Genomic DNA, 121396 nt, shown 5'->3' with positions numbered 1-121396 from the left:
ACACCAATGCTACATGCCATATCAGCAGGAAAGAGAACAAGGTCTGCATTCTACTCCTTCACAATTATCAATGGGAATTTATAACTCAACCCATTTTTTTTATCATAAAAAATCTAATCCAGCAGATATTCAATTTCTCTATACTAAAATCTACATTTGCAAATTCCAACATAGCAGAGTCCGAAGAATCTATGATTTCCTCAGTCATGGACAAAACACCCCCAAAAAACATCATACAGGAGCTACCTTGTACTGGGTCTCTTAAATTTTACTTTCCTAGCCTTTTAAGTGATTGACTAATTCATCAAAAACTCACTCATCCACACACTAAACAAGAAGCTAGTCAACACAATTACAAAATAAAATTACATATTTGCTATATACTAGGCTCTGTAATGGAAAGTCAAATATGAATAGGAAAATATCCCTGTCAAAAGGAGCTCATTATTTCTAGTCTATTAAGACGGAGAAATAAAACAAATTTTGTCAAGTGAAATATTGGAGGAATAAAGCGTGTTATAAATTAAATGGTTCTAACTTAGACTGGTTAGACAAAAATTTCCAGACTCCTTTCTAAAACATTAGGGAATGACAATGCTTAATAAATTTCTGGAACTATCCCAGACTCCATTAAGAAAGATTACCCATGGGGCGCCTGGGTGGCTCAGTCCATTAAGTATCCAACCCTTGATTTCAGCTCAGGTTATGATTGCACAGTTCATGGGTTTGAGCCCCACATCAGGCTCTGCTCTGGCACTGTGGAGCCTGCTTTGGATTCTCTTTCTCCCTCTCTCTGCCCCTTCCCAGCTCATGCTCATGCTCTCGCTTTCTCTCAATATAAACAAACTTAAAAAAAAAAAAAGATCACTGTCCACATTCTTATCTTCTCCTTGACATTAGTGATATTATTTAGTATCCTATAGAACTAGTATCTAAAATGTACCTTCAGGACAGTTTGACCTTGTCCTAATAGCTCCATTCTTCAAAATTCTACCTTCTGTACATACTGTCTTGCTTTGCTCACTTGATTCCCAGCACCATCCTTTCCTCATGCTCCTTTCATCTGTCCACCATTAGGTTGTAAATTTTTCTTTCACTTGGCCCCTTACCTGTTCCTTTCTTCAACAGTCTTTGTTCAACACCTCACAAATGCCAAGATCTCTGGAACTAGTGAGGAATCTTGCCTTAATGAGATAGTCTACTGTGGCCAATGGATGTAGGAAAAGATCAACACAATGCAAGTGGAAACTCAAAGGATAAAGTTGCACAAAGGTTATTACTGAAAAACTGAGGAGTTGTAATGAAGACAGCTATTCTATCCTGTATGCATAGAATATGGAATACTGAAGAGGATTTGAAACTATGCAATTGAGATGCATCTTTATTTTATTATGATTCATGCAAGTGACTCACAAGATATCAGCATGTGTATGTGTCAGGTTGACACTGGTAACAATATTACAAGGTGCATTATGGACTTACAGTGCTCCTTTGATTAAAAGTACTACCTACCACCCCCCACCATATAGCGTTTTTATTTAAAATCAATGACATTCTCTTTATTTCCAAAATTAACTGTGCATTTCAATGTCATGTGAAAGCCAACTGCTACCCCATTATGTTTTGAAATGCATTCATTTCCCTTCAAGTACAACAAAATCCTTTAGTGTTTACTCAAAGACGCTAGCTACTCTTGACAATGTTGACAATGGATTCTCATTTACTCTTATCTAAATTCTGAAGCATCCATGAGACAATCCTAAGGTGAATATATTCTTACTCCCAAATATATGCCATCTCTAGATCTCATGATTTCACATGTCTATAAGTAAGTCTTGTACTGATTCATCCAAAGTAATATCTAAATCCCCAATTTGGCTCCTGTGCTCAAGTCATATTTCTATACAAAAATATTAACCCTTAAGTTTAATACAAATATAAAACAGGCAAAACAGATCTCTTTCTTATGCATTTTGAGAAACTCAATTTTGCCCAACATAGTAAATGGTATCACCATTAGTCAATTGTTGAGGTCCTGATCATATATCCTATATGAATCTTCTTGTCTCCCCCAGTATCATTCAAAACTTTATCAAATAGGACAATACTTTCAAAATACATCCTAAATCCCATTGCATCTCAATAATTCTATGCCATCAACCTAGTACACCTATCATATGACTATTAAATAACCATGTAACTTGCCTTCTTACTTCCTCTCTTGCTACCTTATTAATACTTTATCCAGTAACCCTTATCTTATCTAACTTGTTTGAATATATGAAAATATAGAAAATTTAATAATGGTAGAAGCCAAAAATTGAAATTAAAAAAAAAAGTAGTTGTCATGTTAGTAATGAATAAAATAGTCATTGAACAGGGCAATAATTCTTGCCCCAAGCACTAAATTAAAACACTCTACCTTGGAAAATGTTGAATGAGAAATTGTGGGAGGAAAGACTTTTTAGGGTCTATAATTCTTGAATATGAAGGATATACCAATTTTTGAATTTATTTTGTGGTAAAATTAAAGATAATATAGTTGTTATATGATCTAATATGATTAACTATGTAGAACAACATAGTACAGAATTATCTGAAACTGTCAAATAAATACAAAGCTGGTATTTTAAATCAATTGCATAGTTTTGCCTGGGAACTAACCTAATGTGCTCGCCTATTAAACCAATTCTCAGAATAGCTACAAGCCTGGATTTTTGTGCAAATTATTTACCAGAGTAGTAAAACTCTTAATATAGGAAGAGATAGGAGGCTATAATCTTCTCCTTAACTTTTTTCTTAGTCTACCTCACACTGCTCTCTCTGGGAGGAAGAAGCTTCACCTGATTACAGAGACTTCACTATAATTCCTGGGCCTTTTTTTTAAGGGGAAGTCAGTGTTTTGGGCTCAGCCATGTGTTTACTGTCATCTGCATTCTCACTTCAACTTCATGGACTGCTACACTTTGAAAATGCCTTTCTTCATGAAAAAGATACAGCTATGTTGTTCCTTTACGTATTCTCCAGGATAAGGACATATGGATTCCATTGAGATTTGACATTTGAAAGGCTGAGTTCTCTTTTGGACTTCTCTACACTTCTTTCTGTATGAAAAAGGTTTTGGCAGCACAGTTTCTATCATCATCACAGTGAATAAATAGTAACAGGCTCTCCTGTTGTGATCTCCATTTATTTTTTAAAAACTCCCTTCACATCATGGAGATTATAAAATTTTGAGGCTCAATTTTTGAACCTGGTAATAAAACTGTCTTAATAAAAATATAAAAACAATAATTTGATACATGTGGCCTCATAAAAAAGAGGAAAGTGTTTTAGCCAGGAAAATGCCAAAATTTCCAAGATACCCTTATTATGTTATGTATGAAAGAAACTATATTAACATAATAACAGACTTTCCCTGGTCCCTGGCTTCCTACTTATTTTTTTTTTTTCTCCTTCACCTGGAAAGTTTCTTCACTGATTACTTTTTACCTATTTGCACATTCATTTAATTAATATTCCATTTGATTACAATCAGTAATTTTGGCCTACTTCCATTTTCTCCATTATATACTTAATGATAATATTTGCTGAGTCTCTGCTAATGAACTTGTCATTAAAGACTAAATGCAAAGTTGGATAGAGGCCAGGAGTATTCAGATCACCATTTTGATCCAAAGCCTTAGATATAGCCCCTGTAAATACACTGCATTAGTTTATAATTTATAAATTTGTAGGACAGTTCTATTCGTTTCAGATGGCCTGTACCTCTGACAATCACATTCAGATGACTAAAAACATTTCATCAATTCAGCCAAATCATTTTTGAAAACTTAAAATGTCTTTATACTGGAAACCTTACTTAACTAGCATAAAATTTGTGACTGTGAGTAGTAGATGTCTTAAAGATCCCTGGTTACAGAGAACATAGAACAGAATTTAGTGATAGGTTTTAGCCAACATAACCACTGCAGCAGTCTATATCACCTATACAGGGATTACCATAGAAGGCTGGAAGAACAGTGAAAGTTGAAACATGAATAAAAGTTCAGAAGGCCGAGTGTTCATCTTTAGAAAGCACCTTAAATACAGTCATTTGCCATCAATCTCAGATCTCTAAAGGGTTATAGAAACAAAGCAATGACAAACAAAACAGGAACACTATTGATTTACCACCTAAATAGAGTATCAAGTGCATCTGAACCTGGACTCTACTGCTATGCCTCACAGTCAGTTCAAAAAAATTGTTGAACACCTTCCCAATAATAATAATGGCACTGTCACATTCTCTAGCTGGAACTCATGACTCAAAACATGCTTTTCTCCCTCTGCCATGTGAATGCATTCCATAAACCATGTATGAAAGAGTTCTATGTGCCATCCACATTTTACTCCATAGTTTAGACGTAAACTTCATTAACCCTTCAATTAACCCTTCCCCTGCTTTTTTCTGTCCATCACCATCTCATTTTTTTTTGCTAAGTATTTTCAGTAAATAGTTTAATAAATATTTCTCACAAACCATGATACATAAATTCCTCCTAACTACCAACTAATATGCATAACCAAGAACAGAGATTTTGGAAAATCACCAGTGATACTGTTAAGAATCACCTGTAACTACTAAAATTAATAATGTAAAAGTTTGATGACAAATAGGAAATTTATACTCTCAAATGATCTTCCCACAGAAAAACTATTAATTACAAAGGAATGTTAACTTTAAAATAGATAGTGGACATCAACTAAACCAAGTAATCAAAATTAATGTCACCAATAATAGGATAAAGTGATATCATTTTCCAGTTGATAAGAGGTAGACACACATCAGTTATTCTTGTCAAAAATGCATAACCTAAACCTATTCAGGATGAAACAAAACAAATCAAAATTTTAGGGATGTTTTAAAAAACTATTATCCAATACTTTTTCAAAAATACAATCATCATTAAAGGACAAAAATTAATGAGAAACTGCTCCAGATTAAATAAGACTAGACAAACATGACGCTTGAACACAATACAAGATCTTTTTTTCCCAGGTCCTGAAGGATGAAAGAAATTGCCATAAAGAACGGTATTAGACTGGTGAACTTAATGATAGACTGTTATTAATGTAGTATGTTTATACTACTAACAAATTTCATGATTCAAAAAATTGCACCAAAATTAATATAAGAGGATTTTCAGGTTCTCAGAGAGTGAATGCTGAGGCATTTGGGTTAAAGAGACGTAATATCTCTACCTTACTCAAAAATATTTAATAAAGGGGTGCCTCGGTGGCTCAGTCGGTTAAGCATCCGACTTTGGCTCAGGTCATCATCTGGTGGTTCCTGAGTTCAAGTCCCACGTTGGGCTCTTTGCTGACAACTCAGAGCCTGGAGCCTGCTTCAGATTTGGTATTTTCCTCCCTCTCTGCCCCTTCGCCACTCACTCTTTCACTCTATCTCTCCCCAAAAAAATGAATAAAATAAAAACAATATGGGATTGTGGAGACAGAGAAAAGAGAATAAAGAGGGAAAAATAGACAAAGAGGAGAGCAGTAAAGAAGAGAAAGAACAAACAATGTAGAAAAAGTCTCAATAAGAGTACATGGGGGGCACCTCTGTAAGATTCTTACAATTCTAAATATAAAATTATTTCAAAAATAAAACGTAAAAAAAAAACTGGAATAAGGTATTCATAAACTTCCAAGAAGCATTATACTTAGAAAAGATCATTGGTTTCTAACTAAAAAATAGGAGGACTCTTGTGATTGGAAGAAATGTGTACTACCATTGTTTTTTGTCTTAAGTAAGTAATTCATCACTGTTTGTCTTTTTTTAATCCATGGCCATTTACTGTTTAAATTAGGCTTATGTTAAAAATATGACTTTCACCTAATTAGATTGATTAAAAATTTAAAGAATTGATAATATCTATCTAGCGTAAGTTTTTCGTGAAAATTATCACTGCCAATACACCACAGCTGTGTTCTGACCTAGAAAACATTTCAAGGGCAATTTCATAATACCTACTGAAATCACAAGTATGCAGAACTGATGATCCAACAATGCCACAACTAGAAATCTATCTTACAGAATTAGGAGCCCAAGTGCATAATATATATGCATAAAATGTTAATATATATATATATATAATATTTAATCTGAATTTCCCAAGATGGAGAAATGGATAAACCCATTAGGATATGTACTTTCCATCAAATGAAAAGTCTGTAGAGAAACTACATTTATTGGGTTAGAAATACATCCACAGTATATTTAATAAAAAATATAGCTGCAAAAACCATAATGTCTTATTTGTAAAATAAATTGCGCATAAACTGTATGAGCTTAGAAATATTAACTGTAGCATAACTGATTAATGCTTGTTACACCTAGGAAGTAGGAATGAAAGATGAAGGATGAATGACCAAATTTTGCTTTAAACTGTTTAATAATCCTATTATTGGCCCTATTTCAGTGTGCTATGTGTCAAACCTGTCTACTAAGACAAGATGGGCAATGCAGATAGTAGTTCCCTGATTACAATACAGTTTATGTTTTAGAAGTAGTCAATTAAAACTTCCAATAAACACAGCCATCTGTATTAAGCCTATTTAGATTAAACAGAAAACAAATAAAAGCCAGGATAATGTGAATAAAAGTGAAATATCTTGGTTGCCTTGAGTTCTTTACTCCAATTTCAAAATTCCAGTGATACCAATAAAATCATAGAACCATGTGTTCTACAGGACGGCATTGCCAAGGCTAAAAATGTCAGTTAAAGAGTCTGGTTCTACCTTAAACAACCAGAGTTGTGACAGCATCCAAGTCTTAAATTTGGGTACTAAGGAAGAGGTCAACTATGGTCAGGCTCTGATCATGTTCTAGGGTGAGATCTACTAGGTTGAATAAAAACTAAAACTACAGAATATCTATTTGCATGTAACACAAATGTTTTAAGAGGCTACTGTTTTGGACCAACCACTCTAACAACTGAGGGCTCATGATTCAAATGACGAACAACGCATTTTACAAATGGTATCCAAACTGCCACATGGGAGGTACTCAGCTTGTGAGATAGCCTGGTTATAATCTATAGTATGACCAAGGTGTCCATGGGGTTGCATTAATTACATTTACCACATGCAAATATCATTCCCACTTGTAAAGTAAAACATAGAGAAAAAAAAATCAATGAAGTAAATAACAATAGAGAAAAGCTCAAGATATAGTCAGAGAACAAAGAAGTACTTAACATTCTTGGCCATTACTTGCCAAAAAGCAGACCACTTCTATTCCTGGGGAGATTTATGTTTATATTTATATTTATATATTTATATTTATATCTATATATTTACATTTATATCTATATTTATATTTATAACTTGTGCCCTTTGAGATACAATGATGCAATGAGCTTCAAAAAGAGGGAAATAACAACATCAATTTGGCGATGCTGTGGATGGAACCACTGCAGGAAGGTATCTATGATCCTCTTGTATACTTGTTCACCACCTAGGATAGTACAGAGGGAGAGATTGCAAATGAAAATAAACAACAGGTTGTCACAAAGCCATTCATCAGGACAAATGGATATCATCTTCTAGCATTTTAGTGATATTTCATGAAAAACAATTCCTATGATCCTAATGCTAAATATCTCCAAACTACAAAAACCAGGTATATTTACTGTAGGAAAATGATGAAACTATAATTTTACTTCTTCAATCATTCTACTAGATTTTGAGTACCAATCTTATATTCCAAATTATTTTCATGTCATTTAACCTTATTTCATTCTTTGAACATTTCTTGTGTAACTACTTAGTGCTAATATATATTATCCATTCAGGGTTAAAAAATAAAAGATAAAGGTACAAAGAAATACGACAAGTGTGCTCTGTAAATTTCATAGTGTTTCATAGAAACCTTTCCAAAAAACAAAACCAATTATCAGAGTACCCACATATGCATTATCCCTGCTTTCCCAAAAGCTTATTGTGCAGTGTCTGATGATCCTAATGGAAGATGGCCGTAAGAGAAGAACACTTCTATTTCAGTTTCATTAAGTGTTGCTTACTAACAAGATATAACGACAAAACCCTAGGTTTAACTATTACATCAAAATAATCAGTTATGCCAACATAAAAAGTTTGATGAAAAAAAAAGGTACTGTCCAATAACTCAAATAAGAATGTATCCCATCAATACACCCAAAAAGATCAGTTAAAATCAGGGTATTGGTGTTAATGCTCTTACCTGTGGTCAAAGTCTCTTTGGTCCTTGCTTATGAAACATGCTTGTGAAAGAAAGAAAAAAATGCTTGAAAATATCTGAAAAAAAAAATCTTCATTCACTCATCAAATGAAAGGGTGTTAAGAAGGTACTTCTTTAGAGTAATAGTGGAATATTCCTCAACTCTTGTCTATCCGTCTTATCTGATATTAGGAATACCCTAAATCATGCATCTGGAAATAAAAGTCAACTTCCTGCTATCATTAAGACCCATATTATTAGCAGCAAATTATACTTCCTAATATATTTTCTTTCTGATGCCCTTCTATCCTTTTACTTTTTACCCCTACCTGCCTGACTTCCTTGACTCCCTTTATCCATCCATTACTAATGTATTTATTTCAAAACATTTAATATTTAAATGAATTTAAAATTTACTGAGTATACTGACAGAGATTGTAGTCTCTGGATAACATCACATTTTATGGCAAGAGTAGGTAAGAGTAGTAAGAGTAAGTAAAAATCTACATAATCTATATATCAACATTGCCTCAATATTTATTTAATACCTTTTTAAAAATCTCTTATATTCCATCTAATTGGCAATCATTCCACAATTTGACAATCCTATGCTTTATCGAATTCATAAATGGTTTGGGATCTTAAAATATGAAAAACTGATTCCACATCAAACTGGTCAAATATAAACAAATAGTATACCAGTGTTACTGATTCTTACCAGCACTGTTGAAGAATGAAGTCCACAGAAATGATAAACAAGTATAAGAATTTGGATTGATATGGAAATGTCAGGTAGTGAAGCATCTAAAATATCTCACTTCTTAAGCTGGTAACACCTCAGTTAAAACTGTGGAAAATATGGGGAAATTGTCATATATACAATGACCACCATAAAATACATAAGGTAAAGCTGACTCTTTGATCAACCTCACAAAAGACCTCAAGTTATTAAATAATATACAAAAGTCAGTATAATAGAAACTACTCTCATAAACTCACTACAATTGTTTTTTCATTTCTTTTTGTTTTGCTCTTTTTAAAAATTTAGGGATACCTGTGAGGCTCAGTTGGTTAAGCCTCTGACTTCAGCTCAGGTCATGATCTCACAGTTCCTGAGTTTGAGCCCTGCGTGGGGCTTTGTGCTGACACTTGGAGCCTGGAACCTGCTTTGGATTCTGTGTCTCCCTCTCTCTCTGCCCCTCCCCTGCTTGTGCTCTGTCTCTCTCTCTCGAAAATAAATAAATATTAAAAAAATTAAAAATAAATAAAATTTATTATTGCAACAGTATGAGAAAGCAACCACTAATTTTTTTCTTATTTTTAAATAATTAGCCTATTCCCTCAATAGTACCTCCATTTTTTCCATTCAATTTTACATGGTGATTTTATTATATTAGTCTATTTTTCCAATGATAAAATTTCTGTACCACTGCTTCTTGAAACAAACCATCTATCCATCAATGCATCTATCAAGTCACTCTGAAAACATCAACAATGCTAGCACACTCATGCAATCCATTTATCTGTGCATTGATTCCTATATTGATCCATTACTCTAGTCATCCATATCTATACCTATTAATCTAAACATATATCCGTACACGACACATGCACCCAACATTCCAGTCTGAAATCCAAATTCTAACCTCTAAGTATCTAACTATCTACACCTTCACTGAATATCAAGTCCACCAATCCACATATATCTCCAGTATTTTTTTGAAAATTTTTTGAAAACATTAATTCTTGATTCTTGCATCTAGCCATCCACTTAATATTCTAGTTTCCATCCATTCTTTCAGTCACCCAATGTTGAACTAATTCATATATTGCTCTGCCCTCAATTACATAAAGAAATAGTTCCTTACACACACTTTTCCAGCCTTCTATTAAAATACCCTTCTTGGAGCACCTGCGTGGCTCAGTCTCTAGATTTTGGTTCAGGCCATGACTCCAGGGTGGTAGGATGGAGCTCTGCATTAAGGCTCAGTGCAGAGTGTGGAGCCTGCATAACATTTTCTCTCTCTCTCTGCCCTTCTCCCCCACACATGCTCTATTTCTAAAACAAACAAAAATATGCCATCTTGCATCCACTAATTTTTAAATCTACCTAAGTGGACACTATGCAAAAATTTCATTCCTCATTCTCACATTCTTTATTCTATCTATCCACCCCTATAAACAAGTTTTAAACCGTCAATCCATCCCTCCATTCTATGTATTCATTCACCAATCCTTGAATTATTGCACGTAACTTATCCATTTATATTAGTCACTTTTGAGTTACAGCAACTTCAAAATCTTACTGGCTTAACAAAACAAACATTAACTTCTTACTCATGAAAAGACTTTTGTGGGTCTGATCCATAAAAGTAGCTTTGCCCCATATGACACCTCATTGTTACAGGTCATTCTTGTGGCATCTCTAATTCAAAACATTATTCTATGATCATCACAAGTAAGAGATTAAGGAGAATCTCATAAAAGCTACTGAAGTCTTCTCCCAAGACTTAATTTGACGGAGTTTTAGTACCTAAGGAACTAAAAAATCTGACTGTTTACAACTTAAAATGACCTTTAGGCCCCAACTCTCTCTGAATAGAAAAGCTCTGCACCTCCCTTAGAGAACATATCTCACACCACCTATCTTAAAAATAATTATGCAGGGAATAGGTATGGACAATATGTCAGAAGGCTGATACAGTGTCAAGAAGAACAAAGGACAAGTGAGCATCTTCCAAGTACTAATAAAATGTTCTCCCTCCTCACAATATCATAATAGATAATATCTTCCAATGAATATGTATCTTGCATTCTATCCTTTATATTTTGCAGCTTTTATTATGGTTGCCTTATCCTTGCTCCATACTTGAACACTGGGAAGTTAGGTACAAATAACTTCTTTTTTTAAAGTTCCTATATCTCTGGACCAGGAATAGGCAAACTGACACACAGATCAGTGCAAATAACCTGATTCCAGTGCACAACTGAGAGACATTGGACTGTTAGCCAGGTGATTCCTTATTTTTGTTCCCACTGAGAAGGGTGTAAAGTTTAATGTGCATGTAGAAAGTAAAACCAATATGTGAAGCCAGAGAGGTGTCATTTGGTAGATGTTACTATTGTTTTTTTTATTTATTTATTTATTTTTATATATGAAATTTATTGACAAATTGGTTTCCATACAACACCCAGTGCTCATCCCAAAAGGTGCCCTCCTCAATACCCATCACCCACCCTCCCCTCCCTCCCACCCCCCATCAACCCTCAGTTTGTTCTCAGTTTTTAACAGTCTCTTATGCTTTGGCTCTCTCCCACTCTAACGTCCTTTTTTTTTTTTTTTTTTCCTTCCCCTCCCCCATGGGTTCCTGTTAAGTTTCTCAGGATCCACATAAGAGTGAAACCATATGGTATCTGTCTTTCTCTGTATGGCTTATTTCACTTAGCATTACACTCTCCAGTTCCATCCACGTTGCTACAAAAGGCCATATTTCATTTTTTCTCATTGCCACGTAGTATTCCATTGTGTATATAAACCACAATTTCTTTATCCATTCATCAGTTGATGGACATTTAGGCTCTTTCCATAATTTGGCTATTGTTGAGAGTGCTGCTATGAACATTGGGGTACAAGTGCCCCTATGCATCAGTACTCCTGTATCCCTTGGGTAAATTCCTAGCAGTGCTATTGCTGGGTCATAGGGTAGGTCTATTTTTAATTTTCTGAGGAACCTCCACACTGCTTTCCAGAGCGGCTGCACCAGATGGCTTCCCAGGGGAATTCTACCAGACGTTTAAAGCAGAGATAATACCTATCCTTCTCAAGCTATTCCAAGAAATAGAAAGGGAAGGAAAACTTCCAGACTCATTCTATGAAGCCAGTATTACTTTGATTCCTAAACCAGACAGAGACCCAGTGAAAAAAGAGAACTACTGGCCAATATCCCTGATGAATATGGATGCAAAAATTCTCAATAAGATACTAGCAAATCGAATTCAACAGCATATAAAAAGAATTATTCACCATGATCAAGTGGGATTCATTCCTGGGATGCAGGGCTGGTTCAACATTCGCAAATCAATCAACGTGATACATCACATTAACAAAAAAAAAGAGAAGAACCATATGATCCTGTCAATCAATGCAGAAAAGGCCTTTGACAAAATCCAGCACCCTTTCTTAATAAAAACCCTTGAGAAAGTCGGGATAGAAGGAACATACTTAAAGATCATAAAAGCCATTTATGAAAAGCCCACAGCTAACATCATCCTCAACGGGGAAAAACTGAGAGCTTTTTCCCTGAGATCAGGAACACGACAGGGATGCCCACTCTCACCGCTGTTGTTTAACATAGTGCTGGAAGTTCTAGCATCAGCAATCAGACAACAAAAGGAAATCAAAGGCATCAAAATTGGCAACGATGAAGTCAAGCTTTCGCTTTTTGCAGATGACATGATATTATACATGGAAAATCCGATAGACTCCACCAAAAGTCTGCTAGAACTGATACATGAATTCAGCAAAGTTGCAGGATACAAAATCAATGTACAGAAATCAGTTGCATTCTTATTCACTAATAATGAAGCAACAGAAAGACAAATACAGAAACTGATCCCATTCATAATTGCACCAAGAAGCATAAAATACCTAGGAATAAATCTAACCAAAGATGTAAAAGATCTGTATGCTGAAAACTATAGAAAAGTTATGAAGGTAATTGAAGAAGATTTAAAGAAATGGAAAGACATCCCCTGCTCATGGATTGGAAGAATAAATATTGCCAAAATGTCAATACTACCCAAAGCTATCTACACATTCAATGCAATCCCAATCAAAATTGCACCAGCATTCTTCTCGAAACTAGAACAAGCAATCCTAAAATTCATATGGAACCACAAAAGGCCCCGAATAGCCAAAGGAATTTTGAAGAAGAAGACCAAAGCAGGAGGCATCACAATCCCAGACTTTAGCCTCTACTACAAAGCTGTCATCATCAAGACAGCATGGTATTGGCACAAAAACAGACACACAGACCAATGGAATAGAATAGAAACCCCAGAACTAGACCCACAAACGTATGGCCAACTCATCTTTGACAAAGCAGGAAAGAACATCCAATGGAAAAAAGACAGCCTCTTTAACAAATGGTGCTGGGAGAACTGGATGTTACTATTGTTTAATATGTTCTTTCTACTCTCTTTGAAATCATGGAGGAAATACAGTTTGTAAACCTTCTAAGTTTACCTTCTAAAACGTGTATATGATTGATTTCTTTTATCTAAGAAAAAACTTGTAAAGAAATTATTTCATGAGTTACTTGCAATTTTCCATGTTATCTCTCAAAGTGACAAAAAAACATAAAATTTTATGCTGTGATGGAAGCGACAGGAGATTATCACTGTTTGTGACATTTGGCCTACCAATAATTGCCATGAACCTATGACCCCCAAAAAAATCCTGTCACTGTGAGAAATTTATCTTTGTGATTTAAAGTAACTCAGATCTAGGAATTAACCTTCCCTGAATCCACCTACCTATATATTCTTTTAGGCCCATATCCATCATCAAATCATTCATTCTTGTGTCCATCTATTAATCAGTTCATTTTGCATTATCACTTTATATCCACAGTATCTTATCCACACTCCCTTCCACTCTTGCATTAACCTATATATACACGATAAAGAAGATGTAATGTAATATATATATATATATATATATATATATATATATATATAATTACTCAGCCATCAAAAATAATTAAATCTTGCTATTTACAATGATATGGATGGAGCCAGCGTGTATATAAGTCAGAGAAAAATACCATATGATTTCACTCATGTGTAATTTAAGAAGCAAAACAGATTAACATATTGGAAGGGAAAAATAAAAGATAGGGACGCAAACCATAAGACTCTTAACTCATGAGAACAAACAGAGGGTTTATGGAGGGTGGTGGGCAGGGGACGGGCTAAATGGATGATAAACACTGGACGTTATATTTAAATATTTAAGTGATGAATCACTAAATTCTATTCCTGAGACCAATATTACCCTATATATTAATTAACTAGAATTTAAATAAAAACTTGAAAATCAAAAATAACCCTATATATACACTAACACATTTATACATGTATTCCATCCCTGAATATTATACATATCCTTGTTTCTTTTTAATTTTTTAAGCTTATTTACTTTGATGGGGGTGGGCAGAGAGAAAGGGAGACAGATTGATGAGGGGCTCAAACTCATGCACCATGAGATCATGAGCTGAGCAGGAACCAAGAGTCGGTCGCTTAATTGACTGAGCCACACAGGTGCCCCTATATCCTTGTTTCTTAATTGTATCCAGAAGGCATTTCTGAATTCATCCATCAATCCATGCATGAAGTTGTCCATTTAAATAGAGAGAGAGAGAGAGAGAGCCGCAAGCACCAAGCAGGGGTGGAGCAGAGAGAGAAAGGGAGTGAGAGAATCCCAAGCAACCTGTATGCTCAGAATGTAGCCTGACACAGGGCTAGATCTCAGAGTTCATGAGATCAAGACCTGAGACAAAAATCAAGAGTCGGATGCTTAACCAACTGAGCCACCCAGCTGCCCCAGTATCATCTATTCTTTATTCCATCCATCTTCCTGACCTAATGACATCAGTATATCCTTCATGCATCCGTTACTTGATTAACCAGTTCTCACATTTATGCAATCATCCCATGAAGGAATCTTAGTTTTGCCAATTCCACTCAGTGATCAACCAGCTAGGTAGGCATAACTCACTACAGTGGAGAGTACTAAATAGGCCCTCAAGTATTTGATTAAATCAACTTATTTTTCACTAATGGACATCAAAATAGCCTCACCACAGGATTAACCTCAAATGACCTATTTTAAAGTCTTTGCATAGTTGTGATGAGCACCAGATGTTATATGTGTCCAATCACTAACTTGTACAAATGAAACTAATACTGCATTGTATGTTAACTGGAATTTAAATTAAAAACTAAATCAATCAATAAAATTTTCACATAGAATCTCAGGTATCTCTACTAGGGCTTTGCAATATTGACCAAATCCTTTAAGAGCTACCTCAAATCATTCTGAAAGATAATGAAAGGAGAAAGCTCAGGATTTGGGAAATGTTCATTACACACATACATACACACACACACACACACACACACACACACACACACACAATACCACCTTTACCCTTATATGACTTTTAAAGGAATACCTATTCTTTTCTCAGGATACTGACAAAAATCACCAAAACCTTGAATTCCTACCTAAATTGAAATTTAACCAATACTTTTATTTCTAACTCTATTCCATAAAACACCATTACATAACTAATTCTCACATCCAATGTCCTATTTATCAAAATTATGTTGAAAGCCCTGTACTGTTTTCAGATAGCACCTATGTACCAGAAACAAAGGCCATTAACAGTTGTGATAAAATCACCAGAAATACCATTTTGCTCTCATCACTTCCTATAGCCCAATATTATTTTATACTTACATCCCCAAAATTATATAGTAACTTACATATATTCATCAATCCATTATAAGGTTGTATGTAACTATAAGATGACTAAATACTTAATTCCTATCCATAAAAGTTTTACATTTTATAATCCCAACATCATATGATTTTGCCAGATTCCCCTTCTTTCAGATTGCTGAAAGAGACTGCTGTCAAACATCTTGACTTACTATAAATCTGACAGTTGAGAAGATCATTATATCCTGGTTGTATTTTCCATTGTAATTATAAGAATATCCAAGAGTACTTCTACATGATTAATAACAATTTACATTTCTTCTATAAACTATCTGTTAAAATAACATACTTATATTTTATTGGTAGTTTTCTTCCCTCTATTAGAATATCTTATATTAATTAGGGATTTCAGCATTCTTATTAAATATATCTCTTTAATTATCAATTGGTATTTACTTTTCCCATTGCTATTTAACATCAAATTTATCACTTTCTTTCTGAACAATTCCAGAATTTGAATAATCTGAAATAAAATTTTCCCCCCTCCTAGAATAAACAGAAATTAAGTTTACCATGTTCTGTAATTCTGATATTTCTTTAGTTTTAATTAAAACCCCTGAATCACTTAAAGTTCCTCCTGTTCTATATCAGTAGAAATAGGTCACATTTTATGTTTCTGCATTTGGCTAACAATTTCCAATGATTTCAGGTAACCCCACTGCAATATCTTCTAATGCTACTGTCAACATCTGGATTTTCTATACTTTTGTATTACTGTGCATTCAAGTGCCTGCCAATAACAGTTTTCTAATTGCATTGCTAGCCATTTCATCTTTCATTCCTATTCTATATACAGTTTTCCTCATATTTATCCCTCAAAATTATAACCAAAATGTCTAATTCAAAAAATGAATTTTTAAAAAATCAAAATTGTATTTTAAATTCCCTCATAAGTTACTTCTTAATTTATGATATTAAAACTTAAGATAAACTCAATTATCATTGCCAATTTTAAAAATTCAACTCTGAAGAATATTAGGTACATCCTGCCTTTTGCAGTGATAGATATGAGGAACAGATGTATTGAGAACAAGATTCTTTCTTCTTTGACATATTTACTGCATATAAAAATATCTGAATCACCTTAGAGGAACCAGATAGCCTGTCTTTATACACATTCTCATAAATAGAATGCCATTCTTAGTCTGGAAAAGAGCCTTTTATTTGAAGTACTGGACCATAGTGAATTTCATAAATAATACTTCTGGCTTGCAATCACCTTAGTATTAAAAAATATGCCTTTGATGTTTACAAAAAAAGTGATATAACTGGAGCAAGAAGGTGGATAAGAGAGAAGGAAACAATAAACAAAAAAATGTTATTGGTACTTTAAAAAGCTAACCAAATGCCATATTATTTCATTCATATGTGTAATTAAGAAACAAAACAGGGGCGCCTGGGTGGCGCAGTCGGTTAAGCGTCCGACTTCAGCCAGGTCACGATCTCGCGGTCCGTGAGTTCGAGCCCCGCGTCAGGCTCTGGGCTGATGGCTCGGAGCCTGGAGCCTGTTTCCGATTCTGTGTCTCCCTCTCTCTCTGCCCCTCCCCCGTTCATGCTCTGTCTCTCTCTGTCCCAAAAATAAATAAACGTTGAAAAAAAATTAAAAAAAAAAAGAAACAAAACAAAGAAGAGACAAACAGGAAAACAAAATGGACCCTTAAATATAGAGAACAGATGGTTAACAGAGGGGAGGTGGGTAGGGGGATTGGTGAAATAAATGAAGGTGACTAAGAATACACTCAGTGTAATGAGCAGTATGTAATGTATAGAATTCTGCAATCATTATATTGTACATCTTAATTAACATAACACTGTACGTTAACTAGAATAAAAAATCATATTTGAAAGGAAACAAATTGAGAGTATAAATATACCTCCATATTCTTTTCTGTCCACTGTTCCTGTTTCTAACTTATCCACGTTAGAAATAGTCATTTCTTCATGGAAAATGATAGAAAAACAAAGTGCTCCTGTACTTTTCCCTAATCAGAAATCTTTCCTCTATTTTCTACTCATGAAGGCAAAGAAGTGGGGTTGAACATGTAAGACAAAATGTAAATAGACTTAAAGATGGCAGGGGATAGCACTGAACATTCAATGTAGAATATTCTGTGACTTCTACTCTGAAACAAACATTAAAAAAGTGCTATCATTCATAACTAAATGAAAGAAATTAAACACTCCCTTCTGGGTGTCTCTTGATAAAGCTTATTGTCTTCCCAACAGACCACAGAAAAATAGAAAATAACAAAATAAGATCTTCCATTGAGTGAAGACGGAAGACCACATGTGAGCATACAAAAAGCAGTAAAAATAATTATTTCTGTAAAAATTAGTCATGGGATTCATAAAACAAAAGGATGTAAAATAGGATATCAAATATATGAAACCTGGAGGGGAGAGGAGTAAATAATGAGTTTAACATTAAGCGACCATGAGGCTTAATGTAGACTGCTATAGGCAGAAGATGGCATATATAAACCAATGGTAACCAAACACTTAAAACATAAAAGTAATAGATATGAAAAACATAAATGTAACAAACCCAGGAACATCTTAAAACCAAAAAACCAAAGAAAAAGATGAGAATAAACCTACAGCAACTATTAAAATCTTGAGAACAAGCATAAGTCATAGTAACTTATTAGATATGTCTCCTGAGGAAAAGGAAACAAATGCAAAAATAAATTATTGAGACTAAACCAAAACAAAAAGCTTCTGCACAGTGAAGGAAACAGCAAAACTAAAAGGCATCCTACAGAATGGGAGAAGATATTTGCAAATAACATATCTGACAAAATGGTTAATATCCAAAATCTATACAGAACTCATGAAATTCAACACCCAAAAAGTGAAAAGTCCAATTAAAAAATGGACAGAAGATATGAATAGACATCCTCAAAAAATTAAAAATAGAACTTTGCTACAATTCAGCAATTGCACTACTGGGTATTTTCCCAAGAATACAAAAATACAATTTAAGGGATACATATGCCACAATGTTTATAGCAGCATTATGAACAATAGCTAAACTATGGAAAAAGCCCAAGTGCCCATCAAATAATAAATGGATAAAAGACATGTGGTGTGTATACACAATGGAATATTAGCCATAAAAAAGAATGAAATCTTGCATTTGCAACCACATGGATAGGGCTAGAATGTATTATGCTAAGCAAAATAAGTAAAAGACAAATACTATATGATTTCACTCATGTGTGGAATATAAAAAATAAAACAAATAAGCATATGGAAAAAAGAGAGAGAGAGTCAAACAAACAGACTCTTAAGTATAGACAAAAACTGATGGTTATAACAAGGGAGGTGGATGGAGGGTTGGGTTCAGTGGGTGATAGGAATTAAGGAGGGCACTTGTGATGAGCACCAGGTATTGCATGGAGATGCACAGTCACTAAACTGCACACCTGAATCTCATATTAGATTGTACATTAACTGGAATTTAAATAAAAACCTAAATAACACCCCACAAAACAAGTAATAAAATGACAAAGAAGTTAGTTCTATGTATCACTATTTACTTTAAACGTAAATGGACTAAAAGCTCCAATCAAGAGACAAAGGGTATCAGAGTAGATGTAAAAATAAGACCCAGGGGCCTCTGGCTAAGTTGGCAGAGCATGTGACTCTTGATAGTTGAGTTTTAGACCCATGGGCATAGAAATTACTTTAAAAAATAAAACATCAGCAATCCCTATCGAAATATGACCAGCATTCCTCACAGAGCTAGAACAAATAATCCTAAAATTTGTATGGAACCCGAAAAGACCCCAAATAGCCAAAGCAATCTTGAAAAAGAAAACCAAAGCTGGAGGCATCACAATCCCAGACTTCAAGTTGTATTCCAAAGCTCTTATCATCAAGACAGTATGGCTGGCATAAAAACAGACACTCAGATCAATGGAACAGAACAGAGAACCCAAAAATGGACCCACAAACGTATGGCCAACTAAACTTTGACAAAGCAGGTAAAAATATGCAGAAAATGTTTCTGGGAAAACTGGACAGCGACATGCAGAAAAATGAACCTGGACCACTCTCTTACACCTTACACAAAAATAAACTCAAAAGGGATGAAAGACCTAAACATAAAACAGGAAGGCATCAAAGCCTCCTCCCCTAGAGGAGAAAGCAAGCAAAAACCTCTTCAACCTCGGTCACAGCAACTTCTTCCTCAATACATCTACAGAGGCAAGGGAAACAAACAAAAATGAACTACTGGAACCTCATCAAAATAAAAAGCTTCTGCACAGCGAAGGAAACAATCAGCAAAACTAAAAGGCAACTGACAGAATGGGAGAAGATACTTGCAAATGACCTATCAGATAAAGGGTTAGTATTCACACTGTATAAAGAACTTATCAAACTCCACACCCAAAAAACAAATAATCCAGTGAAGAAATGGGCAAAAGACAGGAATACACTTCTCCAAGGAAGACATCCAGATGGCCAACCGACACATGAAAAAATGCTCAACATCGCTCATCATCAAGGAAATACAAATCAAAACCACAGTGAGATACCACCTCACACCTGTCAGAATGGCTTACCATTAACAACAGATGTTGGCGAGGATGCGGATAAAGAGGATCTCTTTTGCATTGTTGGTGGCGATGCAAGCTGGTGCAGCCACTCTGGAAAACAGTATGGTGATTTCTCAAAAAACTAAAAACAGAGCTACCCTATGACCCAGTAATTGCACTGCTAGGTATTTATCCAAGGGATACAGGTATACTGTTTCAAAGGGGCACATTCACTCCAATGTTTATAGCAGCACTATCGACAATAGCAAAAGTATGGAAAGAGCCCAAATGTCCATCGATGGATGAACGGAAAAAGAAGATGTGGTGTGTGTGTGTGTGTGTGTGTGTGTGTGTGAGATGTGTGATGTGTGTGTGTGTATATATATATATGTTTTCCATACACACACACACACACAAGTAAGTACTACTAGACAACAAAAATGAATGAAATCTTGCCATTTGCAACTATGTGGGTAGAACTGGAGGGTATTATGCTAAGCGGAATTAGTCAGACAAAGACAAATATCATATGACTTCATTCATATGATGAATTTAAGATATAAAACAGATAAACATAAGGGAAGGGAAGCAAAAATAATATAAAATCAGGGAAGAGGACAAAACATAAAAGACTTAAATATAGAGAACAAACAGGGTTGTTGGAGGGATTGTGGGAGGGGAATAGGTTAAATGGGTAAGGAGCATTAAGGAATCTACTCCTGAAATCATTGTTGCACTATATGCTAACTAACTTGGATACAAATTAAGTAATTAATTAAAAATAAAATGAAAATAAAAATTGTAAAAAAAATAAAAATTAAGTAAATAAAAATAAAAAATTAAAAAAATAAGACCCATCTATATGCCATTAAGTGACACATTTCAGAAAGTCACCCGCAAATTAAAGTGAGGGGATGGAGAAAACGTATGTAAGTGGATATCAAAAGAAAGAGTAGCAGTACTTACTATAGTGGACAAAATGGACTTTAAACCAAAGTATTAACCTATTCTTCTCAGTGTATTCTAAAAAACAGAAAAGAAAGGAAAACTTCCAAATTCATTTTAAGAGGCCAGCATTACCCTGATACCAAAACCAAGACTCCACTAAAAAGGAGAACTATGGGACAATATCCCTGATTAACATGGATGCAAAAATTCTCAGTAAAACACTAGCAAATGAATCCGACAATACATGAAAAAAATCATTTCATCACAATCAAGCGAGAGTAATTTCTGGGTTGCAAGGTGGCTCGACATTCACAAATCAATCAACGTGATGCACCACATTAATAAAAGAAAGGATGAGAACCACATCATCATTTCAATAGATATAGAAAAATTATTTGACAAAGTTCAACATCCATTCATGTTAAAAAAAAAAAAAAAAACCTCAACAAAGTAGGCATGGAAGGAACATACCTCGACGTAATAAAGGCCATCTATGAAAACACCCATAGTTTACAGTAAGGAACAAGACAGGATGCTCACTCTCACCACTGTTACTTAACATAAGGGAGGTCCTATCCTCAACAATCAGACAACAAAAATAAAGGAACCCAAATTAGCAAGGAAGAAGTAAACCTTTCACTATTTGCAAACGACATGATACTCTATAGAGAAGACCCAAAAGGCTCCACCAAAATACTGCTAGAACTGATAAATGAATTCAGTCAAGCTGTAGGATATGAAAGCTATGTATGGAAATCTGTTGTCTTTCTGTATGTCAATAATGAAACAACAAAGAGAAATTAAGGAATCAATCCCATTTACAATTTTACCAAAAACAATAAGATACCTAGGAATAAACTTAACCAAAGAGGTAAAAACACCTATACTGTGAAAAGTGTAAAATGCTGATGGAAGAAACCGAAGATGACATAAAGAAATGGAAAAAACATTCCATGGTCATGGATTGGAAGAATGAATATTGATAAAATGTGTATACTACCCAAATCAATATGCACATTTAATGCAATCCCTATCAAAATACCATTAACATTCTTCACCGAACTAGAACAAATACTAAAATTTTTATGAAAATAAAAGACCCAGAATAAACCAAAGCAATTCTGAAAAAGAAAAGCAAACCTGGAGTCATCACAATTCTGGCCTTCAAGGTGTATTAAAAATCTGTAGTAATCAAAACAGTATGCTACTAGCACAAAAATAGACACACAGAAAAGTAGAACAGAATAGAAAACAAACCCACAACTATATGGTCAGTTAATCAACAAAGCAGGAAAGAATATCCAATAGAAAAAGACAAGTTTCTCAATAAATGGTGTTGGACAGCAACATGCAAAACAATGAACCACTTTCTTATACTACACACACAAAAAATAAACTAAAAATGAATTAAATACCTACATATGAAACCTCAAACCATAAAAATCCTAGAAGAGAACACAGGCAGTCACTTCTTGGGCATTGGCCGAAACAACTTTTTTTTCTAGACAAGTCTCCTGAGGCAATGGAAACAAAAGCAAAAATAAACTATTGGGATATATTTTAAACCTTCTGCATAGTGAAGGAAACCATCAATTAAACTAAAAGACAACTTACTGAATGGGAGAAGATATCTGCAAATGACACACCCGAAAAAGGGTTAGTATCCAAAAGTATAAAGAAGTTATACAACTTCACATACACACACAAAAAAAATAATCCAATTAAATAATTACAGAATTCATGAACATACATTTCCCCAAAAGAGACACACAGTGAGGCACCCAGGTGCCTCAGTTGGTTAAGTGTCCAACTTCAGCTCTGGTCAAGATCCTACAGTTCTTGAGTTCAATCCCTGCATCAGGCTCTCTGCAGTCAGCAAAGAGCCTGCCTCAGATCCTCTGTCCTTCTCACCCTGTCCTTTTCCCCACTTGCTTCTGCTCTCTAAAATGAACATTAAAAAAAAAAGAAAAGACACACAGATGGCCAACAGACACATGAAAAGATGTTCTTCACTCATCATCAGGAAAATGTAAATCAAAACTACAATGAGAGGGGCACCTCGGTGGCTCAGTTGGGTTAAGCATCTGGCTTTTGATTTCAGCTCCAGTCATGATCTCCCAGTTCATGGACTCTAGCCCATGGATTTGGGCTCGATGCTGTCAGAGAAATCTTCTTGGGATTCTCTTTCCCTCTTACACTCACACATTCTCTCTCTCAAAAATAAACATTAAAAAAAAAACTACAGTGAAATATCAGCACACACCTGTCAGAATGACTAAAACGAACAACATAAGAAACAGCAAGTATTTGGAAGAATGTGGAGAAAAAGGGACTCTCTGGCACTGTTGGTTGGAATGCAAACCGGTATATCCAATGGAGGTTCATGAAAAAGTTAAAAATAACTACCCTACAATCTAAAAATCATATTACTGGTATTTAGCCAAAGAATACAAAAACAGTAAATCAAAGAGACACATGCGCCCCTATGTTTTTTTCACTATTATTTACAATGGGCAACATATGGAAGCAGGTCAGGTATCCATTTACTGATGAACGGATAAAGATGTGGTGTGTATGCATATGTATGTATGCGTGTATATTTATGTATATATACATATGCATACACACATCTTTACATACATATTATATACATATATATAAAATGAATTACTCAGCCATCAAAAAGAATGAAATCTTGCCATCTGCAACAATGTGGTTGGAGCTATAGAGTATTATGGTAAGCAAAGGAAGTAAGAGAAAGACAAATACCATATTCTTTTCGCTCATAAGTGGAATTTAAGAAACAAACAAGCAAAGGGAAAAGGTGAGAGGCACAACCCAAGACTCTTTTAACTGTAGAGAACTGATGGTTATCATAAAGGAAATGGATGATGGGAATTGAGTGCACTTCTTGTGATAAACTCTGATGTTTGGAATTGTTGAATCCCAATACTGTCCACGTGAAACTAATATAACAATCTATGTTAACTATAATATAATTAAAATATTTAAAATTCATACTGTTCTTATAATGAATTACTAAATACTGTATTACAATCAAAAAGATTCCTATAATAAGTGACTAAAGAATTAATAAAACCAAACTGATATGACATTTAAATCTAACAGGATTTGGGGGAAAATATTAAACCCTACCACAGGGATGCCATATACTACTTGTAGAATTAGACGTGTGATAATTTTAAAAGACATATAATCTGATTTCTTCCAAACATAAATAGAAATTATGAAAGTTAAAAAAAAGAGAGACACAGAGATGAGGGGCCCTAGGTGGCTCAGTCAGTTATGTGTCTGGCTCTTAGTTTCAGGTCAGTTTATGATCTCACAGTTCATGAGTTCAAGCCCCACACTGGGCTCTGCACTGACTGTGTGGAGCCTGCTTGGGATTCTCACACTCTTGCCCCTTCTTCCCCTTTCCCACTCATGCAGGTAAATGCACATGTGCCCTCTCTCTCTCTGAAAATACATAAATAAACTTTAAAAAGAAAAAAAGAGCTGGGGCACCTGCATGGTTCAGTCAGTTAAGCGTCAGACTTCAGCTTAGGTCAAGATCTCATGATTCATGTGTTCGAACCCCACTTCGGGCTCAGAGCCTGGAGCTGCTTTGGATTCTGTGTCTGCCTCTCTCCCTATCCCTCTCCTGCTCCTGTGCATGTGCGTTCTCTCTCTCTCTCTCTCTCTCTCTCTCTCAAAAATAAACATCTAAAATAAAAAAAAAAGAGTCATTGCAAATTCAGAGAACTACAGATTAACAAACCAAGTGGAATGGAATGCATAACTATTCAAGTGCTGATTTGAACATAACTATTTTCAAAACCTGTTTGAATGATTTTTAATCTATAAATAATTCAGAGTACTTTAGGTATCCAGCTGTGATACACCATAAAGGATTTATTACATTTCATATATTTAAAAAAAAATTAATGTTTGTTTATTTTTGGAAGAGACAGTGTGAGCAGAGGAAGTGCAGAGAGAGAAAGAAATAGACAAAGGATCCAAAATAGGCTCCAGGCTAACAGCAGAGAGCCTGATGTGGGATTCGAACTCACGAACCAAGATATCATGACCTGAGCTGAAGTCAGATGCTCAACAGACTGAGCCACTCAGGTGCCCCTCCATTTTACATTTTTTAGCAGGTAGCATGATGATTATCTTTTAAAAGTATTGGGGTCCACAAATCTTGAGATTCAACAAAATACATGAGAATAAATTATAAAAGAAAACTAGGCCTTAGTCATTTTTTTCTAGGATGGGACATGGTAAGTACATATTCATATTCTATTTGGGACACAGTGTATGAAATACTCTTGCAAAATTGATAGAATGGTCAAATATTCAATATGTAATGAAACAAAAAAAGAAAACAGATCAAGACATCAACAGCAAGTCATTTAGTGGTTCCTAAAAGAGACAGAAATACAGATCTGTAACAATAGTGAACCTTTCACAATCACTTATATAGTGCTCTGTACATTGGAGACAATGCCTCTTTCCAAGCACCTCTAATACATTTAGAAATATGAGCTATATTTTTGTTATGGTCTACATAAATGTACAAGTATTTATGCATAATTTATAAAGGTATTTATACATTCTATAAATATGTTTCTAGATAGTTATAGATAGGTAGGTATGTGACAGAGAATGTATGAAAGAGACAGACACAAAGAAAACCTCAAAGCAGAAATAACCTGGACCACATTAGCTCACCAAAATACATGTAACACACTAGAAATAGTAGGTAAAATCACTATGAATGTAACAGAAAAATATAAAGTTCTTCCAAAATGAAATGAATTGCAAAAGATTAAATATTAAAAAAAATATTTAACACATATGAAACAAAAAAGCATGGGAAAATGTCCTATATTAAGGGATTAAAAGATTTAGTATTAAGAATAAATTAATACTAATAACCAAAAATAAGATAAAAATGGCCTAGATAAAAATGCATGGTGCCTGCTTGGATCCAGACTTGTTCTAATTATTAGATGTTTGGACAATATGACAAGTTTACATGAAGATTTATTTTAAAAGGCAATAAGGGACTCTACTTAATAATAGATATGATATTGTGGTTATTTAAAATTATGATGTATATGCATACAAAAAATTCAAGATTGAAATATCATATGATTTGCAGTTTTCAATATATGGCAAAATATTTTTAATTATTCTAGTTGCTCAGCATGTGAAAACTCATTATGATTTCATTATGAATATGAAACTTTTCATAATAAAAACAGACCATACCTAAAAGAGTTAAACATAAAAATACCATATGATTCCTAGCTATTTCACTCCAAGATATATACCCAAAGAAAATGAAAACAGGGACTCAAGACATTTTCATGTCAATATTCATAGCAGTATTATTGACAATGTGGAAGTCACAAACCTTATTATTCAAAGTCAAAAAGCAGAAACATCCAAGTGTTCAACAACAAATGTTACATATAGACACTTTGGAATATTACTGAACCATAAAAATAAATGAAGTTCTGATACATAGCTTACTTCCTAAGTACCATTCCCTATAAGGAACCAAGTATCCTTAGAGAAACTGATGGTTCCACAAGATAAGAACAAAATAAACCCAGGTACTATTAGGTGGTCAGAAAGTAAGTACTCAGGAAAGGAAATATGGACATGTTAAAAAGACACAGAAGCCACCTTAAAAGAGACCTGAATGGCCAAATGATGGACAACGAGATTAAAGAAAAGTAATGAATTTAATCCATGGAATAAACAAAATACCACGAGTCCACACTGAAATGAATAATTAAATATTAAATGGGGAAGGAATAACTCTTATAGTACAAAATTCCAATTAATAAAATGTAGTACTGAGAAAATTTTTAAGAATCAATTTGACAAACGCCATAGTGTATTAATTTTTGCAGGCAACAAACATCAATAAGTTCTAAAATTAGCAGATAAGAGTGTTACAATATTTGCAGAACCTTTTCCTACTAATACTAATTATGTAACAGTATGTAATAAAAGTAATAGCAGTAATCACAAGACGTATCAATAGTACGTGATCCCTAGTGATGTACTGAGAAGGGAGTACCACTTCTATAGCAATCTCATCAAACATGCATAACCACCAGTCCAATGATGAAAATCACACAAGCCCATACTGATTAACATTAATAGTTGGATATTTTGTCAACTCTTCAAAAGGATCAAAATTATGAAAACCGAAGAAAACTGGGCAACTGTCCCAAGCAGAAGGACATTAAAGTGACTTTAACAACTACATGCAATGTATGATTCTATTTTCAATCATGGATTATAAAAGGATCACTTAACAGCAGTGCAGCAAATTCCTTTTGTAGATAACCATATCATGTAAATGAAATATATTAATGTAAGAGGAGGATAGAGAGCATTTTTGCAAGCCAAAAGTTATTTCAAAATGAAACCTAAATAATTAATGCTAATACTCCTTGTTTTCAGCCTATACAAGTAATACTCCAAACATTTTGGTAGAGCAGATAAACCAAATACAGAACCCTGACGAAAACAGAACAAAATAAGCTGTTTATTTAGGATTATATTTTCAGAAACTGCAAATAAAATTTTAATTATAATAGGAAAATATATATGGAATATACACACACACATACATGCACATACATAACATAAAATGTAGTTCATTGAGAGCAGATGCAAGAATGTTTAATTTTTAGCCTAATCAAGAATTGATTGCAAGCATGATCACCTATAACACACAACAAAACATTTTATTAAACTTGTCAACAAGTTTTGTGAAAAATGCTCAAAAAAAGAAAGGAAGTTTCCTAAAATGACCCCTAAGTAAACAAACCTTAAACTAATAGGATTAATATTCATGATCAAGTAACCAAGGGCCCTTTTCTGCTTCAATATATTCTATTAAGAACCACGAACTAAGAAAGAAAACCAGAATTATGGTATTTCAATTAAATACCATTAGAAAAGTAAATTAAAAAAAAGGCTTTTATATTAATAAGAAAATAAAGTAGGTTCACAATCCCCATCACATTAACAAAACTATGAAATGACTGGGAATTAATGAAAAAATATAATCTAGCATTTTCCCAACATAACAAGTTGATTAAAAATAGAAAGACATACCTTGCAGTTGGAGAGGAAGACTCAATTTTAAAGAGATCTATTCTCTCCTAATTAATCTATTAAATTTGGTGCAAATGAAATTAAAACTGCATTTTTTTCCAACTTGCAAAATAATTTTAAGCATCAATTGAGAGAAAAAAATGCGACTAGACAGGGAATATTCTGAAAAAAAGAAGAGAAATGACATGGAACTCAATGGAATAGACTAAAAATCATCAGTAATTTTAAAGTATCAATAGAAGGTAAGGCAAGCAAATAGAAATGCAGCTGATATTATTTGGGAATTTCTAAATTACTATGGTAGAAATTAAAATAATTGGTAATTGCTTAAGTTAATTATTTGAGTAAGTAATGCTTTAAACCCACAGTAATGATTGATGGGGAAAAATCACAAAATAATTAACAACAAAAGAAAATACAAAAAATGATGGTAATGCATTCATGTTTTAAATAAAAACACAAAACTCAAAAGGCATGAAACACAATATTGTTATATTTCAATATACAACTTCTGTACACCAAAAAGTAAAATATCACAGTAAAATGGTGAAAAAACATGGTATTTCATTTGCAAAGCATGGTAAATGGTTAAAATCGTTAGTCATAAAAGATCTTTTAAAAGCCAGTAACAAAGACACTAGTATTCCAAGGGAAATGAAAAAAAACAAAAAACAAAAAAACAAAGTAACACAAAACACAGAATAACAAATGACTAGTACAGTTTAAGGACATATGAAGATGACTGAAGTGAACAATAACTGAAGAAAAATACTTTCTTTGTAGTATCACACTATCAAAGATTAAAACATTGACATCCAATGTTTGTACTGTTTTAGAAAAAAGAAGTCTCATAAACAAACACTGGGAGACAATATTGATGAGGATAATTTACACATTCTGGGGAAATCTCTACTTTTAACTCAAAACATAAATTTTGGATATACTTAATTCCAATGAAGTGGAAGTAGTAGGACTATTTCAACAACTTAGCTGGAGAAGTTAATAAGTAGATTACATATAAGCATGTTCACTGAAGAGAAAATTTGTAGCTAATGTATGGGCCCAAATGACTACTGGCATTATCAATTTGTTTATCGATAAGCCCCAAAAGGATATGCACAAAACTCCTTAACAGCAGATAATATTGGGGAGTAGAATTAGCAGGGAGGAAAAAGCATTTAAAAAGTAAAAATACTACCCTTTACAACTTTCTGTGTCCTTTCAAATCTGGAAAAAAGATAATTTATTTTTCTGCATCTATTTTAAATTTACCCTGTTAAAAGTGAAAATTATAAATATGTGCACTTAATACTTATGGGAACATTGAAATGAAGCCTTGCAATCATATCGTCCTGAGCTTCTCTGTGTAATAGCATCTCCATCATTCAAGCTCCCGACATTTAGTCCAATGTCAATAATGAAAACAGTCAACATGCCTGGTTACAATTCCCTCCAATGATAATCTTTAGGTAACTTTCAAACAAGGGCTTTCTCAGTCCAGTTTTTCTGGAGGAGTGTCTACTCCAACACATGAAAGGAGGAGTCTCCATACGTTATAAAGACCGTTTTTGGATTTGAAGATGGTGTCAGAAGCAGTAACATCAGTTTCCTATTTGGACATCACCTGAGAGGACACATTAGGAAATGCGTAAAGTTAGGAAGCATACTTTATGCAATTATCAGTAATATCTAATAAAATTATATACAATGAAATGCAACAGCCATTTTATTATGAAGAAATAACAGATGCATCAGAATAACTTTTGAAATTTTCTAGTAAGAAGGCTAGAGATGGCAACTACATTTATTGTGGTGAGCACTGCTTAATGCATAGAATTATCAAGTCACTATCACTATTCACTATTTATAGACCTGAAGCTAATGAGGTCAACTATACCTCAGTTTTTAAAAAGCCAGATGTTGGTATCTTGGTATTCCTTCTTCTTACACCTTCGTAAATGGATTGATCCCAACATTCTCATGCTGTCTGTGTCTCTTTTATGTATTTGGATGCCTATATCTCTAGATTGCTCATTCATACACAAACTATTTAATCTATATGCTTTTCTCTACAATAAACATGACAACAGTGCAAAAAAAAATCCAATGAAAATAACAAAAGGACCTTAGTCCCTTTGGTAAGAAAAAAAAAAAGGTAATTGTATAAAAGACAGAGGCTACAATGGAATTTAATAAGATTTAGATCTTAACCCATTATTCCAGCTGGTTATCAAAATTCTTAAGTAGGTACTTCACCCAAGTTGAAGTTGTCTATTTAGTTTAGTTGTCTATTTAGCAATGTTTTATCCTAAGGAAAAAAAAAACATTTTATCATAAAAGCCTTTATCTTTTAAGGTTATTCTGGGATTAACAGAATAGGTCATTCTGAGGATTATTGCAGGTAGGCAATAAGGCTCTCTGAAAAAGAATGTTTAAAGAATTTGTCAGCATTTACTCTTGGCCGTGTATCACATGAATTAACTTTCTAGTGGGAAATAAAGGAAATAAGAGAATTACACAACTCCTGGTCCATCAGGAGATGGGATTCACTATTTGCTATAATATTAATGGTTTCATTAACAACTGCTCCCTCTCACTCTTTTTATAGTTCATTACTTTCGTACTTCTAAGGTTATACATCTCAACGTCAGCTTAGTGTACCTGGGCTCTTCTCTCTTTTGCCCTCCTCAAACTCACTTAATGCCCAAAATCATGTACTTTGTTTTCTTTCTCGAACTTCTTGTCTTTTGCCTAATTTATTACCAAAGTTACAATTCAATAAAATTTAATACTATGCCAGGCAATGAGTAAGATATTTGTTGAAACATATCTGCAAGAAATCCAGAGTACATGAAAAGTGAAATTCTGAAAATCAATTTATTAAGATCATAAAGACAGATATATGATTTGAGAGAACTGTTGTTAATGGATCCCAAAATTATTTAAAAAAATCAACTACTAAAATTATACAGCTATAGTTCTCAATTACAATATCTTCTTTCATCTGGTCCTACATGTAACTCTAGGTGACCAGTAACCTTGGCACACGCCCATCATGAGACGGAATATCTACTAGAATTTGGGCTGGTCATATAAAAATGTTAGTCAACAAAATGTGGCAGAAGTGATACTACATGACTTCTGAAGTTGGATCATAAAGACCACATGCCACTTTCACAAGGTTCTCTCCGAACATTCATTTTGATGATGCTTCCTCTGTTAAACTGATTGTGTGAAGGTGCTCTAATTTAGCTAAGCCCAGCCTTCCAAGTCTTCCCAAAACAAGTGCCAGACATACGTGTGAAGAAGTGTCCAGATGACTCCAGCCTCTAAGCGTTTGAATCAATATTAAACACCGTATCTTCCCAGCTGATCCCATATTCTGGCATTGTCAGAAATCTTCACCCACAGAATTCATGAAATGGCACAATAGATATTTTATGCCACTGTGTGTCAGGATTCTTTATTACTCAGCAACATGTACCCCAAACGGATCTCATTACCCACTAGCTGCCACCAAAAATTAATTAATCTTAAACAAAGCAGAATATTAACTCCTGCCTAATCAAGTGCCCCTCCCTGAATAAAATAAACACTTATCTGTCCTTACAATCATTTTGCCAAGCAGTATTCCCAAAGCCAGAGATGGGAGGTGACGAATACTCAAATGAGTAATATTGCCAACAGAGGTCTTATGGTACTGATTCTTGCAATTACAAACAAAGATGGCAAAAGTGTGTTTTCTTAGAATTATCATCTCCTGACAGGAAAAAAAGAAGAAACATTGGAAGATAAGACACACATACTTCTTATAAAATAGAAAAAGCAGCAAATAAGTGGAGGCTAATTTTGAACTTTGTTACAAATTTCTTTTAATGCTTAGAAAGAATTCCTCATTAATGAATCCCCTATAGCTGATTCAACATTCCAACTTCAGCTATTACTTTACTAAATACTTTTTTATTAAAATTCCAGTTAGTGAAATATTAGTTTTAGGTGTGCAATTTAGTGATGCTACACTTACATACATCACCTGTTTCTCATTACATGTGTACTTGTTAATCCCCATCACCTATTTCACCCATCTCCCTCAACGACCTGGCCTCTGGTAATCATAAATTTGTTCTCTATAGCTAAGAGTCTATTTCTTGCTTTGCCTCTATTTTGTTTTGTTTCTTAAATCCCACATATGAGTGAAATCATATATCATTTGTTTTTCTCTGACTTATTTTGCTTAGCATTATACTCTCTAGCTCCATCGGCCTTGTTCGCTGCAAGTGGGAAGATCTCATTTTTTATGGCGGAGTTCCTTATCCGTTCATCAGTGAATGGATACTTGGGGTGTTTCCATAATTTGGCTATTTGTAGATAATGCTGCAATAAAGGATGGGGTGCACAGATCCCTCTGATTTAATATTTTTGTATTCTTTGGGTAAATACCTCATGATTACAATTGCTAAATCATGTTTTTAACTTTTTGAGGAACTTTCATACTGTCTTCCACAGTGGCTGCACCAGTTTGTAATCCCACCAACAGTGCAAGAGGGTTCCCCTTGTTTGTTTTTTTTTTTTTTTACCAGTTTCCATGAACTTCTGCCTTTATCACACTATAAAAATACTTGCAAAAAATCCTTTATTTCAAAATTTCCAATTAATGAATAATTTTCTTTATAACATTAATTAGATCATAATGTTTGGTTAGAAATAAAAGCAATTGAAAGAAGACATAAATAATCTCCTACATTCTACATATACTCCCCACCTTTACTTTGGTAAAGTTATCTTTTTTTATAGAATTAATTTACTCACTAATTCTCAGGCATGGCTGGATATTCCTGAGTCTAGCCAAAGCCTTGTTCTAAAACAGAACTTCTTGATCCAGAACCTTCTTACCTGTAGTTCCCAGTTAAGACTTATGAATTAAGAAAGACCATAGGAATGTCAGCTGTCCTCAGATTATCTCTAAATCTCTTCCTTTCATTGTGTTCATCTGAGAAGTAATTATACAATATAGCCAATTAGATACAAATAAGACACCAGGACACACAAATTAGGATGATTTTAGAATAATCACGAACAGCGAATGGAGATAAACAGCTGATATTACTACACGGAAATAACACAAATGTACGGAAATGTTTTTCATGCCAATTCTGAATCATATAAGAAACCATAAAGATCTACGTGAAATTCTGACTCAACGACTGTAAAAACTAGGAAAAATCCATTCTCTAATTACTACCATTAATTAACTTTCAACCTAATCCAATACTCTTCCTCGAACAACATGATCTAATCAGTAACCACAAATATGTAAATTTATGAAAATTTACCCTTTATAGAAAGTTTCAATGATTTATTTTAATCATTCATGCGTTTGTAAACCCAAATATAATTGTTTAGCACCTACCTGAAATCCTATCTTCTCCCATGTTCATTTCTGGAGTCCCACAATGCTGTTTCAGTGTGTAAAACTGTCTGCTTCACTAGAGTCTCTAAACCACATGCTCTTCATGATCACTCACAAACAATTCATAATGGCCACTGGGAATACAAAATTGGATACAACAGCCCAATACTCGCCAGATATTGATAGGCAAGGATGAAAGGCAGGCATAAATTGGGTGTATCTTTAAAATCCCCTTTTTGCTGTTTAGATGTTCCTTTTGAAATACCTTTAAAATTCAAAATGCAGGAAGTAGAAGCAGTCCTCCATTCCCATCTCTCTATACAGTAATGTTAAAATTTTGCCATCCATTCTTCCAGACACCTTTCTAACAATTAGTATGTTCATTTCAGATTGTCAAGTAGCAATATACAAATAATAAGACAGTATTTTACTACTTAATGTACACATGTACAAAATTTTTAAGAATGCTAAAATATTCATTATAACACTGATCAGTCAGCATTACTTAACTCTATAATCATGTCAGAATAATTACATTCCTCAGGAACAGTAATGATTGACATTTCCAATTAGAACGAGGCATATGGTCAAACCTCTGTAAACACACTATTAGTTGATGTTTGTTCAAAAACTGGCATAATTTTAAATATCCACACAAAACACCCTTATCAGACCATGTTCCAGTGTCTAAATTATATTCATATGATGAATAAGCTACAACCATTATGATCTTTTGTTGAGGTATATTTCAGATGCTCGACTATTATTTATACTCAATGTATAACATACTTCAGTGTAAATTTGAGATGTGGAATAAATTCCCAGCAGCAAGTAACACCATTTCAAATGTTTGAATTTCAATTATTATGGCCAAACTTCTGCTCAAAAAAATACTGATTTATACCTTAATTTATAGGTTAATTTTCTTCCAAAAAATGTTCATAATTTATTATTGGCTACTGAGTTGAACATTTTTGACTTTTGTTTCTGATTATCACATAACATACAAATATAAGCAAACACTGGAAATTTTTAAAAAGGTCTTAGAATAAAATAAATATTCATAAGCACAGAAGTTTTATTTTCATTCAGATGTCTATATATGGTAACAGATTAGAAAACAAACACATATGGAGTTAATCATTTTACATTAAAAATAACACACTTAGGGGCACCTGAGTGGCTCAGTCAGTTGAGCGTCTGACTTCGGCTCAGGTCATGATCTCACAGTTCATGGGTTTGAGCCCCGAGTTGGGCTCTGTGCTGATGACAGCTCAGAGCCTGGAGTCTGCTTCAGATCTGTGTGTCCCTCTCTCTCCGCCCCTCCCTCCCTCATGCTCTCTCTCTCAAAAATAAACATTAAAAAATATTTTTAAATACATACATTTAGATATAACATGAAGCAGGATTATGGAACTATTTAAGTTTAGATTTGAATACTTCCATAGTATTCCAAAAAAAAAAATGCAAAGCAATAAGCTAATGAGAGAGTACTATCATATTTATACTCCTAAAACTAAATGTACATGTGCACATATGTATTAACATTTATAACATGTATGTTATATGCATGTATACACATATATATTTACAAAAAGTAGATTTATATAGCATAGCAAAGTAACAATTAACAATAAGAATATCTTCTACAAATATATCTGTGATTTAAAAAAGACAGTTTCCTTCTCATGTATTCTTTCCTCTTTCTAAAGGTAAAAATCATCCTGGGATATTTTGTTTAAGTATAAAATCTATTATTTTCTTATACATAAAAACCTAACAATCTGAAGAAAAGGAAGGCAATAGATCTATCCCTCTCCCCAAAAAACCCACTTAACACCAAAATGTTATATAACCCTAAGAGAACAACGTTAATTACTTATTACACTGCCAACACTTACAAAAGACAACTTACGGTATTTTACAATAATGAAATATTTACAAATTTATACTTTGTGAAATACCATGCATCTGAAAACACTAGGTATTTTTAAATGATGTATTTGTTATTTACAAAGTTGTCTTGAATATTTTCATCCTGTTCAGATAAATACAAAACTGAAGAGTTCAAAGAGGGACAATATTTCTCATAAAACAGACTTGTTATGATTAAAATACATAATCAGCAATACAACTATAAGTTTAATAGTTGTATAGCAATACAATATAAAATTAGGACTTAGGTTTTTTAACGTATAATAATACAAGGACTAAACAGTGATTAAAATGTAAAATTTTCTTTTAGAGAATGCAAGAGCAACAGTACACTTTTAGTAACTTTCTCCTTCCTATACCAAAATAGGCAATAGCTGAAGAAACTTGTTATCAAGAAAATTGTTATCAACTGCACTGCTATTAAAGCACTTGATAACAATGAAACTATGAAAGTTTACAATGAATTATTTACAAAATTATACGTTGTGAGACTCTACACATCTAGAAAAGACTAGATGTTAAAAACTAAAAACTTGTATCTATTATTTACAAAGTTGTCTTGAATATTGTCATGCAACCAAAGGAACACATACAGAATTGTGTATAGTTCCAAGAGGTAGTATAAAATCCCTTTAACAAAGTCATTTATATCTCCAATGTTAACAATAAAAATAAATACGGGGAAGATATGAATAGGTGAAGCACAGAGGATTTTTAGGACAATGAAAACATTCTGCATAATACCATGATGGATACATGTCATAATACATTTGTCCAAACCGACAAAATGTACAATACCAAGAGTTAACCATGAAAAACTATGGACTTTGGGTAATTGTGAGGTATTGATGTAAATTCATCAGCAGGAATAAATGGTAAGTAACTCTGGTAAGGTATGATGATAATGGGACTGATTATGCATGTGCTGTGTGAATAATGATGGAGATTGCGCATGTGCTGGGGCAGGAGCTAGATGGCAAATCTCTGTACGTTCCCCTCAATTTTGCTATGAACCGATCTAGATCTGCTCTAAAAAATATCTTAACACAAGAATAATGTAAGGTACATATACTAGGGAAGCTCCAAATGAAATACATTACAATACACCTTGTAACATCAAATGAATTTACATGGTGTATGTTTTTTAATATACAGTTTATACTTATACAATGGCATACTATTCTACTATGAGAATGGGTTAAATGCATAATCTTTTCTATTTCTCTCAACAACAAAATGAGTGTATGATAAAGATTGCATAGCTCCAAGACCCTATTTATCAGTGATCAATTTCCTTGCCATGACAACTTTAAAAGACAATAGTCCTAACACATTTACAATGAAAATGTTTATAAAATTATACTGTAACACTATGAATACATCTGGAAATATTAGATGCTTAAAACCAAATGTTTCACTTGCCTATTATTTCCAAAGTTGTCTTACTGCTGTGTAACAAATGAACACAGAACTGTGTAATTTAGATTCTGTAAAATTTTCTTTAGTAAAATGAATTTCATCAAGAACCTCAGTACATCTGAGAAAATAAGATATATCTCATGTCCCTTAATAAGTAGAAATATTTTTATATAAAATGGGCACAATTTAACTATTGAAGTCTAATTTTTCTTCTAAATGAAATATGTGAGGCAATGAACTTTTAACCACCCTCTTTCCTGACTATATACATGTGTGTGTACACACAAACATAACAAAAATAAGGCTCAGAAGCTTTTAACCCAATTTTCAAATAAATTGTCTTTAATAATCCCAGCATTCCATGGAATCCTACACAAAGGTGAACAACGTCCTCAAAAGAAAACGGTTTCTACCTTCTATCATTTTGTTTACCAACATTTCTATATACTTCCTAAGTCAAATGCTATAACTATTATAAATACCAGTGTTTAACAACAAACCACAAAGTGCCATCCATAAGAAATTCTTAAAATAATTCGGAGATATGTCAAACTTAGAGTTTACCAACAGCATGACTGTAACATACATGATGTTCACTATCTCTATAAACCAAAAATAGATTCAAAGCCAAAGAATCTTACATTACTGATGAGAACATCCACCACCCCATCCATTCTCTTACAACAAACCACTGAACATGCAGAGAAACTAATTATATTGATTTTTATAAGTTTGATATTTAAACATGTTTATCAGCAATGTCTGTATATCTAGAAATAAGTATTTTATCAATAACTACATACACAGCAGTCTATAAATCATAACAGCAGAGACTTATTTTACTATTTCATGTCTACAAGCATACAAAAAGTTTAGTATAAGAAATTACTCATTTCATATTTAAAATATGAATGGCAATAATTTCTGTACTTTAACAATGAATGTCTAACTAAAAAATCTCAAAGCCACAGAGAGAGAGGCAAACCAAGAAACAGACTCCTAACAATATAGAACAAGCTGAGGGTTACCAGAGGGGAGGTAGGTGGGGGAGGAGTTAAATAGGTGATGGGAATTAAAGGAGTGCATGCGTGATGAGCACTGGGTGTTGTATGGAATAGCTGAATCCTAAATTGTGCACTTGAGAGTTCTGGGAAGATGGCGGCGTAGGAGGACGCTGGGCTCACCGCACGTCCTGCTGATCACTTAGATTCCACCTACACCTGCCTAAAAAACCCAGAAAACCGCCAGAGGATTAGCAGAACGGAGTCACCGGACCCAAGTGCAGACGAGAGGCCCACGGAAGAGGGTAGGAAGGGCGGCGAGGCGGTGCGCGCTCCACGGACTGGCGGGAAGGAGCCGGGGCGGAAGGGCGGCTCGCCAGCCAAGCAGAACCCCCGAGTCCGGCTTGCAAAAGCGGAGGGGCCTGACGGACTGTGTTCAGACAGCAAGCGCGACTTAGCGTCTGGGAGGTCATAAGTTAACAGCTCTGCTCGGAAAGCGGGAAGGCTGGAGGACAAAGGGAGGGTGAGCTGCGGAGCCCCCGGACGACAGAGCTCAGTTTGGCGGGGAACAAAGGCGCTCGCCAGCGCCATCTCCCCCGCCCATCCCCCAGCCAAAATCCCAAAGGGAACCGGTTCCGGCCGGGGAAATTGCTCGCTCCACGCAAACACCCAACTCTGTGCTTCTGCGGAGCCAAACCTCCGGCAGCGGATCTGACTCCCTCCGGCTGCCACAGGGCCCCTCCTGAAGTGGATCACCTAAGGAGAAGCGAGCTAAGCCTGCCCCCCCTGCCGCCGTGCACCTTGCCTACCCACCCCAGCTAATACGCCAGATCCCCAGCACCACAAGCCTGGCAGTGTGCAAGTAGCCCAGACGGGCCACCCCACCCCAAAGGGAATCCCGCCCCTAGGAAAGGGGAAGAGAAGACACACACCAGTCTGACTGTGGCCCCAGCGGTGGGCTGGGGGCAGACATCAGGACGGACTGCGGCCCCGCCCACCAACTCCAGTTATACACCACAGCACAGGGGAAGTGCCCTGCAGGTCCTCACCACACCAGGGACTATCCAAAATGACCAAGCGGAAGAATTCCCCTCAGAAGAATCTCCAGGAAATAACAACAGCTAATGAGCTGATCAAAAAGGATTTAAATAATATAACAGAAAGTGAATTTAGAATAATAGTCATAAAATTAATCGCTGGGCTGGAAAACAGTATACAGGACAGCAGAGAATCTCTTGCTACAGAGATCAAGGGACTAAGGAACAGTCACGAGGAGCTGAAAAACTCTTTAAAGGAAATGCAAAACAAAATGCAAACCACCACGGCTCGGATGGAAGAGGCAGAGGAGAGAATAGGTGAACTAGAAGATAAAGTTATGGAAAAAGAGGAAGCTGAGAAAAAGAGAGATAAAAAAATCCAGGAGTATGAGGGGAAAATTAGAGAACTAAGTGATACACTAAAAAGAAATAATATACGCATAATTGGTATCCCAGAGGAGGAAGAGAGAGGGAAAGGTGCTGAAGGGGTACTTGAAGAAATCATAGCTGAGAACTTCCCTGAACTGGGGAAGGAAAAAGGCATTGAAATCCAAGAGGCACAGAGAACTCCCTTCAGACGTAACTTGAATCGATCTTCTGCACGACATATCATAGTGAAACTGGCAAAATACAAGGATAAAGAGAAAATTCTGAAAGCAGCAACGGGTAAACTTGCCCTCACATATAAAGGGAGACCTATAAGACTCGTGACTGATCTCTCTTTTGAAACTTGGCAGGCCAGAAAGAATTGGCACGAGATTTTCAGTGTGCTAGACAGAAAAAATATGCAGCCGAGAATCCTTTATCCAGCAAGTCTGTCATTTAGAATAGAAGGAGAGATAAAGGTCTTCCCAAACAAACAAAAACTGAAGGAATTTGTCACCACTAAACCAGCCCTACAAGAGATCCTAAGGGGGACCCTGTGAGACAAAGTACCAGAGACATCACTACAAGCATAAAACATACAGACATTACAATGACTCTAAACCCGTATCTTTCTATAATAACACTGAATGTAAATGGATTAAATGCGCCAACCAAAAGACATAGGGTATCAGAATGGATAAAAAAACAAGACCCATCTATTTGCTGTCTACAAGAGACTCATTTTAGACCTGAGGACACCTTTAGATTCAGAGTGAGGGGATGGAGAACTATTTATCATGCTACTGGAAGCCAAAAGAAAGCTGGAGTAGCCATACTTATATCAGACAAACTAGACTTTAAATTAAAGGCTGTAACAAGAGATGAAGAAGGACATTATATAATAGTTACAGGGTCTATCCATCAGGAAGAGCTAACAATTATAAATGTCTATGCGCCGAATACCGGAGCCCCCAAATATATAAAACAATTACTCATAAACAGAAGCAACCTTATTGATAAGAATGTGGTAATTGCAGGGGACTTTAACACCCCACTTACAGAAAAGGATAGATCATCTAGACACACGGTCAATAAAGAAACAAGGGCCCTGAATGAGACATTGGATCAGATGGACTTGACAGATATATTTAGAACTCTGCATCCCAAAGCAACAGAATATACTTTCTTCTCGAGTGCACATGGAACATTCTCCAAGATAGATCATATACTGGGTCACAAAACAGCCCTTCATAAGTATAAAAGAATTGAAATTATACCATGCATACTTTCAGACCACAATGCTGTGAAGCTTGAAATCAACCACAGGAAAAAGTCTGGAAAGCCTCCAAAAGCATGGAGGTTAAAGAACACCCTACTAACGAATGAGTGGGTCAACCAGGCAATTAGAGAAGAAATCAAAAAATATATGGAAACAAACGAAAATGAAAATACAACAATCCAAACGCTTTGGGACGCAGCGAAGGCAGTCTTGAGAGGGAAATACATTGCAATCCAGGCCTATCTCAAGAAACAAGAAAAATCCCAAATACAAAATCTAACAGCACACCTAAAGGAAATAGAAGCAGAACAGCAAAGGCAGCCTAAACCCAGCAGAAGAAGAGAAATAATAAAGATCAGAGCAGAAATAAACAATATAGAATCTAAAAAAACTGTAGAGCAGATCAACGAAACCAAGAGTTGGTTTTTTGAAAAAATAAACAAAATTGACAAACCTCTAGCCAGGCTTCTCAAAAAGAAAAGGGAGATGACCCAAATAGATAAAATCATGAATGAAAATGGAATTATTACAACCAATCCCTCAGAGATACAAACAATTAGGGAATACTATGAAAAATTATATGCCAACAAATTGGACAACCTGGAAGAAATGGACAAATTCCTGAACACCCACACTCTTCCAAAACTCAATCAGGAGGAAATAGAAAGCTTGAACAGACCCATAACCAGCGAAGAAATTGAATCGGTTATCAAAAATCTCCCAACAAATAAGAGTCCAGGACCAGATGGCTTCCCAGGGGAGTTCTACCAGACGTTTAAAGCAGAGATAATACCTATCCTTCTCAAGCTATTCCAAGAAATAGAAAGGGAAGGAAAACTTCCAGACTCATTCTATGAAGCCAGTATTACTTTGATTCCTAAACCAGACAGAGACCCAGTAAAAAAAGAGAACTACAGGCCAATATCCCTGATGAATATGGATGCAAAAATTCTCAATAAGATACTAGCAAATCGAATTCAACAGCATATAAAAAGAATTATTCACCATGATCAAGTGGGATTCATTCCTGGGATGCAGTGCTGGTTCAACATTCGCAAATCAATCAACGTGATACATCACATTGACAAAAAAAAGGAGAAGAACCATATGATCCTGTCAATCGATGCAGAAAAGGCCTTTGACAAAATCCAGCACCCTTTCTTAATAAAAACCCTTGAGAAAGTCGGCATAGAAGGAACATACTTAAAGATCATAAAAGCCATATATGAAAAGCCCACAGCTAACATCATCCTCAACGGGGAAAAACTGAGAGCTTTTTCCCTGAGATCAGGAACACGACAGGGATGCCCACTCTCACCGCTGTTGTTTAACATAGTGCTGGAAGTTCTAGCATCAGCAATCAGACAACAAAAGGAAATCAAAGGCATCAAAATTGGCAACGATGAAGTCAAGCTTTCGCTTTTTGCAGACGACATGATATTATACATGGAAAATCCGATAGACTCCACCAAAAGTCTGCTAGAACTGATACATGAATTCAGCAAAGTTGCAGGATACAAAATCAATGTACAGAAATCAGTTGCATTCTTATACACTAACAACGAAGCAACAGAAAGACAAATAAAGAAAATGATCCCATTCACAATTGCACCAAGAAGCATAAAATACCTAGGAATAAATTTAACCAAAGATGTAAAGGATCTGTATGCTGAAAACTATAGAAAGCTTATGAAGGTAATTGAAGAAGATTTAAAGAAATGGAAAGACATTCCCTGCTCATGGATTGGAAAAATAAATATTGTCAAAATGTCAATACTACCCAAAGCTATCTACACATTCAATGCAATCCCAATCAAAATTGCACCAGCATTCTTCTCGAAATTAGAACAAGCAATCCTAAAATTCATATGGAACCACAAAAGGCCCCGAATAGCCAAAGGAATTTTGAAGAAGACCAAAGCAGGAGGCATCACAATCCCAGACTTTAGCCTCTACTACAAAGCTGTCATCATCAAGACAGCATGGTATTGGCACAAAAACAGACACACAGACCAATGGAATAGAATAGAAACCCCAGAACTAGACCCACAAACGTATGGCCAACTCATCTTTGACAAAGCAGGAAAGAACATCCAATGGAAAAAAGACAGTCTCTTTAACAAATGGTGCTGGGAGAACTGGACAGCAACATGCAGAAGGTTGAAACTAGACCACTTTCTCACACCATTTACAAAAATAAACTCAAAATGGATAAAGGACCTAAATGTGAGACAGGAAACCATCAGAACCTTAGAGGAGAAAGCAGGAAAAGACCTCTCTGACCTCAGCCGTAGCAATCTCTTACTCGACACATCCCCAAAGGCAAGGGAATTAAAAGCAAAAGTGAATTACTGGGACCTTATGAAGATAAAAAGCTTCTGCACAGCAAAGGAAACAACCAACAAAACTAAAAGGCAACCAACGGAATGGGAAAAGATATTTGCAAATGACATATCGGACAAAGGGCTAGTATCTAAAATCTATAAAGAGCTCACCAAACTCCACACCCGAAAAACAAATAACCCAGTGAAGAAATGGGCAGAAAACATGAATAGACACTTCTCTAAAGAAGACATCCAGATGGCCAACAGGCACATGAAAAGGTGTTCAGCGTCGCTCCTTATCAGGGAAATACAAATCAAAACCACACTCAGGTATCACCTCACGCCAGTCAGAGTGGCCAAAATGAACAAATCAGGAGACTATAGATGCTGGAGAGGATGTGGAGAAACGGGAACCCTCTTGCACTGTTGGTGGGAATGCAAATTGGTGCAGCCGCTCTGGAAAGCAGTGTGGAGGTTCCTCAGAAAATTAAAAAGAGACCTACCCTATGACCCAGCAATAGCACTGCTAGGAATTTATCCAAGGGATACAGGAGTACTGATGCATAGGAGCACTTGTACCCCAATGTTCATAGCAGCACTCTCAACAATAGCCAAATTATGGAAAGAGCCTAAATGTCCATCAACTGATGAATGGATAAAGAAATTGTGGTATATATACACAATGGAATACTACGTGGCAATGAGAAAAAATGAAATATGGCCTTTTGTAGCAACGTGGATGGAACTGGAGAGTGTAATGCTAAGTGAAATAAGCCATACAGAGAAAGACAGATACCATATGGTTTCACTCTTATGTGGATCCTGAGAAACTTAACAGGAACCCATGGGGGAGGGGAAGGAAAAAAAAAAAAAGAGGTTAGAGTGGGAGAGAGCCAAAGCATAAGAGACTGTTAAAAACTGAGAACAAACTGAGGGTTGATGGGGGGTGGGAGGGAGGGGAGGGTGGGTGATGGGTATTGAGGAGGGCACCTTTTGGGATGAGCACTGGGTGTTGTATGGAAACCAATTTGTCAATAAATTTCATATTATAAAAAAAAAAAAAAAAAAGAAACTAATATTACACTGTATGTTAACTGGAATTTAAATAAACTTAAAGAACTGAAATAAAGAATACAGAAAGAAAAAACATCAAAATAAAACCTAATGCTTGAAGATGCTCTACTATATCTATAATCAAACAATGATTCTACCTTTAATATTTCAATAAAAATATATTTACAAAATTATTGACAGAAATTATATATCTAAAAATGACATAAAATGACACTTACCTCCTATACGCAAAACAAAATAATATAATCCCTATCACCAAATACATCCCAAATAGACATGGTGTAGTAATTCAATTTGTCAAAGTGAAGTGTTTTTTCACATTGTCTCTCAAATTGATATCCAGAAAATATACGCACCTATCAGCAAATCCTATGCAAATATTCTAAAACAAAAACTAACGCCGGTCTATAACTTAACTAGCCATTTAACAGTATCCTCCAGCAACTACGGCTCATGAACAACACCCTGTATTATCCACCATCAAACAACACAAAGAACAGATTAAAGCCGAGTGATAATTATTTGGCCAAAAGGTGTTCCTATTGTATAATTTTTAATAAACAGTTGTCTTATATATACATATACAATACACCTGTGGGTGTATATATACATATGTATATGAATGCAACCCCTGTAAAATTAAGGATTAAAAGTTTAAAGTAAAAATTATTTTATCCTGTTTTACACACAGAACACTCTAACAAAATATCCTGAACCTCAGCTGCTCAATTATTTACTCAGACATAATCTGACAGCTGTTATGCAAATTTTTCATTCTACATATTTACAAAACATGCTGATATAATTATTCCTCGGCTTTAAGAAAACATAATAACTGTGTCTAATTATACACATTATATAAAACTTTTCTTTGATCAGCCCATCCTTTTAAGAACATAGATTTGACAGACCATTACAAACATCTCTAATACAAACTTGTAAATCACCTATACTATTTTATGTAGTATTTTAAAGCAAGAACAATTCAATTATTAAAAGTCAAATTACACTGGCAAATGAAAACTTTTCTAACCTATTATGTTTAACCACATGTAGAGATTTTTCTAGTAATTGTATTTCCTATTTGCATAAAACATATCTAAAAACCATAAACAAAGGCTGACCCACAGTTAAAATGACATTTCCACTATGATGAATCTTCTATAAAAAACAATGTGAGATATTATACTAGACACTGCACATTTATTCCACCCTACAATTTGAGCCTAATAATCCAATGAACACAGAGGCAAGATATAATATCATTTTTGTCAAACAAAAATGTCTATCCGTATAAGTTGATATGTATTTACAGTGATGTCTATGTAGGTAGAGAATTAGATGGCAAAGAACATTACATTGTATATAACACTTTAAAAAAAAGTATAATCTTACTGAAAAGGAATTAATGTTGAGGCAATTTAACAATTCTATTGGAAAAAAACAACAAACTACACCTATTTAACATCACAGGATTAATAAAATATATGTCGATTCCCAACTTCTGAGCATCGAGTAAAGCCTCTAGGCTGTTCAAGAACTGTTTCTGCACATATGCATATACGTATAGCCCTCCAAAATTCCCTGTTCTCTACCTTCTAAATTCTGCTTTTATTTGCCTACTACAAATAAGGCAGTCTAAAAACTCCTCTTGACAACCAAAATTATATTCTAACATTTAAAATGCCCCAAATATCAGTCATCTCCATGATTAATAGGATGGTTTAACACAGTACTTTTTCCATTACATACATAGCAATAAAAAAGCCCATCAAATCCTAAACATGCATAGAAGCTGGACTCTTATGCAGTAATTCCATCATGGGAATTAAATCTCATACCACAGAAACATTAACATACCATAAAGATATTAACAAATATTTACAGAATAACATCTACAACCACACAGAACAGCCTTAATAAAATTTCTTGTGTAACAGCTGCATACAACAGAACAATCCTTGCCCCGCACCAAAAGCCACTCAAAAATCATTCAATCAAGTGATTCTAAATGTGTATCATTCAAAGGTATTCTAACAGTTCTATTTTTATAATCATGTATTAAAAATATTTCTTCTAAATGTTAGCAAACTTAACAATCACAATACCTTAAAGTCACAATGCAATTATATTTAGTTATTTCATACAGTATATTCTCAAAATAAACATTAATAACTAGTGCCTTACTTTTTTCCTGATTAATATATTAAACATTCCTCATGTCCATTTCCTCTCCCCTTATCCATAAACATTCAAACAATGAATATAGCATTGTGTGTATCTTTACAAAATGGCCTCATTCCTTTCTAAAATCTTTTCCAGAAGGCAGTTTTACCAAACATGTTTTTAAAAACTCACCTAGGAAACCAGCTCTATTATCACAGCAACCATTTTTAAAAACAATAGATTTGTTTATAACTGTAGTCTCTGTGCTTGAGCATCAGAGTACAAGAAAGATTAAGCAAAGAAAGAATAAAATACAATAAACTATTACATGTTGAATTTCATTCTTTTCACTAACATCCAATGAACAGTTCATACATATTCATCCTTCACTGAGTATTTTATATTGATTTCAATACCATTACCCAATCACAATTTTCTTAAGCATTTATTCTTAAGCTCTATATGTCCAGTAATTAGTTAATAAGTTTACATTCCTAAAATGGTGTGTGAGGTGAAAAAAAAATATTTGTGTTTATCATGTATGTATTAAAGTCACGTATACAAGGCTCTTACTATTAAATATTTTTATGGTAAATTGGTAATCCATAGAAAAAAATACTGAGATTTTTACCAAATCCAAAGATTGCCAATGAAATAAAATTTTTGAAAAGCAAGATGAATTTCAGGACAGTATATATCTCTATTTTCTCTGTGATTTTGTAGTTGGTGAAGCTTCTAGCTCAAGTTGGGATGTGTTGTCCTTCCCTTTCATTCCATATATTCCTAGAATGCTGTCTTATATTTACTTGAGATTGTCCATTCTAAACCAATACTACAAGTGCCATTCACTTGAAATTATTTCAATTCAGTAGATAACTTCATACATTTGCATTCTGGGGACTAATTTGGAATTAGAGATGCTGTGCTAATCATGTTGGACCATGAAATAAATATAGAATACAAGATCTAGGGAGTGTCTCTACAGGAAGGTCCTGGTCAAAGACCCCTTGAATCAGCATGATGTTTAGGCTTCATAGCAGTCCATAAGTATAATTGCTCAGGATACTCCAGAAAAATTTGAAAACTACAATCTGATCAATGCAGAGGCTCTCAGGATATACTCTCCTGTTCACGTCAGTGGCAAAAACGTTTGCACAGTATCCTAAATCATCTTGGATTATAATCTTATTGTTTCTTGCTGCACAAATTTCGTACGATTCATATCAGGGGAGTCTTAGGGCACAAAATTTAGGAATCCAAATGTTCAGTGACTAAAAGTGGCAAATTTCCAGTTTTGACAGTGGCAAAAGATCCTCTGTTATCAGTTTATATAATCTTTGTCCTCTTCTCTGATTATTGCTTATTTCTAATACTCTTAAAAACATGCCAAATGCAGATTTTTGAAGAAATGTGACTTGGTTTATCATATCTTTCCCAAATACTGCTCTGGCAGACAGATGAAACAGAGAATCTGAAGCTAGAAGTAAGGGGATCAGTTAGAAGCTTTAATACAGTTAAAATACGACAATTACAACAACAAAAGTCATCTAGAAAGGTAGCTTCAGAACTGCTATCTAATGGAGCTTGAACAGTTGTCTATTGTCCAATAAATTTTCTAAGTTTCTGGATGAAATCCTTGTCCATGTTTCTTGGGTTCCATTTATGTCCACGAATGACACCCACTTTCTCACCTAGTTGGCATCACCTTTTTACATCTATGTAAAATTGATTCAAATGATCATACAATGATTTTTAAAGGGTGTTTATGAATGATTCGGAGACATTTCACATGCTTACTTGCCAGTATTTTCTTCTTTGAATTATCTGTACATGTTTTGTCATTTTGAATACAAGTGTTCCAAGTCTTTTCTTTTACAGGGTTGTAGAAGATGTTTGTGTACATTACTAAAACCAAGAGAATAAATAGCCAATATATTTTGCCAACCAAAATAATGATACATTTTCACATTTTTATCTGGCCAAGTACTCTGTTATATACTGACAAGTAAACGGTCATATACTCCTCAACAATGTTCTCTTGATTTCTAAGAAATTTGCACAAATGTAAGTTCAACTGAAAATGTCCTTTTTGAAAAATTTAAACATAGAAGATTTATTCTCCTGTGCGCTATACTGAAACAGGTGTAAGTACCCAATAAAAAAGTAGACAACCTTAAGGAATACATTTTTTCTTTCCTCCATGCCCCCCCAAAAAATTTGGCACTCTCTAATTAACAGAAAATCAAGTTGAGTTTAAGATAATTTTGTGGGGGCACCTGGGTGGCTCAGTCGGTTGAGTGCCCGACTTTGGCTCAGGTCATGATCTCACAGCTCATGAGTTCGAGTCCCCCGTTGGGCTCTGTGCTGACAGCTCAGAGCCTGGAGCCTGCTTCAGATTCTGTGTCTCCCTCTCTCTCTGCCCCTAACCCACTCACGTTCTGTCTCTGTCTCTCTCAAAAATAAATAAACATTAAAAGAAATTAATAACAAAATAAATAATTTTGTACCCTCAGCAAAGTAGTACAAAAAATGCCAGTGTTTTGTGACTCAAACCATTATAAAACATGAGAAATTTGAGCTTTAAACTGAAGCCACACTTTGCCTATACAATAAAAGGAAAATTTCGTGTCTTTTGTTCATTTATGCATTAATTCAACAAATAACTATGATAACAATATACCAATATAACAAAAATTACTAACTATCCAAACTTCTACCATATGCCAATTATTATGCCAGGTCTTGGGAGAAACAACAGTAAGGACACCAAGACTTTCTAGTGAAGCATTAATATGCTTTGCTCTCCCTATAAGGGAAGAATATGAGAAAATTAAGTCCACTATGCCTTCTTATAACCATGTTTATGAATCATGCTATATATAATCTTAGACAAAGAAAAATATTATTAGTTAAACCGGGGTTTTTATGCATTGTTTCTTCCCCGTGACTTCAGCAATCTTTGAGGGATGAAATATTTCTATTACTTTGCCATCACATAGGGCCATCATTCACTCAGTTGAAAAAAACACTCCATCTATTTCAAATACAAAACCATTTTCCAATCTCACTAGAGAAGGTTATACCTTATACAAGATGTAATTAAGAAAAACTCCCCAAATATTCTTATTCAAAAATAAGAAAACCAATTTCACTGCAATAACTTATTTTCAGAAATCATGTCACAATTTTAAAATATCTTATGTAATTTCTTCTTCACTCCAAGCCACAGGAAAAAAAGTCCTCTCGTTCCAATTCTCAGTTCTTTATTTGCTATATCATGGGGGAATGACTCTGATTTGACCTATATCTATATTCTTCAGCATTTTCAAGCTTGGAGAAATCCCTGGCTACTTTTCGATGTTTGTAAGTAAACACAGACAGTCCGTTATTAACACTATTCCCATAAATAAGCACCATTATAAAAAGCAGGTATCAATAACCAAATACAGCTGCCAAAGTATTCACAGATAAGCTATAATATATTTACTGAAATTTCCCCAGAAAACAGACTCAACCCCAAACTCAACACCCAGAAGTTCACAGGTAGTGGCAGTTTCTGGCCTACTTAAAATGATACAGAAGTGGATGCTTAAAATAAAACCAAACTAGGGCGCCTAGCTCGCTCAGTTGGTAGAGTGTGCAACTCTTGATTTCAGGGTTGTAAGGTTGAGTTCTTTGCTGTGTAGAGATTAGTTAAAAATAAAGTCTAAACACACAAACACAAACATATGCCTATAATGCAAATAATTCAAGTTATGCAGTTCTGTGACCAACAGAACATAAACCAGATAAATCTTCCCACAAAAGTAAAAGTATTAGGCAGAAGTTATGAGGTCCAGAAAATCAACACACTATTCAGAGATCACATCTACTTTTAAAATGTTTTTTTAAACATTAATGGCTCTCTGTAAATTTTTGTTTATTGGTCATTTTTATCCAATGTGAACTTGGTGAATATTTTTGTACTTGATTCATTATCAAAAAGAAATTTACTTCCTCAAATTAAGTACATAATTTAAATGTATACTGGCAATTTGTTGTCTGAATAAAACTCAGTTGTTTCTTATCAGCATATGTCAACTTCTCAGACCTTGACCTACGCTGAACCAGAAACTCTTACACAAACTGTACAGGCCCTCCAGGTGATTCTCATGTGTACTGAAGTTGGAGAAAGTCTGATTTAATCTAGACCGTCTAGAAATATACAACTCTACCTATTCCAATAACTGCATAATGACCATATTTGATCAGCACATCTTGCTAATCACAGTAATTTCAACATAAGACACAATACTGCCTATTCATCTCAAGAAAAGACACAGAGAATCTAACATGGCAAAGCTGGCTGAAACTCATACACTGCTGTTAATGACAAAGTAGCAGGTAAATGTTAGTAATTCTGATTCCTAACCAACCCCCACTGGTCCAATATTCAAAGAGGGCAGCTTTCCTCTTGCCAGCAACTGAAAGAATCCAAACACTGTTTTCAATTTACAGGTATCCTTCACACTTATACAACACTACGGACATGTTACAATCACTGAAACCATGTATTTTTCCTTCTTATCTTCCTTTCTTCCACCAATGCTCTCACCATCTATTGCTAATTCATTCCTTCTATTAATCTCACCAAAGTGCTCCAACCATACATAAATCAGCTAGACTTAACCTCAGAATCCCTTTGTAGGAATGAACACTATCATCAGATTCAAGAAACAAGGACTCTGACCATAAAGCCAACTTACCCCCTCCAAAACAAAAATAAATCCTGATCATCTTCTAGGGATTCCAATTATAGGGGATTTTCTTTCAATCACCTATAAAGAAACAGCACCACGAGAATGGGACTATTTGGAAAGGGCTGAGCCAGCAACTACCACTGCTTGCTTTCTCCCAGTAATAACTGACTACCATAGGTTGAACCAAACATCCAAAATCAAATGACCTTTAGTCAACACTACTCTTCAACAGACTCCAATGAGTATTCCCTTCCTTCCTCATTCAAATGTATGCTTTTAATCAAATTCAGTTACTAGAAAGGGTAACTCATTTCTCTCAATCCATCCAGCATATCCCTACTGGACAGGATCAGGAACATTAAGTCAAACAAGTATGAGGTTTATAAACATACTAAAATTTATGGCAGGGAAACAGGGACTTGATAAAGGAAAGACCTTAGAAAAGACTTGTTCACCATTCTTCTTAAAGAAAATTGTAATTTTTCTGAACCCCAACAGCTTTTCACTATTAACTATCACTTCTCACAGTATCAACACCCACATTATCTATACACACAGACCACACACACACACGCACATACACACACACACACACACACACACACCTTAACAAATTAAGTGACTAAGGATAATATCTTGACATATTCAACTATCAATGGTACATCTTTATAAAGGTTTTTCCTAAATTACCTGTTTAATTACTACTCAACTCCCTTATAATAACTACTATCAGCAAGTCACAAGGACCTAATCATGGAATACCAATCACGATAACAATCATGGTAACAAAAAGTCCATTACTTATACAAGATAAATATTAAAGAAAAATGTAAGATTAAAGACCTGATTCAAAAATTCAGGTAAAAAAAATGCATGGTACTTATTAGCATATCATCTCTAGGGCTCAGTATCAACAACTGCAAAATGTCAATTTCATCCCCTTAAATCACAAAGAGTCAAAACTTCTAAATCCCCATCTATGTCTTGCCAAGATACAGAAAGGTCATTAATTTATTAAGACAACTAAAGTAATCCATCTGGAAACAATTAGCAAAACTGAAAGCAACCGATGGAATAGGACAAGATATTTGCAAATGACGTATTAGATAGAGGATTAGTATCCAAAATCTATAAAGAACTTATGAAACTCAACACCCAAAAAACAAATAATCCAGTGAAGAAATGGGCAAAAGACATGAATAGACACTTCTCCAAAGAAGACATCCAGATGGCCAACCGACACATGAAAAAATGCTCCACATCACTCATCATCAGGGAAATACAAATCAAAACCACGATGAGATACCACCTTACACCTGTCAAAATGGCTAACTTCAACAGCTCAGGCAACAACAGATGTTGGCGAGGATGGGGAAAAGGAGGATCTCTTTTGCACTGCTGGTGGGAATGCAAATTGGTGCAGCCACTCTGGAAAACAGTATGAAGGTGCCTCAAAAAATTAAAAATAGAACTACCCTACAACCCAGCAACTGCACTATAGATGTTTATCCAAGCGATGCAGGTGTGCTGTTTTGAGGGGTCACATACACCCCAATGTTTATAGCAGTGCCACTAACAACAGCCAAGTATGGAAAGAGCCCAAATGTCCATCAACAGATGAATGGATAAAGATGTGTGTGTGTGTGTGTGTGTGTGTGTGTACACACATATACACACAATGGAGTATTACTCGGCAATCAAAAAGAATGAAATCTTGCCATTTGCAACTACGTGGATGGAACTAGAGGGTATCACGCTAAGCAAAATTAGTCAGAGAAAGACAATTGTCACATGACTTCACTCATATGATGAATTTAAGATACAAAACAGATGGGAAGGGAAGCAAAAATTATATAAATACAGGGAAGGGGACAAAACATAAGAGACTCTTAAAGAACAAACAGAGGGTTGCTGGAGGGATTCTGAGAGGAGGGATAGGTTAAATGGGTAAGGGGCATTAAATAATCTACTCCTGAAATCATTGTTGCACTATATGCTAACTTGGATGTAAATTAAAAAATAAATTAAGAAAATAAAGTGTGCACACACAAAAAAATAAAGTAATTCATCTCAATGTATCTTTAGCATTCTGCTGAAAACACAAGTCTTATTTTAGACCAAATCGGTATCTCAACAACAAACTAGCAATTTCTTATTCATATTGTACTTGGAGCTGCCTCATAGCTTAGGGACATGCTCTCAGGAAACAGGTATGAGGTTGGAACTAAATGATTATAGTAGTATGTAATATAAAGAAAAAAAGCATAGTAGCTACCAAGTTTTTACTCTCTTAAATTCATCACTTGAAACTCATAATGAAAAAGACGAAGGTGAGATATACAAATGCTACAAACACAGAAGATAACTCTACAAAAGGAAACTGCAGTAGTGGAATTTAGAATCCACCTCTCTTTAGTTCACTGGAAAAACTTACAGTTCCATTCTTCCTAATATGCACAATATTGCTCAAAATATCTTGCAAAATTTACAGTGCAAGAACTTATTTTCAGAATATTTATGTCCTAAGTATTTGGGTTGACACTTAGGCTGGACTTCAGAGTACTCACACTGAGTTTCACTTCATCATACTCAGTAAACATAACTCATCATAAATCCAGTCAAGGTCTTTCCCAACAACTACTACAACTCTGTAAAAGGATTAATACCTTCAGACAGTACATCTCTAATAATGCAATTATCTTTTAGCTTAGGAGAATGATGATCATCTTTATGTAACAATGTAAGTTAAATAATAGCAATATAATTCAACTGACACAGAATTAAGGTGAAAATATGGAGAAAAACTAAAGACAATAAAACCCCAAGAATGTGCCAGAATTATATCAAGATCTTTGCTGTCTTAGAACTAAATAGCTTATGATCCACTTCTACAAGCATATCATCCAAACTGAAAAATGAAATATTCAAATATTTTAAGGACCTAGACCACATTGAGTCTCAAAATATTAACTCAAAATATTCGAGTCAAGTGAGAATCAATGTAAATGGTCAAATAAAATTAAGACAGATCAAACTGATGAAACACAGACTCCAGTAAAAAGTCTACACGGCACTGATGATTCTGAAGGAGCTCTAAGATCTTGGATACAACAAACGAAATTGGTATGGTAATATAATCAAAATTATATCATGGAAAGAATAGAGCAGACACTGCTTTTCCTGATATAGGTTTCCTAATAGACAATAAAATTACTAATATCAAGAACTGTACTTTTTAACTTTATTTCTGCTATCACAGCACAGGGGAGGCGGGTAGGAGTATAGGTTAAACAGGTGAGGAGAATTCAGGACTGCATTTGTGAGACCTTAGTGATGTATGGAAATGCTGTATCACAACATTGTATACCAGAATCTAATATTATCCTATATGTTAACTGGAATTAAAATAAAAATTTAAAAAGGGGGAAAAATTCTGTAAATAGTACAAATAAATTTTATGTAACATGGGAACAGATAGCCCAATGAATTCAGATGTACAAATATCTAATCCCTCTAGCTCATTGTATTATCGTCACCAGATGTAAATCTACCAAAAATAATTCAAAATCAAACATCTGGTTGATCTAAGTGGCTTTTTCTTGAGTCTTGGCTGCCTCGTCTACTTTTTAAGATTAATCTTGCTCACCAAAGAAAATTAACCCAGTCAAGTCTTCTACTAACCATTTCGATTCCACATTAGAGCTTCCTAAATTATAGGCAAAAAGCAAACCATAAGAGACTCTTAAACACAGAGGACAAACTGAGGGTTGATGAGGATGGGGGCTTGGGAGGCTGGGGAAAATGGGTAATGGGCATTGAGGAGGGCACTTGTTAGAATGAGCACTGGGTGTTGTATGCAAGTGATGAATCACAAGAATCTACTCCTGAAGCCAAGACTACACTGTATACACTGTATGTTAGCTAACTTGACAATAAATTATAAACAACAACAACAACAACAACAACAAATACATGATGTTAGCAACATGGATTCCAGAGACAAACTGAGGTGAAACGGAATGCAGAACAAACTAGTGGAACTGTTTCTTTCAGTCTACATTCCTGTCACCAGAGGATACCAGGGCCAAAATGCCACATGCCTTTTAGTATAAGGAAAAAGTCCCTTGAGGTCTCTTCATCTATCATTTGAGAAGTTGAATGAAGTATACTGTAGCTGTCCTATACAGCCTATACAGCCTACTCACTTTTGGCGGAGATGGACTTGCTGCATTAACACCTGAAGCTGTAAATCAACATTCACATATAGAACAAACATATCCTTGGAAATGGATTTCAAATATTGCTTTCTTATTGGGCCTTCATCATCTCACTAAGAAAGAGATCTTCTTACCCCTGTAAAATCAAACAGAATTTTTTTAACCTTTTCCTTTTTTTTTTAACCAAAAATGACTGAAAGGTAAACTTTATGCCAAGGTACCTAGCTTCACTAAAACAAGACCCAAGACACAGCAAACAGTTTTGACTGGCTCCTATTTAGGAAAAACTAACTACTTCCCTGGTAAGATATGGAGATACATATTAGATAGGCATGGATTATAATCACAGACATTACACTATATGGAAGGAACTATAATGAATCTAAAAACTTGCATCCTAAAATTAAAAAAAATAGTAATTCTGACATTTCTTAAACATCTACTGTGTGATAGGCTCTATACCCATTGATCATTGCAGACAACTAAAGAAAAACTAAAAAATTGTCCTCAAACACCAATGGTGTCCATTTGAAGACACTTACCATACTCACTGTATTTCATAATATATTTTCCATAAATATTAGTTCCCCATTTTCCTGGACATCATCACTTAAACATCTCTGTCATCCAATGTGTGATCCAAGAAGTAGTAGTCTCCCGTTTACATGTCCTTGCTTCCTCTCAGCATATGCATGTACCTTCTGGGATCTAAGGATGAGCTTCCTTTTTTGCTTTCAACAGCATATATGTTTTAAAAAAAGGGAAAAAATAATGAGCTCAGAATATGTATAAACATTTTAAAAAAAAAAGGATGTCTAAGGAACTGGCAAAGTATACTGCTACACCTGCCATTTCTAAGTATTCAAAGTTTGCACAGTAAGCCAAAATTTTCTATTGAAAATAATGTTCTCTGTAAAGTCTACTGAGGCACATTGACTAGATTTCAGAGTGTCATTTAAGCTCAAATTTTAAAATCATTATGTTCAGACAAGGTCCTGTGTCATCATGAACCTAGCCAAGGCCTCTGTAATGCACTATTACTTTTCTTTAAAAGGTTAGTTTACCTGTAGTGGTTTACCTTTGTCCTAAATGCAGCTAATACAGTTTTAAGCCTCCTTGAGAAACTACTGGGTAGGATCCACAGTGACATGTCAGAAAATTGAGTGGTTAAATTCTCTCCTCCTTTCAGAGTCATCAACTATGTGGACAAAAGGGCACTTCATAAGACTGAAAAAACTGCAATACAAAAAACCCATGATAACATGACTTCCTTTACTTATTTAATATAATTCAAATATTGAGATTTATTAAATGAATAGCCAGTCCCAATGGGACTGAAATGCAAAGAGGAGTTAACAATCTGGCAATGTGTTATCAACTGGGTAACATGTATTTTAAAACTTTATATGATAGATAAAATCATTAAGTTTTATTTGAAAAAAGAACAATAGTGTTTTTCCTAATCTTTGAAATTAGATTATGAAAATTCTACACAAGCATTACTGTTATCACATAATTCCATAAATTACTTATATTATTCTACTATAAGTTAAGACCTACAAAAATAAAACAGGTTTACAAAAATTACAAGACTTCTGATATCATCTATATGTGAAACCTGAGAAAGTTAAACTCTTAGAAACAGAATATAATGGTGGTTGCCAGGGGCCTATGGGTATAGAGAATGGGAAGATATTGATCAAACGTATAGACTTTTAATTATAAGATGAGTAAATTCTAGGGATCTAATATACAACATGGGGACCATTGTTAACAACGTATTATAATATTTGAAATTTTCCAAGAGTAGATCTTAAATGATCTCACCACACAAACACAAAAAAGAAATGGTAGCTATGTAAAGTGATGGATGTATAACTTATCTTATTGTAGTAATCTTTTCACAATGTAAATGTACAGCAAACCATCATGTAGTATATCTTAAAATTACATGACATTCTTGATCAATTATATATTAATGAAGCTGACAAAAATGTACAGAACTTCTAAAATTTGACATGATTAAAGAGCAGTGAGTTTACAAAGGACGGAGGAAGCAACATTACTTTTTATACAGTTATACTAAGTCTAGTTTACCTATCATAGCATAAACACAGAATACTACAAATAACTTAAAGATTTAAGAAAGCAGAACTATTAAATCCAAGAATTCTATTTGAAACTGTAATTTAAACCACAATGAAAACTTATATTGATATACAATGCATACATATTTATGAAGTTACTGTTAATAAATGTGACCAGGAAATCAAGAAGTCACTGCCCAAATGTGTTTTAGATATAACGTACAACTAATTTGAAAGCACAATCGAAAAATCCTAAGGGACAAGTATTTACTGCCATGGAAGTTTGAAAACTTTTATGGTATTATGTGTTTCATTGGAACGCTTGGTAGAAGCTTAGATCTAGCAATCCATAGCAAAAGATCCACATTTTACACTTAACATGCAATTATATATCTATGCTAAGTATTTTTTCAATTTATGTTTCACGATCAAGGTTATCAAATAATTCAAGAAGTTCTAGGCAGAGTACATTATAACCAAATCAAAATATCCATTAGAAGAAAACATCTTGCAGAATCTAGAGTTCTTTTCACTCACCTCTAACTTGCAAAAGACGCCGTCATCATTACTTAAGGAGATATTAGAGAACAGGTTTTCTTTGTATATGGTGCATAATCACTCATGTCAAAATCTAAGAGCCATCCATGTCAGCAGATCTACCCAAATAGCAAAGTTTTCCTCCAAAACAGAGAAAGTACCACAAATTATTCAAAATTTGGTCCAGAGTCAACTGCAAAGAAAACAAGGCTCTTTGCATACCACCCACAAAACTCTTAGAACAAAAGTTATCAACTATATCACAATAAATTTTATCTTAACAGAATGGCTTGCCTCCAGAGACCCAGATAAAGTACTTTGCCTGGGGTTCTGTAACCAAGATGTTTCTTTGTAACATTCACAATCTCTTAAGTATCACATCTGTATTGTACATCTCCTAAACCAAGGAAGACCTGGCTACTTTATGTTCCCTACCTGATAGTGTCCATTAATACTAAACACTACCCTGGGAGAGACAATATAAATTTGATGACATTAACTGCAATAATTTTGAGGGTCCCTTTTCCTTGGGAGGCTACTGGTTTAAAGGCCATGATTTAAAAGATGGAAACAGGGGGGCACCTGGCTGGCTTACTAAGTAAAGCATAGATAGGACTGCTCTTGATCTCAGGGTCATGATTTGGAGCCCCCTATTGGGCACAGACATTACATAAAAATAAAATCTTTAAAAAAATTAAAAAAAAAATCAAAGATGGAAATGGTGACATGCACACAACCTCTGTTGGTAAAATCAAATGAGAAGGCACAACCAATCTACCAGTCTTTTATTTTTTTAATTTTTTAATGTTTATTTATTTTTGAGAGACAGAGAGAGAGACAGAGCTCAAGAGGGGAAGGGCCAGAGAGAGAGGGAGACAAAGAATTTGAAGCAGGCTCCAGGCTCTGAGCTGTCAGCACAGAGCCTGACGTGGGGCTTAAACTCAAGAACCGTGAGATCATGACCTAAGCCGAAGTCAAACGCTTAACTGACTGAGCCACCCAGGCACCCCCAATCTCCCAGTCTTAAGTTATTAAGGAGTTAATATCAATCTTTAGTATTTTATAAGCTACAATCAATAAGGACTGATTCATTTTCTAGTTGAAAAGTTAGCAGTAAAACCTAAAAACCTCCTTCCTCTTCCTTTTAAAAGTTACTTCACTGTTGCATAACCAACTCAATCTTTACCTACATATGTGAGCATCCCTTAATTATCTAACTGGAAGAGACTGTCCACTCTTTTAAACACTTAAAAGTATAACACTAAGTGATACAGCTGGATATAATTTGTGCTCAATAGTGTCAATGACATTTTAGGTTATAAGTCGCCTTTATTTTAAGTAACAACCTATCTCAAATATGAAATCTCCTCTAGTTTTAACAATGTGTAAGTAAATACTTACTGGTAGGTTGTGATGATTATTCCAGAATCACATCACCTACTTTGATCACGCAAAGCACAAAAACACTACAAGAGCTGATCAACTGAGGTAAACTTCCAAGAAAAGTAGTATCTCCAATCCAAATCCTTTGATTTAATGAACAAAGTCTGATATAGTACCAGTTTCCTTCCATAGGTGGCCTTACAAGGCCTTTCATTCCATCCCTTCTTCCCTTCAGGTATGTACGGCACATTAAAGTGGAGGAGGCCATGTGTAAGTCTTAGCCCAGTCACTTAAACCCCGGTCAAGAGTTTTCTTGTGTCAAGGTTACTGACAGATATCAGTCAATGCACAAAGTGAAAGCTGGGAAGCTTAATCAGGTATCACAACCATTTTATCTTAAGAATTAAAGAGAAAATTATTTAAATGCATTGCTTAACAGAATTCACCTCATCCATAATAACTTTAAGACCAGAAAAATCCCAGTCTTCATTCTGACCTCAACAAAGTCAACAGGCAAAAAAAAATGTACAACATACAGCAGTACCTTGCAGTTTAATTGCTCTGTGCATTTTATTAGCTAATATTAATGCAGCAAAGAGGGAACAAAAGCTCACAAACACTTTACACAGTTTCACAAGAGACATTGCAGGGAAAAAAATGACTTAAGAAGGATCAATAGTATCCTAGGGTCTTGGTGGACGCATTCCGGGGGGAGGTGGACCTGTAAAAAAAAAAAAAAAAGCAAAGTTCCATGGGACCATTAGAAAAACATCATATAAATATTCAAGGGCCCGGCTGGCACCACTGTGCAGAAGTATAACCACTCACCTCTAATTCCTGGTGGTGGGGGTCTCATTCCTGGAGGGGGCATGCCTATTGGCGTCCCTCGAGCAGGGGGAAGCCCAATTGGTGGGCCCATGGGTGGTCTCATACCAGGTGGAGGAGCCATAATGCCTAGAAAAGAAAAATGGCAGAAATAAAGTCCTCATAAATAAACTCAGCAAATAACACAGAATAAAACACAAAACAGTATTTAAAGAAATGGGTCTAAATATTAAGCAGAGAGTTGAAGAATTTCTCCTGGACCATTACCATTACCACATAAGCCATCCTCAACACAAGAGTCCACAGATTTTCATTAAAAAGTATTGTTTAAAAGTAGGAAATATACTCCAAGCAACTAGTGAGGTACTTAAAGGGCTGGTTCTTTGTTCAGTATCTTCTTATGGTATTTTTAGTTATCACTTCCTCAAGATGATACAATGTTTTCACAAAACACCTATATATATCTGAGAACCAAATTCTCTTACTTCCTTAGGATTCCTTACCTGGAGGTGGTGTTGCTCGGCCCACAGGAGTGGGTGGGGTCCCCCGTCCTGGTGGGTACTGAGTTGGGGCTCCAGCAATACTGGCAGTAGCAGCAACTGCAGCAGCTGCTACAGTGCCTCTTCCCTGTGGAGTCATTACCTGAGGAGGCATGGTCAGATACAGTAAAGGTAAGGCACATCCTCTCATTATTCACATACAAAATAAATGGTGAATACCACAGCTTATTAAATATGAAATAATAGCATTTTTTTTTACTTCTTCCATTATTTTCATTAAAAAAATCTTGGCACTAACACATCCTCCTTTAAACCTAACATGCCCTATTTTAATCTAGTAAGTCCTTTTACATTTTCTCAACTCTGGTTTACCCAGCCATATTTCTCTTTACTTACCAATACTGGTAAGTAACTCTTACCAAGGTGGCTTTCTTTAATCTTTTCCCCTCCTAATGTATATCTGTCTTTCATCACTCTCTATAGCGTATGCTGCTTACATAGTATAAGATGTGCACTCAGGCTTTTAAATCTACTCTGCCTCTGGGCACTTTCTCTCAATAATATAAAACCTCCTAGTTCCTCACCTGTTGGGATGGCCCCCCAACCCCTCGGACAGGGCCTGCTAATCCAGCAGGAGCCTGGGGAATTGGAACACCAGCTGGCACTCCTCTGCCAGCTGCCCTGCCAACCCCAGGACCCCCTGCAGCTCCAGCAAGAGGTACCCGAGCAATGCCAGTCTGAAACAAGAAAAATTAGTTTGAAATCAAATGATTTACCAAAGTTATCAATAATCTTATTCCTAAAAGATCACTGCTTTCCACCATTTTTCCTACCACCCATCTTATATTAGTTCTATATTCACAGCAATAGACAAGTGTACCATGGAGGCATTCAGCAGATTAAATGTACACCTGTCAAACTGTGAATACAAATAAGACCCTTCTAACCTTATCTAGGTAGTACCCAACCCACAGAATAACTCTTTAGAAAGTCCTTAATCTTGAAATACAGACAAGTAAGAACTGACATTAAGTGCTCGGCACATTTTATTCAACAAATGTATACTATTTATTGTGCCTCATTGTACCTTGATTTAGCATCATCTCAAATAATGTTATGCCCTTCCACACTAATGTTCTGTCCTGCCCTATGTACTCCTTACATCTTTCGGGGGTGGTCCTTCCACTGTCATGGAGACCAAGTTCTCCCCACGTAGCAACACCAGACCCAAAACCCGCTTCTCTTCACGTTCTGGCTGCTTTGCATTCTTTGGCCTATAGAGCAGAAACAAATTTTAGTAAGGTAAGTTAGGGATCACTCACTAAAATATTTACATTTCACCTTAATAACACATACACATGACAATAATTGATGGCAATATATTCATGCTATTACTAAGTTATGACAAAACAAAGGCAAAAACAAAACACTAGACTCACTGACATATAAGGGTAAATGTTAAAGCCCTTTTCCTATTAAAATTTTCCAGAATGTTCCCTCAATGTTATACTACAGCAAAACTAATTTCTTATTCATGAAACTCAGATGAATATGATATGGCTAAAACTTTCAAAAATGTGTTTTCATGTTAAAATGGGAAGTATGTTTTTTAAATCATTTTCAACTAAGTAAATCTGGGTGACAGACAACTAAAATGGGAACAGGAACAATGAGGTCATACCAAATGATAAAGAAAAAACAGGCTTTGAATTAGAGACACTGTTGTACTCCTGGCCTTTATATCACTTATATAACCATGGGAAATCTTAAAAATTAAAAAAAAAAAACTCTGTACAAAGTCACAATGGTCAGAAGCAAAAATCTACATACTTAAAAGCTACTGACACAATATCATTCAAAAACTGTGAGTACTATCACAGAGAAAAATGCACAATTTTAAAGCATTATCCATGTGAAATTATCCCCATAACTTAGTGAAAGATGTTAAACAGAGAAATTAATATGGCTAAAGTTCTCATCAAATGCCTTCAGTATTTATCAATGTCATACGGGTTTATTTTATTTTCAGTAAAAAGTTAGATTATTTAAACAAACAAAAAAAATAACACTGAAACATTCACCATCTTAGAATTTCTGATATAACCCTACTTGTTGCACAGGAAGGAGACTGAGAATACATGAAAAGGGAAAGATAAAGCATATGTTATGAATTCTATTCAAATTTGCCTGAGAGGAACAGACTACAGCAGGCAGGTGAAGGTGAGCATCACCTACCTTTTTCTTCATTTTTAATAAAACCTAAGTGAAGTGGGCAAATTAAAATTCTGAATAGTATATCATAGACTGTGGCAATAAATTAAATGGAGCCAAGAGTCAAGAGTGATACCTTGTAAGTTCTGCCCCATGATAAAAAACAAAGCCATCTTGAGTGTCCAGAGATATTACAAATACCAACTCAAATACTCTGAATGAAAAGTCAACTGAATGGAAGTAGGATGCCACTAAGATCCACCAATTCTTGTGATCTTATTGCAGAGGGTCAACAGTGCTCTGTGAAAGGAAGCTCCCTAGTCACAGGTACAAAGAGGGAAGCCTAATGTGGTAAGGTACAAGCACACAGGATATTCCTGAAGAAATTAAATGGGCAAATCAAAAATATAATAGAAGAGGGTTAAGAATTGACACCAGGTCAACACTGAACATGACGATTTTGACAAAACAAGGTGCATGCAAAGAGGCTGGCTGAACAAATGTTAAATCTGGCCTAGAGTATTCTAATCATATCCTAACTCCTCAACCATGAAGAGTAAATTGTTATTCATAAGATCCCTTCAGTCCAAAGGAATGCTACAGAACTTAACCTATTAATAAGATTTATTAACTTTTTAAATAAATATAACTTGATACTCTGCTCATACAGTACAGTTCTATTCCAAGTTCAGTTCATAACTGTGTTTGCAAACTTAAAACAGTAGTGTAAATACAATGACTTCAAGACTGGGAGACTGTAGGGGCACCTGGGTGCTCAGTCAGTTAAGCATCCAACTTTGGCTCACGTCATGATTTCGTGGTTCATGAGTTCAAGCCCTGCGTCGGGCTCTGTGTTGACAGCTCAGAGCCTAGACCCTGCTTCAGATTTTGTGTCTCTCTGTCTGCCCCTTCCCTGCTCATCCTCTGTCTCTCTTTCTCTCTCAAAAATAAACATTAAAAAAAAAATACTGGGAGACTCTGATCTTCTAGGCCAAGAGGTTACAAAACAGACTAACCCTACCTCCTTCAGTTACCCTCTATAATCCCTTACTCCGATTATCCTCTCCCTCAATATCCCATTATCCAAACCCAAAGTGGTCTTACTTGATCTTTCTGAATTCATCACAATCACAGAGGATCAAGTTCATATGCTTGTCAAAAGCCTTAAAGGTGCCAATGAAGATTCGGCCATCTTGCAGGATACATCGCATTCTATAGTCAATGTGTTGCAGCATCTTGCTGCTCTTTCCCACAGTCTGAAATGAGTAAGAAAAGCTGTCTGCAATTACTTTATAACCCTCCCCACCATTTCTTCCCCACTCCTATATCAATCCAAACTTTGTTTCCTTAACACATCTTCCCTCCCATGTTGTCTCCAAAAATACCTTCACAGTCAAGATACTGGACCAAATTTAGACCCAGGTCAACTCTACTCTGTGGAACCCTCTACTTCTCAGAATGACTATGCAGTTTCCCATCATCCTATTTCTTCCCCATCAGATTCACAAATCTAGTTTCCTTTTAGTATTCTGATTCCTCTCCTTTCCCAATTCTAATCCCAAATTCCACCCTCCTTCAGAACACTTGACCCTGTGGACTATTTCTTTTTCCCTAGACATCTATCCAAACAGTGGGAAATTGCTACCTCCATCAAAAAAATTTTCCAACTCCCATCAACCCAATGCAAATACAAACCACTATTTAGTTCCCCAAAGGCCTCTGTCCTAGTTATATCAAACCCTGTATCTCCTCCTACTCAGAACTTGGATCAATGTTTCTCAAACTTGTTTTGGTTTCATTTACCCTACTAAGGCACTTTTTAAAAATATTTTTATCGTGGGGCAGCTGGGTGACTCAGTCAGTTAAGTATCTGACTTCAGCTCATGTCATGATCTCATGGTTTGTGAGTTCAAGCCTAGCATTGTCAGTGAGGAGCCTGCTTGGTATTCTCGCCCTCTCCCTCTCTCTTCCCATCCCCCACTTGCTCTCACTCTCTCTCTCAAAATAAATAAAAACTTTAAAGAAAAAATTCTCTCTCTCTCTCTCTCTCTCTGAGCACCTGGGTGGCTCAGTTGGTTAAGTGTCCGACTCCAGATTTCTGCTCAGCTTATGATCTCACGGTATGTGAGTTCGACACCTAGACCCACATTGGGCTCTGCACTGACTAAGCAGAGCTTGCTTGGGATTCTCTTTCTCTCGCTCTGTCCCTCCCCCTCTTCTCTCAATAAATAAACAATAAATAAAAAATAGGCCACTAATTCTTACACCTTAAAAAAAAAAAGATTCTCTCTGCCTCTCCCTCACTTGTGGGCACACATGCCCTCTTTCTCTCTCTGAAATTTTACAAATTTTATCCTAAATCACCCACTCCACTGAAATTTTAAAATGTTGATAATATTGTATCTGTATTTATATCCTGTGGTCCTTTGGAACACCATAAGCCATTGTAAAATCAAATATTCTTTCCACTTCTCAAAATCAACTCTTGCTGCCTTGGGATATCCTTCCTGTTGAGAATACATGTTCTCAACTATCTAAACTTTAACAGAATACATGCTCTCAATTATCTAAACTTTAATAGAACCACAAACCTGATTAGGATGCTGTATCTCTTGACAGACTAATTGTGTGTGTATTTACCTAAGCCCAATGTCCTAAATCCCTCCATTTTCTTTTTTTTATTTAAAAAAAATGTTTATTTATTATTGAGAGATGGAGAGACACAGAGCATGAGCAGGGGAGGGGTAGAGAGAGGGGAGACACAGAATCCAAAGCAGGCTCCAGGTTCTGAGCTGTCAGAACAAAGCCCGACATGAGGCTCGAACTCACAAACTGCGAGATTATGAACTGAGCCGCAGTCAGTCGCTTAATCAACTGAGCTACCCAGGTGCCCCCCTCCGTTTCATGTCTACTGTAACCTAAGTAAGGGTCCTCCATCTTCAGGATGGTCCGTTATTATTGTAAATCATGTAAATCATGACCAAAGCTCTCTTCTGTATTTTCTCACATATAAGATCCCTCCTCTTAAGATGTTTTCCAAACTAGGGTGTCTGGGTGGCTTAGGGCCAACTTCAGCTCAGGTGATGATCTCAGTTTGTGGGTTCAAGTCCTGTGTAGGGCTCTGCACTGACGGTACAGAGCCTGTTTGGGCTTCTCTCTCCCTCTCTGCATGGCCCTCTTGCTCTCTCTCTCTCTCTCTCTCTCAAAACAAATATATAAACTAAAAAAAAAAAAAAAAAAAAAGATATTTTCCAAATCATTTTATCACTAAAATAGGAAAAGGGATATAGCTCTTCTTCAGTTGATATTCCACACAATGAGATGCCATCTCTAAAGATTGATTTCTTGTCTCTAACATCAAGAACACAAAGACACCCCACACTCTGGTAAACTATTATGTTAGGCCCTTTCAGTAGCTTTTCACCCTTCTGCCTTAATATACATCTTACCATGGTTGCTGTTCCACCAAATCCAATGTCCGAAGAAAGGTTTCAGGATTCTTAATACCTAAGGGAAGGCTACAGATAAAGGTATGACGCAGGTTCTCCTACAAACAATGCAAGCTTGGGGCAGAAGCTTCAAACAGTAGATGGAGCCTGCAGAGGAAAGCATGATCTAGCTGCACTGCAATCTACCATGTTTAAAAACAGGCAGACAATTTTGCATGAAAATCACCATAACAGACATATTTAAAAACACCTCCCATGTTCCATACCCACCACATGAACACCAAATTTCACTATTCCTTCACCTTAACTTCCACATTTTACACACTTAAAATTGACAGTGTTTATTAAATTTTTATATTATGCAGACATTTTTAAATGTCTAAAAAATCACTTTCATTTTCCATTCCAAAAAATGTAGTGTTTTCTTTTTTCATCCTTACTTTAGGTGGTGCTTCATTCTCTGATCCTAAGTTAACCCATCATCTCAACTTCAACATTTTGATATATCCCTAAGCTTCATAGCCATCTGAATTATTCTCCTGAATTAGTTAAAATTTTGTTCTTAGCTAAGCCACCTAAAGGTTTTCAACCTCAAAATCCCCCTCCTTGACCCTGCCAAAACCTCTTCAAAGTAATTATAAATAATTTTTTTACCAAGAACCAACTGCATTATCATGTACCTGCTTATGACGTCCTATGTTAAAGTAGAGCATAAAACAACTGATTACTTGCTTATACGGATATATAGGTAATTTTCTTAGCAATCAAAAGAACATGATTATAACAGTGTTATCATTTTTCCCAACATACTAAGGAAACTCCTCTTACTGAGTATGGCAACCAAATCAAAACTAGAAAAAAAATCTCAAACTACTAGTTATACTTATTTAGAAAGCAAACACACAAATTATATTACTCTTGAATGGGAATTTGGTTTTATGCAAAAAAGCAGCCTAGTATCATAAACAAAATCTGACATAATTTTATTTTTAATAATACAAACATTTTCAGTAAACTTGTTGTCCTCTGTCTTCAATGGAGACATTTTGCAAACAGCTAAGTATACTGATTCAGTAAATTATAAATCCTGTATTTTAGGATGTGAAAATAAAATCATCAAAATAGTGGTTGTGAACCATAACATCAAAACAATAAGGTAAAAGAAATGTTTTGAGGACAGTTTTCCATGTGGAACTACATGACACTCGATCAAAAGAGAACAGAATGGTATGAAAGAAAGAGTTCAGTAAGAATAGGTAAGATGTAGAAAAGAGGTTTCCCTATATTTACAAAATTTTGATGGCAGTTAAGTACATTATGAGAATTTTGGAGTATCAGATTTTCTAAAAAATAAATTCCTGGTATTAGAATATCTCCTAACCTTTGTTCTCCAAATGCAAACTATCATGCACTTTTTGCGCATTTTTTTTCTTAAAGACTTTCTGCCTATACTGTCCTTAACACTGTCCATACTTCTCCAACATTTACCATAACTGACTATAATATCTATAAACTTGTCTCTTTTCCCCATCTACCCAATGTAGGTCTTCAAAGATACAATGACATCAAGGATACCCCCTTTTACAGCATCCAACATTGTATATGACTTAATGTTTTGCATAAAACTGACATGTAATGATCTCAAAAGATCTGTTCAAATCAGCAGACTGGCATGCCCTCCTCTCCCCAAATCAATGTAGTTTGTAACCCAAACTCACAGGAGTAGTTTAAGGTCTATAATATAGATGTTCTGAATTCTGACAGGATTATCTATAAAGCAGTCTAAATTCAAGAATACTTACATATTTTTTACCTCTAGTCATTAGCTACTTTCATTTTTTATATCTACTAAGATTTAAAATCTTCAGCAATCCACAGTAACAGAAAGTAAATCATCTACAGAAACAGAAAAAAAAAATAGAAACAAAAAAATTCACAGCAACAGAAAGTAAATAAGTGGTAACCTGAAGTTGGGGGTAGAAACAGGGAATGTATATAAATGAGCATAAGGGACCTTACTCTGAAAATGGAAAGTTCTCAGAGTTCCTGGCAATGGCTGAAGTCAGTAAATTTACAAAAATTTCGGTGATTTTTTATGGTATATACATTATACATTAGTAAAGCTGGTTAAAATGCAAAATGTCAGGATCTTTCAATAACGTGGAAAGTTTGTAACACTGCTTTTTATATCACCGTTAGTGCAAAAAAACAAAACAAAACAAAACAAAAAAGCTAACCACTCAATAAGATACTATTACTGGAGCATACCCTTTTTACCATCAACAATGGAGATATGCTACCAAATACTTAGCCACAAGACAGTGATTATTAGAAAATTAAAAGATGGTAGGGCTAGATTTCAAGATTTCATTTAAGGGAAAAAAATGTAATCACAGAAAGGTATCTTACAAGGATTAATGCAATGGAAACCAGCATCAAGTGTGCATTTAAGGTGACACCTCTCCAGTAAAAATTTAAAATTCAAAACAAAACTTTTTACCTTCAGATGCCAAAAAGATTTGAGAATACGGATTTTCCCATCAGTCTCAGTTTGAAATGTTCTGTCCTACCTGACATTTCAGTGAACAACACACAACTATCAGACCTAATTCATAGTTTAGCTGTAAGAAACCAATAAATTTGAACAATTGTATAGCAGAAGAATAAAAAGGGAAAGCCAGTCAGTCCTGCTTCTGTCCTTCATCTACCCTGAGTTTCTAAACCCCTTCCACAACTACTAAACGTTGTTAACTAGTTATCAAGTATAAAAATGCACCTCGACATATGAGTTACAGACTAAGGAATTGGAGGGGTACATGGGTGGTCCACTTGGTCAGGCATCTTACTTTGGCTCAGGTCATGTCTTACAGTTTGTGAGTTTGAGCCCTGAATCGGGTTCTCTGCTGTCAGCACAGAGCCTGCTTTAGATCCTCTGTCTCCTCCTCTCTCTGGCCCTCCCCAGCTCATCTGTACGTGCTCACTCTCAAAAATAAACACTAAAACAAAAAATAAATACTGATTTCCCAAAAAATCTTAAAAAAAAAAAAAAAAAGAACTGGAGACCTAGAGAACTGGGGATATGGGACATGTAATATGATACAAAATATTTTGTATAAAATAAGGAATATACATACACATTACAACTCAGAAAAGGGGTTGACTAGAGTGGTTAAGAAAGACTTCCCCTAATGAATAGGACCTGAAATTAGAAAGTTATCTCTTATCCCTAAATTTAGTACACTATAATCATGAACCCTTGTAACAGGAAAATGATATATTACTTTGGAGATTGATCAAATATATCTTCACAACAAATGACAGCAAAATGCCTCATGAAAAGGAAAAGAGTAGCAAAATCATAATGCACTGATGAACTGGCAGTTATGATAAATCTCCTTACATCAAAAGGCACATAAGCAAATAAATGGCCCAAGTCCCTGACTCAAACATTGTAAGATTTTCCACAGAAGTTCTTAAACTTTTGGGAACTTTTCTAATGACAAAACTTAAAAAAAAAAAAGTGAAAGGGGAAGATGGTTGGGGCACCTGGATGGCTCAGTCTGCTAAGTGTCAGACTTCAGCTCAGGTCATGATCTCACAGTTCGTGGGTTCGAGCCCCACATCGGGCTCTGTGCTGACAGCTCAGAGCATGGAGCCTGCTTTGGATTCTGTGTCTCCCTCTCTCTCTGTTCCTCCCCCACCTGTGCTCGGTCTCTCAAAAATAAATAAACATTAAAAAAGAAGGATGGTCAATCGTAGCCAAGTCACATAAAGCAAATCAGAAACCATATAATAATGGTAATGCATTAGTGCTCATTCAAATCTGGTAAAATAGCACACCCTTCACAGAAAAATATACAAAAAAGCTTAACAAGTAAAAGGAGGTAACACAAACAAATGGACAATATTCATCCAGAAAGCAAGGCCAGTTTAAATCCCACACACACAACACACACGCACACACACGTGCACACACAATTTTCCTTTTTTGGAACTGTTTATTTGTCAAAGAAAAAAAAGGCACCACAGATGGTACTGAGAAACTAGCACTAGTAGTAATTGTTCTAAATGGAAATCAACAATGCTTATGATGCTGTCAGCAATGGAACAAAACATTTAAGAGTCATACTAATATTTATACCCTGCAGTCCTTATCCTAGACTCTTATCCTAATAAATTTAACATACCAAATATATCTTTAAAATACAGAACTAATGTTTATAACAGCATAGTAAAACTAGGAAAAAAAAACAAGTACAAGGGAAAAGTAAATAATGAATGAACTGTCATTTATTCATAACAAATCATAATTATGAGCAATAATAAAATGAGGAAACATTAATGATATACATTTAAGTGGAATAAATACAAAATAAGTTTGTTAAAAGCATGATTCCAACTAAAAAAAGAAAATGGGCAAAATGAAAGAAAATTCAACCTTATGGTAGGTTTAAAAATCTTTGGTTTACTTTCACATTTTTCTTGGCTATCACTTGGATGCTTTAGATTTTTATAGGAAAAAAGGAAGCATATCAATTGTTAAAATATCTTTAAAAACCTACCCATCTACATTTATTCCTTAGACTAATTGTTAGATTTGACCCTCATCCCAGAAATTCATCTGATTCTCTACCTTGTAATGTTTACTTCATTTATATACACTCTTTCCTATAACCCCTTTTTCTTTACAACATTCTATAGTATCACCACTCATCCATTGTCCCAACCTGGTATTTTCATCTTTGAATGTGGTTCTCTAAGATGCCAGTCAACTTTAAGGAAGAGGATTAATTTTAGGCTTTGCCTACCATTTAATCTGTTACAACTATTCTAGTCTGTTGCTGTAATTCCAAATACAGCCACCGACCATACATAAATACGATTACTTGGTTGTGTGCCAATAATTTGTTTTTTTTTATAAAAACAGACAGTGAGTGGGTCAGATACTTTAACAATCTCTGCTGTAGAATAATCCTAGTAAATGAGTGCTGTTTAACTAGCACTTGGGACTAGAATAAAACATAACATCAGAAAATTGTACTTGCAGATAGATTATAATGTAGGATTTAAATAATAGGGGTACCTGGCTGGCTCAGTCAATAGAGCATGTGACCCTTGATCTTGAGGTAAGTTCAAGCCTCATGTAAGTAAGGTAGGTAAGTAAGTAAGTAAGTAAATAAATAAATAAATAAAATTATAGTTAGGAACTTACAAGAGTATATGAAATGCACTGAGAAGCCAAAACATTCCTGGTTAAAAAAAAAAATCAATTGTTCAGAGTCATTTAAAGATGGCCCTACTCTGAGAACAGCTGGGGACAATGATCAGATTCTACTGCCTGAATCAATTCCACTGCCTTACAATCAATTCCAGGTTATTATTACTGGAGAATGTGGAGTAAAGGATTCAGCAGGGGAGAATTTTTCTCAGAAAACTTACATTTTTTCTCTTTTGCTGTAAAAGTCAAAATAGTAGCTACAAACAAGTCTAATTAATTTGAGTTGTGGGGTAATACATAAAAATAGAAATAAAATCTAGAAGAAAATTCATCCAAAAGGTCCCTTTCTCTCCTAGTTTCTAAAAAGTGTATTAAACCCTTGGAGTCATTCAAATCTTAAAATTTTAAGGTCACATAAAACATAGAAAGACAGACTGTAAATAAATCTACATCACAGTGAAAAAATCATGGATAATATTTTATTACATTGTCAGCTGAATCAAATACACTGATACATTATCAGCTGATTCAACTACACTGTTGAAAACAAAAGTGAAAAAAGAGAAAACAAAAAAGGAATCGTTAGCAAATATGCATGGGAAATTATTTAGCTTATTTAAGAATGTGATGTATATTTATAATTCAGTAGGCACAAATGATATGTAGTTAAAACAACCAATGCAGGTAAAAGTATAGCGTCATCAGGCACTCTTATTATTTTCAGGGCAAAAGAGACTAATACTTTGTAATACAGTTTAGAAAAATGTACCCTAAGGTTATATTCCTGATTCAATTTATTTTCACATTTGCATATCTGAGGAAATAATTCCATCTGATAGGTTATGCTCAGCAGTCCACTGAAGCTTTATTGAAACTACCAGGAAAAAAGATGAAGTTTCTCACAAAAGGTAATTACAAAACATTGATTCACAAGATATTTAGCAGCCATTTATAATGAAGTATGTTCATATAAGATTAATTTGAAAAATCAATAGAATTTAGATATGAGTAAAACTACTTAACAAGCATGTATAACTGGGAAAGTAAAATATCAAGGTAAGAATGTCAAGATCCTATTGCTTTTACATTTTTTAACTTTCTGCTTGTAATATGAAATTTTTAAGGAAAAAATTTTAATATATCCCAAATAACTAAAGTGACCTCCAAGCACATTATTTATTACTGACCATGACTGTATCAGCTCTAACCTGGTTTTTCACTTGGAAATCAGCTAACCTGGATGTTCCAATACTGCTTTAACCACCTCTTGGTGTCTCTGCTAAGAATGCCTGTCTCAATTCCGCCTGGAAATCCAACACAGGTACTTGCTGCTGCTGAGATCGCCTTGGGTAGAGCTGACACCTATGACAAGAGCACAATACACATAAATATAAAAGAGATTTGCCTTATATGGATAACAATACCAAAGAAAATGTGGCGACCTTACATTTAAAAAGATCCTCAATTAGGGTCAGAGCATGCCATTACCTTATGAAGAGACTATTAAGAAGAAACAGGAGTCTCTGTGTACACAGCAATGTGCAAGGAACAGGATACTTACCACTTTGGATAAGTAGGATACTACTGAAGGAATTAAAAAAAAAAGTTCTTTTGGTTTAAAAAGCCCTGTATTTGAGTGCCTGAGTAGCTTAGTCAGTTGACCGTTATACTCTTGGCTCAGGTAATGAATGATCGCCTTGTTCAGGAGTTTGAGCCTTGCATCAGGCTCTGTGCTGACAGCACAGAACCTACTTGGGATTCTTTGTCTCCCTTTCTCTCTGCTCCTTCCCCACTCACTCTGTCTCTCAAAATTAAATAAACATTTTTTTAAAAAGTTGGAGACACCATCAGTACCATATCCATTACTCACTTTCCAATCCTATCTGGAAATAATCCTTTAACCCCTAGTAAGAGGAGTGAGGCATTTGCTAAGCCATTTTTCAGGAGATGTTAAGACTGTCATCCATTCTCTTACTCTTGAGTAACCACCTGAAACAAGGAACTACCAGGGCCCAGGCTTTTTAGAGTCTCAAACTGTAAACTGACTACCTATTAGTCAGAAGGGAATTCCATAGAAAAGCCCTTAACTTATCCCTATGGATCAGTAATCAGGCTGTGAATCTGATTCTAAGAATGATGAAGAAATGTACAAAGTGTTACTGGCTAACAAAACAAGCATAAAAAGTAATCACCAGCAAGTCTTCCCTTGTTAAGTATGTGTGTGTGATGTGTGTGTGTGTATGTATATATATACACGTGTGTGTATATGTACGTATGTATATATATAACTATTCCATAGCAGTTAGATTTGGAAACAGGTTTCACAAAAGGTATTCCACTATTTTCCATAGTTTTTAAATAACATTTAAAAAAATTTAATGTTTTCTATTTTTGAGACAGAGAGTGTGTGGGAGAGGGGCAGAGACAGAGGGAGACACAGAATCTGAAGCAGGTTCCAGGCTCTGAGCTGTCAGCAGAGAGCCTGATGCAGTGCTGGAACTCCTGAACTACAAGATCATGACCTAAGCCAACGTCGGACGCTTCAACTGACTGGACCACCCAGGTGCCCCAGTTTTTAAATAACAGTTTAAACATTCTGTTGTATAATAAAGAATTGTGTTAACCTTTGTCCATGGTTTCTGAGAAGTAACCTCTAAATACCTGAGTTTACCAAGTGATAGGAGTGTGTCTTCATTATTCGTGGTGGGCCCCTTGGATCACACCTGAATTAATGTTAACAAGATGATTCAGGATAAGGGCTGGCCAAGGCACAAAGACCAACCATGTGATTAGAGTGTGCGGCTTTTGAGCTTGATCTCCTGGGAAGGGATGGCATAGAGTGAGATGGACTTCAATCATAATGGCCAATTATTCAATCATTTCAAGTACTAGAACTCTAATAAAAACTATAGAAGGCACACAAAGTTCTGGTGAGCTTCCTGGTTGATGACCTATACACTGATGTGCTGAGTGTCTATTACATCCTAAGGACATGGACATTACAGATCTTGCCCTAGAAGTCTCTCCATTTGGCTTATCCTGATTTGTATCCCATATTGTAAACTTAATAGTAAGTATAGTGCTTTCTTGAGTTCTGTGAATCATTCTAACAAATTACAGAACCTGAGAAAATAATGGAAACTTTGAATTATATCTAGCTGTTGAAAAGTTCAGGTGGCCTAGAAACTTTGAGGCTTGCAGCTGGTATCTCAATTGAGGGTCATCTTATGGAGAACTGTACCCTTAATGTGTCAAGTCTACATTAACTCCAGAGAATCTGAATTACATTGCCCATGCTTTTAAATTGTCCCATTCTAATCAATGAATAATTAAATCTTTATTTGGGTGTTCTCATTTCCAATCCTTTCATTACCAAATGGCAACTAATACCCTGACCTAATAAGGTTTTAAAACATGTTTCAACCAAAAAAAATGTTTTTTTGATTCCTTAAACTCCTATTGGAGTGTCTCTTTTGGGTTTAACCTGAAACCCAACTGAAGATTAAGGTAAAACTGAGAAAATAAGATGCAGTACACATAACATTTACTTTGTGAAATGCAGAATGTAAATTTAGAAAAACATCTGAAGGGCGCCTGGGTGGCTCAGTCAGTTGAGCGTCCAACTTCGGCTCAGGTCATGATCTCATGGTTCATGAGTTCAAGCTCCACGTCAGGCTCTGTGCTGACAGCTCAGAGCCTGGAGTCTGCTTCGGATTCTGTGTCTCCTTCTCTCGCTGTGCCCCTCCCTCATTCATGCTCTGTCTCTCTTTCTCTCAAGAATAAATAAAACATTTAAAAAAATTAGAAAAACATCTGAAAGGGTACAGAAAATGGTCTCTCCAGAAGACTCTCCGGCCCCAATCTCCAAATTCTCTCAAATTTACAGTACATCAATAAACAGGAAAGACATTCACCAGCCCCCAAATCCAAAACTGATTACTTGATAGATCTATTAGAAGAAAGACTAACCATCAATTTCAGGAGTACAAATCACTTAGCTTCTATTAATAGTTATGGTTGGTCTGTGGGATGGATGTTCTGTCTGCAAAGTTTTAGTTTTTATTCAATTTCATTTTGTATCTCGGATGCAACATGAATAGCAATCCTTCATTAGCCATTAGAACTGGTGTACACACAATTTCTCAGGAATACTGGCTTTTAGTTTGGCAAAAGGTGGGATATTTATGGATTATGATTAAAATAAACATACTATAACTATCAAATATCCCAATCCTGAGAGAATCCTGAGCATATGTACCAGGGCTTAGAGAATATCCATACTGCTTACCCATCCCCATAATCACACACTCTCAAAACAGAGAGAGGTTACTGGGGAAATTACACTATTTCCCTAACTCAAAATTCCCCTCCTTCATTTTAGCACCCTCTAGTATTTATATATAATATATACAGAAGAAGTCAGGAAATGAAGTTACTTCTTCTTTGAAAAGTAACATGTTTCCAAAGAGGCAGACAAGAAAATGACACCTAAGGAATGCTTAAAGAAGATAAGGAAGAGATTACCTGTTATGCTGGTGCACACTGATCCTGTATAAGATAATGGCTCTAACAAAATATAACAAATATGATAGAACCATTAACACTAACAAAAGATCTCCCTCAAGAAACCCCCCCCAATACCTCTACCCCAATCTCTAAACAACCTCAAATACTTCTAGAGACTCTGGGGAAAATGTCACTTTTTGGGGTGTCTGGGTGGCTAAATTGGTTAAGCGTCCAACTCTTGGTTTCAGCTCAGGTCACGATGTCATGGTTTCGGGAGTTTGAGCCCCTCATCGGGCTCTGAACAGGCAGCATGGAGCCTGCTTGGGATTCTCTTTCTCTCTGCCCCTCCCCCACTTGCACTATCTCAATCTCTCTCAAATAAACTTTTAAAAGTTAAAAAAAAGAAAATGTCACTTTTAAGAGTTTTGCAGTTAAAAAAGACATTACTTTATAAGAGAAAATTAACATGGCAAAAAGTCTATTATAAAGGAAAAATTATATAAAATATTCATTCATAAAATACTTCTTTTCAAAGTAATTCCCCAAATAAAAATGTAATAAAAGAATGAGGTCAGGTAGAATAAATAAAATAGGGAAAATGAGGAAATCACTAGCCTCACCAGTAATTTAAAATGTACAAGTGAAAATAGATTGCAATATTCCTACAAGTAAAATGTGCAAATAACAAAAATAGGAGACAAAATGCTACTGCCATTTTATAACAGCTTTAAAAAAAAAGCCTTATATTTGAGGGAGAAATAAAATGTAAATAATAATGAATATTAACTTTCAAATTGACTGTCCTTATCTTTGTTTATAATAGCTAAGAAATGCAAAACAGCCTAGGGGCGCCTGGGTGGTTCAGTCCTTGAGTGCCCAGGTCATGATCTCAAAGTCCATGGGTTGGAGCCCCACTTCAAGCTCTGTGTTGACAGCTCAGAGCCTGGAGCCTGCTTTGGATTCTGTCTCCCTCTCTCTGCCCCTCCCCCACGTGTGCTATGTCTCTCTCTCAAAAATATACAAACATTAAAATTTTTTTAAAATAAATGCAAACAGCCTAAATATCAGTAAGCTAATTATGAATGTAATTATGTTATCATACCACCCCTCCTCTAAAATTTGTACAATAAGGTTGATTTATATGCAGTGACATACAAAGACCCCCCCAAGATATATGATTGCAGAACAATAAATCTTACGTATGTAGCCAAACAAATCACAAGTATGCCTTCCTCCTCTCCCTACCATGTGTGCATACACATGAATAAACAGAAAAAGATCTGAAAGTATAGACATCTACATACCTGTGGGTTATCTCCAGGGAGGGAATGGGAAACAACTGATGGTAAGTTGAAGTGAATACTTTTTACCTGAATGTTATGTGTTTTAAAGAGACTATACTCATGTATTTTTATTACTTGTAATTGTGGAAAATAACAAAATTAAACAGCTTTGGGAAAGGGCCAAAAATGCCACCCACAGATACTGTCAAGATTAGAAACAAAATACAAGTTCCAATAAATACTCAGTATGTATCAGATCATTAAAAATGTTGATATATTTTATATTAAAATCCCCCTTCTGGAAATCTAAATTTAAAAGCGTATCTACATGTAGATATCCTAACTAAGGAGAAGGAAAAAATGTGTACATTTCAAAAATTTTTAATTTTTTTTAAATTGTTTATTTACTTTTGAGACAGAGACAGAGTGTGAGTGGTGGAAAGGCAGAAAGAGAGGGAGACAGAATCTGGAGCAGATTCCAGGCTCTGAACTGTCAGTGCAGAGCCCGATGTGAGGCTCAAACTCACAAACCATGGGATCATGACCTGGGCGGAAGTCAGACACTTAACAAACTTAGCCACCCAGGTGCCCCATGCATTTCAAATTTTTAATTGGATAAATGCACTAAGCAAAAATAAAAATCTGAATATTGCCAAGTATAAATATAAATTAGCATTCCATCAAATGCATAGAACATTTTGCAAACATAGAAAAAGTAGTTTAGTAACAACATAAATAAAACAGGCATAATTTAAATATCAAAGTTGAAAGATGTAGAATTTAATGAAGATATAATCCACATACACATATGGGATAAAAAGAAATGCACTTTACTAAATTTTTGAACAGAAATTAGTACCACATGTTTAAGAATAATTTAACCATTTTGCTATATTTTCTATATTACAGTCCTATGGTTCTTTCATTAATAAATTCATTTCAATACACCCTCATTGCATTATACTTTGTTCCAATTTGAAAAATAATTATGACCTAAACTGGTTCTCAACCCAGAATGTACTCACTCTTGGTTGCTCAGTGAGGCTGTCCTTCTGCGTTTGACTTGTACTTCCACCTCTGGTACGTGCTGCTCCGTGGTCCGTCTCAGGTGTAAGCGGTCCCTGAAACAGAAAGCGGAATTTATTTGATAGACTTCAATAACTTTAAAATAACCACTTAGTTAAAGGCTTATTTAGAGCTGTATTTAATATGATGAAGATTTTAAAGTGCTTATAATCTAATTAAAACAAGGTACAGTAGTAGTGTGCCTGGGTGTCTCAGTTGGTTAACCATCTGACTTCCTCCCATGTCATGATCTCATGGTTCCTGAGTTTGAACCCTACATCAAGCTCTCTGCTGTCAGAGTAGAGTCCCAAGCACTTGGGATCCCGTCTGCTCCTCTTTCTGCCCCTTCCGCCATTCTCTGTCTCTCAAAAAAAAAAAAAAAAAAAAAAAAAAGTACAGTAGTAATATACATCAATTGTGTCTCAATAAAAATGGGGGAAAATAAAACAAAATTGTAATATTAGAATACCTTCCAACAGTCAGGATCTATCCTAAAGCCACTTTCCCCTTTAGAAGCCCTTTAATGTCAGAGAACAGCACGGTGTGGTGGGGTGAAGATGATATCAGTTAAGCAAAAATAAAGTATTTCCACTTACTTTTACATGTACAGATTAAAACTTTACATTCACTGAAATACATTTATATACACTGACCTACTCACTACCCATACCTGCATAACCCTGAGAAAACAGCAATGTTGATTTCAAAACTAGTCTGAAAATATCTTTTTAGGATAGATCCTATAGAATAGAATAAAGCATAAAGCTGAAAATATAGAATTTCTACTTAAGCAACTTCCTATGCAAATGCTGTTTTCCTAGGATTTGCACAATAAGAGATAAAAGGGATGCTTAAGCAAAAAAAAAGTAAAACTAATACCATAAGCTACCACCATCTTATGATTTGCAGAACAGCTCACAAAATGGCTGCTCAATGGATCTAAGCATGAAATCTTGCACCTGGTATTCCATGTTAGAAACTACAGGAACCACTCCTAAAACTGCAATTTAAAAATGTTAAATCAGAAATGATAGAAGGAAAAACATTTTATAAAAGTTACGCAACATACTTATTTGAAAGCCAGAATTCAAAGGAAATAGCCCCAAAGCTAATTCTCTGAATTGTTTTGCTATTTTAAAATTCATGTTAGAACCAAAGTAATCCAATCAAATAGCTTTCTAGTAAGCCCAAGGTGCTTTATTGCTTCAAAAACTTTAATGTTCTAACCAAGCAAGAGAAATCATTTAAACATCACATCTGTACATCAGAGTTTTAAATGATAAGAGTATATAATTTGATAATAACAAAACTCCACTTCAAAATGGGTGAAAGATTAGAACAGACGGCTTTCCAAAGACATACAAATTTCCATTAGCATGAGAAAATACACTTAGTATCACTATAGTCATTAGGGAAATGCAAATCAAACTATAAACACACCACTTCACACCTCAGGAGTGAAGGAGGAGGTGGAGAAATTGCTAGTCGGACCATGAAATGGTGCAGCCTCTGGCACTTCCTAAAATTGTGAACAATATAGTTAACATTTGACACAGTAACTCCACTCCTAGAGGGAATGAAATAAAAAAAACATTAACTTGAGTGTGATTGTTCCTAGCAGCATTAATCATAAGAGCCAAAAAGTGGAAACAACCCAAAGCACAACCACCAAAAAATGGATAAACAAAATATGGTGTGGTATGGTATATTCAATACGATGGAATGTCATTCAGTCCCAAAAAGGAATTAAGTATTTACTGGTGAAACATGGCTTCACAAATATACTTAATACAATATTATATTAAAATTATATAATAAAAAGGTCTATGTTCATGGACAATTATGATTAACCTAATAGTATAATTAAGAATACATCATTACCAAAAAATCTTTAAAATGAAAATGTTCAGCTCCTTTACCCCTTCATACCAGTTGCTCAGTATGAAAGGATCTGAGTTCATTTAAGAACCAGCATACGAATTATTCAATTTTCTGACCCATTTTTAAAGCTACATGTAAAATCATCTATGAGCAGATGTGTTTTGATAACATTAGAAGTTTGTTCTAAATATGCATACATGTGTTTGCATTTATAATCTTCCTACTGCATTTCCAACCTAGAAACCAGCTTTCAGAAAATAAGCATTTAAAGGAAAAAAGATGGGGTGCTTAGCTGGCTCAGTTGGTTGAGCATGCAGGTATGGGACTCTTGATTTTGGTGTTGTGAGTTCAAGTCCCACGTTAGGCATACAACTTACTTAAAAGTGATCAGATCACACAATGTTTTTCCCAGTAGCCTAAACATTGTCAAATATTTAATATGCTTTATATCCTACCAAAAAAAAGAAAAAAAAAACTTAATTAAAATTCAACTACTAAGATCTCAAGAATGAAAAATAAAAGAAAATATGAGGTCATCTCAGTCTACAGATCTCATAAACAAAGTCAGTTCCTCTCAAACAAAACCCATGGTATCATTAAAAAGTAAATTCTAAGCCATCAGCATTCAGGAACTAGGAGGCAAAAGAAATCACTTCCTTACCCAACATTTGTTAGTGAAGGAGACAACCTTAACCATCAACAACTCTTACTCAAGCTTCCTGGCTCTGGGCCACAAAAGAGGCGGGGATAAAGGGGACCCACAATAAAATCCAAATGTAAACTGAAGATCAAAAACTTCATTGTCCCTGTCAGGTTGAGACAATACTCATGCCCTGATTACTTCAAGGATTCTTCCTAAATATATCTGAGCACAAGAGTGCAGTGTCAAAAAGTAAGAAACTCAAAACAGATTGAAGATCTAAATGTCAGACCTGAAACCATAAAATTCCTTAGAGAAAACATAAGCAGTAATTTCTTGGACACTGGCTTCAGCAACATTTTTCTACATGGGTCTCCTCTGGCAAGGGAAACAAAACCAAGATTAAACTATAGGGCTTGCACCCAAATAAAAAGCTTTTTCACAGCAAAGGACAACATCAACAAAACAAACAGACAACCTACTGATTGCATTCTTGGGGAGAATGTAAACTGGTGCAATCACGGTGGGAAACAGTATATAAGTTCATCATAAAATAAAAAATAGAAATAGCCTATGATTCAGTAATTCCACTTGTGAGTATTTACCCAAAGAAAACAAAAGCACTAATTCAAAAAGACACAGACACAGGTACCCCTGCGTTGCCTGCGGCACTATTTTTAATAGCCAAGATATGAAAGCAATCATATAAGTATCTGCCCATAGACGAATGGATAAAGATGCAACATATATATTCACATACAATATTACTCAGCCATAAAAAGTAAAAATTTTCCATTTTTGACAAGATGAATGGAACTAGAGGGTGTTAATGCTAAGTGAAACAAGTCAGAGGAAGTCAAATACCATATCATTAACAGCACTATATGGTGAAAGATGATAACTACATTTGTGAACACAGCACAACGCATAGAGTTATTGAACCACTATGTTGTACATCTGGAACTAATAGAGCATTCTGTGTCAACTAAACTCCAATTAAAAAAATTAAGAGATTAATTTTGAGGCCTTGACATCTTAAATGTGGAATTTTTCAAAAGACAAATCTGAGCACATTTAGAGTAAAGGGGAGAAATAAAGATGTAGCATCACCACATATACAGAAAGTATTTCAGCAAAGAAGCACTGGACATATGCAGTAGGCAAACCAAGTTAATACAAAATAATCTCTAAATAAACCCAAACCAGACAGTACTTTGCCCTAGACAGCAATACAACAATCCCTGGACTGTTTCCTCACTTTAAACCACAGAAAGGGTTCACACTGACTGATCATTTTCAAAATTATTTTCAAAAAGCCCACATACTAAGCCAAATATTCAACAGGCTCAGCAGAGACCTTGAAACCTCAGAGGTCTTTCCAAAGGGATCCGCCATATTGAGATCCTAAGCCTGAGTGAAAAACTACAAAATGGCTGACCAGTATAATACACACTCATTTTGCAAATAGCCAAAATGATCAGAAGTTAAATCAAAATATAGTTATTTGATGCAGTACGTGTATACAAGTAGGAAAAATGAGCAACAAAATTCCAGACTTCTGCTATTTTTAAAACTACTCAGAAAGATTCCACAACAAGCTTTCCAAGGCTTCTGGGTTTACGTTTTCCTTAATTACATTCCAACTCAGCACAACCAGACATATTGTTTGCGATAGATGAGGGGGAAAAAAGAAAGAAAAGAAAGAAAGAGAGAGAGAGAGAGAGAGAAAGAAAGAAAGAAAGAAAAGGCAAGCCCATCAAAATCCTGAAGAAAAACAGTATACTTGAAAATGCCTCCCACAAAAGGTGGAATACGGAATACTAGAATAGTTACTTTGTTAATTGTACTTTCTCACCAAGTTTTCATAGTAGCTCCAACTTCAAAACTGATCGATCAAAAGTATCACTTTAAAAATAAAACGGGGGCAACAATTCCCTAATTCAATACTCACACCCCCGTAGCATTCTACTCTTCTGATGCTCTCCTCTGTTCTCGAGCACACGAAATTTACAATTCTCAGCTCCTAAGAACCCTGGAGAAGCCCTGATGCCCGGTTTAAGGAAATTGTCCATAAAAGGGACATCACGAAAGTAATATCCAAAGATTAAGAAATAAAACACATTCTTAAAGGTGATGCAGGTGTAGAGTGACCAAATCTGGAAAATGGAAATCAAATGTTATAGGAAGGAGAGTTGTTTAAGGGGTTACTGAATCCCCTCTGAATATTAACAATAATTAGATTGTTCACAATACAACCTAGGGAATCTATGAAAATGAAAAGGTGGGCCTTTCTAAAAAGTCAGAACACAGATTTAAAATCTCCTGCACCAGTAGCACTGTGGATCATAGGATGGCTTTGCCTTTCTTGCCCTCCAGGCCCCCATCTCTCCTTTCTACAGCACCATAGAAAGGTAGGGGCACAGCTTGGCTGCCAGTCCACGCAGACATAGAATATACAAATCCTTTGCCTCATTGTCCTCTCCCCTTGGAAGTGACCTTATGGGGAAAAGGGGGGGGGGGGAGTGCCTCAAGGTACAGGCTCAACAATTCTGTGTCCTCCTTCCCTCCAGCCACTGCAGCACAACAGGGAAGGAGCAGCCATTACAGCGGACAGGTGAAGGGGGGTGGCAGCCATCCCCACCAGGCGGAGGCTGCGCAAACCCCCTCCTCTGGTGCCCGCCCCACTGCAGGGCAGAGACGCTGTTTTCTGTTGCGCCTGCGCATCCCAAATCCTGCACCCTTTCCTACTGCAGCACTTTGGAGGGGGTGGCTATCCACTCTTGCCCGCCTCCTCCCCTTAGCACCACGCTTTGAGGATGCCGCTGAAATTGCCGCGCGGCAGAGGCTACATAAACTACCCCTCCCCCCACTGCGGCACTGGGGAGGGGGTGGCTGCCCCCTACCCTGTCGCGCCTGCGCAGATTTGCACATCTGCAGCGGCAGCCATCTTTCGCGAGTCGCACAATGCTTGTGACGCGGCACTGGACCCCTACGAGCCCCCAAGCGACTTTCGAAAACCTTACTCCGAATGCAGAAAATCAATACAAACAAGAGACACCTCTGCAGTATTACAGCCCAGAACCTGCATGACTCTCACAAAATTCATAAAGCAAGCTCTGCACGCCATATCCCTAATCTTACACCAAAACCACAAAAACGAGGGACTATGACAGACAAACATTTCTTCAGCCATCCCTTCAGGTGAGCGGTGGGCAGCAGCAAACACCTAAGACTGCCTCAGGTCAGAGAAAACTGAACGTTCTCCCTTTTCCTCAAACTGGGGGCTGTGGACCACTCACGACTGCATCAGGCCTTCACCAAATTCCCTGTCCGCTGCATCCACCCCAATGCCCCCTCTTACCAAGCTCACTCTACCACAACCGTGGCGGCCACTCGGCCAAAGCTCCCATACACCACCATCACCACCCCCACTACCATCCAATCGCCCCCCTCCCATCAACAATAGCATGGCTGCTCCGCCGCCCCCACACATAATAAACCCTGGTGGGTCACCCTTTTCAATGTGCCACCCTCTTTGTATCACCCTCATGGCAGCCACCCCCGCCGTCCCTCCCCACCACAGTCCCTCCCTACCACCACCATGACGGTCACTTGCTGCCCCCGCCCACCATGGCCACCAAAATCACCTTGCTGGTCACCCTGCCACCCCCTCCATTATCACTAAAACAGTGGCCACCTCGCTCACCGCCGAACCAACAGCATGGCCACCATGGCGACCCCTTCGCTACCACCGACACCATGAACAGCCCACCTTAAGCTCCCTCCCACCACCACCATGGCGGCCACCATTACTAAAACCACCACTGTGGACACCTCACCCCAAATACCCCTCCTTACCACCGCCATTGTAGCTACCCTGGTACCCCGCCCCCCCCCATACCACTGTCACTTTTACCGTATGTCCTACCTTATCGTCCCCTCCTTGGTACTGTGGACTCCCCACTGATCCTATCCCATCATATCTTCCCCTGCCTTTCACACCACGGCCATCACAATGTACCCTCCCAAACCACAGTCATGGCCTCAGATCTCAAGGACAAAAGGCCACTCTAGAAAGAATCTGATGGGACACACTAGAGTGATATATACCAGCCAAGACACAACACGACATGGAGAGAACACTTTCTGAGGAGGTACAACCAAGCCTCAAACCCTCAGTCAGTTCCCCAGAACAAAGAACTTTAGGACCCGGATTCCGAGTATATACAACAATACTCCAAGTTCGGCAAACTTGGAACATTGAACAAACCAAAATGAGTATTTCCTAGGCTGTCTCTAAGGGAAGACATCCACACAGCTGACCTGGCCCGCTCCATCGCGCTGCTAGCCGCTCCTCAGAACAGACCTTCAGGCATCTCCGGCGACCACTCCACTCTGTGTTCCAGTCACTGCGGCAGGGCTAATCACACCAGTTCCACCTGCGCATGCGCAGCTAGCCACCCCTCCGACTTTGGCTGCGCAACCGCAACTGTTTGCCGCAGTGCTGAGGTCCTGCCGCAGTGCAGGGGTGCCAGCGCCCCCGCCAAGCGGAATCATTGGGGCCTGATTTCTACTGCACTCCAAATAGCCAAGGCGCTAGCGCCTTTTGAGGAGAACTCCACCACCACCCTGAGTTTAATGGCAAGGTCTTTCTTTTTTAAAACACGTAAAATGTTGAGGAAATAATTCTCGGTTCCCCAACAAATCTTTGTAGGCACCATGGGCCAAACAATCCTGATTTACAATCACCTTCAAGTCTTCCAATAGGACATGTCAGAAATGCTAATTTGAAAAAGTTAAATCAATGCAAAACCACAATCAATGCAAATACGCTAGATAATTCAATCTGTCTAAAAGAAAAGAAAAAGATATTACATTCATTATTCAAATTTGGTGGGGTTCCCCCCTCTTTTTCTGCTTTCTACAAGTATTTTTTTCAAATTATGAAAATTATGTCAAAACAATCATAATGTAAGTAAACTCTCTAATAAAGAATGGATAGGTAATTAAATTGAAAAAGTTGGCTACTCATTTCTCATAAAACAAAAAATGAGCTTCGATCCCTGAATAAAACAAAGCCTTTACTTGGATACATTGAGATTTTTACCAATAATCAGTGATAACTGGAGTGGGGAAAATATCACTCTCATACAACATTAATGAACAAGTACATACAATGATTTTCTTTTTTCCTAGTAACACTCTGTCTACAGATTTAAGGCACTCATTGGTAACTCCAAAATTGCTACATATGTATAACATGGAAAAGACAATGCTAAGATGAGAAAGCTAAGGAAAGAATCCTGAAGTTGTATTTGCATAGTATTTTACATAGCTTTTCTATTTTCTCAATTCTCCACATCAAAAAACTGAGGCTGAAGGTGGGCTAATGGCGTCTACATGGCTAAAATCCCCTCCCCATTCTCCTAAACTAGTGCTCTGTTCCCAATCATATACATACACTATACAAACAAGTGTGAAGATACATCTCTGTGGAGACATCTATCGTAATAAAATCTTGGAAACTATGTAATCTGCCTCATGAAAGACAGACTTAGTAAATTGTTATCTATTTATATAAAGAATAATAGACTGATATTATATATAAATATAATCTGGCTGATATAAAGAATGAAGTTTTGTGCTGCATCATGTGAAATTATCAATTAGGTTTGTAGGTTTTTGATCTACAAAATTGCACTAATGGTTCATTTTTACACATTCAAGTGAAGTAACATATGAAGGAGTTCATAACATACTACCCCAAAAATATGGCATCTGGCATATTGGCTATTTTTAGTTACCCCCCTACACATAGAAAGTCAACTCTGATCATGGGAGCAAATAGCAAAATATTATATAAAATTAATGCTAGATGGATATTTTATGTAAATATATGTTTACATGCACACTGAAAAAATATATGAAATAACACACATACCACTATAGTTAGTAATGGAAACCATGCCTTGGACTCAGACTCATTGGATTCAAATTCTAGTTTTGATGCTTGATAGCAATGTTACTTTAGGCAATTTATCTAACTTCCTGTGCCTTGTTTCTTTAGTCTGTAAAATATGGAGGAATTGTACTTATACGATGATTTGACAGCTAAGTGAGTTAATATACATCTTTAGAACAGGGTTTGATTCAGACCAAAAACTCTATAGAAGTGTTAGCTCTTAGAATTGCCCCAAATATTACAAAGTAACTTCCACTGGGGAATGAGAATTGGGTATATATGTGATTGTTGTTAATTAAAATCCATACCTTATTCATTATTTCCTCAGATTTTTCCTAATGTCATTTTCTTGTTGTAAGATACCACATATATGTTCAGTAGTCATGTCCCCTTAGGCTTCTCTTGGCCATGACAATTTGTTTTGTTTTTACCATGCTTATACTTTTTATAGTGATCATTAATTACTTTTAGAATTAAAAAGTAAACATTAAGATAAAATAAAATTATACTTAATTCTCAACTGTAATGTACTTGATTATCTAGTTTATTAATCCCCCCCTTCCAAACCCTTTCCAGCCTAGTCTTTTTGACAACTCTAACTACCCTCCTCATAATTTTCTGGTTTCTATACTGCGTTAAGAAGCTGGCTTTAGATACTAGAAACGGTATGATGAACTCCCTGAGCCTTACACACAATCCAAACTTCCATATTGGATCACTCATATACTTATAGAGTATAATTTATATCAGTTTACAACCCTGACTAAGCATACCCTGCAATTGGGAAGTGAATGTACAGAAAAGAAGACTTTACCAATAAGCTTTGCTATAAGGACTATGTTGCTAGACCCACATATGTCTGTAAACAATTCTATCTTTTCCAAAGTCTAGACCTATCTCCAAGTCATAAACCCAAGGTATGAGCTTAAGGGACATCAAATCTGGAATAAAACTAACAAAACAACTATTCTTTATGAAACGAAAGCTGAAGAGTTTGCAAAACTGATCATAACTCCTATATCATATATAAAAATTAAATCAAAAGGGATTAAAGACATAAATGTAAGCGTTTAAAATATAAAACTTTTAGATGAAAACATAGGTGCAAATCTGTGTGACCTTAAGTAAACCATGTTTACTTAGATATGATGTACCTAATGTACAAGCAACCTAATAATAATAACAATAATAATAATAATAATAATAATATAATAAAGTGGACTTCATCACAATTACATAAAAGTTTTTGCTTCAAAGGACACTATAAAGGAAGTAAAAAGATAACCAGCAGAATGGTAGAAAATATTTGCAAATATCATATAAAGGAAGTCTTAAAACTCAACAATAAAAGGATAAAAAAATGGGAAAAAGATTTGAATAAATAATTCACCAAAAAGTGATAAACAAATGGCCAATCAGCACATGAAAAGATATTCTACATTCTTAGTCAATAGGGAAATGCAAAAGAATAGCTCAATGAGGTGGCTTTTCACACTCACTAGGAGGGCTATAATCAAAAAGACAATAACAAGTGTTAAGGAGGATGTGGACAAATTGGAACCTTCATACTTTGCTGATAGAAATGTAAATTAGTGCAGCCACTTTAGAAAAAAGGTCAGGAGTACCTAAGAATTTAACCATAAAGCTATCCTATGATCCACAATTCTACTTTTAAGTGCATAACCCAAAATAAATGAAAACGCATATCTATGCAAAAATTTGTACATGAATTTTCATTGCAGCCTTATTATATAATAGTTGGAGAGAGGAAATAACTCTTTATCAACTGATAAATGGATAAATAAAATATTATATGGTATGGCATATCTATACTACAATATCATTTAGTATAAAGAGGAATGAAGGGTTGATTCATGCCGTAAAATAGATGAACTCTGAAAAATGTTATGCTATATGGAAAAAAAATCCAAACACAAAAGGCCACATTTTGTATGAGTCCATTTATATGAAATGTACAAAATACCCAAATCCATAGAGACAGAAACCTGAGCAGTGATTGTCAGAGAATGGGGGGGAAGGATGAATAGGGAGTGACTGCTAATGGTTATTGGGTTTCATTATAGGATGAAGAAATGTTCTGGAATTAAATAGTAGGGATGGTTGTAAAACATTGTGAATATCTAAAAATCACTGACTTGTGTGATTTAAGAAAGGTGGTTATAATGGTGTGGACATTATATATTTTTTTAAATTCCAATTAAGGGAAATTTTACAAAATACCTGACTAGTAATCTGAAAACTGTCAAGGACATCAAAAACAAAGAAAGTCTGAGAAGGTTTCTGAGTCTTGCCACACCAAGAAGAGCCTTGAGACAGGAGTACTAAATGTAATATGTTGTCCTGGATGAGATATGGGAACAGAAAAAAGACATTATGTAGAAACTGAGGACATATGAATAAAGTCTGGACTTTGATATTGGTTCATTAATTATAACAAATGAACCATACTAATGCAAGATTTTGACAATAGAGGAATATATATGTGAGATGTTGAATAATTCTCTGGACTATCTTTGAAATAATTATGTAAATATAAAGCTGTTCTGAAATAAAAAAATTAAGAGAAAAAAATTTGATCAGAAAATTATATGCAAAAAGTTCCTAACATGGTCACCTTCAAAGGAGAAGGTTGGTGGGCAAGGGTAAAATGGAGACATACCACTAAAGAATCTCTACAATTCTATTTTTTTAATTGCCTTTCATTTGAATTTGTAAACTGTACCAAATAAAAGACAATCAAATGATACAGAAAACGTTGTTCAAGGACACTTGTCTGTCAAAAGAATATAATAATGTTAAAAGAGAAAGGAGAAGACATTTGCAATATACACCAAATATATACCCGCTATATCAAGAACTCACTGAAATTCTCTTTTCCTTATTGATTTCTAAGAAAAAAGTGCAAGAGTCTTTGGTCATTATGAAGTACTTGCTCTTTGTGATCTCTCTACTCTGCACCTGCTGAAGATCTCTCCACCTAGGTGGTCCTCCCACCTTCTGCTTCTGTCACACTCAAACCTACACAGCACACAGACTCATACCACTATTCCTCTGGCAGGACAAAGAACACCAGGCTTCCTCCCTAGCAGTGGAACCCACATCACAGCCACTACAAAACCCAAACCCACCATCAGTAAGAATGGGGCAATTAGGTAAATACTAGAAGAGATCAACAGGCAGCCAGTGAAAAGAAAATGGTTGGATTCTAACCATGAGGTCTTGATAATTTATACCCACACATTCTTGTCCTTGGATAATCTGATGCTTGGGCAACATCTACACAAATCCCAACAGCATTAGTCTGAATTGTTTCCTTTTTTAAATAATCCAAATAAACACTGATAACTTCAAATATACAGACTTGATGTTTTCTAAATAACTCAATCTTAGGGGAAAAGTCTGAGGAGAAGGAGGAACAGAGAAAAACATTTGTTTTGGGGGCACCTGGCTGGCTCAGTCAGCAAAGCATGCAACTCTTTGACCTCAGGGTTGTGGGTTTGAGCCCCACGCTGGGTGTAGAGATTACTTAAAAATAAATAAATAAATAAATAAATTTAAAAAAATTGTTTTAAGTTTGTTTTGAAAGCAGATTTCTATTTTGAGTTTGTTATGTTGCAAGATTATAGAAAAGTGAAATGTAGATTGTGATTGTTTTGACTAACATAAATTGTTTTGCATTTCCTGAATTTGTGGAAACTATAAAAATCCTACCCAGGCTTCAAAATAAGATGTGCTGCTACTTGGATAAAAGTCCCTTGTAGGGGGTAAAAAAACAAAACAAAAGAAAAAAAACAACTTTAAGATAAAACAAATATAATACAAATATAGTACAGAACAAGATATAAAATCAGGCCAATTTTTAAATATAAAACAAGATACTGTGAAGTTCCGTTTGTGTGACCACTCGACAATCTCCAGTCTATCTTTTGTGCCTTCAGGAGGACTTTTGTGGAAGAAATCTTTAAAATATGACATTTGACTTAAATAAAAAGCATTTTTGCTAGTATTAAAAGTCATACCCACTATGGGGCGCCTGGGTGGCGCAGTCGGTTAAGCGTCCGACTTCAGCCAGGTCACGATCTCGCGGTCCGTGAGTTCGAGCCCCGCGTCAGGCTCTGGGCTGATGGCTCAGAGCCTGGAGCCTGTTTCTGATTCTGTGTCTCCCTCTCTCTCTGCCCCTCCCCCGTTCATGTTCTGTCTCTCTCTGTCCCAAAAATAAATAAACATTGAAAAAAAAAAATTAAAAAAAAAAAAAGTCATACCCACTAAAACATTAGTGGAATTTTTATCCCAAAGCATCAGAACTAAAACAAATACAAAGGAAACATATAAAATAAGATGTAAACAATTAGGGGTGCCTGGGTGGCTCAGTCGATTAAGCATCCGGCTCAACTCAGGTCACAATCTCACAGTTAATGAGTTTAAGCCCTCAATGGGGCTCTCTGCTGACAGCTAGGAGCTCCAAGTCTGGAGCTGGTTTCAGATTGTCTCCCTTTCTCTCTGCCCCTCCCCCACTCACACTTTTTCTCTCTCTCTCTCTCTCTCTGTCTCTCTCAAAAATAAATAAACATTAAAAAAAAGATGTAAACAATTTGAGATAGAGGTAAAACAATTTGAGATAGAGGTAAAATGATTTAATACCTTAGACATTTGTGGAACGTGGACAATATTTGAAATGATATTGCAGAGAGACTAAAGTCCTTTTTATGATAAAATTTAAAATTCAGAAGCAGAAATTCAAGACAATAGAACTATGAAGACTACATGGTTTGAAGTCTGCATTCTATGTGAGCAGCTATTTTTTATTATTAATTAATTAATTTAATAAACACATATTCTGCTTCCTATGTATCAGGTAATTTTCCAGGTACTTTATCATTAACCCAAATAACAACCATATGAGTTGTTTCCTATTTCCATCCCTCTTACATTTTAGGAAACTGAGGCCCCGAGAGGTCTAGAAACACACCCAAAGTCACACAAGTGACTTTGTTCACTTGTGTTCAAAGTGTTTGAACCCAAAGTTCACAAGTGTTTGAACCCAGATTCAAGCCCAGCATTCTGGTCACCGTGCCTCTGCTCTTAAAAGTTTTTATAAATCTATATATGCAAACTTAAAGCCTGAGCAGAAAGCTGGGTGAAAAAACGAAACAGAACGCATACTTGCTGCACAAAAACCCAAGACAGCCCCTATAGGCTCATTGCTCAAGGCGCTGGGTGGCAGCCTTTCACTACAGGTACAATCTATTCACAGGAAAACTGACCAGGAGACATTTTTGCTGTGCTCCCTCCCCCAATCTGGGGAACAGCATTCTTGTAAAATCCCAAGATCAGCTTTAGAAGAGGCTGAGCAGGGGAAGGAAGTGCCTAACGCTCTTGAAAATACTCAAACAGGTCACAAGTAACAAAAAAGACATTCTTCCAACCATAGCTTTTGCACACATTCTCACTGTATCCAGGCTTTGGGTAAGAACACCCTAGATGGTCAGCAAACTACACCAAATCTCACCTACTGCCTGTACATTTTTTTACATGGCTGGGAGGGAATCAGAAAGGCAATTTTGTGACACGTGAAAATTATATAAAGTTCAAGTTTCATAAATAAAGTATATAAATAAAGTATAATTAGAACATAACTGAATAGAAAGACCCAGTCTTTTCTTCCTGAATGGGAAAAAATCCAGTTTTCCACTCCTGTGTTTCTCCTTTACTCTCACACTACCACTATGTTCACACAGAACACTTCACTTCTGATACTTCTGTAACCAAATTTGTGGGGTGTTTTCTCCACATCAAGTAATTCTCCATGACACCAGCTGGATGTTATATAATTTAACTCAATTCTGATATTATCCTACCTGGAGGTAGTGTCATATCCTATAGTTAAGGGCTCAGTCCCAGAAGACTGCTGTCACCTACTTCAGATACCAATTGCAAGGAACAGGGCCACAGGTTACCCACAACTTCTGTTTGGTATGGCTACAAATCAAAAGTTCCTGTGATCTTCTGTGCCTTTTGGTTTAATTAATGTGCTAGAGTAGAACTCAGGGAAATGTTTACAGTTGACCCTTGAACAACACAAATTTGAACTGTATTGGTCCACTTATATGTGCATTTTTTAAAATAAATATATTGGAAAAAATTTTGGAGATTTGTGACAATTCGAAAAAACTTGAAGGTGAGCCATGTAGATTAGAAATACTCAAAAAATTGAGAAAAAACTAAGTGTTAATATAAGAATATAGTATATAATACATGTAACATAAAAAATATGTGTGAATCAACTATTTTTATCTGTAAGGCTTCTGGTCAACAGTAGGCTATTAGCAGTTAAGTTTGGGGAGAATTAAAAGTTATACATAGGGGAACCTGGGTGGCTTAGTTGGTTGAGCATCCAGCTTCTGCTCAGGTCATGATCTCACAGCTCATGGGTTCGAGCCCCTCACTGGTCTCTCTGCTGTCAGTGCAGAACCTGCTTCAGATCCTCTGTTTCCCTCTTCCTGCCCCTCCCCAGCTTCCTCTCTCTCTCTCTCTCTCTCTCTCTCTCTCTCTCTCTCTGTCTCTCCCCCCTCTCTCTCAAAAATAAATGAACATTAAAAAATATTATACATAGATTTTCAACTGTGCAGGAGTCGACACCCCTAATCCCCATATTGTTCAGGATCAACTGTACTTACACTTACCCGTTTATTAAAGGATATGATAAAAGGATACAGATGGACACCAGATGAGGAGATATATAGGCCAAAGTCTGAGAGGGTCCTAAGAGCAAGAGCATTTGCCCCATGGAGTTGGGATGTATTATTCTCTAAGTACATGGATGTGTTCACCAATGTGGAAGCTCTGTGAGTACCATACTTTGGGGATTTTTATGGAAACGTCGTTAGGGAGGCATAAGCAATTATTAATTCCATAATTAATTCCACCTCTTTAGAGAAGTGAAAAAATATGAAATTCTAATCATGGCTTCATCTTTCTGGTAGTCAGCTCTCATTCAGGAGACATCTAGGAACCCACTCAGAGTTGCCTCATTAGAACAAAAGATGCTCCTAAGGTTCTTATCGCTTAGGAATTTACAAGGGTTTTAAGAGCCCTTTTAAGAGTCAGGGATGGGCTAGGGGCACCTGGGTGGCTCAGTCGGTTAAGCGGCCAACTTCAGCTCAGGTCACGATCTCGCGGTCCGTGAGTTTGAGCCCCGCGTCGGGCTCTGTGCTGACAGCTCAGAGCCTGGAGCCTGTTTCGGAGTCTGTGTCTCCCTCTCTCTGACCCTCCCCCATTCATGCTCTGTCTCTCTCTGTCTCAAAAATAAATAAACGTTAAAAAAAATTTTTTTTTGGGGCGCCTGGGTGGCTCAGTCGGTTAAGTGTCCGACCTCAGCTCAGGTCATGATCTCGCACTCCGTGAGTTCAAGCCCCGCATCGGGCTCTGTGCTGACAGCTCAGAGCCTGGAGCCTGTTTCAGATTCTGTGTCTCCCTCTCTCTCTGACCCTCCCCTGTTCATGCTCTGACTCTCTCTGTCTCAAAAATAAATAAATGTTAAAAAAAAAAAATTAAAAAAAAAATAAAATAAAATAAAAATTTTTTTTTTTAAAAAGAGTCAGGGATGGGGTCAAAGACCAACTATTAAAACAAGACTTGTTCCTAGTATTCTTATTAAAAAATAACAAGGGAACTCTGTGCCAGGAACTAGGAGTATATGTATTCCTTCACTGAAGTATATATATATTTTTTTTCTATCATATCACAACAGCCATGCTCATTTGTTTATATATTTACCTTTGGCTACAACTTCACATTTGATATAGTTAAAATTGATGGGATTCAGGCCACAATACTTCAAAATATGTCATGTTGGCATATTGAATATTTAAACTGATGGAGTTTGAGAAAATAGCAGAAGAAAAAAAATTACTTTGCTCTCCCCCCACCCCTCTTCTGAAATAGGACGTAAAATCCTCATGGGAGAGGTACCCCCCTTATACCTGGAGGGAAGGTGCATCCTTATTTTCAAAGACAAATGGATGCCAAGAATCTGAACAAACAGACCTTGCTAAATTTCTTCCAGTTTACTATACTAACCACATACTCTCTGACCTATCATATTCTTCCACAACTGCCCATCATTCATCAAATCTGGCAAAAAATAATCATCTTTGTTTTGTTCTTTAGGTCTTCATTTCTTTATTAAGGCTCCCATGTTGCATAAAATTTATATTAAATAACTTTATATGATTTTCTCTCGTTCATCTGCCTTTAGAATTTTAATTTTCAGGGGTGCCTGGGAGGCTCAGTCATTTAAGCATCCAACTTCTGCCCAGGTCATGATCTCATGGTTTCTGAGTTTGAACCCCACAATGGGTCGCTGTTGTCAGTGCAGAGCCAGCTTCTGATCCTCTGTCTCCCTCTCACACTTCCCCCACTCTCACTCTCTCTCTCTCTCTCTCAAAGATAAATAAAACATTTAAAAATAAAATAAAATAAGAAAAAAAAATTTAATTTTCAGATCCAGACAGAGACTCTAGGGGGTCAAGGAAAACTTTTTCCTTCCCAACAACAGAAAATGAAATACAAAAATGGAGCCATTCCCATGGATTCCACCCATTTTACCATGCATCCCACCATCCTAAAGCTACTGGCTTGATAGAATGGTAAAAATAGGCTCTGTAAGACTGAAAGACTCAGGTACAGTGCCAAGTAGTGGCAATATCTTAGAGGAATGGGGCTAGGTTTTCCAGGAGGATGTATATGCTCTGAATCAGCATTCAATATATGGTACAGTTTCTCTGATAGTCATAATTCATGGGCCCAGGAATTAAAGGGTAGAAATGGGAGTGGCACCATTCATTATTAATCTTAGTGACTTACTAGCAAAGTTTTACTTCCTGTCTTTATGACCTATGATTTGTTGGCCTGAAGATTTTAGTTCCAAAGGGAAGGATATTTAAAAGGAAGACACAAGAGTGATTCTACTGAACTGGAAGCCTGGCACCCAGCCAGTCTGGGCTTCTCATGTCTCCAAAACAAATATGGAAGCAACTGTGGGTAACTGACCCTAATTACCAATGGGCAATTGGACTACTAACCACAAGAGAGGTAAGGAAGAGCATTCTGGACTATAGGATATCCCTTAGGACATCTCTTAGTATTACTATACCCTATAATGAAAGCCAATAAAAAACTACGACAACCAGTAAAGATTACTAATGGTCCAGACTCTTTAGAAATGAAGGTTTGGCCACCCCACAAGTTAAAGAACCAGAAGTGCTTGCTGAAGGCAAAGGGGATATAGAATGTGTAGTGGAAGAAAGTAGTTATAAATACCAGCTATAACCACATGATAGTCACCGTGTGATAGTTAGGAGGACTGTAATAGTGATAAGTATTTTCTCTTTGTGATATGTTTCTGTGGGTGTATGGGTATTTGTTTTATTTAGGTATCATTAACTTTTCATCATAGTACTTCAGTTGCATGAGATCAAGGAAAAAGTGAACATTGCCCAAAGTCTTTATATCCTTTCCTGGGGGAAGGCTTAAGGAGGTTTTTTTTTTTTTGAATTTTTTTTTTTTTATAAAATTTTTTTTTTCAACGTTTATTTATTTTTGGGACAGAGAGAGACAGAGCATGAACGGGGGAGGGGCAGAGAGAGAGGGAGACACAGAATCGGAAACAGGCTCCAGGCTCTGAGCAGTCAGCACAGAGCCCGACGCGGGGCTCGAACTCACGGACCGCGAGTTGGACGCTTAACCGACTGCGCCACCCAGGCGCCCCTGCATTTTTTTAATGTTTATTCATTTTTGAGAGAGAGAGAGATAGCATGAGTGGGGGAGGGGCAGTGAGAGACAGACACAGAATTTGAAGCAGGCTCCAGGCTCTGAGCTGTCAGCAGAGCCTGAAGGTGTGGGGGCTTGAACTCAAACTGTGAGATCATGACCTGAGCCTAAGTCGGAAGCTTAACCACTGAGCCACCCAGGTGCCCTGATGAGATTTTACTTTTACCCAAAGTAGCTACATCATGTTACACACAAGTAGGACATTGTTAATATCTTTATTTGGAGATTAAGTGTGGTTTAAGGAAATTAAGTGTGGTTTAAGGAAACCTATGAGTGCCAAATTGACAAGGGGTGGACTTATGATGGTAATTTTATGTGTTAACTTGGCTGGGCCACAGTGCTCATACATTTGGTAAAACACCAGCCTGGATACAACTATGAAGGTGTTTTTTAGAGGTCAACATCTAAATAGACCTTCGGTAAAGTGGATTAACCTCCCTAATGTGGGTGGGTCTCATCCAATCAGTTGAGGGTCTTGATAGAGAACAGACTCACGTCTCCTAAGGAATAGAGAATTCTGTCATCAGCCTGGTTTTGAACTAACGTACTTAACTCTTTTGTATCTCCAGTCTACCAGCCTAACCTGTAGACTTTGGACTTGCCCACAAGTCAGTTTCTTAAAATAAATCTCTCTGTCCTTAATAAACTGGCCCTTTAGAGAAAAGGTTTACAGATCTGTATCCTAGTCACTTGGCCTATATCACAAAAGTTGTCAGGGATTCTCAGTCAGAATAGTGTGATTTAAAATCTTCCTCACTGTATTTATTCTTACAAGCTTTATTAGGAATGCTAATTTTGAAATGTAAACCCTAAAAAATATATTTTTTTAGAAAATGCAAAACCCATAGACTAATTGAATAGCAAACCTAGAAATAAACCTTTGCATGTAGGTCAAATGATTTTAACAAGAGTGCAAAAATCATTCAATGGGAGAGAGGACATTCTGTTCAATACACAGTGCTGGGAAAATTGAATATCCACAAGCTAACATTATAAATCTCATGGGTAAATGCTTCATGACATTAGCTTTGGCAATGATTCCTTTGACAGGACACCAAGAGCACAGAAATCAACAGAAAACTGGATTAAATGGGTATACACCAAAATTAAAACCTTTTGTGTATCAACAGTGTGAAAAAATCCACAGAATGGGATAAAACATTTGCAAATTATATACTGATATGGGGTTAATTTGCATAATATATAAGTATTCCTACAACCCAACAACAAGAAAAATAACCTGATTGAGACATGGGTAAAGGACTGGAATAGACACATCTTCAAAGAAGATATACCAATCAGTAAAAACCAGTATAAAATGAGATACCACTTTACACCCATTAAAACGGCTATGATATTCAACAGCAACAACAGAAACAGAATGATAAGTATTGTTAAGGATACAGAGAAATTAGAACTCTTGTGCTTTGCTGTTAGAAATGTAAAATGGGTTTTTCGAGTGTGGGAGAGGAGATGGTGGGGTAGGAGGACACTAGGCTCACAGCATCCTGCTGATCACTTAGATTCCACCCACACCTGCCTAAATAACCCAGAAAAATGCTAGAAGACTAGCAGAATGGACTCTCCAGAGCCAAGTGTAGACAAAAGGCCCACGGAAGAGGGGTAGGAAGGGCAGAGAGGCGGTGCATGCTACACAGACTGGTGGGAGGGAGCCGGGGCAGTGGAGGGGCAGTCTGCCTGGCAAGGTGGATCCCCCGAGTCTAGCTTGCAAAAGCGGAGGGGCCAGACAGAGTGAGTTCTGACAGCCAGCAGGACTTAACATCTGGAATGTTATAAGTCAACAGCTCTGCTTGGAGAGTGGGAGGGCAAGAAGACACCAGGAAAGAGAGGTGTTAAGCCCTGGAAGACAGAGCTCAGCTAGGAGAGGATCAAAGGTGCTTGCCAGTGCCATCTCCCTCTCCCATCCCCCAGGCAAAACCCCAAAGGGAACCAGTTCACCAAACTTGCTTGCACCACACAAACACCTAACTCTGTGCTTCTGTGGATGCATCCCTCTTACGGGTCTGCCTGCCTCCCTCCCGGTGCCATCTGGGGACCCAGAGGGCAAAGGGAGCTAAGCCTGCACCTCCTGCCCCTGTGCACCTTGCTGATCCACCCTGGTTAATATGCCAGATCCCATCAAAGCAGCACCACAAGCCTGGCAGTGTGCAAGAAGCCCAGACAGGGGCCACACCACTCCACAATGAGTCCTGCCCCTGGGAGAGAGGAAGATAAGGTACACACCAGTCTGACTATGGCCCCAGCAGTGGGCTGGGAGCAGACATTGGGTCTGACTACAGCCCCGCCCACCAACACAAGTTACTCCAGACAGCACAAGAGAAGTGCCCTGCAGTTGGGAGCCACCCCAGGGACTACACAAAATGACGAAACGGAAGAAATCTCCTTAAAAGCAACTTCAGGAAGTAACGACAGCTAATGAATTGATCAAAAACGACTTAAGCAATATAATGGAACATGAATTTAGAATAATAGTCATAAAATTAATCACTGGGCTTGAAAAAAGTATAGAGGACAGCAGAGAATCTATTGCAACAGAGATCAAGGGACTAAAAAACAGTCATGAGGAGCTAAAAAATGCTATAAATGAAGTACAAAATAAAATGGAGGTGGCCACAGCTCGGAATGAAGAGGCAGAGGAGAGAATAGATGAATTGGAAGATAAAATCATGGAAAAAGAGGAAGCTGAGAAAAAGAGAAAAATCCAGGAGTATGAGGGGAGAATTAGAGAACTAAGTGATGCAATGAAATGCAATAATATCCATATAATAGGGATTCCAGAGGAGGAAGAGAGAGAAAGCGGCTGAAGGTATACTTGAACAAATCATAGCTGAGAACTTCCCTGATCTGGGGAAGGAAAAAAGCATTGAAATCCAAGAGGCACAAAGAACTCCCTTCAGACATAACTCGAATCAATCTTCTGCATGACACATCATAGTGAAACTGGCAAAATACAAGGATAAAGAGAAAATTCTGAAAGCAGCTAAGGATAAACATGCTCTAACATATAAAGGGAGACTGATAAGACTAGTGACATGTCTGTCTACTGAAACTTGCCAGGCCAGAAAGGAATGGCAGGAAATCTTCAATGTGATGAACAGAAAAAAATATGCAGTCGAGAATCCTCTATCCAGCAAGTCTGTCATTTAGAATAGAAGGAGAGATAAAGGTCTTCCCAAGCAAACAAAAACTGAAGGAATTCATCACCACTAAACCAGCCCTACAAGAGATCCTAAGGGGGATTCTGTGATCGAAATGTTGCAAGGAACACAAAGTACCAAAGACATTACTACAAGCAAGAAAGCCTACAGACATCACAATGACTCTAAACCCATATCTTTCTATAATAACACTGAATGTAAAGGACTAAATGCTCCAACCAAAAGACGTAGGGTATCAGAATGGAAAAAAAAAAAAAACAAAAAAAAAACAAAAAAACAAGACCCATCTATTTGCTGTCTAAAAGAGACTCATTTTAGACCTGAGGGCACCTTCAGATTGAAAGTGAGGGGATAGAGAACTATCTATCATGCTAGTGGAACTCAAAAGAAAGCTGGAGTAGCCATTCTCATATCAGAGAAACTAGATTTTAAGAGTGTAACAGGAGATGAAGAAGCGGATTGTATAATAATTACAGGGTCTATCCATCAGGAAGAACTAACAATTATAAATGTCTATGCGCCGAATACGCGAGCCCCAAATATATAAAACAATTAATCACAAACATAAGCAACCTTATTGATAAGAATGTGGTAATTGCAGGGGACTTTAGTACTCCACTGACAGTAATGGATAGATCATCTAGACACAGGATCAATAAAGAAACGAGGGTCCTGAATGATACATTGGATCAGATGGACTTGGCAGATATATTTAGAACTCTGTATCCCAAAGCAACAGAATATACTTTCTTCTCGAATGCACGTGGAACATTCTCCAAGATAGATCACATACTGGGTCAAAAAATAGCCCTTCATAAGTATACAAAAATTGAGATCATACCATGCATACTTTCAGACCACAATGCAATGAAACTTGAAATCAACCACAGGAAAAAGTCTGGAAAACCTCCAAAAGCATGGATGTTAGAGAGAACACCTTACTAAAGAATGAATGGGTCAACCAGGCAATTAGAGAAGAAATTAAAAAAATACATGGAAACAAATGAAAATGAAAATACAACAATCCAAATGCTTTGGGATACAGTGAAGGCAGTCCTGAGAGGAAAATACATTGCAATCCAGGCCTATCACAAGAAACAAGAAAAATCCCAATAAATCTGACAGCACACTTAAAGGAAATAGAAGCAGAACCAAACCCAACAGAAGAAGAGAAATAATAAAGATCAGAGCAGAAATAAACAATATAGAATGTAAAAAAAAAACCTGTAGAGCAGATCAATGAGACCAAGAGTTCATTTTTGAAAAAATAAACAAAATTGATAAACCTCTATCCAGGCTTCTCAAAAAGAAAAGGGAGATGACCCAAATAGATGCAATCATGAGTGAAAATGGAATTATTACAACCAATCCCTCAGAAATACAAGCAATTATCAGGGAATAATATGAAAACTTATATGCCAACAAACTGGACAGCCTAGAAGAAATGGACAAATTCTTAAGCACTCACACAATTCCAAAACTCGAACAGGAAGAAATAGAAAACTTGAACAGACCCATAACCAGTGAAGAAGTTGAATCACTCATCAAAAATCTCCCAACAAATAACATTCCAGGACCAGATGGCTTCCCAGGGGAGTTCTACCAGACGTTTAAAGCAGAGATAATACCTATCCTTCTCAAGCTGTTCCAAAAAATAGAAAGAGATGGAAAACTTCCAGACTCATTCTATGAAGCCAGCATACTTTGATTCCTAAACCAGACAGAGACCCAGCAAAAAAAGAGAACTACAGGTCAATATCCTTGATGAATATGGATGCAAAAATTCTCAATAAGATACTAGCAAATCAAATTCAACAGCATATAAAAAAAATTATACACCATGATCAAGTGGGATTCATTCCTGTGCTGCAGGCCTGGTTCAACATTCGCAAATCAATCAATGTGATACATCACATTAATAAAAGAAAAGAACCATATGACTCTGTCAATTGATGCAGAAAAAGCATTTGACAAAATTCAGCATCCTTTCTTAATAAAAACCCTCGAGAAAGTCGGGATAGAAGGAACATACTTCAACATCATAAAAGCCATTTTTGAAAAGCCCACAGCTAATATCATCCTCAGTGGAGAAAAACAGAGCTTTCCCCTTGAGATCAGGGACACAACAGGGATGTCCACTGTCAGCGCTGTTGTTTAACATAGCGTTGGAAGTGCTAGCATCAGCAATTAGACAACAAAAGGAAATCAAAGGCATCAAAATTGGCAAAGATGAAGTCAAGCTTTCACTTTTTGCAGGTGACATGATATTATACATGGAAAACCAGATAGACTCCACCAAAAGTCTGCTAGAACTGATACATGAATTCAGCAAAGTCATAGGATACAAAATTAATGTACAGAAATCGGTTGCACTCTTATACACTAATAATGAAGCAACAGAAAGACAAAGAAACTGATCCCATTCACAGTTGCACCAAGAAGCATAAAATACCGAGGAATAAACCTAACCAAACTTGTAAGAGATCTGTATGCTGAAAACTATAGAAAGCTTCTGAAGGAAATTGAAGAAAATATAAAGAAATGGATAAACATTCCATGCTCATGGATTAAATAATAAATATTGTTGAAATGTCAATACTACCCAAAGCAATCTACACATTCAATGCAATACCAATCAAAATTGCACAAGCATTCTTCTTGAAGCTAGAACAAGCAATCGTAAAATTCATATGGAACCACAAATGGCCCCGAATAACCAAAGTAATATTGAAGGAGACCAAAGCGGGAGGCATCACAATCCCAGACTTTAGCTTCTACTACAAAGCTGTAATCATCAAGACCGCATGGTATTGGCACAAAAACAGACACACAGACCAATGGAATAGAATAGAAATCCCAAAATTAGACCCACAAAAGTATGGCCAACTAATATTTGACAAAGCAGGAAAGAATATCTAATGGAAAAAAGACAGTCTCTTTAACAAATGGTGCTGGGAGAACTGGACAGCAACATGCAGAAGGATGAAACTAGACCACTTTCTTATACCATTCACAAAAATAAACTCAAAATGGATAAAGGACCTGAATGTGAGACAGGAAACTATCAAAACCCTAGAGGAGAAAGCAGAAAAAAACCTCTGACTTCAGCCACAGCAATTTCTTACTTGACACATCCCCAAAGGCAAGGGAATTAAAAGCGAAAATGAACTATTGGGACCTCATGAAGATAAAAAGCTTCTGCACAGCAAAGGAAACCATGAACAAAACTAAGAGGCAACCAACGGAATGGGAAAAGATATTTGCAAATGACATTTTGGACAAAGGGCTAGTATCCAAAATCTATAAAGAGCTCACCAAACTGCACACCCGAAAAACAAATAATCCCGTGAAGAAATGGGCAGAAAACATGAACAGACACTTCTCTAAAGAAGACATCCAGATGGCCAACAGGCACATGAAAAGATGCTTAATGTCGATCCTCACCAGGGAAATACAAATCAAAACCACACTCAGATACCACCTCACACCAGTCAGAGTGGCTAAAATGAGCAAATAAGGAGACTATAGATGCTGGTGAGAATGTGGAGAAACAGGAACCTCTTGCACTGTCAGTGTGAATGCAAACTGGTGCAGCCACTCTGGAAAACAGTGTGGAGGTTCCCCCCAAAATTAAAAATAGACCTACCCTGTGATCCAGCAATAGCACTGCTAGAAATTTACCCAAGGGATACATGAGTGCTGAGGCATAGGGGTACTTGTACCCCAATGTTTATAGCAGCACTTTCAACAATGGCCAAATTATGGAAAGCGCCTAAATGTCCATCAACTGATGAATGGATAAAGAAATTGTGCTTTATATACACAATGGAATACTACGTGGCAATAAGAATGAAATATGGCCTTTTGTAGCAATGTGGATGGAACTGGAGAGTGTTATGCTAAGTGAAATAAGTCATACAGAGAAAGACAGATACCATATGTTTTCACTCTTTTTTTTTTTTTTTTCAACGTTTATTTATTTTTGCGACAGAGAGAGACAGAGCATGAACGGGGGAGGGGCAGAGAGAGAGGGAGACACAGAATCAGAAACAGGCTCCAGGCTCTGAGCCATCAGCCCAGAGCCCGACGCAGGGCTCGAACTCACGGACCGCGAGATCGTGACCTGGCTGAAGTCGGACGCTTAACCGACTGCGCCACCCAGGCGCCCCTGTTTTCACTCTTATGTGGATCCTGAGAAACTTAACAGAAGACCATGGGGGAGGGGAAGAAAAGAAAAAAAAAAAAAGAGGTTAGAGAGGGAGGGAGCCAAAGCATAAGAGACTCTTAAAAACTGAGAACAAACTGAGGGTTGATGGGGGGTGGGAAGGAGGGTGTGCGATGGGTATTGAGAAGGGCACCTGTTGGGATGAGCACTGGGTGTTATATGGAAACCAATTTGACAATAAATTTCATATTTAAAAAAAAAGAAATGTATAATGGTACATCTGCTATGGGTAATAGTGTTTCCTAATGTATATATATATACACACACCGTAACCCTAGCTAAGGCTCTCTCCCCATGGGGACCCAATACCAAAGTCTGACAGCACCATGTGCCTGGGGTCCAGAAGCGGTGCAGGATCACTCGGCATAGAACCTGGAACATTTTCAAGGCCCAGCTGTAGCTGCCGGAGAGGATTCCTGAGGCCTACCCGACCAGTGGCCCATACAGTTGTCTGGCCTTGGATCCCAAATACTAATCCTGAACGGCACCCTCCCTTGTGCCTTCCACTCAGCCCTTCAGGGAGACAACTGCATGTGTGTATATATATATGTTAGTTAGTATATATGTAATGTGTATATATGTAATGTGTATATATGTAATGTGTATATATGTGTGTGTATGTGTGTGTGTGTGTGTATATATATATATATATATACACACACACACACACATACACACACATATATACACATTACATATATACACATTACATATATACACATTACATATATATACACATTACATATATATACACATTACATACATATATACATTACATATATATATTACATATATATGTATACATATACATATATATATATATATATTTTTTAGGAAACACTATTACCCATACGTAGCATATAAATGCAATGGAATATTAGTTTTAGAAAGGAAGAAAATTCTGTCATATGCTTCAATATGGATGAACCGTGAAGACATTATGTCACTGAAATATGCCAGATAGCAAAGGACAATGTTGTATGATTCCACTTATATGAAGTATCTAGAGTAGTCAAATTTATAAAGACAAAAAAATAAAATACTCATTTCCAGGGGCTCAGGATAGACAGGAAGGAGAATTATTGTTTAATGGGTACAGAGTTTTAGTTTTGCAAGATGAAGAGTTCTGGAGATGTATGGTTGATGATTGCAGAGCAATGTAACACATTTAATGCTACTGAGCTATATACTTAAAAGTGATTCAGATGGTAAATTTTATCTTATATGCATTTGACCACACACACACAGATAGTACAAAGCATTATGACAAATTAGAAAGTTAGGAGATTCATGAAAATCAAGTCCAGATGCAAATTTTAAAGTACTAAAAAATGTCACTCTGTTATACATTTCCAGGGACATTGTTTTGGATTTTACTTTATAAGTGACTGGTAAAACATTTATTTTTTCTATCAACAATTCTGAAAAAAAAAAAACAATTAATTCTATTGATTATTAATACTAACTAAAGTTGTTTTGGTCCCTACTCCCCTGGCCTTAATCGTCACTAATCCATTGATCCAAACTTATGCCACACTCAAATCTGACTGTTTCCACTGAGATTCTGGTTTCCAACCCTCTCACCGTTTTTACCAGATATCAGGAATCTGGGGTCCCTGAAAGTTAATATGTCATCAAGATTGGCCTTGATGACAAAGGGCTTGTTAAGCTATCCCTGATTCTTAGAGACAAGTTTTAAGAAAAAATAACAGAATATAAATAATTATATGTTTTAGGAGGATACTGACTCATTATTACACAATTCACAAGATAATCACGGACATTTTCAGTCAGAAGAAGCAGGAAGGCTGCAAAATGGAGAAATAATATAACCAACACAAAGAATGAACATCTACAGTTCACTTTTCCTAAAAGCAGGAGGAACCTTCTCATACTTCACCTTATTTGGGGGCAACTTTTCAGATTCCATTGGTCTGAAAGCTCTCCTGTTTGAAGTTTCCCTTGATTACATTTGCACCGAACAAGCCACATGTTCAAGTATGGGAGCAAAGCAACCTCCAATCCAAATAACTTGGTATAGGTCACTCTCCTTGAGATGTTTCATGACCTCTCTCTTCCCAATACTGTCCTCAAAACACTCCCTACTTCACATTCAAGACAAGAAACAGTCCCCATTCCTCCATGGTCCTGTCACATCTGAATCTCAGCTCAGACTCTTGCATCTAGCCTAGGACTTTTCTCTCCCTCCTTATTTTAGTTTGGACAGTACAAACTTCAGGAAGCCTTTCAGGAGGTTTTCAGAGGTAGAGACACCTTAACCCAAAGCACATTCCATATGCTAGTACTTCTATCTGCATTTCAAATAAACACACCAATTAAACATTAATCTAATGTCCACCAGAATGTAACCTCTAAGATAAAGGGGTCTTATGTTCCTAACTTGTGATCTCCCACAACATACACACAAGTAATTGAATGACTACACCTACATGGACATTCAACAATAGTTTAATTATATAAATCAGGGGTTAGCAACCTTCTTCTGTAAAGAGCCAGGTAGGAAATATTTTAGGCTTTAAGAGCCATAGGTCTCTGTTGCAACTACTTTGCTGCTACAGTGCAAAAGCTGCCAAAGACAATGCACAACCAAATGGACATAATTGTATTCCAATAAAATTCTACTTATGGACACTGAAATTTGAAGAAATAGTATCCTCTTGATTTTTCCCAGCTACTTGAAAACATAATCAATTTTAGCCCACATGCCACATACATACAGGTAGAAGTCTGGATTTGGCCACAGGTTGTACTTACTGACCGCTAGTATAAATGAATACAGTTTGAACCAGTTCCAAATGTGTCTTTATGATCCAATTCTTTCTGTTTTTCCAGTTATCCTGTAGACTTCTCCATATCTTACCAGAGGACTAACCCAGTAACAATCCTTCAATGCATGCCATGTATCCTCCATTCCATGGGGCCTAATAACCCATCAAACCCCATACCTTGTCTCTCTCTTCTCACTCCCTATATCTGTGAAACAGATATTTTCCCTTTTTGGAAGTATCTCCAAGCTTAGTCTCCTGGCCTGTGAACCTCTATAAAATCCACCCCCTTTCCATACCCTGGACCCTAACCCAATCATGTCTTCCTTAAGAATCCCTACTTGGGTGTCTTCTGCTAGGGTCTCAAACAGTACATTCACAAACACACTGTACTTAGCTCATCATCCTTTCATAAACAGTAGATTGTCTGACTGCTTGCCTTCTCTCTTTTCCAAATCAGCTCCCCATAAGAGCCATAGATTTCTTACCAACAATTCCACAAATGAGCTGACAAAAAGTGAATTTTCAATCATCATTTTAGAATCAATGACTCTCACTGCTGGGAAACACATTATACTCAAAAAAAAAAAAAAAACTGAAACAAACTTGAAATCATTTGGTATATGCGACGTCATTGCTAGTAAAGACAGGGATAAGTACAGTATAGTAAGCTTATGAGAGGATTGTCACCAGGCAAAACTAAAAAAAGAAAATAGAAGTAGCAGTGGCTCTGTGGTGGTAAGAGATAGGCTGGGGAGAGTACCACAATGGTTGAAACTTGCTACCAGGGCTGGCTCATGGCTCACAGAATATTGAGCTGCAACTCTAAAGGTGAGACCTTACCTCTGGGGAACTTGCTACCTTTGTACTGTGATTTATAATATATATCTTCACCCCCTTTCTGGCACAGAGCTCCTAAAATTCTTGGAATTTCCTGTGATGAGAGTGCTAAAATTACCTTTGGTTATGTTAATGAGGTAACATTAGAAGGTCTGGAAAGAAGGGGTCTGGTTTGGTTGCCAGAACCATGTGATTAGAGGGTTGGAATTTTCAGTCCTCTGTCCCTGATATTGTGGGAGGGGGAGATGGGCTGAAGATTAAATTATTAGCCATTGTAAACTGATCCAATCAACCATTCGTATGTAATAAAACCTCCATAAAACCCCACAAAGTTAGGGTTAGAAGAGCTTCCAGGTTGCTGAAACAATGGTTCCATGTGCAACGTTCTGGACCCAAACTCCATGAAGAAACAAGTTCCTTTGTTTGGGACTTTGCCATGTGTGTCTTTCCATCTAGCTATTCATTATATTTTTTGTAATAAACTTGTAATCTGTGAATAAACTGGTTACTTGAGTCTTAGGAGTCAATCTAGCAAATTAATCCCACCTAAGGAGGAGGCCATATGAATCTGAATTACAGCCAGTTGGTAAGAAGCACAGGTAACAACCTGAATTTGGAAATTGGCATATGAATGAAGGGGTAGTTTTGTGGGTCTGAATCCTTAACCTGTGGAATCTGATTTTATCTGTGGATAGATGGTGTCAGAATGGAGTTCAATTATAGATCACCCAGATGGTCTCCAAGAATTGCTTGATGGTATGGGGAAAAACTCCCCACACATTGGAATCGTGTTCAGAAAACTCAATACTCAATATTCAGCTAGCCTTAAGTACCACTCTTCTCTAGCTCCCACACCAATGCCAGTTCCAGAACCCCACTGGTTAGGAGAGAAAGACAAAAGAACTAGTTAACTTGTGGGCTTCAAGTACTCAAAACTTTTTTTTTTAAATATATGAACTTCTTTATTTTCTATAACATTCTCTGAAAAGAGTAAGAAAACTGATGCACAGATAATTTGACTGAAGTTCCCACACCTTTTTTTTTTATTATCATTATTATTTTCATCATAAGGCTAAGAAGATCACAAGCATATGCCAGTGAATTGGCAAGATCTAGATCCAGATAGTATAACAGATGTGGAAGATGTTAAGATGCTTAAGAAGAATATGGGGCACCTGGGTGGTTTAGTCAGTTGAGTATCCAACTCTTGATATCTGCTTAGATCATGATCTCATCGTTCATGAAATCAAGCCCCATGTTGGGCTCTGTACTGACAATGTGGAGTCTGCTTGAGATTCTCTCTCTCCCTCTCTCTGCCTCTCCCCCACTTGTGCTTTCTCTCCCTCTCTCTCAAAATAAATAAACTTTTTTTTTTAAAGATGGGTAAGTAGAAAAAAAAAAAGATGGGTAAGTAGAGCTTATTAAAGAATGTGAAGAGAGGCACCTGGCTGGCTTGGTTTGTAGAACATCATGCCACTCTTGATCTCAGGGTTGTGAGTGTGAGTCCCACAATGGGTATAGAGATTACTTAAAAAAAGAGTATGAAGGAACATGTAATGATATGACAGAATGTTAGAATACATTATCACTTGTTGGAATGGAGATAGTCACCAATTCAAATGCTCAATAAACATTAGTTATTCAGATGAAATGTTTGGCCACTGAACTCAGTTAATGGCAGAAACTCCTGAAATAATTCCACTGAATGAAGATGATCTGGTAACATAAGGAAGTGTTCCAAAAATTGATACCTGATCTTGAAATGATACTCTACCATTTAGTCAAAGAACGAAAGGTTAAAGGGAGACTTGGAAAGAGAATAAAGGGTTGGATAAACAACAACAGATACTGAATCTCTTCATGTAATACACAATGAATTTAAGCATCACATAGTGACATTTTCTGAATTGAGAGTTTGATAAGCTGAAAACAAAAATGGTTAAAAGAGGGTGCCCTGCTGTCTCAGTTAGTAGAGCATGTGACTCTTAACCTCAGGGTGATGAGTTCAAGCCCCAGGTTGGGCATAGAGCCTACTTAAAAAAATGCGTCAAAAAAAAAAAAGTATATGAGAGTATCTCATGAGTATCTATGGGACCATTTCCCTCTACCTGATAGATATAGCAAAAAGAAAAAAAATTCAAGAATCAGCTGCATAGGGGCAACTGGTTGGCTCACTCGGAAGAGCTTGTGACTCTTGATCTTGGTGTCATGCAAGCCTCACGTTGGGTATAGAGATTACTAAAAAACAAACAAACAAACAAAAGAATCAACTGGGGGCGCCTGGGTGGCTCAGTTGTTCAGGCATCTGACTTTTGATTTTGACTCAGGTCATTGAAAGGGCGGGCCTACGCCGGCTGACTCCATCTTGTTCTGTGTCCTTCACCTTGACCACACCTCCTGCCCTTGAGTAACCCCCCCCCCTCACCTGCCTAACAGGACTCGGACCCTTCCCCAGCCAATTGGCTGAGGCCATAGCCATTACCTCACCAACTGCCCCTAGGCCCCAATAAAACCTTTGTCCTTTTGAAAGTCACTCTCTCTTCCTGGTATCTCACCGCTGCGTCAGTGCAGGTAGGGGATTGAGCTCGAGCTAGCTCGAATAAAGGCTCTTTTGCTTTTACATCGGACTCGGCTCCCTGGTGGTATTTGGGGATCACAAATTCTGGGCATAACATTTGGGGGCTCGGCCCAGGATCCCCAAGACCCCCGAGGGACCCCCGACCCGGAGAGCCTGACTGGCCACGGTTAGTGTCTGTTTGTTCTGTCTTTTCTGTGTGAGCTCATTTCTGGAATTCTGGTAGTGCCCGACGCGGTCTAAGTGGACGCACTGGAGGACCACGGGCCGGGAGTTTCGGAAGACGTTCCGATTCTCCCTTCTGGAGGGACGTGGAATCCCCTCAAAGGTCTGAGACGAGGCAGGTCGCTCCTGCTGGTCGGCGTGAGGCCGTCGTCTTTGGAGGGACGTGGAATCCCCTCATCGGTTTTGGAGGGACGTGGAATCCCCTCAAAGGTCTAAGCTAGCTTGCAGTTTTGCTTCCATGGAGTTGGAAGACTTTCTAGGGGCCCTCTGTTTGTCTGTTTTTGTGTTTCTCTGTTTTGTTCTGTGGACTTACTGGACGGACCTTATGGGACAGACTCAGACTACTCCTCTAAGTATTATGATTGATCACTTTAAGGATGTGAGGGGAAGAGCTAACAACCTCAGTGTGGAAGTCCGAAAGGGTCGGTTGCAGTTTTTTTGTTCTAGCGAGTGGCCAACTTTCAATGTCGGATGGCCACCAGAGGGGACCTTCGACCTCCCTACCATCCACCGAGTAAGGAGTATCATCTCTCGGCCTAAGATGGGCCATCTTGATCAGCTCCCTTACATTATCACTTGGCAGGACCTTGTAGAAGACCCACCCTCTTGGCTTAAGCCCTTCCTAGCCCCGCTCCCTCTAGAGCCAAAACCCATTCTTGCTTTGCAGGGGACAAAGAAGAAGAAAAGTCTTACCCAGCCTTCAGCACCCCTCTACCCTGTCCTACAGGGGGGTATGGAAGAAGAATTAATTTTTCCTCCCCGGTATAACCCCTCTAGGATGCCGGAAGAACACCATCCTCCCCCTCTGGGGGAGGCAGACGCTGTTCTGAGAGCGGGAGGCAGAAACGCTCCAGTGGGAAGCCTGCCCTTTACCAGACAAAGGGCTCAGAGGGAGCAATCCGCCTCTGCCGCCGACTCCACTATTCTGACCCTGCGAGCCACCGGACCCCAAATGCGGAGGGGAATCAGCCCCATCACTATTGGCCTTTCGCCACTAGTGACCTCTACAATTGGAAAGCTCAGAATCCTAAGTTTTCTGAGAAACCGGCAGGGCTTATTGATTTATTAGACTCTGTTCTTTTTACCCATCAGCCCACATGGGACGATTGCCAGCAGCTTTTGCAGGTCCTGTTCACGACTGTAGAAAGAGAAAGAATCCTCAATGGGGCCCGAAAACTAGTTCCGGGCGCAGACGGGAATCCCACCACCAACCAGGCTCAGATAGATGCCTCCTTCCCCTTAACTCAGCCCCAGTGGGATTTCAACACGGCAGAAGGTAAGGAGAGGCTCCGGGTCTACCTCCAGACTCTAATGGGGGGGGGGGTCTCCGAATGGCTGCTAGAAAGCCAACCAATTTGGCCAAGGTAGGAAATGTACAACAGGGAAAAGATGAATCTCTGGCTGCCTTTTTAGAATGGATCATGGAGGCATTCCGTACCTATACCCCCATGGATCCAGAGGCTCTGGAAAGCAAGGCAGCTGTTATCATGGCCTTTGTAAATCAATCGGCCATAGACATTAGGAGAAAATTACAGAAAATAGATAGACTAGGAGAAAAAAGTCTGCAGGAGTTACTGGTGGTAGCCGAAAAGGTATATAATAACCGGGAGCCTCCTGAGGACAAGCAGGCTCGCGCCACGGCGGCTACCAGCAGTAAGCAGACTCGAGACCTGGCCAGAATACTACTAGCTACCACTGCTGACTTCCCCGAGGAACGAGACCGCCGTCTCCGGCAGCTGGCAGATGGTGCAAGAAAAGGTAAAGGAACCACCAAGTGGGGGGAAGCAGAGGCTGCAGAAGGATCAGTGCGCATACTGCAAGGAGATAGGGCATTGGGCCCGAGATTGTCCAAAAAGGGCCGGCGGGAAGGGAAGCAAGACTGATTGAGTAAAAGTCCTAGAGCTAAATGAACTAAGTGATTAGGGGAGTCGGGGTTCGGACCCTCTCCCCGAACCCAGGGTAACTCTTAAAGTGGAGGGGACCCCTATTGACTTCCTTGTCGACACCGGAGCACAACATTCGGTCCTCCACACCCCACAAGGAAAACTAGCTAGCAAGAAGTCCTGGGTACAAGGGGCAACTGGTATGAGCCAGTATTCATGGACTACCCGAAGAACAGTAGATTTGGGAATGGGCCAGGTATCCCACTCCTTTATGGTAATACCAGAATGCCCCTACCCGCTGTTAGGACGGGACTTACTGACCAAGATTAGAGCTCAGATAACTTTCAGACAAGGGGGGCCTCAGGTCACCGATGGCAAGGGCCACCCCATCCAGGTCCTGACCATGAAACTGGAGGATGAATACCTCTTCCACCAGGAGGCGCTCCCGAGAGAGAATAATATAGACAGATGGCTACAAGAATTCGCCTCAGTTTGGGCAGAGACGGGGGGGATGGGACTAGCCGCTCACAGGACCCCAGTCTTGGTAGAGCTCAAGCCAGGAGAGAGTCCGGTAAGGATCAAACAATACCCCATATCTCAGGAGGCCTGGAAGGGGATTCAGCCACACATCTGGAGACTACGAAGCCTAGGGGTACTAGTTCCTTGCCAGTCTGCCTGGAACACCCCCTTACTGCTGGTCAAAAAGCTTCACACAAATGACTACCGACCGGTACAAGACCTCCGGGAAGTAAATAAGAGGGTCCCGGACATACACCCAACTGTTCCAAACCCATATACTCTCTTGAGCTCCTTGGCGCCCTCCAGGATCTGGTATACTGTACTAGATTTAAAGGACGCCTTCTTCAGTCTGCTGCTGGCACCCCAGAGCCAACCCTTGTTTGCCTTTGAGTGGCATGATCTGGAGGAGGGCTACAGTGGGCAACTCACCTGGACACAGCTACCTCAGGGATTCAAAAATTCACCCACCATCTTCGATGAGGCACTACACGAGGACCTGGGTGAGTACAGAAGGGAGCACCCTGGCCTCACCCTTCTACAGTACATAGATGACATCCTGATTGCTGCCGACACGGCCAAAGACTGTGAGCGAGGGACCCAGGACCTGCTGGCTACCTGGGGGCCTTAGGGTACCGGGAATCCACGAAGAAGGCTTAGATATGCAGGGAGAGGGTAAGTTACCTGGGATATATCCTGGAGGGCGGACAGCGGCAGTTACCAGATGCCAGAAGAGAAACTGTCCTAAAGATCCCTACTCCCACCTCCCGAAGAGAAGTGAGGGAATTCCTAGGATCAGCCGGCTATTGCCACCTCTGGGTTCCAGGTTTTGCTGAGATCGCCAGGCCCCTATATGAAGCTACCAAAGAGGGGAAAACATTTAAATGGGCTGAAAAAGAAGAAACTGCCTTTAATCAGTTAAAAAAGGCCCTTCTAAGTGCCTCAGCCCTGGGCCTACCAGACATTACAAAGCCCTTCCACCTCTTTGTAGACGAACATAAGGGAATAGCAAAAGGGGTTCTAACTCAAGCCTTAGGCCCCTGGAACCGCCCAGTGGCTTACCTGTCCAAGAAACTAGACCCAGTGGCTGCCGGCTGGCCGCCATGCCTAAGAATTATTGCAGCGACAGCACTCCTAGTCAAGGATGCAGACAAACTGACACTAGGACAGGAGATCTGGATCACGACCCCACACGCCATTGAAGGGGTCCTGAAACAGCCTCCGGATAGATAGATGAGCAATACACGTATGACTCATTACCAGAGCCTCCTACTCAACCCTCCACGAGTGCGGTTCCACCCCAGTGCAGCCCTCAATCCTGCAACCCTGCTGCCCGACCCTGACCTAGGTGCTCCACTACATGACTGTGCAGGAATCCTGGAACAAGTACATGGATTTCAGACGGACCTGACCGACCGGCCCCTCCCTGATGCTGAGGCTACTTGGTTCACTGATGGCAGCAGCTTTGTGCGAGACGGACACAGGTATGTGGGTGCAGCGGTGGTCACTGAAACGGACACCGTATGGGCGGAGGCTCTACCCTCTGGAACGTCAGCCCAGCGAGCAGAGCTCATAGCCCTCATCAAGGCACTGATGCTGGGAGCTGGAAAACGGCTTAACATCTACACAGACAGCCATTATGCGTTTGCCACAGCTCATATTTACGGGGCAATTTATCAGGAGAGGGGGTTACTGACGGCAGAAGGACGGACTATAAAAAATGAGCAGGAGGTACTTAACCTGCTTACGGCCTTATGGCTCCCTGCCAAACTAGCCATTATCCACTGCCAAGGGCACCAAAAAGCTGATAACCCAGTAGCTAGAGATAATGGAAAGGCTGACCAGGCAGCCAAGGCAGTAGCCCTTACTCCAGTCCCCACCATGACCATACAACTACCGGACCCGGGAGACCCAGTTTTACCAGACCAGCCCAAATACTCCCAGGAGGAGTTACAGCGTATCAAGAAACTCCCCATGGCCCAGGAGATAAAAGGATGGTGGTATACACCTAACAAGGAGCTCGTGCTGCCAGACCAGCTCGGAGTCTCAATATTAGAGCACATGCATCGGTCTCACATGGGGGCCTGAAAATTAAAAGACTTAATCCGACATGCCAGAATCAAGATTCACCAACAAGACACCAAAATAGAGCAAGTTGTATCTGCCTGCAAGACCTGCCAACTCACCAATGCGAGAACCACATCAAATAAAAAAGGAACCAGGTTCAGAGGCACCAGACTGGGAGCTCAATGGGAAGTCGACTTCACTGAAGTCAAACCAGGAAAGTATGGTTATAAATATCTTTTAGTATTTACAGACACCTTCTCTGGCTGGGTGGAGGCATACCCAACCAAGCATGAAACGGCTCAGACGGTGGCTAAGAAGCTACTAGAAGACATCTTACCCAGGTATGGTTTTCCTGCCACGATAGCATCAGACAATGGACCAGCTTTTATCTCGCAGGTAACGCAGGCAGTAGCCAAGGCGGTGGGGGCAAACTGGAAATTACATTGTGCTTATAGGCCCCAGATCTCAGGACAGGTAGAAAGAATGAATAGAACCCTAAAAGAGACCCTTACCAAATTAACCATGGAGACTGGCGGGGACTGGGTGACTCTCCTACCATATGCCCTTTACCGGGTTAGGAACACTCCTTACTCTCTGGGTTTTACTCCCTATGAGATCATGTTTGGTAGGCCACCCCCTGTTATTCCCAGCCTTCGAGCTGAACTTATTGCTGAGTTTAAAGATCAAGAACTTTTTCTTTCCTTGAGCAGGCTCCAGAGGGCGCACGAGGACATTTGGCCGTGCCTCCGTGCCATCTATGAGGCTGGCCCGATCCCGACACCTCATCAGTACAGGCCGGGAGACTGGGTCTACGTCAAGAGGCACCACCAAGAGACTCTTGAGCCGCGCTGCAAGGGACCCTACATCGTGGTGTTGACAACCCCCACCGCTCTCAAGGTAGACGGCATTGCAACCTGGGTCCATCACACCCACGCTCGGCCAGCGGACCCCTCCTCGATCCGGAAGGACTTTGTCACGCGATGGGCCATCAGTCGGGACCAACACAACCTGCTCAAGCTCAAGCTACAGCGCATTTGACCCACCTAATATTGGTAACTCTGTTAACTCTGCTTGTCATTGCTCATGCTGCCAGAAGTCCCTACGCCCCCCAAAACATCACCTGGCAGATCATAGACACCAGCTCAGGGACAATACTTAATCAGACCTCCCAGAGCCACCCCAGGGACACTTGCTTCCCAGAACTTTGCATAAACCTCCAAACTCTGTTCCCCTTGTCACCATAAATGCAGCCGGTCCCATGATTGGGTCCGGAAGCTACATGACAAGGGGGGAATGAAAGGGCGGCCGACTCCATCTTGTTCTGTGTCCTTCATCTTGACCACACCTCCTGCCCTTGAGTAACCCTCCCCCCTCACCTGCCTAACAGGACTCGGACCCTTCCCCAGCCAATCGGCTGAGGCCATAGCCATTACCTCACCAACTGCCCCTAGGCCCCAATAAAACCTTTGTCCTTTTGAAAGTCACTCTCTCTCCCTGGTATCTCACCGCTGCGTCGGTGCAGGTAGGGGATTGAGCTCGAGCTAGCTCGAATAAAGGCTCTTTTGCTTTTACATCAGACTCGGCTCCCTGGCGGTATTTGGGGATCACGAATTCTGGGCATAACAGTCATGATTTCAGGGTCCTGAGATCAAGTCCCACATATGGCTCCACACTGAGCAAGGAGCCTGCTTAAGCTTCTCTCTCTCCCTCTCTCTCTGTCCCTCTGACACTCTTTCTAAAAAAATTAATTAAAAAAAAGAATCAACTGCATAGCTGATAGCACTACATAAAACATTACAGATTCATATAAATAAACTATTTGATGTTCCACAGGATCCAGTTCAAAATTAGTGACACCCTTTGGCCACCTTATAATGAATTGCTGTTACTCCTGGAGATATCTAGAAGATCCAACCCAGATAGAATTGGAAACTTCCTATCAGTAAAAGGATTGTCTCTTTTTCACACAATACTTAAAGAATCTTGTCACTCAAGGCTAATGGAAACTCTGAGGACTATCTCCATAAGAACATTATTTGCATATAAAAGCACAAAGGCCATCTTTCTTTTATCCTTAAAATTACATATACCCCGGGGGCCCTGGCTGGCTAAGTTCAGTAGAGCATATGAATCTTTGATCTCTTGGTTGTAAATTCAAGCCCCACCTTGAGTATAGACATTACATAAAAATAAAATTAAAAACAAAACAAAACTGTGAGGCCCCTGGGTGGCTCAGTCAGTTAAGCATCTGAGTCTTGGTTTCAGCTCAGCTTGTGACTTCACAGTTTGTGAGACAGAGCCACATATTGGGCTCGCACTGATGGCATGGAGCCTGCATGAGATTCTCTCTCTCTCTCTCTCTCTCTCTCTCTCTCTCTCTCTGTCTCCTTCTATTCTGCCCCTCCCCTGCTCATTCTCTTGCTCTATTTCTCTCAAAATAAATAATCTTAAATTTTTTTCTGAATAAAAAAGTAGGCATATGCCACAATCTATTGTTTATTTTAAAGGATTTACCTTTGCTTATTTTGAGAGAGAGAGAGAGAGAGAGAGAGCACGCGCGTTCATACACAACTGGGGGGAGGATCAGAGAGTGAGGGAAACAGAGAGAATCCCAAGAAGGCTCTACACTATTAGCACAGAGCCCAATGTGGGGCTCGAAATTACAAACCCTGAGATCATTACCTGAGCCAAAATCAAGAGTTGGAGGCTTAACTGACTAAGCTATTCACATGCTCCTCTATTATTTATTTTAAAATGATCTTCTCATTCAGTCTGTGCTCTAGAGTTTTAAACTATATGGATAAGAATGCAAGTAAAAATATTCTAGACTTAGTCATTATATAATATTTAATGTACCTCACTTCCTACAATATTCTTTGGAAAATAATTTATGATATTGCTAATGTAATATTTTCCATTTAAATTTCAATAGTTTTTTTTAATGCATTTGACTTCCATTTAGTGCTTAATCCTTTTATACTTAGGAATTATAATATTATAATTTATGTATATATAAATGACCAATAGATAAAAAGGTGCTCAACATCACTCATCATGAGGGAAATGCAAATCAAAACTGCAATGAGAGATCACCTCACACTGGTCAGAATGGCTAAAATCACAAACACAGGAAACAACAGGTGTTGGTAAGGATGTGAAGAAAGGGAAACCCTCTTGCACTGTTTGCTCCTGGGAATGCAAACTGGTACATCTGCTCTGGAAAACAGTATGGAGTTTCCCCAGAAAGTTAAAAATAGAACTACCCTACAATTCAGTAATTATACCACTAGGTATTTATGCAAAGATTACAAAAATACTAATTCGAAGGGATATATGCACCCCAATGTTTATAGCAACATTTTCTACAATAGCCAAATTATGGGAAAAGCCCAACTGTCTACCAACTGTTGAATGAATAAAGAAGAAGTGGTATATGTATAGAATGGAATATTCCTCAACAGTGAAAAAGAATGAGGTCAGTGCACCTGGGTGGCTCAATGAGTTAAGCACCTGACTTTGGCTCAGGTCACCATCTCACAGTTCCTGAGCTTGAGCCTGCATCAGGCTCTCTGTTGTCAGCACCCTCTATCCCTCTCTCTCTCTCTCTGTCCCTCCACTGCTCATGTTCTCCCTCTGTCAAAAATAAACATTAAGAAAAAAATAATGAAATATTTCCATTTGCAATGATATAGATGGACCTAGAGAGTATAATGCTAGGTGAAACAAGTCAGAGAAAGACAAATACCACATGATTTCATTCATAGTGGAATTTAAGAAACAAAACAAGAAAGCAAAGGGAAAAAATAAGAAAGAGAGACAAAGCAAGAAATAGACTCTTAACTGTAGACAACAAACTGATGGTTACCAGAGGGGAGGTGGGTGGATGGAGGGATTGGTGAAATAGATGATGGAGATTAAGGAGTACACTTGAAATGAGCATTGGATGATGTATGGAAGTGTTGAATCACTATATTGTACACCTGAAACTAATATTACACTGTGTTAACTAATTATAAATTAAATTTAAAAAACTCATTACTAATAATGTGCAGATGGAACAGGACACAGATTCAGAGATTTCTGGAGTATCTTCTGAGAATTTAAAGTGAGGACATAAGCAGAATGAAAGAAAAATTTTTATGCATAAAATATCCTTTGCCCCCTTAAAAAAAACAATGTAACAATATAACTTATTACCTCCTTTATTCAATTTTGCTTGAAAACATATATTTTTCTCCTGTGGCAGAGACTGATTACTAACATAAAAAGTATCACATGGACTTTGACCTCATGTTCACTATTCCATAGGAAAAGAAATGTTGGACCCATCTTGGAAAAAAAATTCACATATGCCTTTTATAGGAAATTGTGTGGCAGCCCCACGGAAGGTTGTCTGGGGTTGGCCATGGCCCTGGGCTTCTTCTGTCACCCAAGGCTCAAACAGATAAGTTGCCACACTCATGAGGGGACACCCACTTGACAGGGTCCCTACAGCTTCCCTAAGCCACTGTCAATTCAGGCCCTGTGTACCTACAAATATTCCTCATCCCCCTAGATCAAGAGCCCTTTCTCTTTCCAGAACACTGCTTGAATTTTCTGTGACATTTTTGAAAGCTTGATATTAAACCTATGATGCCTACATTGTGTTCCTCTGTCAACCAATGGGAAGGAAGGAAGAACAGAAGAATGAACAATGGGAGGGGAAAAGAGAGGAGGAGAGAAGACAAAACAAGGGAGACTCTGGGAAAGAGGGTTCTCAATGTGGAGGAAGGTGATACAAATAGGGAATGGAGGAAGGCAAATCAAACCCTGTGTGACTAGATTGGGATTGCAAGTATCATTATAATTACATGTGAAAAATACATGCACACACAGTTTTTATGGGTCTATATATCTATACACAGATCCTCCACAACTTATGATGGGGTTATGTTCTGATAAGCCTGAGTTGAAAATATTAAAAGTCAAAAATGTTAAATATACCTAACCTACCAAACATCATAGCTTAGCCTAGCCTACCTTAAATGTGTTCAGAAATCTTACATTAGCCTACAGTTGGGCAAAATCAAACACAAAGGCTATCTTACAATAAAGTGTTGAATATCCCATGCAATTTATTGAATACTGTACTGAAAGTGAAAAATATAATGGTTGCATGGGCACAGACTGCATGGCTGACTGGTAGCTGTGGCACCCTGCTATTGTCCAGCATCAAGAAAGAGTATCATGCCTCAGATCACTAGCCTGAGAAAACATAAAAAAAAAAATTAAATTTTCAGTATTGCTCTCTTGGGTCCTTGCTTCCAAGATGACCAAGAAAAGAAGAAATAATGGCCATGTTGCAAAAAGGGTCACATGTAGCCTATTTGTGGCACCAGCTATGCCCACTGCATGCCCAAGGACAGGGCCATTAAGAAGTTCCTTTTATGTGGGTGGCTCTGTCGGCTCAGGTCATGATCTCATGGTTCATGACTTCCAGCCCCAGATCAGGCTGTCAGCGCATAGCCCACTTCAAATCCTGTATCTTCCTCTCTTCCCCTCCCCTGCTCACACACACACTCTCTCAAAAAGAAAAAAAAAACATTAAAACAAAAAAAGTTCCTTTTATTCAGAACATAGTAGAGGCCACCACTGCCAGGGACATTTCCAAAGTGAGTATCTTAGTTGCCTATGTGCTTCCCAAGCTGTATGTGAAGCTACATTACTGTGGGAGTTGTGCCATTCACAGCAAAATGGTCAGGAATTGCTCTGGTGAAGCACAAAAAGACCAAACACCCCTACCCAGATTAAAATTTTCTTTTCTATTTTTCTTTTAGAGAGGGAGAGAGAGAATGTGTGTATGCATGGGAGAGGGGCAGAGAAAGAGAGAGGAAAGAATCTTAAGCAGGATCCATGCTCAGCCCAGAGCTGGCATGGAGTTCCATCCCACAAACCATGAGATCATGACCTGAGCCAAAATCAAGGGTTAGAAGCTCAACCAACTGAGCCTCCGAAACATCCCCAAACCCTACATTTAGACCAGCTGGTGCTTCCCCACAACCTCCACTGAAGTCCATGTAAGGAAGTAAGTCCTTAAGTACTGAAGAGAAATTGTTCTCTGGAAAAAACAAACAAACAAACAAACAAACATGGAGTTTATACTTAAAAAAAATTTGAAGCATGATTTCTACGAAATGAGTATTGCATTTGCACCATTGTAAAGCTGAAAAATCATAACTTGAACCATTATAAATTGGGGACTATCATAGTTATATAGAACTACATATTTTTTTTAAGTTTATTTATTTGGAGAGAGA

The 121396-nt window shown here is 37.2% G+C and overlaps 3 protein-coding genes, 2 long non-coding RNA genes, 3 other non-coding genes and 2 pseudogenes across 14 annotated transcripts; 3 read left to right on the top strand and 7 right to left on the bottom strand.

Annotated features, from left to right (window-relative positions):
• Positions 1-6213: 6213 nt before the first annotated feature.
• Positions 6214-28848, bottom strand: LOC115515610. 3 transcript variants are annotated; one of them, XR_003969346.2, is made up of 6 exons: positions 28439-28848; positions 22715-22809; positions 13778-13910; positions 8961-9089; positions 8246-8285; positions 6214-7501 (listed from the first exon to the last, which is right to left on the bottom strand). It is a non-coding gene; the product is annotated as an uncharacterized LOC115515610 (long non-coding RNA). The 3 variants fall into 3 exon arrangements; XR_003969345.2 differs by lacking the exon at positions 22715-22809 and having other exon boundaries at positions 8246-8319; positions 28439-28844; XR_003969344.2 differs by lacking the exon at positions 22715-22809 and having other exon boundaries at positions 28439-28843.
• Positions 28849-28913: 65 nt separating this feature from the next.
• LOC115515608 lies at positions 28914-58736 on the bottom strand. Of its 2 annotated transcripts, XR_003969342.1 has the most exons (7): positions 58030-58736; positions 55948-56641; positions 55394-55541; positions 33849-33982; positions 33332-33428; positions 32049-32198; positions 28914-30062 (listed from the first exon to the last, which is right to left on the bottom strand). It is a non-coding gene; the product is annotated as an uncharacterized LOC115515608 (long non-coding RNA). The 2 variants fall into 2 exon arrangements; XR_003969343.1 differs by lacking the exon at positions 55394-55541 and having other exon boundaries at positions 55957-56641; positions 58030-58735.
• On the bottom strand, positions 51116-51186 carry LOC115517532. Its single transcript, XR_003969972.1, has one exon. It is a non-coding gene; the product is annotated as a small nucleolar RNA SNORD108 (small nucleolar RNA).
• LOC115517524 lies at positions 53738-53804 on the bottom strand. Its single transcript, XR_003969965.1, has one exon. It is a non-coding gene; the product is annotated as a small nucleolar RNA SNORD64 (small nucleolar RNA).
• LOC115517533 lies at positions 56345-56417 on the bottom strand. The gene has a single exon (XR_003969973.1). It is a non-coding gene; the product is annotated as a small nucleolar RNA SNORD107 (small nucleolar RNA).
• A 1221-nt stretch (positions 58737-59957) lies between the features above and the next one.
• On the bottom strand, positions 59958-66484 carry SNRPN (small nuclear ribonucleoprotein polypeptide N). The gene is made up of 7 exons (XM_030317562.1): positions 66398-66484; positions 64053-64204; positions 61900-62011; positions 61322-61474; positions 60741-60879; positions 60241-60366; positions 59958-60133 (listed from the first exon to the last, which is right to left on the bottom strand). The coding sequence occupies exons 1-7, from the start codon at positions 66398-66400 to the stop codon at positions 60096-60098; spliced, it is 723 nt and encodes a 240-aa protein (XP_030173422.1). The 5' UTR covers positions 66401-66484; the 3' UTR covers positions 59958-60095.
• Positions 66460-85428, bottom strand: SNURF (SNRPN upstream reading frame). 4 transcript variants are annotated; one of them, XM_030317563.1, is made up of 4 exons: positions 85314-85427; positions 78430-78525; positions 72852-72977; positions 66460-66544 (listed from the first exon to the last, which is right to left on the bottom strand). In XM_030317563.1, exons 1-3 carry the CDS (start codon positions 85325-85327, stop codon positions 72872-72874), a joined length of 216 nt encoding a protein of 71 aa, XP_030173423.1. In that variant the 5' UTR covers positions 85328-85427; the 3' UTR covers positions 66460-66544; positions 72852-72871. The 4 variants fall into 4 exon arrangements, with proteins under 4 accessions (XP_030173423.1, XP_030173426.1, XP_030173425.1 ...); XM_030317566.1 differs by lacking the exon at positions 66460-66544 and adding an exon at positions 72075-72152 and having other exon boundaries at positions 85314-85428; XM_030317565.1 differs by lacking the exon at positions 66460-66544 and adding an exon at positions 72075-72152 and having other exon boundaries at positions 72824-72977.
• A 23497-nt stretch (positions 85429-108925) lies between these two features.
• On the top strand, positions 108926-111174 carry LOC115516975 (annotated as a pseudogene).
• Positions 111175-111618: 444 nt separating this feature from the next.
• LOC115516974 lies at positions 111619-116138 on the top strand (the record flags this gene model as incomplete). The annotated part of the gene is given in 5 exon segments (XM_030320172.2): positions 111619-111951; positions 111954-112409; positions 112411-113647; positions 113650-114947; positions 115020-116138. Coding segments are annotated over 5 exon segments (4443 nt in total), but the record flags the coding sequence as incomplete, so codon positions are not given.
• Positions 116139-120408: 4270 nt separating this feature from the next.
• LOC115517123 lies at positions 120409-121160 on the top strand (annotated as a pseudogene).
• Positions 121161-121396: the final 236 nt, after the last annotated feature.

Source organism: Lynx canadensis, chromosome B3 (assembly GCF_007474595.2).
Source record: "Lynx canadensis isolate LIC74 chromosome B3, mLynCan4.pri.v2, whole genome shotgun sequence".
NCBI classification, from domain to species: Eukaryota; Metazoa; Chordata; class Mammalia; order Carnivora; family Felidae; genus Lynx; species Lynx canadensis.
This window is presented reverse-complemented; position numbering and strand designations above follow the sequence as displayed.

What these genes read in the sequence shown, in the direction of transcription:
- SNRPN (XM_030317562.1), bottom strand. An exon ending in GATGAATTCAGAAAGATCAA is followed by an intron (nt 62,012 to 64,052) that starts GTAAGACCACTT and finishes TCTGCTCTATAG; the next exon opens with GCCAAAGAATGCAAAGCAGC. An exon ending in AAGGACCACCCCCGAAAGAT is followed by an intron (nt 61,475 to 61,899) that starts GTAAGGAGTACA and finishes TTCTTGTTTCAG; the next exon opens with ACTGGCATTGCTCGGGTACC.
- SNURF (XM_030317566.1), bottom strand. An exon ending in GCCTCACTGAGCAACCAAGA is followed by an intron (nt 72,978 to 78,429) that starts GTGAGTACATTC and finishes CTCTTGTCATAG; the next exon opens with GTGTCAGCTCTACCCAAGGC.